Source organism: Emys orbicularis, chromosome 2, assembly GCF_028017835.1.
Source record: "Emys orbicularis isolate rEmyOrb1 chromosome 2, rEmyOrb1.hap1, whole genome shotgun sequence".
NCBI lineage: Eukaryota > Metazoa > Chordata > Testudines > Emydidae > Emys > Emys orbicularis.
This window is the reverse complement of record NC_088684.1, coordinates 38705087-38849265: the sequence shown is the minus strand read 5'-3', so window position 1 is coordinate 38849265 and position 144179 is coordinate 38705087. Positions and strand designations below refer to the sequence as shown.

Here is a 144179-nt window from a genome sequence, read left to right as displayed (position 1 = left end):
GAGTCAACGGGGGAGCCTGCCTGCCGCGTGTGGACCCACGGTAAGTACCTTATAGTTCGAACTAAGATACTTGGACTTCAGCTACGTTATTCACGTAGCTGAAGTTGCGTATCTTAGTTCGAACTGGGGGGTTAGTGTGGACCAGCCCTTAGAGACACTCTGGAGTGGAGTGTAATTTTCCCAGGGTATTGACTGGGGTTTCAAACCAGTTCTGTGTTGTATTGTTGAAAAGGAACCCCTAGATATTGAATCTGGCCCTTGTTAGAGTGTATCTGAGCCAGGAATCCATACACTGAAAAATATTTCTCCCACAACACTTAAGCAATGGTGGTGGCCTTCTGGTCATGTGTGGGATATGCCTGTGCATACCGTATAAAATGGTCAGTCACTACTAAAATGTTCCCAACATTCCTCCTGTCCACTTCTAAAGATAAGAAATCAATGCACACCAGCTCCAAAGGTTTGCTGCTGATAATATTCTTCAGATATGCTGCTCTAGTGGGCAGAGTTTTCCTTTGAACACACCAAGCGCTTGTCTCACATTTCTTGCGAACGTTTTCAGCCATCTGGGGCCAATAGAACCTACTGTGAATAAATTCTAAGGTTCTCTCCATTCTCAAATGTCCAAAGTCATCTTGCAGGGCCCTCATGGCCAGGGCTCTGTACTCTTTTGGTAGCGTTAGTTGTGTTTGTTGATTTTGTAAAGGGTCTGCAGTAATTCGGTGCAGCACTCCCTGAATCAGTTTTAGTTTGCTCCATTCTCTCAATAGTAGTTTACCCTTGAGGGGGTAGATGGAATAATTGCAGCAGGGTTTTGCCCCTCTCTTTTTGCAAGTAGTGTGTCACGAATGTCAGTTTCTTGCAGTTGGGCTTTTTGTCAGTCAGCGGCATTGAGCATGGGCAACGGAGATTGGTCCCACACAATATAGTTCACTGAGGCAGGTGGCACACTTTCAGGGGGCAAGCCCAGAGTTTCTGCAACACAACCATGAAGATTCTCATGGGCCTCTGGCTCTTGACAACTCCCACTACAAATAGCTTTCCTCCTTCCATAGGAATTACAGCAACTTCCGATGCCTGTGGATGCCAGGACAACGCATCCGCATCTACATTGCTTCTCCCTGATCAGTACTGAATGCTGAATTCGTAGCTAGCCAAGGCAGACACCCATCTCTGCCCTGTAGCATCTGGCCTAGCACTAGTTAACACGTACATCATCAGATTGTTGTCTGTTCACACTTGAAACTGAGCATCATACAAGTAGTCATGAAACTTCTCAATGATGGCCCATTTCAAGGCCAAGAACTCCAGCTTGTGGATGGGGTAGCAAGTTTCACTATCAGACAGTCCTCAACTGGCAAAGGCCAAAGGTTTACATTTGCCTTCAGCTTCCTGGTAGAGGACCGCTCCTACACCCTCCAGACTGGCATCTGTATGTAGGATAAATGGCTTGCTTGGGTCAGCAAAGATTAGGACTGGAGCATGAGTTAGGTAATTAATGATTTTTCGAAAAGCCCTTTCACATCTCTCGTCCCATCGTGATCCAAAGGGCTCTAAGGGGCCATAGTGTCTATGCTCAGGAGACCTTGGGGACCTCCCCTTATTCTTGGTCTTAGATTTGTTCTTGCTGGATGGGTATCCCCTGAAAAGATCATTGAGAGGTTTTACAATTGTAGCATAATTCTTCACAAGCCTGCGATAGTAGCCACTAAATCTGAGAACTACAGTACAGCTGTTTAATCAATACACATCTGGATTTTCCCATTCTTTTTACGGACCACCACAATGGGCGTATGGGCTGTGGGACTGTGGGACTCTGTAATGATGCCATTCACAATCAGCTCCTGAAGATGATGTCACACATCTTCCATCCCTGAGAGAGCAATCTCCCTAGATCTCTCCCTGAAGGGTCGGGAGTCTTGTAGTCTGATGTTGTGTTCCACTCCTCTTGCATATCCCATGTCCCACTCATGCAGTGAGAATACTTTGGATCTTTCACAAAGTTTCTTCCTCAGGCGATCCTTCCACTCCTCGGACAATGGCGAATCTCCAGAGTCAAACCTTGCAGGATCCACTGCCAGAACTTCAGTTTCACACTGGGGTCTCACAATGGTTTCGGGCTCAAAGAGATCTGCTATCTTCTGTCCTTGCTTCACAACAACATCACAGCTTGTTTCATTAGCAATCAGTATAATCACCTTTTCCTGGGCTTCAGCAGGTAGGGTTATGACTCCACTGGGGACCAGCACTCCTTCAGGGAGCCCTCTGTCAGCTGGTTGCTCTACCATTGCTAATGCCCCTTTACTGCCTTTCAGCCAGGTATTCATGACAAGCACTTCTCGCTCCATCCTTGCAGGCACTACTAAGGGGGTCATGCCAGCGTACCTCAGTGCTCCCATTGGTAGCTCAGACATCTCCTTGTCAGTGCTCTTGATTTTTCTTTAGGCTTCAGCACAAAGTGTATGGATCATCAGGGTGTTAAGATATTGGTCCCCAGCTCATTGTCTGCAGTAATCCGCGAGTACCTTGAAGAGACCGGAGTTGGTCCCTGTCAGCACAGACACATCAGAGATTCCTTTAGGGCTGGGGCATGTTAAGGCAGTGGTGTCTTCCTCTTCTCTTACGCCAGCAACCTCCTCTGGAAATTCAAGGTGCACTATGACATAACCTTGGTAGGGGTATTCATCCATGCTGAGGCCACACAGGCCAAGGTCGGTCAGTGGCTGTATAGACAGGTGCCTAAGCATCTGTTGGTAGAATGACTGAAATATAATAGTCACTTGAGATACAGTGTCAAGCACTGCTTTACATTCTGCCCCTTCGATCCTCACCGTGACTTCTGCTCGAGGCCCTATCAGTCCTGAGGGGATCCCAGCTGGACAGTCTTTTCCAGGGAGCCTTCAAGTACTGTGGGCCTGGATGGTCCCCTTTGCACACCCCTTTGGCAGTTCTTCGACCCCTCCCAACTGGCCTTCAGCTTTCCATACACAAAGGAGGAATATTCTTCATTACGACTCTTGGCAGCACGGTGTCCATCCTGACCACACCAGTAGCAGAAGAATGGTCCTTTATCTTTTCACTCAGGTGGGATGGTAGCTCTAAATGCTGACTTCTCCCTCGCCACAGCCAGAGGTTCCTTATGCCTGGAAGTCTTAGCTTGGTCAATGGTGCTTTGCAGCTCAGCTATCTATTCTGTCAAGACCTGCACTTGTTGGACAAGTTCCTCTCTGGTGCTTACTATCAGTACACTGGCTGTTTGTAGGGGTGCTGTGCTGGCTGACTCAGAGGGTTGGACTTCCCAAAACTCACTGGCAGCCTGCCTTTCTTCCTCCTCTCTGACCTCTTTTATCAGTTGGGAGTAACTTGGGGGATTTTCCTGTCGTTCTCTTAACCCGAGATGAAGTAGAATCGGGTTCTGATATTGAGTTCCTCTTAAAATTTGAGTCAGGGTATGTCTACACTACGAAATTAGGTCGAATTTATAGAAGCCGGTTTTATAGAAATCGGTTTTATACAGTCGATTGTGTGTGTCCCCACATAAAATGCTCTAAGTGCATTAAGTCGGCAGACCGCGTCCACAGTACCGAGGCTAGCGTCAACTTCCGGAGCGTTGCACTGTGGGTAGCTATCCCACAGTTCCCGCAGTCTCCGCCACCCATTGGAATTCTGGGTTGAGATCCCAATGGCTGATCATGCAAAACAGTGTCGCAGGGGGTTCTGGGTACATGTCGTCAGGCCCCTCCCCCTCCGTCAGAGCAACGGCAGACAATCGATTCACGCCTTTTTACCTGGGTTACCTGGGCAGACAACATACCACGGCAAGCATGGAGCCCGCTCAGCTCAGCTCAGCTCAGCTCACCGTCACCATATGTCATCTGCGTGCCGGCAGACATGGTACTGCATTGCTACACAGCAGCAGCTAATTGCCTTTTGGCAGTAGACGGTGCAGTATGACTGGTAGCCGTCATCGGCTATCTGGGTGCTGGCAGATGTGGGGCTGCATTGCTACACAGCAGCAGCTCCTTGCCTTTTGGCAGTAGATGGTGTATTACGATTGGTATCCGTCGTCGTCATATTCCAGTTCAATCAGAGGCACCTGGGCAGACATGCTTTGTCTCCTGGAGACTCAGTCCTGCCGGCAGTCCTATTGAACCGTCTTGACGATGATGGCTAGCAATCATAGTACAGTATCTTCTGCCAAGCACCCAGAAGATGCCGAGGGCTATCAGTCATGCTGCACTGTCTGCTGCCAGCTTAAGATGTAAAAAATAGATGGACCAGATTTGTTCTGTATTCATTTGCTTCCCCCTCTCTCCGTGAAATCAACGGCCTGCTAAACCCAGGGTTTTGAGTTCAATCTTTGGGGGGGGCATTCTGTGTGACAGTTGTTTGTATTTCTCCCTGATGCACAGCCACCTTTGTTGATTTTAATTCCCTGTACCTGTACGCCATGTCGTTACTCGCCCCTCCCTCCCTCCCTCCCTCCCTCCCTCAGACAATAGTTTCGCGCCTTTTTTCAGACCAGACGCCATAGCACTGGGATCATGGAGCCCGCTCGGATCACCGCGGCAATTATGAGCACTATGAATACCACGCGCATTGTCCTGGAGTATATGCAGAGCCAGGACATGCCAAAGCAAAACCAGGACCAGCCAATGAGGCGATTGCAGCGCGGCGACGAGAGTGATGAGGAAATTGACATGGACATAGACCTCTCACAAAGTACAGGCCCCAGCAATGTGCAAATCATGGTGTTACTGGGGCAGGTTCATGCCGTGGAACGCCGATTCTGGGCCCGGGAAACAAGCACAGACTGGTGGGACCGCATTGTGTTGCAGGTGTGGGACGATTCCCAGTGGCTGCGAAACTTTCACATGCGTAAGGGCACTTTCATGGAACTTTGTGACTTGCTTTCCCCTGCCCTGAAGCGCCAGAATACCAGGATGAGAGCAGCCCTCACAGTTGAGAAGCGAGTGGCGATAGCCCTGTGGAAGCTTGCAACGCCAGACAGCTACCGGTCAGTCGGGAATCAATTTGGAGTGGGCAAATCTACTGTGGGGGCTGCTGTGATCCAAGTTGCCAGGGCAATCAAAGACCTGCTGATATCAAGGGTAGCACCAAGCCACCGAGTACATAAACCGCAAGGGGTACTTTTCAATGCTGCTGCAAGCCCTGGTGGATCACAAGGGACGTTTCACCAACATCAACGTGGGATGGCCGGGAAAGGTACATGATGCTCGCGTCTTCAGGCACTCTGCTCTGTTTCGAAAGCTGGAGGAAGGAACTTTCTTCCCGGACCAGAAAATAACCGTTGGGGATGTTGAAATGCCTATCGTAATCCTTGGGGACCCAGCCTACCCCTTAATGCCATGGCTCATGAAGCCGTACACAGGCAGCCTGGACAGTAGTCAGGACCTGTTCAACTACAGGCTGAGCAAGTGCCGAATGGTGGTGGAATGTGCATTTGGATGTTTAAAAGCACGCTGGCGCAGCTTACTGACTCGCTCAGACCTCAGCAAAAAGAATATCCCCATTGTTATTGCTGCTTGCTGTGCGCTCCACAATATCTGTGAGAGTAAGGGGGAGACATTTATGGCGGGGTGGGAGGTTGAGGCAAATCGCCTGGCCGCTGATTACGCGCAGCCAGACACCAGGGCGGTTAGAAGAGTACAGCAGGGCGCGGTGCGCATCAGAGAAGCTTTGAAAACGAGTTTTGTGACTGGCCAGGCTACGGTGTGAAACTTCTGTTTGTTTCTCCTTGATGAACCCTCCGCCCCCCCCCCCCACCCGGTTCACTCTACTTCCCTGTAAACCAACCACCCCCCCCTCCCCTCCCCCCTTCGAGCACCGCTAGCAGAGGCAATAAAGTCATTGTTACTTCACATTCATGCATTCTTTATTAATTCATCACACAACTAGGGGGATAATTGCCAAGGTAGCCCGGGATGGGTGGGGGAGGAGGGAAGGAAAAGAACACACTGCAGGACACACTGCAGTTTAAAACTTTAAAACTCGGGCAATCATCTTGGGTGGAGTGACTGGGTGGCCGGAGGCCCCCCCACCGTGTTCTTGGGCGTCTGGGTGAGGAGGCAATGGGACTTGGGGAGGAGGGCTGTTGGTTACACAGGGGCTGTAGCGGCGGTCTCTGCTCCTGCTGCCTTTCCTGCAGCTCAACCATACGCTGGAGCATATCAGTTTGATGCTCCAGCAGCCGGAGCATTGACTCTTGCCTTCTGTCTGCAAGCTGACACCACCTATCATCTTCAGCCCGCCACTTGCTCTGTTCATCCCGCGATTCAGCCCACCACCTCTCCTCTCGTTCATATTGGGCTTTTTTAAAATCAGTCATTGACTGCCTCCATGCATTCTGCTGTGCTCTTTCAGCGTGGGAGGACATCTGGAGCTCCAAGAACATATCATCCCGAGTCTGCCGTTTTCTCCTTCTAATCTTCGCTAGCCTCTGCGAAGGAGAAACATTTGCAGCTGGTGGAGGAGAAGGGAGAGGTGGTTAAAAAAGACACATTTTAGAGAACAATGGGTACACTCTTTCACGTTAAATGTTGCTGTTCACATTACACAGCACATGTGCTTTCATTACAAGGTCGCATTTTTCCTCTTATATTGAGGGCCTGCCGGTTTGGTGTGAGAGATCACTCACGCAGTGCCAGGCAACAGATTTCGGCTTGCAGGCAGCCATGGTAAGCCACAGTCTTTTGGCTTTTCTAACCGTCTTAACATGTGGGAATGGTTTCAAACAGTAGCACCCTCATTTCCCATACCAAGGACCCGTTGGTTTGGCCATTTAAAATGGGTTTGCAATGTAAAAGGAGGGGCTTCGGTTTCCGGGTTAACATGCAGCACAAACCCAACTACCCCCCCCACACACACACCCAATTCTCTGGGATGATCCCTTCACCCCTCCCCCCTACCGCGTGGCTAACAGTGGGGAACATTTCCATTCAGCTGAAAAGGAATGGGCACCTCTGAATGTCCCCTTAATAAAATCACCCCATTTCAACCAGGTGACCGTGAATGATATCACTCTCCTGAGGATAACAAAGAGAGATAAGGAATGGATGTTGTCTGCATGCCAGCAAACACTGGGACCATACGCTGCCATGCTTTGTAAAGCAATGATTCCAGACTACGTGCTACTGGCCTGGTGTGGTAAAGTGTCCTACCATGGCGGACGGGATAAGGCAGCCCTCCCCAGAAACCTTTTGCAAAGGCTTTGGGAGTACATGAAGGAGAGCTTTCTGGAGATGTCCCTGGAGGATTTCCGCTCCATCCCCATGCACGTTAACAGACTTTTCCAGTAGCTTTACTGGCCGCGATTGCCAGGGCAAATTAATCATTAATCATTAAACACGCTTGCTTTTAAACCATGTGTAATATTTACAAAGGTACACTCACCAGAGGTCTCTTGTGTGCCCTCAGGGTCTGGGAGCACGCCTTGGGTGAGTTCGGGGGTTACTGGTTCCAGGTCCAGGGTGACAAACATATCCTGGCTGTTGGGGAAACCGGTTTCTCCGCTTCCTTGCTGTGAGCTATCTTCATTGTCTTCATCATCATCTTCCTCATACCCCGAACCCGCTTCCCTGTTGCGTGTTTCTCCATTGACGGAATCAAAGCACACGGTTGGGGTAGTGGTGGCTGCACCCCCTAGAATGGCATGCAGCTCCGCGTAGAAGCGGCATGTTTGCGGCTCTGCCCCAGACCTTCCGTTTGCCTCTCTGGCTTTGTGGTAGGCTTGCCTTAGCTCCTTAATTTTCACGCGGCACTGCTGTGCATCCCTGTTATGGCCTCTGTCCTTCATGGCCTTTGAGACTTTTTCTAATATTTTGCCATTTCGTTTACTGCTACGGAGTTCAGCTAGCACTGATTCATCTCCCCATATGGCGAGCAGATCCTGTACCTCCCATTCGGTCCATGCTGGAGCTCTTTTGCGATCCTGGGACTCCATCACGGTTACCTGTGCTGATGAGCTCTGCGTGGTCACCTGTGGTCTCCACGCTGGGTAAACAGGAAATGAAATTCAAAAGTTCGCGGGGCTTTTCCTGTCTACCTGGCCAGTGCATCTGAGTTGAGAGTGCTGTCCAGAGCGGTCACAATGAAGCACTGTGGGATAGCTCCCAGAGGCCAATAACGTCAAATTCCGTCCACACTACCCCAAATCCGACCCGCAAAAGCCGATTTTAGCGCTAATCCCCTCGTCGGAGGTGGAGTAAAGAAACCGGTTTAAAGGGCCCTTTAAGTCGAAAAAAAGGGCTTCGTCGTGTGGACGTGTCCAGGCTTAATTCGATTTAACGCTGCTAAAGTCGACCTAAACTCGTAGTGTAGGCCAGGCCTCAGTCTGGTCTGATCCATCTGCTCAGCAGTCACAGCTCCCCTCTTGACAGCTCTCTGAAGCAGTCTATCTAGCCTCTGTATATAAGCGGAAACCTTCTCGCCCCTTTGCGGACAGGAATTAAGGAACTTACAATAAATGTCCCCAGAGTCCTCTACGCTCCCAAAGGTGTGCTCAAGGGCCTCTAGGCAGTCCTTCACACTGACCCCAGGGTTAGTGAGCTTCAGGGTGCGAAGCACGTCTAATGCTGGGGCTCTCTACTAGACAGCTTCGATTTTCTGCATCTGGTACAGCCCACTCCTGCAGCATTTCAGTGGTGTGTTCCAACCAGGGTTCAAACTGCTCTTCCCCAGGTATTGGGATGGGACCCCCAGCAAATAACCTTAACCTACGATAGTAGCTTGACAAATGGGACAGCACCACTTTTTCCAATACTTGCCCCAGTGCCTTTCCCCACTCATTGACTGAGGCTGCAGCACCCAGGTTTGGAGGTGCTGAGTCAAGGCCCAAAAAACCCAGCATATTATACATTATACAAACTGTGATTTCCCCAAAATATAAACAAAATTGTTTTCCCAACTTAGTAAATCACTCAAGTTGTGCTTGTGAGGGGTACTGATCCAGGATCCCAGACAAGCCCCCAAAATGTAATCCTTCTGCCAGGTGGAGTCGGCAGCAACCAGGGCCGGGTTCAATATCTAACAATACAACACAGAACTGGCTCGAGCCCCCACCCAGTGACCTGGGACAATTACACACCACCCCAGGCACCTCTAAGAGGCAATACTTCCCCACTCACAAGCACAGGGTCGGAGTGTAGAAAAGAAACTTTTAATGAAAGGAGGGAAGTCACCTGACATTAGGGAAAATGCCGCAATCAGGATTCATGAACATAAAACTGCTCAGACCCCTTTACAAATGTTAAACACCCACCCACCCCATTGGGCAGTGTCTTCTGCCTCAGGTTCTTGAGTTCTACAGACAAAAGGTCTTTTACAGTGTCCCTCTCTGCTCCCTCACCACCCACCCTACTCACAGTGGTTGTCCTTGGTCAGTGAGGACCCAGGGTTCAGAGGTGCATCAGTGTGAGTTCACCTTCCACCGGGGGGGGGGAGGAGGGAGCTTGCTCTGCCATCCGCCCTGCCAGCCAGCTACTGTTCCACTCCACGGGCAGCTCTGCCAGCCGCTTGCTGCTCTGCTCGCCGCCCCGCCAGCCACTCACTGCTCTGCTCGCCACTCCGCTCAGCTGGCCGCCCTTTACTCATACAATAAAGATAACAGCATTTCACTACCCTTGTATTAAGTACTAAAGTGATTTGTAACCCAACGCCAGCCAAAGCTGATCTTTTGGCAACACAGCTCTGTCTGCTGGATACCCAGGCAGAGTGGGTGTATTCATGTAAATGCAGTCTGGTCCTGAAGCCTTTCCCCTCCCCAGCTAGCTGTCAGGGGAGAGCTCATTCAGACCCCGCTTACATATATTATCCATAAGAGGTAACAGACAGGAACACCCACTAGGGATATTGGCCCACATAGTGTCCTGTGGCCAAGAGGGCTGACTTCCTAACAGGGATGCAGCTCTGTCAACAAGAGGCAGAACAAGGGCCAGGAAACACTTAGGGGATGTTTCTCCAGAGAAGCCCAGAGTCTGGAATGGGTGTGGCAGAACGCCTCTGCTCCGCAAGATCTGAGGAGCTGAGCGAGAGCTGTAGCCAGCAGCCCTGATATGAGGGTAATGGAGGAAAGAGCTGCAGGGAAGCTTCCCTTCCAGGGTCAGAGAGGACCAGGGAAGCAGCTCTTCACACCAGCCAGATGCAAAGGCCTGGTTGGAGTAGCCTGCACTGAGGGGCAAGAGTGGAAGCCTTAAGAAGAGCAACAACCTGAAGAGGCAAGAAGCTTGAGAAACACCAGGCAATAGGATCCAAGTTTGGAAAGAACCGTTGAGCCCTGCAAAGGGCTCAAGAAAGTATGGAGTGGGGGAAAGATGTGTTTTGGTTTAAGTCGATATTTAACTGTGATGTTGTTCTAATAAACCACACCCCAAGAAGAGGTGCTATTTTACATGCCCAAGTGTTGGGGGCAGTTTTTGAGAACTCAAAAAAGGGGAAACTGAGGCAGCAGCAAGGTCCAATGCCAGATCTGGTAAGACCCTGTTACACTTTGCTTTTGATAAAATCTATTTAACAAATGTACTTTAGGCCTGGTCTACACTAACCCCCCAATTCGAACTAAGGTACGCAACTTCAGCTACGTGAATAACGTAGCTGAAGTCGACGTACCTTAGTTCGAACTTACCGCGGTCCAGACGCGGCAGGCAGGCTCCCCCGTCGACTCCGCGTACTCCTCGCGCCGAGCAGGATTACCGGAGTCGACGGCGAGCACTTCTGGGTTCGATTTATCGCGTCCAGACAAGACGCGATAAATCGAACCCAGAAGTTCGATTGCCTGCCGCCGAACCAGCGCGGTAAGTATAGACAAGCCCTTAGACTCGATTCTGACCAACAGGGAGAAGTTGGTTGCGAATCTGAAAGTGGAAGGCAATTTGGGTGAAATGATAGCTGTCATGATTCTAGGAAAGGAAGGAGCGACAGCAGCAGAATAAGAACAATGGGTTTAAAAAAAGCCGACTATAACAAACTCAGAGAACTGGTAGGTACGAGAACAAAATCTAAAAGGAAATAAGCATCCAGGAGAGCTGCCAGTTTCTCAAGGAGACAATATTAAAGGCACAACTGCAAACTATCCCAATGCAAAGGATAGGAAGAGGCCAGTATGACTCTATCAGGAACTCTTTAATGATCTGAAAACCAAACAAGAATCCTACAAAAAGTAGAAACATGGTCAAATTGCTAAGGGCGAGTACAAAAGAAGAGCACAACCACGTAGGGACAAAATCATCAAGGGTAAGGCACAAAATGAGTTATGTTAAGCAGGAACATAAAAGGCAATAAGAAGAGGTTCTTTAAATACATTAGGAGCAAGATAATGATAATAGAAAGCATGGGTCATCTACGTAGTGGTGAAGGAGAGCTAATAACAGACGACATCAAGAAGTCTGAGGTGTTTAATGCCAATTTTGCTTTGTCTTCACTAAAAAGATTAGTGGTGACCAGATACATGACACAGGGAAAGAAAAGGTTAAGGAATATTTAGATAAATTCAGGGCCTGATGAGATCTATCCTAGGGTACTTAAGGAACTAGCTGGAGCAATCACAGAACCATTAGCAATTATCTTTGAGAACTCCTGGAGGATAGGTGTGGTCCCGGAGGCCCAGAGAAGGGCAACTGTAGCACAGTACCTATCTTTAAAAGGGGGAACAAAGATGACTGGGGCCTTATAGACCAGTCAGCCTAATTTGGATACCTGGAAAGATACTGGAACAAATTATTTAAGAATCAATTGTAAGCACCTAGAGGACAATAGGGTCATAAGGAATATAGAACATGGATTTGTCAAGAACAAATCATGCCAAACCAACCTAATTTCCTTCTTTGACAGGGTTCCTGGCATAGTGGATAGGGGAGAAGCAATAGATGTGATATATCTTGATTTTAGTAAGACTTTTGACACATTCCCACATGACATTCTCATAAGCAAACTAGAGAAATGCGATCTAGGTGAAATTACTATAAGGTGGCTACATAACTGGTTGAAAGCTCATACTCAAAGAGTAGTTATCAATGGTTTGCTACAAACTGGGAGGGCATATCCAATGGGTCCTGAAGGGATCAAGTCCTGGGTCTGGTATTATTCAATATTTTTATTAATGACTTGGATAATGGAGTGGAGAGTATGCTTATAAAATTTGTGACTGGCACCAAATGGGGAGGGGTTGCAAGCACTTCAGAGGATAGGATTAGAATTCAAAAGGACCATGACAAGTTGGAGAATTGGTCTGAATACAACAAGATGAAATTAAATAAAGTCCAGTGCAACGTACTTCACTTAGGGAGTAAAAAATCAAATGCACAACTACAAAGTGGGGAATAACTGGCTAGGTGGTAGTACTGCTGAAAAGGATCTGGGGGTTATAATGGATCACAAATTGAATATGAGTCAACAATATGATGCAGTTGCAAAAAAGGCTAATCTCATTCTGAGGTGTATTAACACAAGTGTTATATGTAAGACATGGGAGGTAATAGTCCCACTCTACACAGCACTGGTCAGACCTCAGCGGGGTAGTGTCCAATTCTGGGCACCACACTTTAGGAAAGATGTGGACAAATTGGAGAGAGACCAAAGGAGAGCAACCAAAATGGTAAAAGGTTGAGGAAAGATTTAAAAATGAGGAAAGATTTTAAAAACTGGGTATATTTATAGAGCCCTGAAAATCCGTGGATATCCACTTCATATCCGTGGATATCTGCATCCGTGGATGTGGATGCGGATATCCGTGGACCATTTTTGCGGATAGTGGATCGGATGCGGATACAACCGTGCAGGGCTCTACTCACTGGTGGCGCCTGGCCCAGGCAGCCTGGGGCGCAGCATGCTCGGGGCCGGCAGCCAGCAGCCAGTGGCTGGGGCTGGGCGGCAGGCTGGCGTCGAGGCTGTCCAGCACCTGCTCGCAATGCCGCTTCCTGTCCAGCAACTCGGGCCCCTCAGGCAGCGCCAGGATCCCCACCATGGCTTGGCTGGCACCACTGGCTGCGCTCCCAGCCTGCCAGCTCCTGGGCAGCGGGGCCCTCCTCCGGCTGTGAGGATTGGAGCGGGCGGGGCCCCGGCTCCCCACCCCTCTGTGATGTATCATGCACTGCTGCTGTGGTTGCTCACAAGCCCTCGGGAGCAGCACACGATGCACCGACTCTTCCCCCACCCCTTCTCCTCAAGACCCCGCCCCCACACCACCCCTTACCCCCCAGTCCCCGCCCTCACACTGCATTTTCCCTGCAAGACCCCGCCCCCCCACTCGCTCATCTCTGTTCCCTGCCCCCCATTGCTAGCCCTTGTGAGACGGCTTGCTGCTGCTGGTGGAGATGCGGATACACATAAAAGACTGTTAGCGGATCGTGGGTTGGATGCATGTTAATTCTGTCTGATGCGGATCAGATGCACATCCACATTTTTGTATCCACGCAGGGCTCTACCTATTTAGTCTTGAGAAATGAAAACTGAGAGGCGACCTGTTAGTAGTCTTAAAATACATTAAGGGCTGTTATATAAAGGATTGTGATCAATTGTTCTCCATGGCTGCTGAAGGTAGGACAACAAGTAATGGGCTTAATCTGCAGCAAGGGAGATTTAGGTTAGATATTGGGAAAAACTTTCTAACTATAAGGATAGTTTAGCTCTGGAACAGGCTTCCAAGGGAGGTTGTGGAATCCCTGTCATTGGAGATTTTTAAAAACAGGCTGGGCAAACACACGTCGGGGATGGTCTAGGTTTACTTGGTCCTGCCCCAGCACGGGGGGCTGGACTCAATGACTTCTTGTAGTTCCTTCCCACTCTACTTTTCTATGAGTCTATGAAAAAAGTTAGGTTTTTTTATGTAAACATTCTATAGCCTACCTCTTAGGTAAGAGCTCAGAAAGTTTCCTATGCACATCTGAGAGTCATCCAAAATCTCCTACAGCAAAATCAGAGAAAATAGGCCATGAAAGCAACCAGAAATGAATCTGCCTTCTTTATACATCATGAAGCGCAAAAAAGGGCACAAATGTAATTTCTTTTCCCTCGCCAGCTGATCTCTTAACACCACATCACTACAAAGGCAGTTCTTTAATTATACCTCAAGTGACATTTGGCCAGGAAACTGGAACTAACACCTTCCTGTTATGGAAAGTGCCTGGGTATCTTTGCTGGCCATATGCGATCAGGACCTTTCTTTATATCTCATCTGAAAGCCTCCAGCAGCACTGTACTGTGCAGAACCCCACTAGACTTTGGCCCAGTAACGTTGCAGAGGGAAAACACATTTTCCTGCAAAATGCAGGTGTCCTTTGGAGGTCACTCACCCTGGCACTGATCCTCTTTGCCTTGTGAGCTGTGACAGGATCACAGCAGCAATCTGGATGCCTGAGGCAGCAAATTCCTCAGGTTGACTATACAGGATGTAAATAAGATTTTTTGGATGCTGTTCATGACTGCTTTCACTTCCATCAAGCTGCCCCCCGGCACCAGGCTACCAGTTTACCCACCCCAAATACATTTGTTGGAGGTAGCTAGTACTTTCAGATGCTCAACGTGCACACTTTGGATTTGCAAACACTCTCTTCTGTTCAGGCAGAAGTGGCACGCTGGCTCCTAGATCTGGTACCTGCAATATATGAAATGGCTCAGACCCCTTATGCCGCACCACCAGCAGATTTTGGCCCTAAAGTCAGCATAACTGGCCACAGAAGGATCACCACAGTGTAGAGAGAGCTGCACTAGCAGATCCTACACCATCCCTCCTGTTGCCAGCTTAAGGGGTGTGGCTAAGAGAAAGGAGGCATGGCAGGGGCCTCCTTATGCCCCTTAACCTCTGACTATTGCATTGGTCCTTTTAGGCTGCTCTAAGCTACACTAGGAGCCCAATCTGGCACACAGTTAGCACAGGATCAGGGGGATGTAAAGGTTACCTATCAACCCCTATCTGGAACTGTGCTGTGTACTTCGCCATCGCTAAGGATCTGGGTTAGTATTTCTTTTCAGGTGAATTACAGCCAGGTTTGAAATTTGGCTCAGCAGCTAGAGAATTACTATTTAGTATGTACAGCTATATACAAATATATAATTGGTAGAAAAATGCATAAGGAGAACACTTAGAAACATAAAAAGTAAAAGCAATGCTGTTACATTTCGATCTCTCTAGTCCTTAAAGGCTGAAAACAAACATTACAGCTATCATCCTCCCTCCTGAGCATACTTAGAAAGCAGACAGGCAAGAGGCAGGATCTGGAGTGCAGTTAACATGCTAATAGCACTGATGGACTCTTCAAACTGCCATGCACAGGCTGGTCAGCTTTTTAAATTCACGGCTATGTGCTGACAAGATAGGGTGATCTGTGCATTTCTTCTCTTCACCCTGTTTACTTACGAAATATCTCACAGGTCCACGTACAACAAGTGGCAACATAACAGTGTCCTCTCTCAGCTATGTGCCTTCAAGATCCCGTGATGTCTGAGTTTAAGGTGATCTATTGATCATCACTTTGTCAGTACACAGAACATGTTAAATGTGCATCTCCCTGCTGGGCTGTAGAACAGGGCTGGCATCACATGATGACTCAGCTTTTTGTTTTGAAATGTAAATTTGAGTACATTTCCCCAACTGCATACATCAGCACCTCATAAGATGCCCACTCCGGCTCTCTTTGAAATAATTTGGAATTGGATTCGGCCCCAGATCACAATATCACCACACCCAGGTCTCCCCACAGTAGGAGATCCACATAAGGATTTAATCATTATTTCACAGAGCTCAGTCATGCTCATCTTGCTCTTCTTCTCTGTAAGCTAAATAGCCCTGAATTGTAGATCCTTTCATCCCATGTAAACCCTCCCACCACACAACGTGGCTAAGCAGGGGTGGCATGTGTAACTGACAAGCTGGGTGCAACATAGGGAATGGCTGTTTTGTGTATAATTTCTTATTCCCTACACCTGATACTGGTTATGGGTTAGTGAGAAAATGCTGAACCTGTTTATAACCCCTCAGAATTGTGTGTTTTAAATTATTGCCAAGGGTTTTGTTTTTAATGTAGAATTTCTCATTGATTTCAGCTTAGCCAGATTTTTTTTTATTTCTGAACATTTTAGTCTGCCAATTAAGTATTGGTGAGATTAATTTAGTATAGCTCTCAGAGAGCAAGCGCATAGGTCAACAATATTATGATCACATTCTGTTCTACTTAACATGTTAATACTCACTACAGTTACCGAGCAACAATAGAATAATTTTAACATGAGCTTTAAAACATATTCAAGGTTTAACTTACTATGACATTGAAGTAAGTAGGGAAAAAAAGAACATAAACATATCCATTAGTCAAAATCAAACCCTAGATACATAAACAGAGAGGGCCACATGACATAAACAGGTCATCTAGTATCAGTGTTTGTCATTAACTATGACCCAGAATGGGGAAAAAAAAGATACAATAATTAATATTAAGATAATGTGTGTGGGATGGTTGAGTGGCACATGACCTTAGTGGTGGTAGGGATGAAAAGCCTTTTTCCTCTAGGTCAAAAGCAAACACATTGTTGCTTTTGCTTTCACTGCCTGTTTAGCAGTGCTGTCAAGAGTAAGAGAAGCAGAGTGAAACTGACAAATACTGGCCAGTTTCATTCTGCTGCTCCTACTGGGTCATGGGGAAAATGTTTTGTGCAGCTGTTCAAGCATAGGAATAATGCTCTAGTTGCTGTTGGGGTGCTCTAGGAATAGAGAGGTGAGATCAATTACCCTATTTATTTTAATGTTAGGAAAATTATAGACAAAAGACTCTCAGTTACACTTATGAAACCCCATTGGCTTAGCTTAGGTTGCATGGGTATAATGAGGGTATCACTAGACTAAAGTATTCATAACTATGCTGGTTAATGGTAGGGCTACCATATGTCCGGATTTCCCCAGACATGTCCGGCTTTTCGGTCTATAAATAGCCGTCCGGGGGGGATTTTTAAAAATCTAAAAATGTCCGGGATTTCCCCCCGGTCGGCTATTTATAGACAGAAAAGCGGCGGCCAAGCGCCGCTGGGCACCCAAAGCCCCTTCCCGGCTCCCCCCATCCCATGCAGCCTTACCACGCTGTCCGGCCCCGCAGCTGTCTTCCCCCTCCTCCACTCCCCTGAACGCTCCGCCCACCTGCTCCTCCCCCTCCCCTGCTTCCCGCGAATCAGATCTTCGCAGGAAGTCTGAAAAGAAGCAGGGGCAGGCGGGAGGCAGCAGCAGGTAAGCTGGGGCGGGGAGGCGCGAGGAGGAGAGCTCCGGGGAGGCGCGGCCCTGGCCGAGCGGCTCCCTCCGGCCCGGGCCGAGCGGCACTCGGCGGCCCCAGCGGCTCCGGCCCAGCTCAGGCCCCAGCGGCTCCGGCCCCGGTTCTGGCCCCAGGGCGGCGACCCCGGTTCCGGCCGAGCACCCCCGGCCCGGCTCCAGCTCCGGCCCCAGCAGCGCCGGCCCCAGCGGCTCCGGCCCGGCTCGGGCCCCAGCCTGGCTCAGGCCCCAGCAGCGCCGGCCCTGGTTCCGGCCGAGCGCGCCGGCCGAGCACATCCGGCCCGGCCCCAAGCCCCGCAACCCCGGCCGGAGTGCAGCCCGATTCCTGGGCTCTTTAAAGGCGGCCCTGGTCAGGGAACAGGGAGGGGGGGTTGGATGGGTCGGGAGTTTGGGGGGGGGGCTGTCAGGGGGGGCAGGGGTGTGGAGAGGGGTTAGGACAGTCAGGGACAGGGAGCAGGGGGGGTTAGATGGGTCTGGGGTTCTGGGGGAGCTGTCAGGGGGGCAGGGGTGTGGAGAGGGGTCGAGGCAGGCAGGTAGCAGAGGGGGTTGGATGGGTCAGGAGTTCTGGGGGTCCTGTCAGGGGGCGGGGAGCAGTTGAATAGGGCATGGGAGTCCCCGGGGGTCTGTCTGGGGGCGGTGGTGTGAATATGGGGTGGGGGTGTGGATAAGGGTCGGGGCAGTCAGGGGACAGGTAGGGTCGTAGGGGGTTCTCAGGAGGGGGCAGTCGGGGGACAAGAAGCAGGGCGGCTTAGATAGGGGGTGGGGTCCTAGGGGGCAGTTAGTGGCAGGGGTCCCAGGAGGGGGCAGTCAGGGGACAAGGAGCGGGGGGGGGGTTGGGGGTTCTGAGGGGGGCAATCAAGGGGTGGGAAGTGGGAGGGAGTGGATGGGGGCGGGGCAGGGGCGGGGCTAGAGCGGGGCTCCTCCCCCCCAGTGTCCTCTTTTTTGCTTGTGGAAATATGGTAACCCTAGTTAATGGCAAAACAAAGGGGATATGGCAAAATCCAAATGTCTTCAGTATGCTTCTCTCTAACTCATGTCAAAATTTAACCCAGCTAGGAGTCAGTCAGGAAAGTCAGTTATCCTTACAGTACATTGAAGTAATGAAAAACAGTAACTACAGCAGAAGATCATCCCCGACCATATAGGATGGGTTTAATGAATTTAGAGTCAGGAGGAGGATGGTGACAGTCGGCTATTAAATATGTTTCAGTACTTTGGATACAAATAAATAGGGCCCTACCAAATTCATGGTCCATTTTGGTTAATTTCACAGTCATAGGATTTTAAAAATAATAAATTTCATAATTTCAGATATTTAAATCTGAAATTTTAGTGTTGTAACTGTAGGGGTCCTGACCCAAAAGGGAGTGGGGAGGGTATCACAAGGTTATTGTAGGGGGGTCACGGTATTGCCACCTTTACTGCTGCGCTGCTGCTGGTGACAGTGCTGCCTTCATAGCTGGGTGGCCAGAGAGTGGTGGCTGCTGGCTGGGAGCCCAGCTCTGAAGGCAGCATTGGCACCAGCAGCAGCGCAGAAGTAGGAATGGCATGGTATGGTATTGCCACTCTTAATACTGCGCTGCTGCTTTCAGAGCTGGGCCCTTGGCCAGCAGCTGCCGCTCTTCACCCACCCAGCTCTGAAGGCAGTGCAGAAGTAAGGATGGCAATACTGCATTTTGGGTCAGGGCCACCAGTTTGAGAAACGCTGGGCTCCCCCAGGAAATCTCTATAGTATAGAGCAGCGGTTCTCAAACTATGGGTCAGGACCCTGAAGTGGATTGCAACCCCATTTTAATGGGGTCGCCAGGGCTGGTGTTAGACTTGCTGGGGCCCGGGCCCAAAGCCGAAGCCCGAGAGCTTCAGACCTGGGTGACAGGGCCCAGGGTTACAGGCCTCCCACCTAAGGCTTCAGCTTTGGCCTCTTTCCGCCCCCCACCCCACCCCCTGGGGCAGCTGGGCTTGGGCGGACTCAGGCTTCGATTCCCACATCCTGGGGTTGTGTAGTAATTTTTGTTGTCAGAAGGGGGTTGCAGTGCAATGAAGTTTGAGAACTCCTGGATTAGGGGTATGGAACAGCTTCCATAGGAGGAGAGATTAAAACGACTGGGACTGTTCAGATTGGAAAAGAGAACTAAGGGGGGATATGATAGAAGTCTATAAAATCATGACTGGTGTGGAGAAAATGAATAAGGAAGTGTTATTTACCCCTTCATATAACACAAGAACCAGAGGTCACCCAATGAAAGTAATATGCAGCAGGTTTAAAACAAACCAAAGGAAGTACTTCTTTACACAATGCACAGTCAACCTGTGGAACTCATTGCCAGGGGATGTTGTGAAAGCCAAAAGTATAAGTGGGTTCAAAAAAGAACTAGATAATTTCATGGAGCAAAGGTACATCAATGGCTATTAGCCACTATGGTCAGGGATGCAACCTATGGTCTGGGTGTCCCTAAGCCTCTGACTGCCAGAAGTTGGGACTGGACGACAGGGGATGGCTCATTCTTTGTTTTAACAATGACAATTGTTAAAAAAAATATTTTTTAAAGCACATATTTAGGAGAAATATTTCCCATGTGTAATTCTGAGATCTGTCTATCAAGTGTCAAATATGCCTGTGATTAGCTGTAGAGAAACCACTGCTGTACTGTTTGCCAAGGTCACCAGGAAACCCACAACTCATCCATCACTTTGTACTTCCATCCAAGGATCTCAGTATGCTTTACGGACACCCTTGAGTTAAGCCTTGCAGTCCTTACCTGTGAGGTTGGAAAGCATCATCCTCATTGTACAGACACTGAAACTGAGGCTATGGCTACATTAGAGAGCTTACAGGCTGGGCTGCTACAAGCTCTCTAGTAGAGCCACTCTGAGCGGGGAGAGAGCTCGCTTACTGACACAGTACTGTCCACACCGGCACGTAGGTTTGTGTCACTTATGTCACTCGGGGGGAGGCTTATTCACAGCTCTGAGTGACCAAGTTATACCGACATAAAGGATAGTACAGTAACTCCTCACTTAACGTCATCCCAGTTAATGTTGTTTCATTGTTACATTGCTGATCAATTAGGGAACATGCTCGTTTAAAGTTGCACAATGCTCCCTTATAACATTGTTTGGCAGCCGCCTGCTTTGTCCACTGCTTGCAGGAAGAGCAGCCTGTTGGAGCTAGCTGGTGGGGGCTTGGAACCAGGGTGGACCGGCAGCCCCCCTATCAGTTCCCCTAAGTTCACTGTGCAGCAGCTGCCTAGCAGACTATCAATTGCCAGGCAGTTCAGCTGTCCCTCCCCACACTGCCATGTGCTGCTCCTGCCCTCTGTCTTGGAGCTGCTCCCGGGAGCCTCCTGATTGCTGTACAGGGGAGAAGAGGGGTGCTCATGTCAGGGTGTCCCCCTCCCCCCGCTCCTGTACCTCATATCCACAGAGCGGGGGGGAGAGTCGACAGGGCTCAGGATGGAGGGAGCTTGCTGGCAGCAGCTGCTGTCTCAACTTGCTGATCTACTAAAAAGGCAGTGTACTTAGAATGGGATCAGCGTACTTAAAGGGGCAATGCGCGTCTCTGTCTTTCTCATACACAGGATGTGTGTCTCTGTCTCTCTCTGCCATGTGTCTCCTCCCTCCATTCATGCTGCCTTGTACAGTGTGAGGCTACATTAACAACAATGTGTTAACCCATGAGGGCTCAGCCAAGTGCTAGTTCATCATTTAGCAGTAAGGCATTCCCTGGGAAATATCCCACCCTCTGACTCCTCCACCTCAACCAAGCTTCACAATCATCATCGCTGTGTACAGTATTAAATTGTTTGTTTAAAATTTATACTGTGTATGTGTGTGTGTGTATATATATATATATGTCTTTTGTCTGGCGAAATTTTTTTCCCTGGAACCTAACCCCCTCATTTACATTAATTCTTATGGTGAAATTGGATTCGTTTAACATCATTTTGCTTAAAGTAGCATTTTTCAGGAATATAACTACAACGTTAAGCAAGGAGTTATTTTATAGACATGGGGTTCTCAAACTTCACTGCACTGCAACCCCCTTCTGACAGCAAAAATTACTACAGGACCCCAGGAGGGGGCACCAAAGCCTGAGCCCGCCCAAGCCCCGCTGTCCTGGGCAGGGGAGCCAAATCCAAAGCCCGAGGACTTCAGCCCCAGGCAGGGGGGCCTGTAACCTGAGCCCTGCCACCCAGGGTTGAAGCCCTTGGGCTCGGGCTTTGGCCCCAGGCAGTAGGATAGGGTCGCCAGGCCTGGAGCCCAATTAAAACTGAGTCATGACCCATTTCTGGGTCCTGACCCACAGTTTGAGAATCGCTGCCCTAATCTTTTCTGTTGCCCTTCTCTGTACCTTTTCTAATTCTAAAATATCTTTTTTTAAATGAGGTGACCAGAATTGCATACAATATTCAAAGTGTGAGTGTACCATGGATTTATATAGCGATATTTTCTGTGTCCTTACCTATCCCTTTCCTAATGGTTCCTAACATTCTGTTAGCTTTTTTGACTGCCACTGCACATTGAACAGATGTTTTCAGAGAACTATCCATGATGACCACAAGACCTTTCTTGAAAAGTTAAAAGCAAATTTAGACCCCATTAGTTTGTATGTATAGTTGGGATTATGTGTTCCAATGTGCATTACTTTGCATTTATCAACATTGAGCTTCATCTGCCATTTTTTTGCCCAGTCACCCAGTTTTGTGACATCCCTTTGAAACTCTTTACAGTCTGCTTTGGACTTAACTATCTTGAGTAATTTTATACTATCTGCAAATTTTGCCACCTGTTTATCCCTTTTTCCAGATCATTTATGAATATGTTGAACAGCACTCGTCCCCGTATGGATTCCTGGGGAACTCCACTATTTACCTCTCTTCATTCTGAAAACTGACCATTTATTCCTACCCTTTGTTTCCTGTCTTTTAACCAGTTACTGATCCATGACAGGACCTTCCCTCTTATCCCATTACTGCTTACTTTGCTTAAGAACCTTTGGTGAGGGACCTTGTCAAAGGCTTTCTGAAAGTTCAAGTACACTATATCCACCAGATTGCCCTTGTCCACATGTTTGTTGATCCTCTCTAAGAATTCTAATAGATTAGTGAGGCATGATTTCCCTTTACAAAAGCCGTGCTGACTCTTCCCCAACAAATCGTGTTTATCTCCATGTCTGATAATTCTGTTCTTTACTATAGTTTCAAACAATTTGCTTGGTACTGAAGTTAGGCTTACCGGCCTGTAATTGCCAGGGTTGCCTCTGGAGCCTTTTTTTAAAAATCGACATTACATTAGCTACCCTCCAGTCATCTGGTACAGAAGCTGATTTAAGTGAGAGTTACATACCAGTTAGTTCTTCAATTTCATATTTGAGTTCCTTCAGAGCTGTTGGGCGAATGCCATTTGGTCTTGGGGACTTATTACTGTTTATCAATTTATTACAAAACCGCCTCTACTGGCACCTCAATCTGATTGATTGGAAGGCTTCCTGCTTAAACATTTTGTTGCTGTTAGTTTTTGTCTTTTACGGTTAATTCCCTCTGGAGTACCTGGCATTGGCCACTGGTGGAAGACAGGTTACTGGGCTAGATGGACCATTGGTCTGACCCCATATGGCCATTCTTATGTAGTCTAGAGAGGACAATGGAAGTATGAGCAGGGATGTTCCATGGGACAGCTGTTATCAATGCAAAACTACCAGTAAGTGTGCTGCCCACTCACCTCTTACTTCATACATCACAACTTTCTCTCAAGAACCCATGCTCCTCTCTGAATCCACAAGTGGAAAGAACCTAAGCTTGCAAAATGGATGAGTTCTACCTATGTGGCATTCACCTCCTTTCTCCAGTCCTCATGGAAACCCCTTTATGGCAGGATTGGGACTTCAGGAGGGAAAGTACTGAGTTCCTCTGGATTCTCCCATCCAAACCTACAGAGAAGTTGCACAAGTTAACACAGCTTCAGACTATATTTATTCTGTTATTTTCTGGAAATCCCCTTTGAGAGAAGATGCATTAATTAGGAGAGGAGAGAATGGGCCCTTCATTATTTATTATTAATGCTCTTCCTTGAATTGTCTGGTTGGACTCTGACCTTGCTCTATCATTCATGTCTCTCTTTGCCCATCTTCCTCTCTCTCAACTCTGTTCCTGAAATTCTCCACTGTTTCCCAGCAACAACATGAACTTTTCAATAAAAGTAAATACAATTAATAAACTAATATTTGCACTGCAGTGACTTCAACCCAAGTTAAGTGAGAATTTGTAGAGCTCCCTACTTGCATGAACTGTTTCATTCACTTCTGTTTCTCATATTTATGTGATGTGGTCCTCACACATGCGTTTATTTTCTCCAGTTTGTAACATGAGTCCAGTTAATCCAGCCATTCCGTTGTGTGGGAGGGACGGCTGCATTTTGTTCCTTAGTTTCAAAGCTGTGAGCAAGAATAATCTGTGACATATTCCAACTGGAATGTCTTTTTTTAAAAGGAGTTTTTGGCAACATTCCCAACACAGCAAGTGCAGAATCGGGATCTGATTTCACTTCTAGTGCTGGAAATATCCACTAGAAAATTTTTCTTCAACAGCTATTATGGAGAGATGGCAGCAAGAGTTAAGGTTTAACTAGTTTTCTGTTATAGTTTGATTTTTCTCACACACACACACACACACACACACACACACACACACACACACACACACACACACACACACACACACACTTACTTTTGCCAAAGATAAACTAACCGGCCTGAAATTTCTAATCTGTTTTTCTTTACCAGAGGAGATTTTTTTTTTTAAAGGTTTGAGGGTAGTTAGACAACGTGTTTATCAGATATGAAAGTTCATAAAATTATATATTTTGGAATTTTTTCCTACCACTTTTCTACCAGTTTCATCACTCCAAAATCTCCAGATGTGGGTTTTGTATTGTCCTACCTGAGGAATAAGATTAGTACAACAATAGTATTTTGTGCAAGTTTGCTGGGATAAATTTTGGATTTATTTGCTACATTTGATCCAATCCAATGAGAAGTCCAGGCAGTTTGTAAAAGTCTGCAAATAGTACTGGATGTGCTTCAGAAAGATTGCAGCCACAGATTGCCTATGTCAGAGCTCTAACAGAGCTGGCCAGGTATTTTGGAATTTGACATGTTTGTAGATGAAAGCACCACAAAACTGATGTGGGGATCCTGCTACTGTTGTGGAGCTTGCTACTTGGAATCCCTGTGGTAGTTATAAACCCTAGATGGACTCCTGACGAGATTATAAACCTGCAAGGACCCATGAGGAGGTGTGCACTACAATAATAGTTCACAAATGTAAAGAGAAATACATTCCAATCCCAGCTTCCAGAAATGCTAACACACAAAAGAGTTATAGAACCATTCATAAAATGGGTTTTAAAGAGCCCAAAGAGATTTCCAGATCAAAAAAATCTGAGAAACTGGAATTAAATTTGTACATATGTATCAACAACTTCGGAGGAAAACTTAAAAGAGTATCGTTAAGAGATCAGAAAGCCAGGAAATTCAAAGTTAAAGATACTCTTAAACCCTCTTCACCTAAAAGCTAAACATTTGGTAATATGGAAACACAAGTGAACGTAGCCTTACGTCTGCCCCTTCCTCACCATGTCCTGAGACCAATTCTTCTCTCAGTAACCCCAATGCAATTCAGGAGGAAGTCCAATGAAGTCAGTAGGGTTACACAGTCATAAAGCTCATGCAGATGAGAGCAGAATGCTCTGTGTAAGGTAGATGCTAATGTATAAATAGCTCAGCACAGCAACCACTAGCTAACAATAATATACCATGGAAATTTGGAGAGATACCTTTTCACATTGGCCATGGACAGTGAGAAGCCCTTGACCTGTAGCTGCAGACATCTTAAATTGGGTCTACCATGGTTTAAACAAGTTGATATGCATAGCTGAATCGTGAGCGCATACGGGCATTTCTATGGCCACAGGCCAGCTGGACTTGTTTACAGTGGAATAAAAACTATTTATTAAGATTGAGATCCTAATGAGGAATCACCCTGTTTCACATACTTTGCCATGACCTGTCACAAATGATTACTTTCTCAATATAAAGATGTATTAAAAGTGAAAGAAGTAGCAGCAATACAGCAGGAAAGGAAAAATGATTACTAAACAAATAAGTGACTGAGTCAAAGGGTTTTATTTGAATACGTCAGGCACTTGAGTCTCTGTCAGTGCTAAAGGCAAGCAGAACTGGAATCGTTTTCTTTTGAGACTATTCACTCTACCATTTGAATATAAACATTAGATAAGCTCTACTCCATTGCAGGATGATTATTTCTCCTTTGTTCTGCCAGAATCTTTTTGGCTAAACAGACACACGTAAAGAGCAAATTCAGATGGCATACAATGGAAGCCTGCTTGCAACCATAACTATACAGTCATGACTCTGGCCCCATGATGAGCTTGTCATGATTACAAAACTTCCTTTTAAATAAGACCTATAATAAGCCCTAGAGCTCAAAGACTTAACAAACAGGCTTGGTTGAAGTATTAATCAAAATAAGATGAAAATCTGTGTTATGTTCACAGCACACACACAGAAGTTAGATAAAACTATAAATACTCTTGCCAGAAGGCTGTAATGTAACACTACTTTATTTCTTAGAATTCAGAACAATAATGCACAAAAACCCCAAAGCAGAGATACACAAAGCAGGCTGCTCCCTAAAACAGAGAGGCACAACTCAGCCCACTTTACTCTAGACTCTCTCTCTGCAAACTGACTGCTGCTAGGCCCAACTTGCACGTTTCCTTAGGCCTGGTCTACACTGGGGGGGGAGGGGGAGATCGATCTAAGTTACGCAACTTCAGCTACGTGAATAATGTAGCTGAAGTCAACGTACTTAGATCTACTTACCGTGGTGTCTTCACTGAGGTGAGTCGACTGCTGCCGCTCCCCCGTCGACTCTGCCTGCGCCTCCCACGGCGGTGGAGTACAGGAGTCGACGAGAGAGCACTCGGGGGTCGATTTATCGCATCTAGACTAGATGCGATAAATCGACCCCCGCTGGATCGATCACTGCCCGCCGATCCGGGGCGTAGTATAGACATACTCTTACAGAGCACCTAGCCTGCAAGCAGGACCAGGAAACCCCCACTGAAATTTAAAGTGACAGATTACAATTTTAGCACAGTTTTTAGTACACCACAATCTGCTTCTCCATAGTCTGGATTGAATGATGACATTCTGGGAACTTTTTTCCATATTTTTGGTGTGTGAACTTAGCTCTGGTAAAAGGTGCTGACCTATGTGAAACTCATGAAAGCAGTGGAGCTCCAAAGGCAACTCCCTCACAGCGTGGGGAAAGGACCACAAAAATAGGGGGCTCAACTAACTGACAGGGGACAAACATTGAGAAAATAGACACCGGAACGGGGTTAAAGGGTCAAAACAAGGGATCCAGAAGGGGACATCCAGGAAGGAACCCCAAATGGAGCCCACAGCTCCAAGCAAGTATCAAGGCAGGTAAAGTCAAACTGATTCCTCTGCTTCTAGTTTGGATACTGAACAGTTTGTATTCTTGATTAGTGTCAGAGCACCCTAATAAACTAGAGAACTGAACCGGTGGGAGAGTCTCAATAGGACAGTGTATCTACAGTAACCATGCTGCTTAGGTTGTAGTTTTGCCATATATCCTCATTTGTGCTGTGCTGCACTACACTGCTGCGGTTGCACTGGGTATCTATTCCACAGTTTCCAGCACAACTACAGGGTGTGATGCAGTGGCTTGTGGGAGATTTCAAAAGGCTTTCTGGGAACCCAGCAGCAGGGCCGGCTCCAGCTTTTTTGCCACCCCAAGCGGAGAAAAAAAAAAAAAAAAGCAGATCGGTGGTACTTCGGTGGCAGCTCGATCGCGCCGCTTCATTCTTCTGTGGCAATTTGGCGGCGGGTCCTTCGATCCCTCTCTTCCTCTTCGGCAGCAGTTTGGCGGCAGCTCAAAGAGGAGGAGAGGGACTGAGGGACCCGCCACCGAATTGCCACCGAAGACCCGGACGTGCCACCCCCCTTTCCATTTGCCGCCCCACACACCTGCTTGGTTTGCTGGTGCCTGGAGCCGGCCCTGCCCAGCAGAAATGTGGGAGGTCAAGCTCCCATGGGCTCCTTGAAAACATCTCTAAGTCCTTGTGACTAGGTAAGAGGCTTTACACCACTTTTGTGCTCCCACAAACCTGGGCCAACTATGTGCCAGTCCAATTGTCCAGTCAATGCCCCTTTTACTCCAGTCATGGCCCCATACTGCTATGGGAAGGAGGGGTGTCACAAGAGCTGCTATGCTAGCTTTGTGCCACTGGAGGACCCCAGTATAGTGGAGAGATCCTCCTATAGTTGGCTACACCAGATTTTAGCTGCTTTGCCAAACAGTTTATTGATTGCTTTAACCCTAATGACTAAGGATATGATTTCGTCACAGATTCCGTGACTTTAATGGACCTCCCTGACTTCTTCAGTTTCAGCTGCCGTGGCAGGGCTCCGGGCTGTCAGCACGTCCCACCCAGCAGTCAGGCCCAACCCCCACATTAACAGACAGGTCACGGGCTTCCGTGAATTTTTGTTTATTGCCCACGACCTGTCCATGACTTTTACTAAAAATAACCGTGACAAAATCTTAACCTTACTAAAGACTCATACAAAAGTTGGAGTGGCTGCCACTGTTTTAATCTGCAGCTCAGAATGCATTTTAAAGAGTTAAGGAAATCCCATAAGCCTCCTCTCACCTAAAAGCAGATATTTTTTATAGATTCAAGATCAGAAGGGACCACTATGATCATCTGCTTTGCCCTCCTATATACACAGGCCATTGAATTGTCCACAGAAGCTGGAGTAAAGCATGTCTTTTAGAAAAAGATCTCTTTGGATTTTGTCCTTAGAAATAAATGGTGTTGACCATTAAAACACTCTCTAGCATGAAGTCTCCATATTTACCAAACAGTCTGGGAACTGGGCAAAAAGTCTTGATAATGTTCCAATAAAAACATTTACACACAGCAATGTAATGTGGTTCTTGCCATTTCCACGGCCCTTGGTGCCATGAACCTGCCTTCAGCACAAAGATCCTTTCCCCAAAATTACTATTTCCATTGGCATCCATTCTGTATTAGCCATCATTCACCATAACACAAATGGACACATTTCTGGATGTTTATTGAAAACATTGTACTTCAGTAGTGCCTAGAGACCAGAAGCCCACTGTGCTAACATACATGCTGTACAAACATATAACAGAGACAATGCCTGCCCCTGAAGAGCTTACCACCTCCGTGTAAGACTATAGACAACAGATGGATCAAATAGACAGATGGGAGAGACCAGGGAAACAATGAGATGATACTGATCAGAATGAAAAAGAGTAGTCACAGCAAACCACTTGCCTCGCCATTGTTGATTTTTTTTGTGGTCCTCACAGCAAAGAAGGGTTTTAAGGAGTACTCTGAAGGAAGGCATGGGGGTGGCTTTGCAGCTATCTACAGGGAGCTCCTCCCGTGCATAAGGGGGTAGCATGGGAGAAGGCACCAAGGTACATGAAGGACAAATTAAAAAATGGACACTCACGACTGGCATCATGGAATCTTCCCAACAAAGTGTAAATATTAATTAGTGGAAGTAAATTAGATCATGTAATACAGTTCTACTAAGGACCTAAGGGATCTGTTCTCATCTTGCTATCCAGGGATTTATGCATGTAAAGTCCTGTGCATCAAGACACTTGTAAATTGCTTTGTGTTTCAAGCAAGTGTCTTGCGAGTCCAAGGTCAGTCTTCTTTGACATTCTGTTCCCCTCAACATGATACAATGGGCCAGATTCTCTACTGAAACAGGCCCCTTTGCAAGGCTCAGGCAGAACAAAGGAGATTGAATCTGGCTCTAAATTGCCAGCAGGAAATTCTCCTGGCATAGAAGAACTCCCCACTAGCATAAAGCTGGTGGGAGCCCTATGCCAGCTACTCCCCAAGCCCATCACCAGCAAAGGAATGTTTTAGAAGAAGGGAGGGAGCATGCTGGAGTGGTACTTTGCTACATCCATCCTCTAGGAGACTCAATACCACTGGTGTAAATGACTGCAGCTCCGCAGCTCCTCCAACTCTCATTAGGACAAGAGCAGACCAGCCTTCAAGCTCAGGGAGCCATAACCACCTTCCTGACCCACCCATGCGCCACCCCCTCACATCTCCTCCCCGTCCCTCTGCATGCTGAGCAGACATCAACCACAGGAGAGGCTCACTGTGTCCTCGGAGCCTGGGCTGAATCCAGACTTGACTCAGCTGAGGGGAAGAACCACAAAATTGCTGTTTGCAGCTCTTTAGTCCTGGGGCAGTTCTATGCTGTCCCTGTCCCCAAATTATGCTGATAACCCTCTGGATGCCATTATCCTGGCAGAAGCATAGGGTGCTCTGGCTGTGTCCCCTTCCTCTCTGTAGTGCAAAAGGAGGTGTAGGATGGAAGGAAATGGTGTAGAACCAGCTCTAGAGCAGTCAATGATTCTTCAGCTCAACATTCCTGGTAGCTTTAGGTCCCTGGCTCTGCTGGAATGGAGTAAAGGTGACTTAGCATGAGCCAGGATCCAGCCCACTGTATTCATTTTAATCTAGTAATCAGCTGGTAAAGGCCACTGCAAAACTGTGTGGTTAAAATGCCCCTTCCCACAAGAGCTATAGTGTCACCTGCACAAGACACATGGTCATTCATGGTCTGAGGGCCAGAAGCCTTAGTCTCGCTCTTGAATTCAGCAAAACTCTGGCGAGATCAAATATGTCACTACTACATGAGACACAAAACCAAGGGTCTGACCATTTATGGTCATTAAATGCTTTAGGGCACACTATGCAGTGGTGGGGGTGTTAATCTCAACGTGCTGCCAAATTACAGGTCCAGTAATTGGATGTTGCTTTTTCAACTTCCTCCTGCAGTTTCAGTGGAATGCATTTTCAGCTGTGTTCTTTACTGTCTGTTCTCGACTGCTGTGTGGTTCTGCTGAGCAACATTAAACAGCTGCTGAGTTCCATGCCAGAGGTGGAACCGTTTCAGTTGTGGGTGAACTGATCCATTTCTATCCCTTAACCTTCCTCACAGACATATGGGTCCAGTAGGCAAAGGTTATACATCACGTGACAATTTTTCAGCAAATGGAGGGAATTACTGATTAACTTAGCAGAGGCTGTTGTTGGAAGAGGAGATGTCAATGGAGCTGTTTGAGAACTATTTTGAGCCAACAATGACCATCGCATTTGCCCACAGAGTAACTGCACTATCAGCATCACTCAGTACACTGCAAAGCAGCTTTGGATACCTAGAGAAGGAAGGGTGTTACACACAAATAAATTCTAGGCTAAAATAGAGACAATACAATCCTGACTGGCTGGCACAGTTTTCTATGGGACAACTCAGCTAGAAGGCACACTATATTGCAGTGAGGAGACGATGACAGAGAGAACAGACAGAGAGCCGATGACAGATGTTAGCCATGTTGCTTAATGCAAGACTGGAGGGTGCTCAGACGCTGTGGGGATGAGGCCAGTTTAATAACCTACGCAGGACAGAATGCCTTTAAAAATTCAGCAAAACTTTACATTCCGACTGGTGCATTTCAGGACGGGAAACAATTTCTTACTCTGGTTCAGATTTGACTTAGGGTTTACTACATGCTTCAGCTGAGGCATGTAGGTAAGACATGTCATGGAGGGGTTTTACCTTTCAATTAATGGCATTATCGTGACAAACTGTATTTAAAAGCCATAAAATATGGGGGGTGGTAGTTATTTAACACGCATGTAATTGCTCATGTACGGTGTTAAAAAAATGAAAAATAATAGTATTAATAAACAGCCTGATTGAGAAGAATTCCAAAGGTGCATTACAACTTAGTTCCGTGGACAGGAATCACTTTCCTTGTCAATGAAACACAGCCACCTTTGGAATGGAAAGTGACAGCTGTCCAACTGTGCACAGCAGCACTTCACAGCAGTTTGAGACAGGAAGTGAAGAATACCAAAGCCAGCTGAAACACAATATGCTTTTTCCTCCTTGCATATTCTCTAAAAAAGCTCCATGGTCTATTAGGGCCTGATCCAAACCCTCTAAATCAGGAGGAAGACTCCCATTGAGACCACTGGGCTATGGATCAGGCACCTCTTTCAGCACGTCATTCAGATGTCATTCAGCATGTCTTTAGTAAAAGTGCATCTGTTTCCTGTGTTGTACTTCACTTTGCAGTTATAAAATGATCTGTATTATTACTGATCCTTGCTATCAGCAAGTCCAAATTCTAGGCTACTGTAGTGACTAATGCTGGCAGTAATTTCAATTTTCTAATGAATTTGCCAAAAGCATGAGCAAGAAATTTATATTTCAGAGATCTTATGTGGAGTAGTATGCCTACTTTACCTGCTTGTGGGGTTCCTACCACAATGGAGCTCTGATCTCAACTGGGGACTACTGCAATACACATGTGAAAGAACAACAACTATAATTCAGCGTAAATTGGTGCATCAAATGCTATAGGGATAGAAGGGCATGTTGTAGCAGGAAAACAACTGACAGGAGGATATAAAAAGTGTAAGTTAATTGCCCCAAGGCCAAATTCTGCTCCCAGTTACATATGTTTAGTAAATCTGAGCTACTCCAGATTTACCTGGATTTAGCTCTGAGTAGAACTGACTGCTTAGCTCTTCCTGCCAGACCCTCTCCTTCCACCCTCTCTGAATGTAAGTTACCCCAGTTTACACTGATTTACCATTGTGTAATTTAGATGTCTATTTACATCCTCTCTGTATTTGGCCTTATACTTCTCTTGTAACTAGTACAGTTATGCAAAATAAACATGTTTACATAAATGGTCATGATAACTCTCACAAACTCCTGTATTTCACACACCATAGTATGCATTTTAAACTGGCTTCCTAATGCACTTATGAATATCACTACTAAAGCTCCACACACACCAATCACATCATTGTTTCCATAGTAACTACTATACTTCAAAAAGGAAAAACCAGAGGGAGATTAAAAAAAAGGTCAAACCTCAAAGAAGTAGCATAAACAAACTATGAGCTGGTGTTAGAGGAGCTAGAAAGTGCTCAGCACTTACTCAGGAAAAACTTTTGGGCATGATCCAATGTCCACTGAAGCCAATGGGGATTTTTCTGTTAACTTTAATGGACATTGGATATGGGTCCTTAAGAGTAATGTGATCATGCCAGCCACATGGTGGTAACTTTGAATTGCATCTCTGCACTCAATTGGCTAGAGAAATTTCAAATGAAAATTTTCAGCTGGTCCCTTATGGATCTAATTAAGTTTTGGAACCAGGCAGCAGACCCACTGGTCCCTAGTGTTACTGACCAACCCACTGAAACTAGCAGAGGCCCGTAGAAACCAGCAGAGACCAGCTGAAGGATTCTAAGAGTTTACTGGAATTTCCACTAGAATATTCAGTCATTAATTTCAAATATAAATATGTTGACCACATCTTTTCTGGTGATACAGTATCTAGCTGTGCTGCATAAATCAGTGACTGATGACTTTATGGAATTTTGGGTAAACACACAAAAAGCTCTGTTGCCTTCTGCTAAAGAAGTCACTACCTCCGGGGAGTGGATGGGTCATTACACAAAGTAAAACTATTTCCCCATGCTAATTTTATCCCTACAGTTACTCACACCTTCTTGTCAACTGTTGGAAATGGGCCATCCTGATTATCACTACAAAAGTTTTTTTTCTCCTGCTGATAATAGCCCACCTTAATTGATTAGTCTCGTTATAGTTGGTATGGCAACACCCATTTTTTCATGTTCTCTGTGTATATATATCTTCCTACTGTATTTTCCACTGCATGCATCCGATGAAGTGGGTTTTAGCCCACGAAAGCTTATGCTCAAATAAATTTGTTAGTCTCTAAGGTGCCACAAGTACTCCTTGTTCTTTTTGTTGATACAGACTAACACTGCTACCACTCTGAAACCTACCTCCTCTCAGTGGCAAAGTACTTGTCCTGCATCTGGAAGACCCACGTGATGATAATTCCTAACTACAACTATTCTCTGGACATTTGTTAATGGCATCAGAGATGGCTGATTACTTTGAGGAGTTTGTGATGGACTTGGTCTTTCATTGTTACCATAGGCGGGAAGGCACCTGATGTAATGTATTTCCTGTTTTAGCATCCATGAAGTTATCAGTGCAGGGTAATATTTCTGTCACAAAAAAGGGCCTTCAGTTTACTGTTCGCCGTATAAATTGCCATTAAATATAGAAAATAAAAATGAAGCCACTGCAAATGTTTACCAGGATGACATTAAAATAGGGTTAAGAAGCCGTTAAAAATGTCAGTATTATAATTTTGTTTTTAAAATGAATTTGACTTCTCTATTCCCATTAAGTCAATGTTTCCTTGCCCGAATCCTATGGCTAGTCAGTCATGCATTCAGTTTTGTGTAAATCATTCCTAACATATAAGCAGAGCTGTTTATTGGCTAGAAGGAAATAAATGTGTAACTGGGGATTTTATTCATTACACAAGCAATACTGCTGAATTCAGTCTGGACTAGTCACTTGGGTAAGGATTATATGCAGAATAAGGGCTGCAAGAGCAGGCTCTGGACCTACAATTTCCATCTACCATAGAAGTTTTTCTAAAAATTGCTTGAGAAATCACTCAACAGTTAAATCCCTTTCAAAAAATACCAGTTAGTGCAATTCTCAGTGACATCAAAATAAACAAAACAGACCTAACCTAAAGGAGCTATTAGGATGTTTCATTTTGGGAAATCAGCATCGTTCAACATCACAGAGCAGCAAAAACAGGCCCAGCATCTGATCTTAAAAGGCCGGTTATGAAATACAGTTCTGAGAAAATAAGTGCGTCTCCAAATTGGGCTTTGCAGGCAGGTGACGGGAAACCACCCTGTCCCTGAATGAAAAGCTGCTGGGCTGATGATTTGCAACCAGTAAAAAGTTTGCCAATTTACAAATTGTCACAAGACTAGGAATAGTTTATGGTGATTAAGAACAGAAAACCTTGCCTTTAAATGGGGATCCCAAGAATTCATAAGATTTTCAAAATGCTCTTTAACCGTTACAGGGTTTGAACTGTATTATCCACATTAAAAACAAACAAACAAACAACGCCCCCACTCCCCAAGAATTCACAGGATGCTCTAATTGAGACCTCTGGCCTTTCAGACCTTTTTCATATATTGTAACTATATATTTATATTCAAGGCCAAGACAAAAGAGTTACTCATAAGTTATTTGCTCCGCTAATGCACACAAATGTTTGCGGTAAATTGACAGGGAGCTCATCTTGGTGACTGCTCCAAAAATATTGCCTTAGTCTGTGAAGCAGTACCCTGCACATCTTACATCTGGCAAGAGACAAGAGTGCAAGTGCCTTTAGCATACAATTTTGCTACATATTTACCGGATAGCAGTATATTCAATAGCGTGGAGCATTGTGGGTTCTGATCTCAGTCACATCAGTGTAAAGCTGGAGTTAACACCATTGACCTTGGTGGAGTTAATCTATATTTACACTGAGGTTAGAACCTGGCATACTGATGATCGCTTATTTTTCATTTTGTGAAAGAAAATTATTTGAGTAACGAAAGTCTCAAAACCAAAGCAAAACTGAGTGGATTCTTACTCACAGTTAACACCGCGCACCCTGTTCTTGTGAAGAACAGGGAATTTTCAGCTTGGAAATCCCCTTGCACCAATGCCACGTCCATCTTCATGAAAAGTGTGTGAACAGCCACATGCGAGAGAATTCTGACAGGCCCATCTGCTACGAACGTCAGGGAGTCACTCCTTTAAACAGTTAACTTAGCTGAAAGAGCAGAAATATTTTCTGGAGTAAGAATTTTTTAAAAATATAACAATCTACAAAATAGAGATAAGGTGGGTGAGGTAATATCTATTATGGACCAACTTCTGGCAGTGGAAGGGACAAGCTTTTGATCCCAACAGGAGTTGGTCCAATAAAAGATATTACCTCGCACGCCTGGTCTCTCTCATATCCTATGCCCAACACAGCTACGGCAACACTGCAAACAGTCTGTAATGTTCATATTTGCCCAGCTGACAACTAAGATGTAAACACACACCTCAAGAGAAAGCCTTAATTCAAGCCATGCTCACCCTTCACCTCCTCTAAGCCCCACTGGGACATGGTTTGGGGTAGGGGTTTTCCACTTAACAAAGCAAGAAAAAACTAGAATTCCCCAAGGAATGCCTCAGAGTGCATCTGAACCCAGCCGTTTCCAGATTGGCAGCTCCACTGGGGCTAGTGAAAGTGGGAGCTCTAATGTAGACAAGACATAGTTGTCAAAATGCTGGCACCCTGTCTACCCTAGAGCTTCCACCACTGTGGTCACTGGGTAGAGCTGCACTGGTGGTGGCAGTGGTAGAAAACATTAGGGCAAAGAAGCCTCCTGGAGCCATAGCACATAGTAAAATACCAGTGAGCGCAATTGACCCATTACTGCCACCAGCACCTCTAGTTCACTTTATTCCTTCTCTCTCTCTTTCATTTCTTATTTCCTTCGATAGTTCTCATTTTTTCTGATTTCTGCTGCATTTTGCTTACATAAAGCTTTTCTTTACCTTCCTTTTCTAATACCTGGAGAAGTGCTTCAATAGATGCTGAGAGCCACTTGCTCCTGCCTTTTTAGAGAGAATGTAGTTCCCTCCTCCACAGCTGTGATGGGGCCTTGGCAATGGAACTGGTGTACTTCTGCTGCACAGGGACTGCATAATGGATGAGCAGGTTCTGCACAACAGAGCCCTACTCTGTGTAAACTCCCAGGCTGGCAAAGGGGGTGAGATATGGGTGGGATGGGGAAAAGAATAAGTGGAGGCAATAAGGTCCATAACTAAGCTAATCCTCACCTTGGGGGATGGGCATAAAGGCCCTTGGAGGTTACTCCATTTATTGGATTGGAATAACCTGTGTAGAGTAGCTCTCAGCTGCTCTGGCTCTTGGCTTCTGTCACATGCACACTCAGCACTTACCCTGATTACTCAGGATGGGTGCTGGGCTTACAATTTGGCCCTTCAAGCATTGTCATTAAGAAGACAGTGACTTGCTAAGGGTATGTCTACATTACAGGAGCTATAGTGGCACAATTAGGGGGCTGCAGGAAGTAGCGTAGATGCTTCCTACAACAACGGAAGGCATTTTTCTGTTGATGTAGTTAATCCACCTCTCTCAGAATTCTTCTATCAACCTACCTCCAGCTATAGCTGGGATTAGGCTAACCTAATATCTAACAGGGCTTGAAATTTTTCAGAGCCCTGAGCGACGTAGGTCAATCTGATTTTGAGGTGTCCACCAGGCCTACGAATGGAGAAATGCCCAGTGAGATGTTTCAAAGCTGTATTCCATGCTGTTTACATTCTGGGGTGCAGTATTTGTCTCCAGCATGAAAGCTCTCTTCCGGCTCTGCACAGCACCCCACCACAAAGAACCAGGAGAGTGCACACCTCTCACTTCCTAGGCTCAGGCAAAGCCAGGAGCACTGACCCCACGAAGGGCTGCCCTCCCAATAAATAAATCTGGAATTACAAGACACATACGCAGCCTCCACAACGCACATTCACTTAATTTTGTTCCCAATTCCTGTTCACAGTGTCTCATTTCAATATAAGGTCTCCTGGACAGGGAGTTTGCCTGCCTGGTTTTGGCCCCAATCCTGTATCGGGGTCCATTAGTGTGGATCTGGCACCTGTATCAAGTCCCACTGAAGTCAATGGGACTCCACATGGGTGCATGGGGGTCTAATATAGGGGGTTCTAATGCATGATCAGGGCTTCTGTCTGCAAAGGTTCATACACACGTGTGGTGTTGTGAGATGGGGGGAGCCCTGTCTACTCACATCCATCATAGAGCACTCCTTTCCTCTGCTCCATGGGACACAGGAGTGACAGGAGCCTCCCTCACAGGGCCTACTGCTCCAGCATGTGCATGTGCCCTAAAGGCCATGCCACTAGCAACGGCTGAGGAATGAAGGGCCTCACGAGCAGAAGCAACAGCGGCAGGCTATCCTCCCTTGGCTGCCTTGAAGATTGGGATCAGCAGCAGCCAGGGCTACCTTCCTCCCTGCCCAAAGATCAGCAGCAGTAGGGCCCCTGGCTGCAGGTACTTACTTGAGCCCCTGGATCTGTAGGGACCTTTTGTGGAGCAGAGCCTCGTGCTGCTGGCAATCTGCTTCACATGCTCTCTCCTCCAGCTGCAAGTCATGATGTGACCAGGTAACCCCAGAGCTGGGCATCCTTGGCACAGCCCAGCTGTGCCTTGGGGTTAATCCACCCCTGCTGCTGGATTTGAGGAGCAACATAGATGCTTGCCTTTAAGGCATCCTCTCATCTGCCCTTCCAGCTAGAATACAAACACTGAGGGGACAAAGTTCAAGAACTGAATAAGGAGGAAAACAAAACACAAGTGGAGAATGAAGAGCTGAGTGGTCCCATTTGAACTTGGCATAGGTTCAAGTTAAGCAGCTGAAAGAGAGCTTCTGATCCAATATATTAATGTTAAAAAATGGAAGTGGAAATTATGTATTGGGATACTTATTTATAGAACCTGACATCTTAAACTCATTCTGTACATAGCAGTTCAGACCCAGAAGACTTTCCACCCCGACTTTCCATCTCAGTAGTGTTACGTTCAAGGTTTCAGTCCATTCTGTTTAAACAGCTGGAATACTGTTACAAGAAGAGTGCACAATAAAATCTTATAAATCTTGGCAAAAAAAAATCTGATTCTGTTTAGGTTTCCTGTTAGAAAACTGAGCATGTTTTGCTCATTGCAGCAGTAATAGCTCCAGTAAAGTGACACTTAAAGGCCTGCATCTGGAAGAATGAAAATGGAAAGATTTCCCAAGAAATATATTCTTTTCTGCCAGCAACAGGTCTGAGTCTGTCCAGCTTGCTTCTTTGGAATGTCTGTAGTTTTTAAGGACATTGGCTAATCTTTCTTCAGCTTTATGCTCACCACTTTTTGATCTTACTCTTCAGCATTCTTCTTTCATGTGCCAAAGAGACACACTGGAGCTCAGATTCTATTACTGTTTTTATCACTGGAAGCCAGAATAAATTAATTTATATATAACACTTTTCAGGCAAAAAACATGCTCTATTTTGTGCATAAGTGATACTAAACAGTGGTCAGTGGTCCACGGACCACTTGCTGAGGGTCCACGCAGAGATGGCAGGCTATATGATGTGGACTGCATCTCCTTTCTTCCCAGCTTTTTCTACATGTGTCAACACTCATCATTACCAGGAAGAACCTGGCTGCCTGTAGAAGCAGCCACAGGAATGTTGTATGAATGTGACTGAGGCTTTGTCTTCACTACCCGCCGATCCGGCGGGTAGCAATCGGTTTTTCGGGGATCGACTTACCGCGTCTAGTGAAGACGCGGTAAAATCGATCCCTGATCGCTCTGCCGTCGACTCCGGAAATCCACCTCGGCAGGAGGCGGCAGCGGAGTCGGCGGCAGCGCGGCAGCGGTCGACTTTCCCGCGTCCTCACCGAGTCACTTCACGTAGCTGAAGTTGCGTATCTTAGGTCGGACCCCCGCTGCAGTGTAGACCTAGCCTCAGAGGAAGTGGCCCATAGCAAGGGAGAATAGAAGGGTAGGGCCTCCATCAGCAAACCTCCACCTTGATGGGGGGAAAGTTACATAGCAAAGCCATTTAAAGGGCCTTTCAAAATTATGTAGAAGGGATCAGTGCTTCAGCTTTCTGTATCAATATTGTTATTTCACTGCTAGAGGACACTATATATACTCAAGTATCAGGAGGTAGCCATGTTAGTCTGTATCCACAAGAACAACAAGGAGTCCGGTGGCACCTTAAAGACTAACAGATTTATTTGGGCATAAGCTTTCGTGGGTAAAAAACCTCACTTCTTCAGATAAATCTGTTAGTCTTTAAGGTGCCACCGGACTCCTTGTTGTTTTTACTATATATACTGTGTGCTGCTGCTACATAAGGCATGGGATCCTCTGCTGTGATTCACAGAGCATTGCTGTAAAAAGTTCTAAAGCAACATTTCAGCAAATGGTACAGACGTATGTTCAGAAACTAAAATAAGGGCAGACAGGTTTTACTAATCCATTGCTCGGGGCATTTAAAACTACACTGGACAATACACTAGTAAACGTACTGGCTCCAAATCTGGCTTCTGCTGTGGTTCCTTTATGCTGTGTCTTAGGGTTGCCAGGTGTCCAGTTTTGGACCCGAATGTCTGGTTGAAAAGGAACCCTGGCGGCTCTGGTCGGAACCAGGCCATTAAAAGTCAGTCACCGGCACAGCGGGGGCCTGGGACTAAGGCAGGCTACCTACCTGCTCTGGCTCCGCGCTGCTCCTGGAAGTGGCCTCCAGGTCCCTGCGGCCCGTAGGGGGTGGCCAAGGACTGGGAGGCTCTGCGTGCTGCCCCCACTCCGAGTAACGGCTCCGCAGCTCCCATTGGCCGAGAACTGCGACCAACGGGAGCTGCAGGGGGTGGCTCCTGTGGGTGCGAAGGCAGCACGCACTGTGCAGAGCTGCCATAGGGACCTGGCAGCCGCTTCCTCGGAACCGCGGTAAGCGCCACCGGGACCCACCCCATCCCCCAGCACTCTAACCCCCTGGCCCAGCCCAAAGTCCCCTCACACTCCCCGGCACCACCCCCAGCCAGAGCCCTCACACACACACACCCCGCACTCCAAGCCCCTGGCCCAGCCTGGAGCCCCCTCCTGTACTCTGAACCCCTCATCCCCCCGCAGCTGGAGCCCTCACCCCCCCCACACCCCAACCCCCAGCCTGGAGTCCCCTCCCACACCTCAAACCCCTCATCCCTGTCCTCACCCCAGAGCCACACCCCCAGCCCAGAGCCCCTCCCTCACCCCAACTCCTGCCCCAGCCCCCTCCTGCACTCCAAACCCCTCATCCCCAGCCCCAACCCAGAGGCACACCCCCAACCCAGAGCCCCTCCCATACTCCAACCCCCTGCCCCAGCCTGGTGAAAGTGAGTGAGGGTGGGGAAGAGTGAGCGACAGAGGGAGGTGGGGATGGAGCGAGCAGGGGGGTAGGGCCTCAGAGAAGGGGCGGGGCACAGGGTGGAGCAGGGGTGTTCCGTTTCTGTGATTTGAAAGTTGCCAACCCTACTATCTCTGCTAGCAGAAAAATGGCTGTAAGGCCTGCTGAACCGCCCACCAGGAATCACTGCAGAGGAGCGGGATTTCTCAGGTGAAATAGAGCTGCTGGAATGGCTCTGTGCCACATGCATCCCTTGCAGCCCTGCAATGGGGGCCACCAGTGGTGAGCTGGAGCCAGTTTGCACCAGTTCGCAAGAACCGGTTGCTAAAATTAGACGCCGGTGGAGAACCGGCTGTTAATGGGCCGGGCGGGTGGGCAAACAACTCCGGCCCGAGGGCCACATCCGGCCTGCGGGACCGTCCTGTCCCCCACCTGAGCTCTCAGGAGTCCCAGCTGGGACCTCCCCCGGCCCCTCCCTCGCTTCCCCCCTCTCCCCCAGAGCCGCAGCGTGCCGAGCCGCCGCCAGCAAGGTAGGGGGGGGGGGCTGCGAGCTCCAGGGCCGCCTGGGGGGGGGGCAATTTGCCCCGGGCCCCACAGGGGCCCCCACGAGAATCTGAGGCTCCCCCCCGGCCCGCCTCCGCCTTCCCCCCTACCCAACCCCCTGTTCCCCTGACCGCCCCCCAGAACCTCTGCCCCATCTAACCCCCACCCACTCCCTGTCCCCGGGACTTCCTGCCCCTTATCCAATCCCCCCGGCCCTGGCCTCTTACCATGCCGCTTCCCCCGCTCAGAGCTGCGTGGTAAGGCCGGGGTGGGGCTGCGAGCTCCGGCCCGTGCGGCGGGAGCTCAGGCCCCAGGAGTCACCTGAGGTAAGCGCCACCCAGCCAGAGCCTGCACCCTGAACCCCTTCCCGCACCCCAACCCACTGCTCCAGGTTGGAACCCCCTCCCACACTCCGAATGCCTCAGCTCCAGCCCTGAGCCCCCTCACACAGCCCGCACCACACACCCCCTCATAGAATTATAGAATATCAGGGTTGGAAGGGACCCAGGAGATCATCGAGTCCAACCCACTGCTCAAAGCAGGACTAATTCCCAACTAAATCATCCCAGTCAGGGCTTTGTCCACCACCTCCCTAGGTAACCCATTCCAGAGCTTCACCACCCTCCTAGTGAAAAAGTTTTTCCTAATATCCAGCCTAAACCTCCCACACTGCAACTTGAGACCATTACTCCTTGTTCTGTCATCTGGTACCACTGAGAACAGTCTAGATCCATCCTCTTTGGAACCCCCTTTCAGGTAGTTGAAAGCAGCTATCAAATCCCCTCTCATTCTTCTCTTCTACAGACTAAACAATCCCAGTTCCCTCAGCCTCTCCTAATAAGTCATGTGCTCCAGCCTCCTAATCATTTTTGTTGCCCTCCGCTGGACTCTTTCCAATTTTTCCACACCCTTCTTATAGTATGGGGCCCAAAACTGGACACAGTACTCCAGATGAGGCCTCACCAATGTCGAATACAGGGGAATGATCACGTTCTTCGATCTGCTGGCAATGCCCCTACTTATACAGCCCAAAATGCAGTTAGCCTTCTTGGCAACAAGGGCACACTGTTGACTCAGATCCAGCTTCTCGTCCACTGTAACCCCTAGGTCCTTTTCTGCAGCACTGCTGCCTAGCCATTCGGTCCCTAGTCTGTAGCGGTGCATGGGATTCTTCCGTCCTAAGTGCAGGACTCTGCACTTTTCCTTGTTGAACCTCAACAGGTTTCTTTTGGCCCAATCCTCTAATTTGTCTAGGTCCCTCTGTATCCTATCCCTACCCTCAGGCATATCTATCACTCCTCCCAGTTTAATGTCATCTGCAAACTTGCTGAGGGTGCAGTCCACGCCATCCTCCAGATCATTAATGAAGATATTAAACAAAACCGGCCCCAGGACTGATCCTTGGGGCACTCTGCTTGATACCGGCTGCCAACTAGACATGGAGCCATTGATCGCTACCTGTTGAGCCCGACAATCTAGCCAGCTTTCTGTCCACCTTATAGTCCATTCATCCAGCCCATACTTCTTTAACTTGCCGGCAAGAATACTGTGAGAGATTGTATCAAAAGCTTTGCGAAAGTCAAGGAATAACACATCCACTGCTTTCCCCTCATCCACAGACCCAGTTATCTCTTCATAGAAGGCAATTAGGTTAGTCAGGCATGACTTGCCCTTGGTGAATCCATGCTGACTGTTCCTGATCACTTTCCTCTCCTCTAAGTGCTTCAGAATTGATTCCTTGAGGACCTGCTCCCTGATTTTCCCAGGGACTGAGGTGAGGCTGACTGGCCTGTAGTTCCCCGGATCCTCCTCCTTCCCTTTTTTAAAGATGGGCACTACATTAGCCTTTTTCCAGTCATCCGGGACCTCCCCCGATCACCATGAGTTTTCAAAGATAATGGCCAATGGCTCTGCAATCACATCCGCCAACTCCTTTAGCACCCTCGGATGCAGTGCAACCGGTCCCATGGACATGTGCTCATCCAGTTTTTCTAACTAGTCCCAAACCACTTCTTTCTCCACAGAGGGCTGGTCACCTCCTCCCCATACTGTGCTGCCCAGTGCAGCAGTCTGGGAGCTGACCTTGTTCATGAAGACAGAAGCAAAAAAAGCATTGAGTACATTAGCTTTTTCCACATCCGCTGTCACTAGGTTGCCTCTCTCACTCAGTAAGGGGCCCACACTTTACCTGACTTTCCTCTTGTTGCTAACATGTTTCCTCCTGCACCCCAACCCTCTGCCCCAACCCTAAGCCCCTTCTGCACCCAAACTCCCTCCCAGAGCCCGCACCCCCCCACACACCTCAACCTCCTGCCCCAGCCCTGAACCCCCTGATGCCTCCAAACCCCCCATCCTCGGCCCCACCCGAGCCCACACTCTCAGTCGGAGCCCACACCCCTTCCCACACCCCAACCTCCTGCCCAAGCCCTGAGCCCACTCCTGTCCCCAAACCCCTCATCCTTGGCCCCACCCTGGAGCCTGCACCCCCTGCCCCAGTCTGCTGAAAGTGAGGGTGGCGGAGAGTAAGTGACAGAGGGAGGGGGGATGTAGTGAGTGGGGCTGGGACCTAAGAGAAGGGGCAGGGCAGGACAGGGGCGGGGCCTCAGGGAAGGGGCAGGGCGAGGGTGTTCGGTTTTGTGAGATTAGAAAGTTGGCAACCCTACTCTTCACTCTGACCTCAGGGCTGAAGTTCTTCTTCACAGAATGCCAGTGCCACCAGAACCTGTCTTCTGATTCTCCCTTGAGCTCCAGCAACAAGAAGCACCTTCAGTGCTTACCCCTCCCGCCCTGCAACACCTTTTATCTGAGCCTGCTGTGCACTGATTGGCTGCTTTCCTGTAGCCTTTCTAGGCAGGCTTAGAGGATCCACCTTCACTGCTCCTTTTCTGAGGTGGAGTGTGGTAGGACCACGAGGCCTTCAGTGGGGGGCCTCAAAGGGCCTGATACACCCCCATCACATACCTCTCCCCACAGAAAGGATTGGGGTGGAGGTACTATGGAGGGTAACGTCCCCTCCTATCCACTCTTGCCCTGATTTCACGGGGTCTACTTTCCCAGGCCTCTTTGCCTGGAAAGACTTTTTAACTTCACCTGGGTTGTCCGGGTCTTCTCTCTGTTTGCAGTCTCTGCCCTGGTTAGTCAAGGTCTTTCTACCTGTACCTGGAAAGCTTTCACAATCTTTGCCCCCTTTAGTCCGGATTCTCTCTCCCAGACCTGTCTGGAGAGTTTTTCCAGTTTCTGCCCTGCTTTGCTCAGGATCTTCTCTCTCTGGCCTCTCTGCCTGGACAGCGTTTTTGTTGACTCCAGTAGCTCTATCAGCTCATTGGCCTTTAGGAAGGGGGCAATAAAACAGGCCCACACTACCTCTTTCCCCGCCCTAGGGTCCTGTTGCCTACCCAGCCCTCTTCTTGAGCCTGTCTCTGTTGGAGAAATCTTGGCTGAGTCCCCACGCTAGGTTGTTCAATGGCTAGTTCAGCCTGGGTTCCCACAGTATCCTGCTGCACCCCAGGTTCTGCCTGGGTCTCTGCTGTACCCCGCTGACCTCTCTGGGCCTATTCTTCCTGCAGGGCCCAGCATTGTTTCCTCTGCCCCTTTGCTTCTATCTGAACCCGGGTTAACTCTTGTTCTATCCTGACAAGTTGGCTGATTTTCCCCCATGAGGTGCTTACTTCGTCCAACTCCTGTTGGCACTTCCTAAGCTGGTCCCTCAAACCCTGGGGAAAACCATGTTCTCAGTCCCCTTTGCCATCTTTACTCTGGCTCCCAGCCCCTTTACTTCCTTTCCCAGTTGGTCCTGAACCCCTCTGGTCCTGGGCTACTGACCTAGTCCCTCCTGCATGAGGGCTGAGAAACCCACCCAGTCTCTCCCCAAAACCATAGGTGCTGGAACTAGGGGTGCTTCTGCACCTCCTTGGCTTGAAATGGTTTCCATTATATACAGGGTTTACAGTTTGGTTCAATGGCTCTCAGCACCCTCTCTACAAAATTTGTTCCCGCACCCCTGCCTAGAACTATGGTCCAAGGCAGGCCCATGATCACCCCAGCACACAGTCAAGCTCCCCAGCCCTGCACTTCCAGCTCAATTTCTGCAGTGGGGTAGACACGGGTCTCGCCATGTATATATAGGAGATACATACTGGGAGGTGTTGGTCCAGGCTATTTAACCTCACCTGGTTTTCCCGGACCAAGGTGCACCCACAACCTGAGTCTACAAGACCCTTAACTGTGGTCCCTCCAACCCTAACTGCTACTACCCATGGTGAGGCCACCCTGACTTTCAGAGTAGATCTGTGGATTATTTTTTACAGTCCACATTATTTTCCCTTTTCTTGTACAGGGTATTTTTAAATTTCAGATCTTCAAGAAATTCCTCTTTAAAACACATTGGCCACTTCATTTCTCCAGGAATTATAGCTTGTTGCCCCTTAATTATGGTATCTCAGAGATTCCCAATCCTCCTTCCAAGCTAATGGACTGTAATACTGCCATTTCACCATACTTATTAGGGGATTTGCTGTCTTTGAAGGCAGAAGTGTCTTTTAGCCTCCTGTTTCTTTCTGAGAGGAACCAAATCCCAACTGTCTTCCTAAAATTCCTTAGTTGCTTAATTCTTAGTTACTATGGTGATGGACGCTCTATTAATATCTAAGCTAGACACACATTTTTAAATGGCTACTACAGATATCAAAATTATTTTGATAAGACATCAGCAGTGGTTCAGTACCACTGATACCACAGAAAATCACTATCAAGACTATGGGACATCTCAGTTTATCTCAGATTTCTGCTACACTTTGATTTAAAAAACCTGGGAGTGCCCCATTTCCTAGCTATAGATAATACTGATCTTACAATTAATTGCATTTGTTCCCTTTCGTCATACATTTCTAAGTATCTTTTCATATGAGCATCTCTAGGCACTGTACAAAGACAGACACAAAACACAAATTCAGTTCAAGCACTGGAAAGGCTGAAGACAAAAATCTCTGGGATTTAACTGTAAGCAGGGATACTGAATTAGCTCTGATGTCATTAGGCAAGGAGTTTCATAACATTAGGATTCAACCAGCAAAGGCTCTTGCACCATCAGTCTCAAATCTGTATTTAAACTCTGTTAATCAGTTCACAGGGGTGTGCAGGATACAACACAGTGCAAGATGGTCACGTTTTTTCTAGGAAGCCAGTATGGTGACAGAAGTGTGATAATTTGTACCTCTGTGTAGCATTATCGATCACTTAGGAGTTTTCACAAGGTATATTCTCGATGACCAGTCTATACGAATTAATTGTTTATAACGAGGTAAAATCATAAAGGAGCACAGAACTTTCCATAGTATAATAATTCACTAGTCATAAAAGGCTTTCTTAGTCATCTGATCAAAATATGGATCAAGAGATAATTTAGGTAAATATTAACTCCTAAATTCCTACGGAGGTGGGAGCTGGCTATAGAAATAAGAGTAGCACTTCGGGGGGGGGGGGGGGTGACAGTGAGGAGAATGTCAGTTGTTATAATTAGGCTTCAGCTAACCTTCAGACAACCACCTGTAAACATATCTGATCACTACCTCTAAAATGCTTTATTGTGCTTAATTTTTACTATTAACCTTAGCAGTTAATATTAATTTTAAACATATAACAGGGCAAACAACAGTATTAATCCCTGCACATGTTAGGCCTGTAGATGCCTTTGTCTGTAAACTATGCTTTCTAGACTTATTTTAAAGTATCTAATTTAATTTCTGGATAAATTACTGCCATCATTTGCACTTCTATAATGCCTTATGACCAATGATTTCAAAGCATCATTGACATTAACTAATTCACATACTGCACCACTGTAAGGCAAGTGCTATTCCCAATTTGTATGTGGGGAAACAGCCAGAGAGAGGTTAACTGACTTGCGCCAGTACCGAACTGCAGTCAATAGCAGAGCCAGGAACAGTACCTAGATCTCAGTACCAGTACTTTAAGAACCAGACCATGCTCCCTCCCTCATATGAGCATCCCATGACAAAGCACCACAGAGTGCCAGATTACTTATAGTGCATCAACTAGAAAATGTATGATACTGGACTACTGTATACTGCCCAGAAACAGTACAGACAACAATTGACTCTGTCCCACAAAACAAAAGGCCACCATAAGCCACTGAAAGCCTCCAGAATCACAGAATGCCTTTCTGGTATGATACTGGGCAAATTGCGTCACCTCTCTGTGCCTGTGTTTCCCCTCCCACTTTTCTCTCTGTGTTGTCTATTTAGATTGGAAGCACTTCAAAGCAGGTACAGACTCTCACGGGGTGTCTGTACAGCACCTGGCACAATGGGGCCCCAATATCAGCCAGATCCTCTTGGCACTACTGTAATACCAGTAAATAATAAATCTTAGTGACATATGACCTATGAAGGAAGGCTGAAAGAATTGGGTTTGTTTAGTTTGGAAAAAGAGAAGACTGAGAGGGGACATGATAGCAGTTTTCAGGTATCTAAAAGGGTGTCATAAGGAGGAGGGAGAAAACTTGTTCACCTTAGCCTCTAAGGATAGAACAAGAAGCAATGGGCTTAAACTGCAGCAAGGGAGGTCTAGGTTGGACATTAGGAAAAAGTTCCTAACTGTCAGGATGGTTAAACACTGGAATAAATTGCCTAGGGAGGTTGTGGAATCTCCATCTCTGGAGATATTTAAGAGTAGGTTAGATAAATGTCTATCAGGGATGGTCTAGACAGTATTTGGTCCTGCCATGCGGGCAGGGGACTGGACTCGATGACCTCTCGAGGTCCCTTCCAGTCCTAGAATCTATGAATCTATATAAAATCCAGAGTGGACTTATGAAATATCCAGATCCCTGGAACAACAGGTTCAAGTACAACAGGTTATACTTAACCTTCTCCCTTGCAAGGATGGAGAGCTGAGTTCCATGTAGTTTGCTGGGGGGTGAGGGAAGGAAGAGTCTGGGGTCTCTTCTTTTGAATGGACCCCAGAAACTGAAGTCCTGCATGGCGTGTGGACATAGTAAAGATACAGCTACCCTCTTCATTGAAGGGGTTTGCTCTTGTGCACTTAGGCAAAATTTCTCCTCCCCACTCTCTCTGCCCAGTGCTGTCCTGGCTGATTCCCTCTACCCCACAGATGGCTAAATTTCAGTGGTGTTCAGTATATACTGAGGTTCAAGGAGTCCTTTGGGATGAAAGTGGCTATATTAGACACTACAGAAATAAACAACTGACCAAAACACCACCAGTAAGAGGGAAAAAAAACACGCAAGCCCAAAAAATAATCATTCTCCAACACCATATACGTTAAAGCTAGATTTTTCTAAAGTGGGAGGCCTCCAGCCCTGCACCATCACAAAACCCTCATGCCTCAACCCTTAAGAATGGAGAACATCCTCTTTTTTAATACACATTGTTTCAATGTGGTCAGTGCAAAATGGAAAAGAAATTAACACCGAATCACTAAAATGAAATAAAATATTTAGTTCTGTTCTAAAACAGTAATAAAATAAACTTGTCTACTTATACATCTTTATTTATGGCATTCATCCACATTCAAAATACATTTACAAATTATACAGAGAGTGCATAATGCAAAATTTCATTATTTAATATAAGACAGGGTGTTCTTAACAGAAATGGACTTACCTATACAAGTAAATGTAGTTTATATATAATAGCTTATGTTTCTCTATTCATAAACAGATAAACGACAAATTAAACTGTTTAGAAAAGAAGCTCATTTTGTTGGTTTTTGGAGGCTTCCTTCTTTGCTGCATTTGTACCATCTGGGAGAATAGCTTCTAAGAATTCTTCAGAAACAATTTAGAATGAACGCTTCTGTGAAGCCTATCCCAACATCACAAAGACAAGATGCCTCCTCAGTCAATGACCACAAACTAGAGACAACAAATATATATTAACACAATAATAAGATGTATGTATATCCACTATCATTTACTGTAATTTCTAACTTTTTAAGTGTTCAGTTTATTTTGCAATGATTTACGATCATTTTAATAAAACAAATCAGTTTGCTGTTTTATTAACGTTTGGTGAATTCACTTAGGTTGGGATTGTCAAAGCAACCTAAGGGAGTTAGGTACCTAACTGCCATGGAAATTGAGTGGGAGTTGGGCACCTTTGACAATCACAACCTTACTGCATATTTACCCAGTCTCCATAAAAGAGTATTAAACCATCAGGTATTATAACTTCAGATTAACAACAACAAAGACCTCACATTGGGCCAGATTTCAATTTACATAATATTCCCAAATATGAAGACACCCAGTGCAACATTGCATTATGTTAACTCAGAAAGTGCCTCATCAGCTTTTGAGTGTCATTTGAAAATAGTTGAAACTGATAGCAATATTACCAAAAATATATCCCAATTAAACCCTTGCACAAAACTACAAATGAAATGAACATATTGTTTTCTGTAGTTTCTGTGAAAACACTCAGTTATCCTGCATGACACGTTTCACAGCAACACAGAAAAAATGTTTAAATCGCTTTTCATCTAGGTTACAAAGAAAATGTTTCCTTAAAGGTATTTCAAATGAAAAAGTTGCATTTTGAAGTCAAATGCTTAAAGATGTTTGCGTCCAAAAGCACTACAGACAATTTCACTTCAAAGGATTTATTCTCACACAAATTTTAATAACACCACACTAACTGGGAAAAAAAACCTATGTTATATTAAGCTAATACATAAATACAAGGATGTCAAAGGAAGTTTAACGAAGTTATAAAATTTGAAATGTTTCTCATTCTTTAAATGTATATGTAATTTATAACCATACACATGAACATGTTGAGTGCACTAAGAAAACTGCACATTTACAGTATTGTATGATGTAAATATCAGAATAGATTAAAATTATTCCAATTTAATCTAGGTAGCTTTTTATAAGAATACTCCTCCTCAAAAGCTGAAGCATAGGAAAAGTAGTTTCTTTTTTTTTTTTTATAATGGAAAACAAGATGATTTGGTCCTGTAGCAGGACACATTTTTTTACATGCTCAAGGATTTGCTATTTATTTATGAGAGGCCTTTTATGATCATCACATTTGATCAATAAAGACTGCTATCTATAAGTTTTGATTAGAAGTCAAGACATGTCAGAGGTAGCCTAGGAATTCTTTAGAATTTGGTGGTGTTAGCGGAAATTAATGCAGCTCTCTTCCAAAAGGGTTAGCAGTATATATAAAAGGCAAACAGTATATACAGCTGCACCAAGAATTATAAGAAGCTCAAAACAAAGATTAGAACTCAGGAAAAGAACGTTGTGCCTCTTTTCATTTGCTTTAATGCACCAATTCAGGCTGATTTTCCACAAAAGGAAGCACCCCACTAACGTAGTATGCGATTCCGAGAGAGAGAAGGGCAATGACAATGATCAGAAGTAGCACCCTCCAGAAGCCCAGGTCCTCCACAAACTCTTGCCATGTTGTGCGGAAGCTGGAAAGAACCCCTTCACCTTGCTGCAGGTTCGGATTAAGGAGGGAATGGCTTTCCATTGCACTGTGAAGGATTAAAGTTATAAACACATCAAGTAAAAGAATGCATCCTTAAGTATAAGAGTAAACCTGCTAATACAACTAAAATATTCAAAATTAAACATTTTCAGATTTACAGTACTTACTCATGATCTCAAAACAGCATATAAGAAAAGGACCCTCCCCTGACCCTACCAAATCAACATACAGTCGTTGACAAGCAATCCTTTGAGATAGATGATTTTATAATCTATCTTTTCAAAGAATCTTTGATTTGGGTACAGAGAAGTATTTAGAAAAATAAGCAAATGTATTTCCTTGGCTTATGTATGAAGAAACCAGGGCTTTGGAGCTGTGCTCCGGCTCCGCTCCAGCTCCAGGCAAAAACCTGCAGCTCCACTGCTCTGGAGCTGCTCTGCGCTCCAGCTCCGGGCTCCGCTCCAAAGCCCTGGAAGGAACCACACAAACAGCAAAAGAACTGACTAAAGTCTTGATCACACACTTATGCAGGTCTGTAATTTTACTCATTTGAGTAGTCCCACCACTTCCCAGATGAGCAAAGTTACATATGAACATAAGCATTTGCAGAATCAGGCTCTTACTGTGTATCGAGAGAAACAATAAAACTAGCTATTTAGACAGTGATGTTAAGGCATAAAATATACTGAGTAAAAACATATTCCCCCTCCCCCAATATCTCTTCAATTACAGTAATCGTAGGCGTACCTGTAATAATAATAGGAGCAAAATATTTCAGATAAAAGTAAATTGTGAGTTAACACTATCCGTTTAAATGCTCTTGCTTCTGATATGACTAAAGATGCCAGTAACACATGCCTAGAAGGAAGATTCATTTGTAAACCTTTTTTCTAAAAATACACTCCTGATTAACATTAATGTTATTCATGTGACATTTTTCCTCATTATGAAGTACAACTACTGAATAATAATTAGACAAAGCTCCAGTAATTTACTGAACTATTACAGTGTCGTGTGCAGAAATTTTCAGGCATTTCCAGTAAAGTGCTTTGTGTTTTTTGTTTTTTAAATATTTACTTGGCTGCGAAGCTATGGTGGTTTGCCTATAACTACAGTTGTTAGTCATCTTCCCTGCTTATTATCATTTCCTAACAAAGTGAGAGGGTTTATTAAAATATATCTGTTGGCATAGAATAGATCTGCTCACTAATTAAGCACCGACTAGTTAATACATAATCACTCCAGGGGTTAAATAAAGGTACGCTGCAATCTGGAAAAAAAAAAAAAAAAAAAAAAAAAAAAAAAAAAAGAGGCCATACGTTCATTGTTAAGAAAACTACCACAATAAAACCAAAGGTCCTCACTCATCTCAAAGACGACCCCTGTGGCATTTTCTATTGCAACCAAATTAAAAGCAACAGTAATAAAGCAGCAATTGCCTCTATAAAACTATTCTGGAAAAATATGTAAGTGACAAATCCTTAAATGTTCATTTTGCTTCTAACAAAACCATTCAATGTTGCTTCCTGTTATAGTGACAGGTCACTAGGTCTATGCATACAAGCAGATTCTCTATGTGAAAATAGAGAGGGAGTGTTCTGCGCAGACATAGCACAATATGATACCACACGGGGGAGGGGAGAGAAGGAAAAGAGAAGAAATCTGATTTGGGAACCTAGTTTTGTTTTGTCCTTTGCTCATGAGTCAGAAGCAAGTGAGTGTAATGAGGAGGAGGTGGCATTAAACTCAGCCAGGAAGGGAGTGAACACTTCTGCACTGATCTCTAGAAACTTCTCCTGTCAGTTCAAAAGTGAAGTTCAGGGTCTCCAGAGGGAACAGCAATTATCCTCGCTTGGCTTCATGCATAGTGGGAATGAGGGAGGAGAGAAACAAGTAGGGATTCTATTCTGAGAGTCTCTAGAATCAGGAAATAATACCAAGAGGTAGGAGTGAAACTAGAGGTCTGAAAAGCCAACCCCCAAATAGTGCTCTTACAAGGACACAAACTATTTAATTACAAAGCACATGTCCATTCATTTGCTTCTAATGCTGTCTGGATCTATTTTTATTATACAAAGTTATCTTACAAAAGGAGATACTTCAGATATTTTAAACTAGCTCACAAACAAACTGGGAGTAAACTGTAAGTCTGTAATTTCAAAAGACAAGTTATAGGTTTCCCTGCCAAATCAAACAAGAGAACATTAATGATGGTCACAAAAGGGAAAGGAAGTTACAGGTTTTAAAGGGACATTATCAGTTCAAATTCACAGCTAAATCCAAGCCCCATTAAAGTCAATGGTAAAACTCCCATAAGAAACATAGGACTTGCCATACTGGATCAGAATGTGATCTGTCTAGTCCAGTGTCCTGTCTCTAACAGCAGCCAGCACTAGATGCTTCAGAGGAAGATGCAAGAAACCCCAGAGCAGGCAGAAGTGAGATAATCTTTCCTCCACATTACGTCTCTCCCTAATTGTTAGAGATTAGTTTAACCCGACCCACGAGATTAACATTTCTTCCAAAATTTTTAGCAGTAATTGTTCTAACTCTGGATATTCATCTTATCCATATAAATGTCCAATCCCTTTTAGAATCTTGTAAAATTTTAATGATATAAAATGTAAAGTGAGAGGCTTGTTTTTAACATATGGAATAACACATGTTTGGGCTCAGGCTGGAGCTCAGGCTCTGGGACCCTGTGAGGGAAAAAGTCCCAAAGCTCAGGCTCCAGCCTGAATGTCTACACTACAGTTAAACAGCCTCTTAGCCCCAGCCCCGGGAGCCCAAGTCAGCTGGCATGGGCCAGTTGCAGGCGTCTAATTGCAGTAGACATACCCTTAGTTTCTAGAGCAGAACACTGCAGGATATTGCTTATAACCAGTTTCTAGTGAATTTCATTTTCAGATTATCTTGCACCAGTAAAATGGTACAATATTTGGGTTGTAAACCCTGTAGTGGAATACTTAGCTGTTATAAAAACTTCTTTCACTAGAAATTTAAAAAAAAAAAAAAAAAAAAACCAAACTTTTCTATTGAACTTAGTTTTTATTAAAGATAATTTTTATAAATCTTTTGTTCCATTTTGAGGAACAAACATGTCAACTCATGTATCTAGCAGGAAACAATATGGATTTACCAACAAAGATATACTTTACACACATGCTTTTATTTTTTTCTAGTAAACATCTGTCTTGTAATACCTTTCACTTTCTGCAGTCTGCATGGTTTCCATCTTAGAGGGAGCTCCTCTGTTAAATCCTTTCACCTCCTGCTCCTCCAAAGACTCCAGCAATCGAATTACATCCTTATTTACTCCTCTTCGTTTTGCCAGAACAAGTGGTGTTGCTCCTTGGTGATTGCTAAAATAGTCCCCCCAAGAAAGTGGATGGGGGAAGATAAACTATAAAATGAGAATTCTAAGATAGGAAGAATCTGCATAAGTATGCAATGTAAAATGTACTGACCAATAAGTATTTAGGACCAGTCTCTAGCTACACAAGATTGTAAACTATTCTTAGTTATAAAAAGTCCAAGAATAAAAGGCAACTGTATGAAAAATTCAGTACAGTTTATTTTTAAAGCACACAACCCTATAATATTTTACTCTTGGTACAAAGTCAAAAATCCTAGTACAATGGGGTCTTATCCTGATTGTAGCCTTTGGATGCTCCCGCAACAAAAATAAACTAACAACATATTTATATCAGTGTATAAGGCTTTGTATGATTACTACTTGAAATCTAAGTTTCTTCATAGCTCCTTACTATATAAGAGTCACAGAATATTAAGCAATAAATGAAACACAGGATGGGTAAATCCTCCTACCGTACCTTTGAAAAAACCGAACCAAGTAGGAGTACATTTGTTGCCTTCATATTAGAGGCTGCCAGCAAACAGGTGTTTGGGATAAAGGGAGGAAGGAAAAAAACACAATGACCCTGGGCTGGCCAATAATTAATACTGCTGATATGAGGAGATCATGGGCAGCTCCAATAATCAAAGATGACCAGAAGGCCCAAGGGCCTAAACTTATTGCCTTATTTTCCTCTGCTGGGATGCATGTGCAGAAAGTTCTGAGAACAAGGTGACCCTGGCTAACCTAATTGTACTCAATAAAATAGCTAGTTATTTGGTATTCTGAGTGCTTGTGTCTGGACACTAGCATCTGACAGCTGCTGGGAGCTAGGAAGAAAGAATATACAATATTTAAAAGAAGGATTGGCTTTGAGGAAGGGGGAGCATTGAAAGGCAGCACGGTCTCCCAAAGAGTACGGGAGAACTGATACACATTTACTGTATTTTCTTTATTTGTTACAGTAGTCAATTAAAGCATTAAGACTGTGGTACAGAAAATTCTAAAAAAAACACCGTCATTCTAAATTATTCTGTGATGCCATCCACCCCCTCTTGGCTGTCTGGCCAAACCAGGATAGCAGAGCCATCAGCTAGTGAGAGACCTTGGCTATGCCAGCCAAGCCCAACAGCTCCTGCTTCTATTGCCTTTCATGATGTTCATGATCAGTTAGGAGTGGGCCCATGCATTTGTTTTTCTTTTTTTTTTTCATAACTGGCATTTAAAAAAATTGAATTTCACTAAATTTACCATTAAAGCATTTGTATCAGGCAACATATTTGTACAAAACACTTCTGAGAGAGAGAGACTAATATACTATAAAGTGGTCAAAAAAGAGACGACAAACTTACCAAATATCAATTTTGAGTCCATTAGAGACTAGGAACTGGATGGTATCCACATGCCCACACAGGTGAAGGGCTGTGTTACCTTGGTAATCGGTGGCCAGTAGATCAGCACCAAATTTATGCAACAGCTGACAGATGTCTACATTTCCTCTGGCTGCTGCAAGGTGCAGACCAGTTCGGCCACGACTGTCACGAATATTTGGGTCAAAGCCACTCTCCAGCAGCCGCTTGGAATAGTTAAAATCCCCATCAATGCATGCCTGCAACAGGGGCACATTTGTCTGGGAAGAATCATTTACAAAAACATAGGACATTGTTCCACTTCTGTCTGAAGTATGTGGCAAACCTGCAGTTAAAAAATGAGATGAAATGGTGAAGTGAAGTAAATAAATACAATGCAAACACCTCACAAATGCTTTCTCAAATAAAAATGCAAAGTAGTTTATGAATATAGCTCTGAAATCATTGTATATTGCATATTATTTTAATATGCTGCAGTCTTTTCTGATGCATAGAGAACGCTCCTTTTAAACCTGTTCACACCTGCTGGAACAGAAATGGATAGCCTTGTTACTTCAGAGGATTGCATTAAAGCACCACCATGAATGCAAGACACTAGGTAAACCCCACAGAGGGAGAGATTACGCTCTGTAGATTTTATATTCAAAAGAAAACTTTGATAGGTCCAGCCTGTGAGCTAATTCTATTTAGAAAGAGGGGAGGGGGAAGAAAAGTCATCTTTTATAACTCAGATTACAGGACTGAACAAACACACTGGGCTCTCAAAGTAATCAATCAGAGTTTTTACGTACTATAAATAAAGTCACTAATGGGATTTCCTCTCTCATTTATCTGTTCCTTATTTACATCTGAACTTCAATACACAGTAGTGACAGCTGCTGAAAAATTCATTGTTACTGTGAGCATTATCTCCTTCACTCTCTGCAGGAAATTACATTTTTCAGCCACCTCTGCAGAACATTTTTATACAGCACCATAGGTGGACATAGTGTTTCACAAGCAACTATAAAGATAAGGTGCCTGCCTTGAGGAAGTTAACTTAGACAAAGGACAAATGATAGAATTTTTAGACAATGTGAAGACAACAATGGTAAACCAAAGGAGGGTCTAGAACCGTTGTGGGTGCAATTTCCATATCAGGACCCCATCCAGCAAAGCAAGGGAATAGTCCCAAAGGTTTTAAAAGATAAACATGTACTTTGTTGTTTTGGCCTAAAAGTGCAAGGTAGAAATTGGTTGCACCACTAATTTCCTGCTAATTATTATTTGATTAAATATGATTCAACTGACTAACTAGAGATAATAGGTATTGTGAAAGAAGTGAGTTTTTTAAAGACAGATTTGGATGGGGAGAGAGTGAATAAGTGACTCACAAGACCAAGTAAGGTTGTTCCATGCATAAGGGACAGTGGGGAAGAGGCATGAAGACAAAAATGAGAGAAGAGGAAGAGAATGGTTACTCAGGAGGAGTCACTGGTGCAGAGTGCATGAGAGGGGAAGATAAGTAGTTATGATGGCTGGGAGGGACTATACAGGGCCTTGCAGGAGAGGACCAGGTGGCTGAACTTGATGTGGAAGACAATGAGTAGCCAGTGAAGAGTTTTGAACAAAGGAGTGACATAGTCCAGGTGGTGGGCAGGGAAAATGATTTTACCAGATGAATTCTGAATAGACTGGAATGAGGAAAGAATCACAAAGTCAGAGAGGAGGCGTTAAAATAACAGGGCTGAAAGAGGACCTAGACTTGGATTAGAATTTTTCTGGTGGAAATGGAGAAGAAATTATGAATCTTGGATACTTAGTACTCCATGCTCATGACAATTCTCTAGCAGATTATAACCAGGATTCTGATTAGCTAGCTGAATCTTTTTGATAGGATACTTAAGTACTTTAATTCTCTTGCCTATATAAGGCATCCTCCAATCCTAGTGCACTCATTTGGCTGGAAGAATGGAAATATGGCCAGCAGCCAAAGAATTAGATTTAAGACTTCTCTTGCTTTTGGGGAGTTTACACTGTTCATGCTTTATAACTCTTCCCTAGTGTTTCAGATTAATCATTTTCCAATACCTACACTACAAACACCTTGGTTTTGAATGCTGTTCTGATTAAGAGACTATAATATTTTAGTCTATTCAAATTAACAAGTATTATTTACACCTCACGAGTTAGCAGAATTTGTCCAAATGAGAAATGCCATCAGAATGTATGTATCAACACTATTTAATTTGTCAGGGCAAGAGACAAAGCTGACTTTTCTTATCTCAGATTTGGAAGAGGAACAGATGGGGAATAACTTTCTGGCCCTGAATAGCTACATAAAGAATGACTTAATAATTCAGCACCTATGCAGAATACATTCTTTTTAATCTGCAAGTAATATTTATGTAGGGGATAATTTACTGCTTACTTGAAAGCACTCTCTTCCACAATCATCTCCAACAACAGAAAGCCATAAGATAGTTCATACAATATTGTTTCCCTTTAGGGCACTAACTACTTCCATTTTATCCAGATATGGACAGAGCAACTGAAAGAACACAGAATCTATCTCAGGGGCAGGCAAACTTTTTGGCCTGAGGACCACATCGGGTATCCAAAATTGTATGGAGGGCCAGTTAGAGGAGGCTGTGCCTCCACAAACAACCAGGCATGGCCCAGCCCCCGCCCCCTATCGACCCCCCCCGCTTCTCACCCCGATGGCCCCCCCGGGACTCCTGCCCTATCCACCGCTCCCTGTCCCCTGACCACCCCCAGACCTCCCACCCCTGACTGCCCCCCACTGCCCCATCCAACCCCTCCTCTCATTCCTGACTGCCCCCATTCAACACCCCTGTTCCCTGCCCTCTGACCGCCCCGACCCCTATCCACACCCCCGCCCCCTGACCATCACCTCAAATTCCCCTGCCCTCTATCCAACCTCGCCTGCTCCCTTACCGCACTGCCTGGAGTACCGTGGCTGGTGGCGCTACAGCTGCGCCACCCAGAGCACCAGGACAGGCAGCCGTGCCGCCCGGCTGGAGCAAGCCACGCCACCGCGCAGCACAGAGCACCGGGTCAGGCTGGCTCTGCAGCTGCGCGGCCCGGCAAGAGCTCACTGCCCAGAGCATTGCGCCAGCAGCGCCCTGAGCTGAGGTTGCGGGGGAGGGGGAACAGCAGGGGAGAGGCCAGGGGCTAGCCTCCTGGGCCAGGAGCTCAGGGGCTGGGCAGGAGGGTCCCAGGGGCCCATAGCTTGCCCACCTCTGATTTATCTGGTACTTCCAACTGAAATGCTACAAGAATTCTGGTGGGTTGCATGGCTAGGACTCCACAGCTACAGGGTGGATAAAAAAAATCATTGATTTTTTTTTAATTTAAATCGGATTTTTTTATTTATATTGGATTTTTTTGATAAAATGCTTTTTGAGGAAAAAACCTATCTAAAGGTAGTTTTAATTACGATACATTATAGCTCAAAGATATCTCATCACGGAATAGGGATTATAAATTCTAATTCTATAGCATGAGACAATATATTCATGTAATGTTTCAGAAAAGTTTTGTAAATGCATTCCAATAGTTCATGGATTAGGGCCCCAATTTTATGGGGCTCCAGGGGGTTCTGTATAGATTATTTAGGTTAATCTTTCTATCTACCCAATGGGACTCACTGCTCAGTCTAGAAGATACTATCAGAGATGCTTAGTTTTGCAGTTCTCAAACTGGATTTGTGTCTCCAGAGATAACATGCTTGTTAACAGAAAAAATGTTTTAAAATAAATTAAATAAATAAATAAATAAATAAATAAATAAATAATAAACAGAGGTGAGAAATAACAGACCTCAATCTTATTGTCCCTCTGCAAATTTGTGTACATAGAGTCAATCCCTTACCGCTGTCTAAAAGTGCAAAATTTCAAAAAGTTCAATGAATAGAAGATTGTTGGGGGCGGAATAGATCTGGACAAGTAGAAGAAGTCTGGAGAAGGGAGGGACAGGCAGTAGAAACAAAAGTGAAACTGTTTGAGCAGCATATTCCAGAAGTCTTGAGGTCTTTCTGAGTGTAGCCTTCATTGATTTGAGATCTACCATACCATTCTCTCACTAGAAGGGAAAACCTATAATGGCAGCAGGCTGTAAAGGAGACCCAGTTTGGGAATAAGAACCATTCAAGAAATATATGTTTGCTGATGATGTTTTAAAGACAGTCACACCAGTGAACTGGTGGAAGTCACTTAAGCACTTGGATTCGGAGACTGTTGAAGTGATAATCTCACTTTTAACAGCAGTAGCTTCTTCTGCCAGTGTAGAAAGAATATTTTCTTCCTTTGGACTAATTCATTCCAAATTGAGAAATCGTTTGGGACCTGAAAAAGCAGGAAAGCTTGTTTTTCTTTTCCAGATTACGAACAAATAGGAAAATGAAGGTGAAGAGGACTGAGGTAGCTGCAGAAGCCAATATTTTAAGTTTCTCATGTTGACCAGGCTGACACAGTCAATTTAATTTGTTTGTTTTTTAAAATTCATTTAACTATTTTAGTTAAAAACAATTTTAACAAAAAAAACCCTGATTTTTAAAAATCTTGAATGTTTAACTAAATTCAAAAATTCATATGCTTGTTTTGTTAAAATATTATATGTTTGCTGTTGAAGAAAAAAAAAATCCAGAATATATAAAGTTGTTGTTTTAGTTAAATAAAACAATTTAAATATCTGTCTGGTGATGTTCTCCTCCTAATACAGGATGGCAAGAAAATCCTCCAAATATTAATGATTAACCTGTTGAATTGGAGATAGTTCACCTCCCAATGACTTCATAAATATCTGCTTCAATTACCTTTGGTAAATGAAATAACCAAACAATCATTCATTTTCCGATATAGCTATAAAACTAATCTGAAAAGTTTTCAAAATAAATCACTTTAAAAATGTATAGGGTGTACATTCTAAAAAAGAAACCTACATCTATCTCTGAGTTGTGAGGAATATGTATTAAGGTTATAACAACCAACAAGAATGCACTTTTATGTAGAAATACATGATTAAATCGTGTCTTCCTGACTAGTGATTTAAATCAAATCGACCCTGTACAGCAATCTAAAATTTCTTGCCTATTTCCCTTCCAAAATTGAAGTGGCACAACTGTATCTTCTTCAACCCTAACCTTCCCCACAAGCTGACAGGCTCAATCTCCAAAAGATGCAATTTTCACATTAGAACTCTGTACCAGATATACCTTAAATCATTTTAAAATCTTCAAGTAGCACAAACATACCAACAGTATAAAAACTCACTTGTTCTTAAGAAAATAAGATGTTGCCTTCAGATGTTGCAGGACACTGGTGGGATCCTTAAACTTGTTTAATAAAATGTCTTGTAGTGTATCAGCGCAAATCTGTAACAGACTATTCCATTAGAAGAACAGTACAGAACTTCCTGAAAAAAGTTGTGTGTTCTGTTAAATGTGTATTTGTTTGTACATCTGGTAAATCCTCCTAGAGTTCTCCAGGTACTTCACATGCCAATCTTAATGGAACAACCAAATGGCCAGAAAAAACTCACTGGACTAAGTATGCCAAGGTAGTTGTGGTGTGTAGATGTGTGAAGAAGCAGCTGTTTATCATGGAGCAGGATTTGAAGTATTCTGGTTTAGAACTAATACTAACTAGAACCTGCAGAGACACGCACACTGAAAGGCAGAGGATTTAGGATAAACCCTTAGTGCTCCACAGTAAGTAAATAAAAACAAGCAAAAATAAATCCCACTTGCCATTGTTTGAGGATTATGGATCATGCAACTGACATATTCCAGCCCACAAAACATAATTCCAGTATTCCAACATGCAGGCTACCAACCTCTGCCAGTGGTTCTACCTTGTGACAAAGGTAGAACAGTCTCTCTCAAAATTACCAGTCCCCTAATGTCAGAAATGTTAAACAAAAAATACACTAATGTCTTGAACTGCATCTGGTTTAGTGAAGTTTTCTTCCACCAAAATACAGCACAGTTATGATGGTTTATTTGTTCAGATACCTTTGATAACTTTGGATAAATAAACTGTGGATTTAGCGCTCTGATCAGAAGTTGCAACCTTATGCAGGACATCTGCCAAAAGGGTTACTTCTGCCATGACCAGTACTTGTTAAAAGGATTAGAAGAAATATTGAGGTACTCACCAATCTCCTTAAATGGTTTCAGAAAGGTGAATTTGATGGCAGCTCTAAATATAAGCGAAACACAGCGTCATCTATCAGTCACCACAAATGTATGAGACAAACTAAAAAGGAAGGTATGTACTATAGTGTTGAGCAGCAGACATACTGTAAAACAAGCATTCTGAATATTTGTGAGAATTACCACTGTTGCACCTGGAACAAACATGTAATTTGATTCAGTGAATTACTCGTTCCAAAAATGTGGCACTATTTATTGAAAAATGTATCTTCTAATAGACAAGCAGTATACTTGTATAAAAAAAAGTACGGTTGTTGTCATTTTGTTGCAGTAATATGAAATGACTATTTTTAAATAATCAATTAAAGATATCATTTCAAGTGAGAAAAGGTGTTAAGGGGACGTCAATTTATTCTAAGTTTATGCAATACATACAGATTGAACACAGTAGTGTGATCACAGAGTATATTTGTACTATTAATGGGAATTATGCAATAAATTGCTTCTTCAGTGCCACAGGAGACTTAGTGCAGTGGGAATATCACACTAAGAGGAAGAATCTAATGAAACTATTCTGTTTTCAAGAGAAATCATAGGGGAAATGATTAGATGGTCGTAAAAGTTATTTACGTTTATTTATTAGAAGCCTGACGTCTGTAATTTTGCTTGTAATTCTGCTAATAAGTCAAGCTTTTTTCTCTTACATTTTTTGTGCCCATTTAGACAGGAAACTGCAGAAGCATAGGGGGAGGGATTCTCTTTAGCAAGTAAAATCACACTACCAGCAACAATTTGTCAAATCTTAAACAGCTTGTAAGTTTGGAATTTACCAACTCTGAGTCATTTTATTTTGCAGCAAGTGGATGTTTTCCTCTTTGTATTTCTCAATATGTAACAATCAAAGTAAAACAGCTATCACTCAATACCATGAAGATATAAAGATATGGCTGGATCATTGATGAGACAGGATTACTCATGGGTACAGGTTCTCCCTCTCTCTCATATGCATCACAAAGATATTAGTTATGATCAGGGATCCTAGAAATCCATTTGCCACAGAAAAATGCAGAATTTGTATTTTTCAAGAATCTTTAGTTTTTACATTTTGTGAAAAAATAAAAACATATATTAACTATTAACTACATTTTACTGAAAGTACCAGTGTCACTTATTCAATGCGCACAACCTTCTCCTCTTGTTGTTGATTTTTGAATGCACTTTAAATTTACATACAGTAGAACCCCGTTTATCCAAGCCTCCATTACCCAGCTCTACGTGTTAACCGAACCACCAGCCGCCCGGGTCTGACAGCGGCAGGGCTTGGGCGATCAGCTCCAGGCAGCTGGTGGTTTGGTTAACACGGAGAGCTGGATAATTGAGGCTTGGATAAATGGTGTTCTAATGTATACCAATAAAACATTGTGTTCAACAGATAGCTATACATATTGTGGCTAGGGAAACTAAAGTTCAGCATCCATTCTAATTGCGGAAAAACACAGATTTTTATGGGGGTTTTAATCAGAGAATGTCGGGTTTTTTAAATCACAAAAAACTAGGATCCCTAGTTATGATTGGCCAAAACCCTTTAGTCACCCAGTCAGTGCCACCCATAATGTATCAGTACTGACAGGCTGTGGGGGGAAAAAAAAAAAACTAGGAACACTCATGCCATCTCTCAGAAAATGAATGAGAGTAACCATTACTACCTTTGTCCTTTAAAAAAATTGATCAAAAGGATGCAATGACATGTTACCAGTGAATGAGACTTCCCAACATTAATGACTAATTCTGACTACCAGAGCCAAAATGCCAGTGAGTTACCACTGGTGATATTCTGACTAGCAGCAACGGGATATTTAGAATATGTCAACAAGTCAATGCACTGTGATGGAGAATATGGAGAGGTTAATGTAAGAGGTACACAGTTTACACATAAGCTCTACATTCATCAACTCCTTAATTGCATATAATCTTCCACCCTTTGTCATACACTTTTAGAGTATTTAATTGATACTAGCTTGTATAGCCTCTCCTTTTTTTAAAGTAACAAAGCATCCATCTTAAGCAGTTTGCCCACATCCTCTGAAAGTGAGGTTTCCTGTTCAACTGGGATTGCACGTAAAAATACAGCAAGACAAGAATAAGCCCTATTTACATGTGCATGCAAGATAAAAACAAAACTAAAATGATGTAATTTTATCCATGAGAGAAAAACACACTCTCTAAGTACTTGTATGACTCCTCCTCCCTCACTGCTGTATACGAGTACCTCTCAAGTATTTAAAAATAGAAACAAATAGCTCCCTCTCCCCCTTCCTTCCTAGCATGTAGGAGAAATTACTCGGTTAGTTTACAGGATGTGTTTGTGTGTGGATTTCTTTGGTATGTGGAAATTGAGGGAAAGTTAAGTTGAACAAATAAGTTTTGCATTTAGTTCTGAAAATGATACGGTCTATAGTCATTTTTGCTTAGGGAGAGAATTCCACAGTTTACATTCAGCTCCTTTGAAAGATCTGTATCCTGCACTCACTCTCCCCCTCCCACACTGGATTACAGTTTCATGGTTCCAGTGAAACGGAACTGTTGTGGAAGGCAACCTCTCAGGTAGCCAGAACCAATCCCATGGAGGGCTCTGAACACCTCTCAAATTCAGAGTTCACAATATACAGATCTACACTTCACTAACCTACATCACTTGGCATTTCCCCTCCTCCTGCCTTTAGATATTTTCCCAAGAGTTTCGCTTTCCATGGTGTTGGCACACTGTATCCAGGGGCCAGAGAGAACAATTTTTAATGGCCTGCTATAATTTTGTGTTTTCTCAGATGGGATGTATGAGTTGGTGGCAGTGCAAAAGCAGCACTACCTGTCATTTGCTGCACACTAAGGAGACTTAAGTGTTGAATCCTTTCCACTAACTGGGACCTGAAAATCCAGTTTTAGATCTGGAATCTTCCAGTCAGCAAGATACCAGTGTTGGAGGTAATAATTCCCATTTTCCTTCAACAATATTAAACAGGGGTGTGTGAGATTTATAGCTATACTATCCTGACTTTAATAATAACCATACCCTGAGAAAAACTTTGGCATATAATATTACCCAGCTCTCATATATAGGGTGACCAAATAGCAACTGTGAAAAAACAGGACGGGGGTGGGGGGTAATAGGCGCCTATATAAGAAAAAGTCCCAAAAAACGGGACTGTCCCTTTAAAAACAGGACATCTGATCACCCTACTCATATAGCACTTTTCATCTATAGATTGCAAAGTGCTTTACAAAGGAGGTAAGAATAATTACCTCATGTGAGTAAACAGAGGAACAGCGCGTGGATGTGTCTTAGCCAAGCTCACTCAGCATGTCAATTAGTGGCAGAGCCAGGGACAGAACCAGATTTCTTATTTCTATCCACTGCTCTATCCACTAGAGGACACTGCCTCCCAGTACAGTATAACTAATGTGCTGTAGCCCCACCCCCCACCCCAAAACGAAATTTTTGGATCTTGCTCTGTTGCAGAAAAGAATGTTACGTTACACCACAGCTTTACTGATGAGATTCACAAACATTTCCCCTACCAACCACATATATGCAAATCAGTTGCATCAAAGTATTTTTACAGACAGAATTTGTTTCAGAATATTTCACTATTTAATAGATGCCTTTAAAAACCCTTTCTGAACCTTGCCCATTTTTATACTTTGGCTAGGGAGCGTTCAGTGAGGAGCATAATTTACAGTGATGTTGAATGTACCTATTCAAATTATTTGCAGACTTAATTCACTGCAGTTGTCTCACACAAAGTGGACACAATAACTGAAGGAAACTGAATATATATATTTAATCTCAATATAGAAATTGAAACAATATTTGCTGCCTAATGCCATAAGTTCTAATACTTCCGTCTTTTGGGAAGTTACTGAATCACACTCTTCATAGTATAAATATCTTCCTGCTCAGAAACCTTCGTGCACATTCTCTTTCCACTGGTATACTGCAGGAATGCTAAACAACAAGGACTTCCAGTAGTTACTTCAAGGTCAGTGCAACATTTTTTGTTTAAAAGCTACTGATGATTATTTTTAGCTCTTGGTGATACATTTCAGTTTGAATTTGCTGCAGCTCCTAAAAGATTCTTATGCAATAGGAGACAAGTGCCAGTGAACAACTGTCCATCAGAAATCAATTCTTTAATAAGTGAATTATTCTCAAATTGCTGTTTGTATGTGGATGAATGGTGCCACCATGCGACCTGCTGAATTCACATTCAGCTGCAGCAAACAGCATATAACCCCTCAATATTTCTTATTACTTGTTTCTGTGGCTGTTGTCTTCTTGAAAGAAAACTTGCAAGTAAGAGTTTAAATTATTAGGGGGACAAAAGGGGATCCTGAAATCCAAAATAACTTGAAAAAGCTAGAGATAAGTTTTGCAGCACAGTTACAAAACTCTGTCCCATCTAACTGTTTACCACTAAAAACAGAGTGTATTGTCCATGAACTTTGGTCCTAAAACATCTCTCATCACTTATGCTAAAGATAGTTATCCTGTCTGGTCTTTGATCCTTATTCTACTGATATTAGAGGCTTGGACTTGGGCCATGGGTCTCGAGATAAGATCATTTTCCTTCAAACCACCAAGATTACTTCTGCCTGTTTACAGAAGAACAGTTCACATTCCGTCAACAGCTTCAATACCTTGAGGTTACTAAAATGGAGAGACTTACTGCCTTTCAGGGACATAGAACTGAGTGTCATGGGTACGTCTGGCATAGTGTTATTCAGCAAATTAAAATACACACATTACAAACCAGTCAGCCACATGAACTTTATATTAATACACTGACTTTTTCTTCCCTTTTTTGTCTATCACTTGACATATTCTATCTAGGGTTACGCGACGCCTTGCCTTGCACCTCTCTTTGAACAATTGTGCTTACATTTTTCTAGGTTAAATCTCCTACCCATACATTTAACCTCCGTGGGCTCCTTCATAAGGTTTCAGTAGGGTAACCATACGTTCTGTTTTGGCCAGGACAGTCCCTTTTTTAACCCGTCCCGGCTGTCCTGACTTTTTCAGAAAAAATGGGACAAATGCCCACTTTTGTCAAAAAAAGGGGATGCAGAGGAACATGTGGAGGAGTCGGGGGTGGGGGAGGGGAGCAGTGATGCCAGGCTCATACAGGGGGGAGGCAGGGCTCGGCGGCGAGCAGGTAGGGCTTGGCCGAGCAGTGACGCCAGCCCCATCCAGGGACTGGGAAGCAGGGCTCGTGTGAGCAGCTCAGGCCAGCCCCGCACGGGGAAGGCGCGGATGAGCGGCTTGGGCTAGCCTAATGCAGTGACCCATTTTCCCTTTGGGAAATATGGTCACCCAAGGTTTCAGTGTTCTCACTAGCATTTACAACATTCAGTCCCATATAATGGCTAACAAACAGAGTCAGGTCAGCTTAGGGGAACTCTAGGTTAGCAGAGCCGTCTTAATTTTGTGCACTATACATCTACAGTGTATGCTATTCAGTAAAAACTTTTAAAATATTAAAAACACATTGCTATGCTTGTTCACAATCGGTCCTTATTGCTAATATGCTTATTTGCCAATACAGAAGGTTGTGAAATTGACACCATCAGATTTATGGCTCTTACTATGCAACAGGACAGACACACACATGATCATTTATTAGACTTCTGACAGTGGAATCAGTTTATCATAGCTAAATATGTGATGGATTGAAATAGAACATCTGTTAAGAAGTGGGTAAGTCTCTGTCAGTAAAATGTTATTTAAAATACTTTCACCACATCACCTTATGCAAGGACAGGCCACATCATGTGGCATGAAATGATGCAATGGCACAACATTTTTAGGCTACATTTCTAACGAGTACATACTGATGCTAAGCACTGATCCTTTCTTGTGTCAAATTTTTAAAAATAGTAGCTAAACTCATAAAGCAATAACCTGGTATTTAAATTCCTTTTTCCTGATGTCAGTAATGATGATTGTTGAAGAAATGTAAATGTCTTCTTCATTCAGTATTATTTTTGGTGTTTTTGTATTTTTCTAGAAAAATCAGTAAAGAACAAAATTAAAAGCTAAAACAAAAAAACAATTCCTGTTCTTCAGGCTAGAGGGACTCACCCATAACCTGTTCAACAGGATTATAAATACAGCTATTTGCCCAAGTTTTGCATCTTAACTGCTTCCAAAAGAATCACCCATCCAGGAAGTTGCTATGGAACACAAAACAAAAACAAAAGTTTCCAGTCATCAGGTTACAGCAGGAGCACTCTGTATACACAGACCTTAACTAAACTGTTCACTGTGTACTTTAATTTCTGCTAACTAAACTGGCTCCTCAAAAGCTGTGCAAACCATGGATCCCAAAATTTGAGACAATTGTTTCAATTACTTTTGCCCTCAGTTCTCCTACCACCACCATCAATCCTGCCTCTTCTGCCTAACACAGTGCTTGTATACACAGGGAAACTGACCAACACAGACACTGCTTTAGCTATGTCGTTATAACTCCCCCATGTGGACATTAGTCTAGAATAATTACTTGCTACAGCTAGGCTGGTCTTTTCCCCCCATGTAAACAAGCAAACAGTTCCTATTGGAGTCTGCCAACATTGCTTCTAGAAGGATTAATTTGTGGGGGAGGGAGAGTGAATCAGCAGATAGGAAGGATCACGAGACACCTGAGCATACTTCCAGACTTGCTGGCCCAGGAATGAGGGGACTGAGTTGAAGGTCCACATCTCTGATGCCCACATAGTAGAGCACTGCATCACTTCTAGACTACTGTGCTATCCCATTACTTTTTAAAATAAACTTAATGTTTCTAAAGTTTAAATAAAACTGTAGGCAATTCATTTTTGTTTCCTTGTATTTATAGTTTATAACTCAGGGAAAGTGCCAAGCTGACTGAATTAAAACTAAAATCTACTTGTCCTCAAAACAGAAACAAGGCCAATTGCAGTAACAACTTCCCCACTCAACAGTGTGCCTCAACTCTGAGTCAGGAGAGACAACCTGCAGGGATGAATAGACATTCAATCCTTAAAAAGCGACAAAGAGTCCTTAGCCGCTCTGCTGAGATTGCCAGTTACATGCATTTATACCCCATAGTATCAGAGTCACAAGTGTGCCAATTAGTATGAGTTGTCATGATGGTTTTTGTGATGAGATACCCAGAACTCAAAAAGTTTACCAGACATCTAAGAGCCAAAGGTAAATCAAAAAGACAAAGGGGTGGCCTTACTAATAAAATCAAAGGGCAGGGCTCTGGTAAGAAGCCCCAGATGCTAGTGAGGGTGCAGGTATTTCTAACAAGGTATTCCATCTTTTATAGTCACCTGCTGCCTAGGAGGTATCTGATAAATCTGAAGCTCCACCCTCTATATGCTGGAAGTTTGAAGGAATTTTGTCTCCGTCCCTGAAGAACCTCTGGGTCTACCAGAAGGGATCTCTGCTACTCAACCCTTGCCCTAGCTGTTGCTTTTTTTTTTTTTTTTTTTTGCTTTCTCTGTCCTTGTGTGTCTCTGGTGACAATATAGTTTTTTCAGGCAGGAGAAATATGAATTTGACATGATTCTTGAGAGTTACACTGCTGTTTACAAGATTTTGAATAGTAACAATGAAACTGACCAGAGTCTTTTAATTCTACTCTGCTGCTTGGTAAATTTGTGAAAACTCAGGGAAACAATACTGTGCATCAATCAGCTTACATTCAGTTCACATTTGGATGGTTATGTTCACAACAGTAAGAGGCAGAAAATTCTTTTTTTTTTTTTTAAATAAAGCTTAAATTCTGGAAAAACGGATATCTTTGGGCCCCACACTCACCAGCAAAAATGTCCCACTTGCCAGTGGATTGTGAATGCCTTGACTTTCAAATGTTTGTATTCATGATGGATTTTTAAAACACAAATGACACGACTGCATCCTAAGTCGCATCTATTAAAAAGCCAAATAAAAATGTAAACTATTATTTTAAAGTCAGAGCCTTTCTGGAATGGCCTCACCATTCTTTACTAAACTGAAGTCATACTTTCTTTCATGGGAGTAAGAATATTTAATAAAAGAATTCAATTATACTTAAAAGTGAGCTGCAAGTTGTTTAATCAAAACTCACTCAACCAGTAATGAACCCAATGGCCACATAATAGGGGCACTTACCATATTATTTTAAAGTTAACATTTTTCTCTCTAAAAAGTAAATTCTCCTGTGCATTCATTTGGCTAGCAGTTTTCATTATTTAGTTGTTTGTTTGTTTTCCTATCTAGTTATTCAACACATTCAGTAAGTTACATAAAATTCAAAGGTTCAGAAAGGACAGCAAATCCTGGCAAAACAAAAACACTAATCAAACTGCAGTATCTGCTGATGTGCAGTGTCTGCTGCTATCAAAGCACTTCTGCCACAGTACCAAAAAGGTCAGGCAATTAATGATGGTGAGACCAACAGGCAAATGGGGATAACTGATATTTTACCTGATCTTAAAAATAACTTTAAAAGCTAGCATTTGTAAAAAATGTATATATTTGATTGTGTCCTTCTCCCACCACATTTCATATGCAATTTGTCTTCTTAGGCCAGACCCTGCCAACACTTACACACATGTTTAACTGTGCACATGAGTAGTCCTACTGACATAAAAGCGTAAAGTTAAGCACTTACATAAATATATGCAGGATTGGGGTCTTGGACTGTAAGATTTTCAGGACAGGAACTGATATAAATAGCAGTTGCATCAGAAAAATGAAGCTTTAAAACTAATTAGAGAACACTAAAATTGTAATTTTCACATTTTGCAAAACTAAAGCTTTCTTCAAATATCTTTTTTCTTTCAATTCCATTATAGCATTACTTGGTCTTATTTTATGTAGATGTTTAATATCAAGCGACTCTTCTCCAAAGCTAATTATTATTTAAAAAAACACTTTGTTTTTTCCAATGAAGGCTAGTGCCCAAAAGAATGAACAGCAATACCCAGATTTCCTAAAAATGCCTTGAGTGGCAATTCACAACACCATGAGAAAGAGTGGTCAGAAACTGTACAAAAAAAAATAAAGGGTCACAGCACTTAGAGCTATTGTGACCACATACAGTCACATTGCAATGTCATTAAGAATGTTGGTTGCTGCAATTTTTCCTTCAGATTCTTTATTATACTTTTTAGAGCCTTCCCAGAGTATCTCTTTTCCTTCCCATTGTGTTAGCCTCTTTTCTGTCTTTCAGGCTAAAGAGCAGTGCTCATAGTAAGCATTACTTATAAACTTTTATTTGATCCTTCTTGGCGCTGCTGAACAAAAATATTAGACTTTCTCACAACTTGTTTTGATATATTACTAGTCCCTCACAATCTACACAAGGTTTTAGAAAATGTTGGAAGACAAGCTGCCAAAATATTCTAGTGAATAAAAATAGCATTAAATGGTAGGAAAACAACAAGCAGCCATGTTGTTTATTTTAGTATTAAAATAGTTAAAAGGTGGAAAGCAGCTTTCAAGGGAAGAAATGGAAAAAAAAAAACTACAGTGAACTCCCACTGTGAGAGATTTCGGGCGTGTCTACATGGGGAAATTATTCCAGAATAAGAAAGGGCGTGCATTTAAAGCACAATAGCTATTCTGGAATAACTCTCCGTATGAACATTCTTATTCTGGAGTAAGTATCCATACAGGGTCCTACTGCAGAATAACTTATTCTGGCCCACTTCCCTGTATAGACAACTCCTTAGTGATGTGAGGATAGTGCTCAAAGCTATTAAAATCAGTGGGGCAGAATCTCCATTGCTCTTGAGCTACAATTGCCAGAAGGTAGCTCTAAATTACACTCAAATGCAACAGTCCTCTAGGAGCTGCTCCACAGCCAAGAATAGCCTTAACTATACAGTGTACTCTGGCCCCATCTGCTGCACTGGGGGCTGTGAGGAGGGAGCAGCAGAACTCTATTCTGGCAGTCCTGTGGCACTGAAGAAAAAACCTTACCCCAGGAGTATTCTCTGGTGCCTGGGGCTGCCCTTGATGTTGCTCTGGCAGTGTAAGAGGGCTGCAGAATACAACAGAATTTAGCCCACTGAATTTACAAGTAAAAGACTTCTTCAGTCATCTAATCATTCCTCTGCCAGTGCAGGACTGTTCCCTACTGTATGTATTAGATTATCAGATTAAAAACTATTTTAAAATCTATGCCTGTATTGCTAGCTAATATCATTTTAGGCTATTACAAAAATTAAAATTCAAACCTTTCACCATTGGTGTGGTTGGTTTTCTCCCCCAATACACCTTTCTCTTTAACTCACAAAGTGAGTGTCCAGTCAGTTTCACTTTTTGATGCTCATGCACTAGCATGATTCTATAATATTTGAGTTGCAAACACTGCACTACTTTCAGAGCTTATTAAAAATATAGAACATACAGCACTGTTAATAAAACTTAAGAACATAAGAATGGCCCTACTGGGTCAGACCAAAGGTCCATCTAGCCCAGTATCCTGTCTTCCGACAGTGGCCAGTGCCAGGTGCCCCAGAGGGAATGAACAAAACAGGTAATCATCAAGTGATCCATCCCCTTTTGCTCATTCCCAGCTTCTGGCAAACAGAGGCTAGGGATACCATTCCAAACTTACTGGTTTGTAATTTAAAAACAACAAAGCACAGAACTAAAACTATATTATAAGTTTTGGTCTACACCAGGGGTCTCAAACTCAGATGACCTCAAGGGCTGCATGAGGACTAGTGCATTGGCCCGAGGGCCGCATAACTGACACCCCCCACTTGCTGCCCCTGGCTCCGCCCCCACTCCACCCTTTCCATGAGGCCCCACCCCTGCCCCGCCTCTTCTCGCCCCTTCCCTGCCCCCATTCCAACCCCTTCCCTGAAGTCCTCACCCCAACTCTGCCCCCTCGGGGTGCAGGAGGGGTGTGGGGTGTGGCAGGGGCTCAGGGCAGGGAGTTGAGGTGCAGGAGGTGTGCAGAGTACGGCAGGGAATTGGGGTGTGGGGTGCAAGAAGTGTGCAGGGTGCGGCAGGGGGCTCAGGGCAGAGAGTTGGGGTGAGGGGTGCAGCAGGGGGTTGGGGTGCAGTGTGTGGCAAGGGGCTCCAGGCAGGGGTTGGGGTGCAGGAGGGGTGAGCGGTGAGGGGTGTGGCAGGGGGCTCCGGGCAGGGGGTTGGGGTGCATAAGGAGTGCGGGGTACGGGCTCTGGCCCAGCGCCGCTTACCTAGAGTGGATCCGGGGTGGCAGCGCTGCGCACCGTGGCCAGGGCAGGCTCCCTGCCTGCCCTGTCCCTGTCCCCGCTCTGCTCCAGGAAGCAGCTGGAGTCCCTGGAGGGGGGGGGGGGGGCACGCGGGAGGGGAAACAGCATAATGTGCTGCTCTTGCTGCTCCTCCAGGTACCTCCCCCAAAGCTCCCATTGGCCGCGGTTCCCAGTTCCTGGCCAATGGGAGCTGCATGAGCACAGAGCCCTCTACTCGCATCCCACCCCCCTGCCCGGGGCTGCAGGGACATGCAGTAGTTCAGCCGCTTCAGGGAGCAGTGCTGGGCTCGCGGCGGCATGGGGTAGGCCGGGCCGTGGGGAGCTTGGTGGGCCGCACGAAAGAACCCCACGGGCCGCATGCGGCCCGCGTGTTTGAGACCCCTGGTCTACACCACAGATTTATGTCAGTATAACTACATCGCTCAGGGGTGTGGAAAATCCACACCCATGAGCAACAGTTATACCTAGAGCCCTGAAAATTTGCTGATACTCCCTTTATATGGGCGGATATCCGCATCTGTTTGCGGATCGCGGATGGATGTGGATCCAAATTTTCTATCTAGAGCTCTGCAAATCTGCAGATATCCACTTTATATCTGCATTCGCAGGTATCTGCAGACCATGTTTGCGGATCGGATTCGGATACGAATTTTGTATCTGTGCAGGGCTCTAGTTATACCAACCGACCTCCTGGTGGAGACAGCCCTATGTCGATGGGAGGTCTTCTCCTGTTGACATAGTTACTGCCTCTTGAGGTGGAATATCTATGCCCATGGGGATGTAAGTAGCAGCTTCATTAAGTGCTACAGCTGCGCTGCAACAGTGCTGTATGTGTAGACAAGCCCTTAGTATGTAACAAGTGAACCCCAATCTCGACTGGGGCTTCTGGGTGCTACAACAGTACAAATCTTAAATGGCAGTACCTTTTAAAATGAGATGTCTACCATTTCTTTTCAAAGACTATTTCAGTCTAACAGATCATCTCACTGTTAGAAAGTTTTTCCTGATAGACAACATTTTCTTAATTCTACCCCATTATACTTAGTTACATTTTGGCAAAACAAAAAGGGAACTCCTCTGCCTCCTTACTGTTTTTTACATGCTTAATGTTCTTGTACATGCTTACATCTCTCACACTCCTTTTAGGTATTTAGTCAAGCTGTACATATTTATAGATTTGCTCGTCTTCCTTTGTAAGTCAAAGTTGGACTGTAAGGTAGGGAATTTTTTTTTCTCACTCACTTTCCTTCTAGTTTTCCCATCCCTTCATCATTTCAAAGGGCCCGTCCCGTGCCTTCACAGTGACATTTCAAGTATTTGTAGACAGTTATATCACCCAGGCTATGCAGAGTTAGCTATTTTTAGTCTTCTCACATCTTCATGACAATTTTGTGGATAGTGTCCAATTTGTCAGGGAGGTGCTAAAAACTAGAGTCAGTTATACCCCTGCGTTAGGTGGCTCAACACAGCATTAATTCTGTGCTACCACATCACATTGGGAACCTACCTAGTTACTTAGCCAGTATCCCAGCTGTTTTTCAACATTACTCGGAATGCACAACCCCCCTCCTCCTCCCCTGTACCTGGGATTAGTTTGGACTACACTATTTATACATTATCGCTTGTACTGGACCAGGGTGGGCACGGACCTTTACACAAGCCATCGCTTAGACAGGCTTTGCCACAAGGCGATTACCAATCCGAGCCCTGAAAGCAGCAGGGCGGGAGGGTTTCTGGCCGGCATCTCCTGTAACTCCGCTAGACTGGCCCTGGATGGGAATTGCCGGCACTGCCTCGCGGAGAGCACCGCTCTGCGGGCCTGTGTTACGCAGCGGGCTAGGCCCGGCATCCAGGACAGGCCCTGCCGTCTCCCCCCGCTGGGGTTGGGGTGGCAGATCCGCAGCAGCGAGCGGCGCCAGGGCCCAGTCTCGGCGCGCCGGGGTCAGGCTGCCCGCCCGGTGCCCAACCAGGGGGGCGGCGCCTGCCAGGCCCGGCTGCCCCGCGTCGTAGCCTGCCCCGCGGCCAGGTGCGGGGTCTGCGCCCTTTGGCCGCCCCCGCGGCTGGGCACTCAGCAGGGAGCGGGCCCCGCGCCAGATCCCCTCCCGCAGGCCTTGCCTGGCTCCGACCCCCCGCCGCCGGGCCCAGCTCCTGCCGCTGCCCGTCCCGGTACCTGAGTCCTGCAGCGCCGCGCTGGCCCGCTTCTTGGGACGCACACGCAGCCGGGCCGGGCCGGAGGCCGCGCCACCTGCTGGTCGGAGGCCGCCTGCACAGCTCACGGGGCTCCCTGCCTCCCCTGGCCGCGGTGCGAGGCGCCTCGACACGTCCCGGGACAGCTGGCGCCAGGGCAGCCTGCTAGGGCCCTGCCCTGGGGGGAGCCTGCAGCCCTGCCTGCGTGCTGGAACTGGCGGTGCTGCTGCACCCCTTGGCTTGACGTGGATTCCATTATGTACAGCAGCAGGGGTTTCCCTACCCCCCCACCAGTTTTGTGAACTAGTCACATGCAGTGTTGCCAAATTAAAACATTAATACACACTTTAAAAGCATATACAGCATATGTATCTGAAAAAGTATAATAGATTTGAAAAGTATGAACATAGACTAGCTTCATTATACAGCTGTTGTTTTTTATGACAATGTCAGTGCATTCATTTCAGTGATGTTGGCCAACCTAATCATTTCAAATGATGATTTGTAAGCAAAGTCTAAATGAGCTCTCCCTGACAGCTAGTGATGAGCTGGGGGGAAATACAATCAGGACCAGATTGTATTTACATTCACACCTAATCTACCCAGGTATCCAGCAAATAGAGCTGTGTTGCCCAAGTGATAGATTTTGGCTAGGGTTGGGTTACAAATCACTTGAATGCGGGGGCGGTACTGAAATTTTGTTATTCTTATTGTATGAGTAAAGGGCAGTAGAACGGTACTTACCCTGTGCCGATTGAGGGCATCAAGAGAGAGGGTGGGGCCAGGTGTTTTGCTTGATGGTCTGCCTGAGTCACAAGTACTAGTTGACCTGCCCCTCTCCACTGTTTAAAGACAGAGCTGATTAGGCTCATAGATAGTCTTTTTTCAGAGTAGCAGCCGTGTTAGTCTGTATCCGCAAAAATAACAGGAGTACTTGTGGCACCTTAGAGACTAACAAATTTATTAGAGCATAAGCTTTCGGGTTGTAGCCCACGAAAGCTTATGCTCTAATAAATTTGTTAGTCTCTAAGGTGCCACAAGTACTCCTGTTATTTTTGCAGATAGTCTTTTGTTTTGTTAAGTGACAACTACAGCTGAAATCACTGATAATCAGGTCTAAGTGCTTAGACCTGCTGTGGGACTGGGGTACCCAGAAATCACCTACTATAGGACAGGCTCAACAAGGACAATAACAGAACACCACTGGCCATCACATACAGCCCCCAGCTAAAACCTCTCCAGCGCATTATCCACGATCTACAACCTATCCTGGAAAATGATCCCTCACTCTCACAGACCTTGGGAGGCAGGCCAGTCCTCGCTTACAGACAACCCCCCAACCTGAAGCAAATACTCACCAGCAACTACACACCACACAACAGAAACACCAACCCAGGAACCAATCCCTGTAGCAAACCTCGTTGCCTACTCTGTCCCCATATCTACTCTGGCGACACCATCAGAGGACCCAACCACATCAGCCACACCATCAAGGGCTCATTCACCTGCACATCCACTAATGTTATATATGCCATCATGTGCCAGCAATGCCCCTCTGCCATGTACATTGGCCAAACCGGACAGTCCCTCCGCAAAAGAATAAATGGACACAAATCGGACATCAGGAATGGTAACATACATAAGCCAGTAAGTGAACACTTCAATCTCCCTGGTCATTCTATTACAGATTTAAAAGTCACTATCATTGAACAAAAAAACTTCAGAAACAGACTTCAAAGAGAAACAGCAGAACTAAAATTAATTTGCAAATTTAACACCATTAATCTGGGTTTGAATAGGGACTGGGAGTGGCTGGCTCATTACAGAAGCAGCTTTTCCTCTCCTGGAATTGACACTTCCTCATCTATTATTGGGAGTGGACTACATCCACCCTGATTGAATTGGCCCTGTCAACACTGGTTCTCCACTTGCGAAGTAACTCCCTGCTCTCCATGTGTCAGTATATAATGCCTGCATCTGTAACTTTCACTCTATGCATCTGAAGAAGTGAGGTTTTTACCCACGAAAGCTTATGCCCAAATAAATCTGTTAGTCTTTAAGGTGCCACCAGACTCCTTGTTGTTTTTGTAGATACAGACTAACACGGCTACCCCCTGATACCTGCTGTGGGACAGTGTTTCTGTGGAAGAGACAGCCCAGCCTGCACTAGCAGTGAGGTTCCCCCACTGAGAGCTCAGCTGAAATCACTGAGAGCTGGGTGGAATCTCGAGAGACCGACTTGCAGAGGTCACAGTGGCAGGTGGCAGCAGAAGGTGACAGTGCAGGGCCATTGGGACGGAGCAATAGAGTGAGCGGTGGCACGACAAACAACAGCGACCAGAGCATTGGACTATGTTTTAGTGACTTCACTCCAGAATGCTAGATTTGTGACTGGGAAACTTATATAAATATACATTCCCTAGTAGGCCAACATTTTTAAAATGCATTATTTGCTAAGGTCATTATCTCACATCATCGCTATCTCAAGAGGTCATTATCTTGGGGAGTTTCTGTACTAAACTTTTTGATTATTATAATTATTTTTTATGTAAGAACAGCCATATTGGGTCAGACCAATGGTCCATCTATCCCAGTATCCTGTCTTCCAACAGCGACTATTCCAGGTGCTTCAGAGGGAATAAACAGAACAGGGAATCATCGAGTGATCCATCCCCTGTTGTCCACTCCCAGCTTCTGGCAAACAGAGGCTAGGGACACTCAGAGCATGGTGTTGCATCCTGGCTAATAGTCATTGATGGACCTAACCTCCATGAACTTATCTAGTTCTTTTTTGAACGCTGTTATAATTTTGGCCTTCACAACATCCCTGGCAAAAAGTTCCACAGGTGACTGTGCATTGTGTGAAGAAATACTTCCTTTTGTTTGTTTTAAACTTGCTGCCTATTAATTTCATTGGGTGACCCCTGGTTCTTGTGTTAAGTGAAGGGGTAAATAACACTTCCTTATTAATTTTCTCCAAACCAGTCAAGATGTTATAAGCCTCTATCATATCCCCTCTTAGTTGTCTCTTTTCCAAGATGAAAAGTCCCAGTCTTTTTAATCTCTCCTCATATGGAATCTGTTTCATACCCCTAATAATTTTTGTTGCCCTTCTCTGAACCTTTTCCAATATATCTTTTTTGAGATGGGGTACCATGAACATATCGTGAAGGACTGGAAGTACCGGACACACAAGAAGACACCAAAGAGTGCAAAATTACAACAAGAAACCAAGAAGGCTGTAGATATAGTGCTTCATGGTAGGCTTGAGTAGCCAACTTTAATTTTTGTGATGATTTTAAAACGTGAGTTAAATCTAATAAAATGGTCATGAAACATTTTTCAGTTTTTACTCTGGTGCCGTACAGCCCACCTTTGCCCTCATGGTTTCAACCCTCATCAGCCTTCACCTCCCCTGAATATTCCAACACCCCCCCTAATTTTAATTCTTGGAGAAAACTGTACAGCAGTGGTCCCCCCTTATCCTGTCAACCATCCCCTCCCCACCCCATGGAGCCAAGGCTGGGAGCTGGGTCGCGGGAACAGATCTCCAGGAACAGCTGGCAGTCAGGGCCCCTGGCGCTGGCTGGGAGTGGATCCCTGAGCGGGGAGCCTGGGGCTGGGCCAGGAATGGAGCTGGGTGCCACTCGCTCCCCACGCCCTGTGGGGGCTGGCCTGGGTCCCAGCCGTGCCCCCCTAGTGGGGACACCCCACAGTTTGGGGATCTCTGATGTACAGGGTTTGCAGTTTGGTTCAATGGCTTTCAGCACCCCCACTATAAACATTGTTCTAGCACCCCTGCGGTCAACCCCAGCGAGCTTTGATCGAGCAGCGAAGCCTGTCTGCAGGAGCTAGGGGAGGAGGGCACCACTCCAGGCTGGGACCAGGGCAGGGGGCTAGGCTAGCACATGCAGCCCCACGTGCCTTACTCCAACTCACAGCTAGCTCAGGTAGGGCTGTCTAGGGGTGCTGCAATCACACCTCCTGTCTGCAGTGTTCATGTACAACTTCAGTGGTTCAGGTACCAAGGCAATGCCTGCCTTAAAATACCAGAAATAGCTCATAAGTCTTGAAGTGATAGCAACTAGCCATAGCATAGGAACATAGAAACTGCCACACTGGATCAGACCAGACCTCCATCCAATGCAGCAACCTGTCTCCAACAGTGGCCAGCACCCGATGCCTCAGATCTCTATTGGTTAGAAAAATGCACCAGCATTTAACATAAAGGTTTATTTCATCTCAGTAACGCCTAAAGAAGTGGTTATACACTTAAAACTCTTGCATCTAAAACAGCCTTTGCTATATTAGAAGAAATTATTTCCATGTGGTAAGGTTTGTAAATTAACTTGGTAAACTTGCTAATTAATGATCATGCAGCTCTTTAGCCCGCAGCGTTTTAAAAATCTCCTAAAGGAAACAAAATATCCTCTTTACAACAAGGCTGCCTTTAAAGAAAATAAAAGTGGCACCGATACTGAACTTGCTTGTAAAAGAAGGCTAGTTTGCTCATGGCAGTATGCTGGAAATTAACATGAGGTGAAAAGTATTTCACCAGTATGCTGAAGAGTGACATTGGGACTGTTCAGGGCTGCTGTCAGAAGCTACAAACTAGTTTTATAAGAACATAAGAATGGCCATACTGGGTCAGACCAAAGGTCCATCTAGCCCAGTATCCTGTCTTCTGACAATGGCCAATGCCAAGTGCTTCAGAGAGAATGAACAGAACAGGTAATCATCAAGTGATCCATCTCCAGTCCCCCATTCCCAGCATTATGTCTGCTTTAATAGTGCCTTATAATTAAGGCTAAGATTTTGTCATGGATGTTTTTAGTAAAAGTGAGGGACAGGTCATGGGCAAAGAGGGAAGAAAGAACATGATAAAAGGGAAAGACGTTTGCCAGGCTCTCTCTCTTCTCTCTTCCACCTCCATCTACAGACACCACCACCAAGCGACTGAAGTGCTGATCAAAGGGGAGAGCCTGGTTGAAGGGCAACCAGCCAGCCTGTGGTGAGAAGCATCTAAGTTTGTAAGGGCATTGAAAGTGTTAAGATCAGCTTAGAATGCATTTTGCTTTTGTTTCATTTGACCAAATCCGACTTGTTATGCTTTGACTTATAATCACTTAATATCTATCTTTTGTAGTTAATACATTTGTTTGTTTATTCTACCTGAAGCAGTGCCTTTGGTTTGAAGCGTGTCAGAGACTCCCCTTGGGATGACAAGACTGGTGCATATCAATTTCTTTGTTAAATTGATGAACTCATATAAGCTTGCAGCGTCCAGTGGGCATAACTGGACACTGCAAGACTGAGGTTCCTAGGGTTGTGTCTGGGACCGGAGATATTGGCTAGTGTCATTCAGTTGCACAATCCAAGGAGCAGCTTACATGCCAGAGGCTGTGCGTGAACAGACCAGGAGTGGGGGTTCTCACAGCAGAGCAGGGTAAGGCTGGCTCCCAGAATCGAGGATTGGAGTCACCTAGCAGATCATCGGTCCCAGTAACACCAGGGGAATGTCACACCCTCTACCCCCTGTGGTGGCTGAGGGCTGTGGGGATCCCCCTGCCACCACGGCTGGCAGGGAGCTGCGGGGGTCCCCCTGTCTGCCGCAGTGGCTGGGAGCTGCAAGTTACCCACCCTGCCTGCGGCAGCTGGGTGTTTGGGGGCCCGCTGCCTCAGGTGACTGCAGCACGTCACAGCTCCCTCTCGCAGGTGCTGAAATCATGGAGGTCTTTGAAAGTCATAATTCCATGACTTCTGCGACCTCCATGACAAAATCGTAGCCTTACTTATAATTCATCATTTTTTGGCCTTAATTTAGCATAAAATAGTGAGAATTTTTTTGTTTTTGTGCTTCTCCTTTTGGTAATTCTCACTTTCCACTCACGTTTCTTAATAAGGCTTTGTACATTTTTATTTTCAAAACAATGATCTTCAGAATGTAATATTCAACCATTTAAAAAGAAGTTAGTCTCAGGCCACTTGAAGAAAAAAATAGTGCTGGCGAAGGTGCCACACAGACAGCCCTGGAGCTATAAGTCTTCACTGTGTACAGAACAGGTACAGCATGGATAGGGGCTGTGCAAGCTTCCTGCACCCTAAGGAACACAAAGTCTGTCCCCGATAAGTTTCATGCATAAGAATAATTGCCAGTGATGTTACTGTTTCTCTTTGCACAGTCACAGATTCTTTTCCCTCACAGAGAACTGGTTATAATATCTTACATATACTTAGTCTGATCTTCATTTTGTTTTGAATTATTTCTTTCACGGTGCATTTTTTTAATTCTCTTCACAAAACTTTCTGACCAGATTCTTTACAATGGAATAACAATTTGTTCAGACCATTTCACAGGGACTTGTTACCCAATTCCCCTTACTGTCACAGATTTACTGGAGTCTTTGGCATTCATCTTATAGTCAGCTTTCCCATGATAAAAGTGTGTACCTACAGGTTAGACTGGTCTACAAATGCTGTGGTTGGGGCGTAAGAGCAAGTTGTGACACTTTTGAAATTCTTTCCTCTACATCGTGTAGTGGTTAAAGTGTATTCTGCCCTATTTGGAATTTATTATAGGCCCCCATGATAAAACTAACACATTTCTAAATGTTTACCATCAGTCTACCATGGCTGGTCTTGCAATTTGACAGGAATCAAAGGAATATATGCATCAGACATAAGTGAAACACTTGGATCATTTTGAGAATGGCCTAAAGTATGGGCAGCAGGTAGCATAAGCAGGGGAAGGCTGTGCCTCCCCAAACAGCCTGGTGTGGCCCCGCCCATACTCTGCCCCCAGACACTCTCCTGCCTGCTTCAGTTCCCTTCCTGCTCTTCTGTGGCCAAGAGGCTGGGGCAGGCAGGCTGGGGCAAAGGCATACAAGGCTGGGGCTGAGGCCATGCCGCGCCACCCATCCACCCGGTGCTGGGACCGGACTGTCCCGTCCCCCCCCCCAGTGCTCTGGGGCAGCTCCGTCCACCTAGTGCTCTGGGGCTGGGAGCGCTCCAGCCGTGCTGCCCACCCAGTGCTGGGGCTAAGGGCACTCCAGGGTTAGGGGTGCTCCGGCCACACCACCCGCCACTCCACTAAAGTGTGTATTTTTGTTCATACTGGAGGGTTGGTGCCAGTGGAAAGCAGTGCTCGGTCTATGAATGGTCCTTCCTGCTGGTTCCAGTTGCTGAGGGGCAGATGAAAGTTTGGGTTTGCTGAGGCAATAAAGACTCTTTTTTCCTAGTTAACTCTTAGGTTCCAAGCAGTGGCTTGTGCTTAAGGTTGCCCCAGAAGGAACCTGAGGTATGAAGATAATAGAGACTTTTACCAAACAACAGCAAAGGTTCTGATCTGATTCTTGATGTTTGTTAAAGCCTAATACCAACAATATTTCTTATTCATTGTTAACATTTTTTGGCATTCAATTTCCCATCACATGCTGCTAAAAATGTTTGTACATTTTTAAAAGTAGCAGCTGTTACTATTAAGACAATAATTGACTACAGGTAATTTAAATTATGTTAAAGCAGCAATGATTTAATTCTTCAGAATGACAATATAATGGGTATGATTAATGAAGATAACTGCTACCATCCGCAGCTTAAGCAAAAGGTGGCTATTTTAGTTATTAGCATTATTCTACTGTTCATTGTAGGCCTGTGCCTTTAGTTTAGTATTAGAGACAGCTGAAAACTTTAAATCTTTAAAAGAACATTTCAAGCAGTTAATAGATGTTTAGTAATTGTTACTCATCACTTATACCACTGACAAATCTTTCCCTATTGAAGTTTATCAGTCAATTTGTATCATATGTACTGTAATTTTCTACTGTCCAGTTATTTGTTAAGCGTTGAGCTGTGTGAATTTACTAAAAACAGTGATGTTTATTTCTAAAAAAAAAGCACAAGTTGTAGATAATTGAAACAGATCAGACTTCAAAGTTGAGAACATGAAAGTGTTGTAAAGCACTTCAAACTGTTAACCCATTTTTAAAAACTGACTAGATCAACATCCACTTCATTTGTGAAGTACTGCCCTGTTCCTGAATCCCACTACCAAATGTTGTGATTTTACAGAGACATTTTCCTAGTTTAAAGAACGAGGAGTACTTGTGGCCCCTTAGAGACTAACAAATTTATTTGAGCATAAGCTTTCGTGGGCTAAAGCCCACGGATGCATGCAGTGGAAAATACAGTAGGAAGATATAGAGGACATGAAAAAATGGGTGTTGCCATATTAACTATAACGAGAGTAATCAATTAAGGTGGGCTATTATCAGCAGGAGAAAAAAAACTTTTGTAGTGATGATCAGGATGGCCCATTTCCAACAGTTGACAAGAAGGTGTGAGTAACAGTAGGGGGGAAAATTAGCATGGGGAAATAGGTTTTACTTTGTGTAATGACCCATCCACTCCCAGTCTTTATTCAAGCCTAATTTAATGGTGTCAAGTTTGCAAATTAATTCCAATTCTGCAGTTTCTCGGGATGAGGTAGTATCTTTTTATTGGACCAACTTCTGTTGGTGAGAGACAGAGACAAGCTTTTGAGCTTACACCGAGCTCTTCTTCGGGTTTGGGAAATTTACTTAGAGTGTCACAGCTAAATGCAAAATGTGACATTCTGAGTAAGTTTTTCAGACTTGAAGAAGAGCTCTGTGTAACCTCGAAAGCTTGTCTCTCTCACCAACAGAAGTTGGTCCAATAAAAGATACTACCTCACCCACCTTGTCTCTCTAATATCTTGGGACCAACACAGTTACAACCACCTTTCTTTTATAGTCCAGTTCAAGTGACCACTCTGAAATCTGTTTCCTAGTTTAAACCGTCTTTCCCCCCTGTTGCTGTGTGAAAGTTTGAAGCTCTGGGGTACAATCCAGATCAATGAGGGGTTGTGTCATTGCCAGCCCTGCAACCTTGGATGCCTCACAATGCTTTGCTGTTGTAGCTACCAACCCAGGTTGCTCACAAACAGCATGCAGGTCTCACCCTAAGTGTCTGTGTATAGATGCAGCCCTTGTCCAGCAGTTCTGATTCCAGCAGCCTGTCAGCAACACTCCAATCACATTCTGGCCTCCACCAGCCTTGGTTACTACTTCTGGGGTCACCCCAACAGAGTGATTTCCCCAAAAATGTGTGTTCTGCACTGTCCAGCCCTGTTCTGGATAGGTCAGCTATTAAAGGTCTGTTGCCCAATATTCAACAGTTTGCTACTTCAACTACAGTTACCAAACAGTTCAATTTAAACACAGCCCTGGATTGGTTTACATTAAAAAATAAAGTTTATCAACAAAAGTGGATAGGAATTTAAGTGTATTCCAGGATCAGGTATAAAAGTCAGAAAGTTACAAGAGAAATAAAGATAAAATGCTTTCTAGTAGCTAAAACTTGAGAGGCTAGACTTGGTTCAAAGGTGAAACCCTTACCCCATGATCCCAGCAACATTGCTGAACAAATTCTCAGGTTAGCATTGCTCCCCCACCACACCGTGAGTCAAAGGGTTGATTCCTTTGTCATCTTAGGAGAGAGAGAAAGGGACAGAAAACCCCAAGCTTTTAGAGAGAGAGTGGATGAGGTAGTATCTTTTTAATGGACCAACTTTTGTTGGTGAGAGATAGAGACAAGCTTTTGAGCTTACACCAAGCTCTTCTTCAGGTTTGGGAAACTTACTTAAGAGTGTCACAGCTAAATGCAAAGTGTGACATTCTAAGTTTTTCAGACTTGAAGAAGAGCTCTGTGTAACTTCGAAAGCTTCTCTCTCTCACCAACAGAAGTAGGTCCAATAAAAGATACTACCTCACCCACCTTGTCTCTCTAATATCTTGGGACCAACACAGTTACAACCACCTTTCTTTTATAGTCCAGTTCAAGTGGATTCTCCTGAGGGTTACCCCTCAAAGCAAAGTTTATTCAAACAGTAAAGGAGACAACATAGAGTCTGGTGGGAAGGAGGCTCTATGCTCTTTCTTCTCACCTGTGTTTGCTGAAATGCAAATGTGCTTTGTCTTCTGCCATCTCCTCTCCCTGATGTCTCAAGGACCCTATTTACTTCTTATATTGTGCAGGGCTGTTTGGTTGGGCAGGGCTGTGTGGTTTTGAACGTGTGCTAATAAAATCATACAAGGGATTTCATAGCTTTACATATAATGTTGCTACATACATTTTACCATGATATTATTGACCAGTGAGTTATAAGTTTTCAAATGATACCTCACAAGGCATATTTTGTACAAAGATTATTACAATCGTGTGTAAGGTGTGAGTACAAGGGTGCTTAGGGTCACAGAAAGGCCCAAACAGAGGAAATGACTATTAGTGTAACAAGAAGACAACATACAAACTAAAGTTGAAAAATGGGAAATATTTTCCTTCTATTCTTTCACAGGTATAGTAATATTAATCACATGGTGCTGCGGTGTATGTGTGTGACATACTGCCCTTTATCTGCTTTATATCCATGGACCATGTTTGCCGATGGGATCCAAATTTTATATCTAGAGCCCTGCAAATCTATGGATATCTGCTTTATATCCGTGGCCCATGTTTGTGGATAGCGGATGGATGCAAATACAAATTCTGTATCTGCGCAGGGCTCTACTGAAAGGAGATCCCTGCAGGGAGCAGGGATAGAAGCCTTAGTGGGGAGAGGCTTTAGAAAAGGTCAGGCAGCAGTTTCTGGATTTCAGGAAGGAACTATGGAGCCTATTATAGATTTGTTTTGAGCTGACACTGAACTGTTTTGCTGAATAAAGAAAACCTTGAAGAAAGGGATTGAAATTCTGCTCGGACAGCAGCTTTATTTGATATACTGGCTTGGGCACTGGCCCATCAGCTTACGTTGTGACAGTGGGTAAAAACTCAGATGAAAGTGTGATTTAAGTTGAGAGACTCTCGAATTAGTCCCCATCATACCTCTGTGAGATAGATAAGTATTTGCTTAAGTTTCTCCATCAGTAAAGTGGGGATAATTGGTTACGTGATTTGGCCAAGGCCACAGATACAAGACAGAATTTAGACATTCTTGGGTCCCAGCTCCTTTCTCAGATCACTCACAGATATGCCTGTCTTTTAAAGAGAGAAGGAGGTAGGTCAAATGATGGATCAACCACTTTCAGCGTGTCTCTCTAAACCTTCTGCTATTCAGCTGGATACACAGTTCACATGAAAGACTCATTTACATATAGAGTAATTCAAGATACAGCCAGCCAGCAGGTCATATATCCACTAAAAAGTTTTAAGAGACATCTTGTCTTATTAACCTTGTCTCTAGCACCCCCCCTTTTGTAAATTCATTCAGTCCAGACACCTTCCTCTCATGATTGCTAGCTTCTGCCCAATGTGACATTAATGAAACATGCTTTCTGCTAGTCTGTCATACAAACCAAGGCTAGAGCGTGCAGGCTGCCTGTAGGGGAGAAGCAATTTGCATTTTTTTTTTAAAACGGCAGCTTTCTGTGTATAAAAGTATAACAAGACATTTAAAAACAATTGGATTTTCCTTACTGCATTAAGAAGATTGTATGCCAGTCTATGCTGAGTAAGTTTAAGTTACTAACATCCTGAAATGCCTCTTCTGCTATTTGGAGCCAATCCTGTATGCCCTACCACTGAAATTGCAGGAGAGCCTGTGCAGGAGAGGGCCTTTTTTGTGGCATTCAGCATCTTCCAGAAAGGTATTCTTTAAATTTTGCAGATCACCTTTAAACTGCACAGTGTGCTGTATTTTTGTCTATCATAAGGCATCTGCACACCATACTACAAAGCACGCATAAAACACAACACATGGTCAGAAGAATCATCCAGCCCAACTTCACATTCAGTCAGAACCCTGCAAGCTGGCACAGAAGGATTCCTGACAGTCCTCATAGTATCCACCCCACCAGCTTGTGCAAAATATGGGGATCAAAAACTGTATCAGCAGCCAATGTAGATTCCACTGTGTGGGTTAATAGGTATAACTGATTCCCTTCCTCTTATGCCAGGAAGTACATTAACAGCTGCATTCAGCAACTGTTGCAGTCTCCAGATCAGCATCAAGTGAAGCTCAGTTAGAAGCATGGGGGCATTGTAGTAGGCTCACTGCCCTTGATAAGGAAGAGCATAAATGATCATGGCAAGGTATGTGTCCAAGGGAAATGGGTGGACCTCCCAGATAATCCAGAGATGGCGACACTGAGCTGCACTCAACCACTGTCACAATATTTAAACCAACACTCAACTAATTAAAACTTTATATTTTAATGCAAAATAAAATTCTCAAGCTCTAACATTTCAGTAGACTGTTTTCTATTTCAAATTTTTTTAATTTCAGTTATAAAAATACACATATATAAGAAATGTAAGATGTTTTTATGTTGCAGTCTTCACTTTTTCTTCAAATTTGTAGCAAGTTCTAACTCCAGGGAGTGGTTAACTGGGTCTTTAAAACTACAAGATCGAGAATGTTATAATTGTCAAGGAATTAGAAAAATGTATAAGGTATTGTTAAATTGAAGACTATTTTAATATAATTGATACTTTGCAACATATTTTTATAGGCAGTTCTAAATAATCTATCACAGATCTTCCTCTCTTATCTTCTCAAAAACACCATCCTCTTTATTTGGTCTAACCAAAATCCTTTTTCTTGGTATAAAACCAGAGTGAGCTATCTGCAGAGAAACAAATACACAGTTAAATACAGTAAGAGCACACAAATCACAGTAACCAAAAAAACCAATAGACATTCAGCGATAAGTATGAACATTAATGCAACTAAAAAAAAGTTTATCAGACATTATCCTATTTTATTGATGCAATGGATGGCACTTCTAGGTCAGCATTTAGGAGACAGATAATTGCTTATTGGAGCAGGAAACTAATGTTTACAGTAATGTTTATTTCAATGCTCTAATGATGGGACAAATTGGGACATTTGGGGCTGCTTTTTATTGGTGTTATGCCTGAATAATAATGTCCCAATCCAGCAAATACTTACAAGCATGTGCTTAACTTTGTATGTGAGCAATTTTATTGAAGTCAGTGGGAATACTCACATGCTTTAAGTTAGACATGTGGGTGTGACACTCTGTACCCCAAAGCAACACCCTGAAACCCCCATATTTACCCTGGTGATATAATGATGTGTTTTGTAAAAGTATGCTTTGTGAGGTATCTTTTAAAAGTCTTAATCTGTTGAACATTAATATCCTGTTAAATTGTATGTGCTATCACTGTAAGTGGAGTTATGAAGTTTTGCTATATATATGCTACTGAAATATGTTGTGAAGTTGGACACACCCACAACCAGTCTTTCGGGTACAACAATGGTGCAGCCAGAAACTGATGATGGCCCATTAGGAGGAATACATACAATCACAAGGATTACCCAGGAACTGTATAAAATGGAAACCTCTCGGAGATAGCACGTACACAATGGAGGTTGCTTGACTCACATCATAGCAAAGGATCTTTCCAGCAAGCTAGAAGAAGCTATAAAAGGGGGAAGTGACATCATCATTTGGCCTCACGCCCCCCACAACTCAACACCTGGAAGTATGTCCAGAGAACAAAGACTGAACTGGGAAGGTGGTCCCAGGTTGAAGGGAGTTTCCAGCCTGTGTATGGAAGATCTGTGACCAGCTTGTATGGTCTATCAGGGTGAGACCCTGCTTGATTCAAATCCTGTCTAGTTTATAGAACTCAGATTGTGGTTTTGCTTTTTATTTCTTACGTAACCAACTTTGATCTGAATTCCTACAATTTATAATCACTTAAAATCTCTCTTTCTGTAGTTAATAAATCTGTTTTATATATTTTACCTAAAACAGTGTGTTATTTGAAGTACAAGGGAAAACTGCTCAGGAACAAGGGCTTATGCCAGTCCTCTCCACAATGAGGGAGGAATGGACTGGGGAATAAACTTACACTGGTCAGGCTTCTGACCAAGGCAAAACGGTACAGCTCTAGTTTCCTAGGCTGGGGAGAGTTAGCTAGAGCCTCTCTATTGTTAGTTCATGAGTGGCTGGGAGAAGCATTTGTGTAACTCAGCTGGGTATGTCGCTGCCTGTGGATGGCTGCGTGAGTGCAGGACCTGGAGGGACTTGCAGCTTGTTACAGCATCACAGTGTGAGAGGGAGCTCAGATTGGTAAGACAGACAGCTCAGCAGTACCCCAGTTCCAAGTTGCACCCTGGGGAATCCATCACAGTGGGCAAGTGTTTGCAGGACTGGGGCCTACATAAGATAATTATTTATATCCAACCTTTGTGAATGAATGCATTGCATTCTGCTCTTCTTCTGTCCTCAAAGACCCATCATTGTTCTAAGCTTTTAGTTGGGAGAACAGATCTCTTCCAATAGGTGGTAGATACTACCTCAAACTCTCCCACTACAATGTCACCCAATTTCTCTAGTGTCTAAGTTTGCATTTAACATGGGCCTGCCTCTACACTAATGTGCCATGTATTTGTAGATTACTTTATCTGGAGAATTTAGAGCATAGGTTTTTCTTTTATGTGTCTTGCAAACAGCTGAAATCTTGAGTTACACATTAAATACATTGTTTAAAGCAATGTATAAAAATGTATATTATATAAATTGTGGCAACCTTAATTTTCTCTATCATCTGTACAAAATTCTGTTTATAACTTCACCTAGCAGTAACACATTAGTTATCTCAGTTCCCTTGTTCAGAGATTCCTCAAAGACTCAGGGCTAGCGTACCCTACACAGTTAGGTCAACATTAAGGCAGCTTATGTCGACTTAATTATGTCAGTGTCCCCACTACAGCTTTCCTCCCACCGATTTAAGTGCCCTACTACACCAAAATAATTACTCCACCTCTACAAGAGGTGTAAGGCTTATGCCGGTGTAATTAGGCAATGCAGTGTCTACACAGACACTATGTCCCTCACATTGGTGGTCTTGTCAGTGGAGAATGGGGAGAAGGGGAGGGGGGGACAGCCTGCTGGGAGCCCATAAGCCAGTGGGGTTGCCAGGCTCCTGGCAGAGAGCTGCCAACAGAGCTGAGGGACTGGGCTTTCAGCTCCCCACACTGCCTCTCTTATGTTGATGGAAGCACTCCTGGTGAGGAGAGACACCCTCAACCCAAGAAGGGTAGTGTGGACATGCACCACCACAGTAATTACTGCGGTAGCTGTACGTTGACCTAATATAGGTCGACTTAGGTTTGTAGTGTAGACATACTTTCAGTCATTCTAAACTTGTCTAGATGTTGGAACATTCCATAACATGGCCTCACTGTATTTATGGACTGCCTATCTACTGCCTGTCAACCATTGTTTTTATTTCCATCCAGCGGATGATTCTTGAACTTCCTATTAATTTTTTTTATAGCTGTACTGGATAATCTACAAAACAGAGACTCTTTATGGGCTATCTTGGTGGTCTAATAGTAGCATCCAAGAGGCGGCAAGAAAAACCAAGGTCAGATTTCTTGTTCCCATGAGTAGACAAAAAATACCCAGAAATAGTTCTCTAGAGATTATTTTGGGTAAACACTGGGAGAGTGGTTCATTAAACATCCATCCCTCCTGGGCAAAGGGGTTAAATTCAGCTGGAGCTGTCTGGAGCGGAGCACTGGTAAATATTTTCAAATCCACAGGTCAGAAGCCCCAAACCCTGGGGCTCCAGGAAATACTCTGAGAATTTAAGCCCTGCTTGGGCTAGAAGGAAGATCAGCAAGGTGTTTGATCAAGATGGTAGTGGTGAAAGTAAATAGAGGCAGCCCAAGCAACTCTCTCTTTAACCTAAAAAAACCGGTTAGGGAAAGAGTAATTTTTATGCAAGGTTTTTCAAGCATCTTACCAAGTGATATTAAGGCTTCAACAAGGGGGGTGGGGTAGGGAAGCCTCAAGAACCTTAACATTGAGATGTGTAGGAGACGTTAAGAGGTTCAACTGAATAAGATTGAATCAAATTAAATCTTTATTGTCTGCATTTTTGAAAATGTAACAGTGCATTCCACAGACGGGCTGTCCAACAATCAACTCCCTCCTCCCTCAGGTTGTTAACATTACAGAATATTTACACTGCAAATTACAGTCTGGTGTCTTAAAACCAGAAATAAAGACTGAAGACTTACCCCACTGGCGGTCTTATAGCTTAGAGAAAGGATTTTGAAGTTTAGACAGAAAGTATCAGCATCTCATGTAAAGATTCGATAAAATGGCTAATATTGTAGATAAAAATCAGCTCAAGCAAGCACCTGGATCTAGCATAAGTGAACAGTTCACTTTTTAGAATTCACTATGAGTGACATTCACTGCAGTACAGAGAGCCCTCAAGATCATATGCACCTCTTAAGCTTCATTTAAATCTTTTGTATAGGGTCTTGTGTGGACCTCTGTACTGGAGTAAATGTCACTCTATATGTTACCAATGCTAATAAAGTAGGCTGTATGAGAAGTATGTTAGAATCAGAAGAGATGTCTCTCAAATGGACCATTCCACACAACTGAGAAAAAGAAGAAGTGCAAAAACTCTCACTTCTAATGATGCACCAGACGAGGCTATTGGCTCAAATTCTAGGGTCTTTTCTCAATCATTACGTGAACGATTGACAGTGAACGATCTATTCAGACAATCTAGTTCCCTTTTTCCACTGACAAGTTATCTGCAAACAGATGTGGATTTTTACATAGGAATTGCAATACTGGAGCAAACTAGTGGTCCATCTAGTCCAGTAGCCTGTCTCTAACAGTGCCCACTACCAGATACCTCAGAGGAAAGGGACAAGAAACCTCTCACAACAGACAATCATTGAATAATTTGCTCATGGAGGAAAATTACTTCCTAATTTCAGCACATTTAGTGGTTGGTTTATAGCCCTTATAAGAAAGAGCATGGAGTTTCCTTCCACGCAGACTGCCTATCACCTTGCTCTCAGCTGTAAACAGTTCTCAAAGTGGGGGACAGGACTATAAAAAGAAAGGGCAAACACCCCTTCTCTCTCTCCTTGTGTGTCTCTGGTTGCACGTAAGATGACAAAGGAAAACAGCCATTGCACTTGGGTGGGAAGGGAGGGTCCTGACCTGAGAGTTTGGCCAGTAATCTGCTGCAGCATATGGTGACAAACTTTGCTTGAATCTAATATCATTTGTTAAATTAGGCACCAGTAAGCAGTTTCTCATTTTTCTTATAACCATTTCTGACTTTTATACCTTATTACTTATACTCGCTTAAAATCTCTTTGTAGTTAATAAGCTTGTTTTATTTGATCTAATACAGTGTGTTTAAATTGAAGTGTTTGGGTAACTATTTAAAATGATAAACTGGCATATTATTTCCTTAAATGAATAAGAGACTTAATATATTTGTGCTATCCAGGAGAGGGCTGGGCAGTACAAGACATACATTTCGGAGGGAAGATCTTGGACTGGGGATATGTTCAGGTCACCCTGCAGCATAACTATAGCTATTAAGAGCCAAGGTGTGGCTGGCTGGCTGCAGAACACACAGCCAGAGCTGGGAGTGACCTACATGCTGGAGGCTGTTTGTGAGCAGTCCGGGTTGGAGGCTACAGCAGCAAGGCACTATAATGGGCACGCCTAGGCAGGGATGACAACTACTCAGGGCTTGTCTTCACATACAGCACGGCAGCTGTGCCGCTATAGCACTTTAGTGAAGATGCTCCTACGCCTACGCGAGAGCTTCTCCTGTTGGCGTAGTTAATCCACCTCTCCGAGAGGTGGGAGCTATGTTGATGGGAGAAGCTCTCCTGTCGCCATAGCGGTCTACACAGGCGGTTAGGTCGGTATAACTATGTCACTCAAGGCTGTGGATTTTTCACACCGCTGAGCAACATAGTTATACCGATACAAGTCTGTAGCGTAGACCTGGCCTCAGTGTGGATTGTACCTCGGGTATGTCACACTCACTCACTGACCTGACTTTGTTGGACGCTGGATTTTTTACTCTTCAGGGATTCAGGCATCTCAATCTGCTACACAGAGTAATGAAATTTAAAACACAGTAAAAACGCAAAGAAAACAAGTATGCAGACAAACCACATTGGGCCTGGCCCAGTTTCCATTGAATCCAATGGGAGCAGGAGTAGGGCATTAGTTCATTTATTTACACTTCCTTAATTCGGTTCAAAATCACTATAGCTACTAAATAGTAGTAGTAGTAGTAGTAGTAGTAGTAGTAGCAGCAGCAGCAGCAGCAGCAGCATCTGAAAATTAGCCATCACTGCCACATTTAAAATGTTAGCATCTCTCTACTAAAAATAACTTGGGGTTTAAAGATTAAATCAGTTTCAAATTGGTCTCCATCTCCATTTACCCAATGTTTGTTTATTAATTGCTTAAAACGGAACATAGAAGTCATTTGTTGCCTTCCTGTTCACTTTAATGAGCATGGCGATATCATAATCCAAGTACTAATCCGGCAGCCCACATGCATTCTCTTCCTTTCACTTCTTAAAGAAAAAGAATTGAACATAACAGCTGTTCTACAATACCGTCAAATTTCAGGATGTCAGCAAAGGTATTGACATTTAGCACTCAGTCACTATAGCTAAGACCACCATAGAAACACCTATTGTGGGATAAGTATAAAATTAAAGATTAATTTGGTCAAGGAGATATATATCTATATAAAAAAAAGTGTGTGTGTGTGTGTGTGTGTGTGTGTGTGTGTGTGTGTGTGTGGTAAAGAAGGCCAGAATCAGCAAGTAAAAGAAGTCCATGAGAATAAGTAGTATTAGTTGTAGTGTGGGAAGGATATATGGTTCCAAAAGTAACTAATAAAATAAAGAGCTCCAATAACAAGACAAACTGTCTTAAAAGAAACAAGCCTATACCTTCCCATTGTTCTGCTGGTAAGCAAGGAATGGGGGGACAAGATAAGAAAGGAAAGGCCTTGGGAAGAAAGAAGGCTGTAAATCTTATCTGGATTAAGACTGGAAAGAAGGGTGAACTGTCTCAAATTTTTTTTTAGCAGAAGTCAGTAATTGGCAATGACATCACTTGTTTGTTAAAGGGTATAAAAAGTAAACTCTTAAAAGGGTTCATTGCTAATACAGTACCTGCCTGACCACATTGAGCAAACCAATATGGGTCTAATCACTCCTGGGTTTAGCCCATTTGAAAGTATCTTAATCATATGCTTATAAATGTTTTGTTACTGTTTGGATGTAGTAAATTGCTTATTAGTTAGGCTTTTAGGCATCTTTATAGCAACTGCATAAACTACTGTTTGGCCTTTAGATTTCATAAAAAGAATTTATGGTTACATTGGTGTTTGGTGCTTTCCCATATTAATAATTTCAAATATTATGAATAAATCTAACACCTATAAAAGATGTTCCTGTTTAAATTTAAAAAAAACATTCAAGGGCAACAGGGAACTTTCTGACTATTAGCCTTTTTACTTTTTAAGTTTACTAAACTTCTCTCTTTTTAAAAAAAGGCCCTCTCTGTCTCAGTGTGAATTTTTCAAAATTTTAGACTGATCACTGCAAACATGGTGAACAAAATGTCTTAGCAGAAAACAAAAATTCAGACAGGACCTGAATACAGCAAGTGAGGGAAGACACATAAGTGTGCTTTGTCATATGTGACAAAAGCTAGAGGGGGATAGAGAAAGACTAACATTAAACACCATTACGACAAAAGGTCATCTTTGAAATCCAGATCACAATATTTTTTGCGACATTTCCACCACCTTGGCAATTCAATCTACAGTAAAAATATTGGAAGCTGCAAGAGCCTTTTCTACACTGCAGATGCCACTGATGCAGCTGAATTGATGATAGCAGCAATGGAAATTTCATTCCCATAAAAATTCCCTAGCATAGACAAGTGAGAGTTGCTGGCCAGCTGCCATATACTTGGGCACCAAGAGATGCAGATAGATTGCTTTGCTCACCATTTCTTTGTCTCCTTTGGTTGTCTTCATCAGCTGTTCTGATATTATCTTTTTTAAGCAGCTACTCAGTAGAAATGCCTAAGTAGATAAACAGAATATATTCTAGTTTCTTTTGTTAAAGATTTACTCAACCCTATTTCCCCTCCCACTTTTCCTGGTAACTACTGAACTATTACTTGCCTAATCTGGTTAATTTTACCATGTGTTTAAAATATTTGTGCTCACCAAATTAGTTGCAATCCAATCTCACTGTGACTAAACCCTGACACCACCACTTAGAAAACTTAGGGTAGGTGTCTTTATTGTGGGTTCTGTACCGCAAGTTATTCTCTTCTCATTACCCCTATTTTGTGCCTCTAGAGCAGCTGAGCTACATTCAAGGCTGGCTTAGGCAAATTGCACTGGTATTGACAATACCAAATTAAGTATAGTACCTACCATACTTCTAACACACCTTAGACTCAAGTTTCTGAAGTGCTGAGAACCCAAAACTTCAACGGAAGTAAATGGGAGCAGCAAGTGCTCAGCACCTCTTAAATTCAGATCCCCTTGTGTCTACATGCAAAAGTTGTTGCAACAATGCAAATAGTATATATTTGACAGTATATTGCAATTACTTGGAGTCAATCTCACTGCCATTGCGCACTGCATGGTTACAGTGGTAGTGTGAACTGAAAGCAGTGGGCATGGCAGCACCACCAGTTCTATTGGGGCCGGATGCAAAGCCCATCAAAGTCTATAGGAGTCTTTCCATTGACTTCAGTGGGCTTTAGATCAAGCCCTGGGGTCCTCCCGGCACCTTTTCAGGCTATATTTTCTCTCTCTCACTTTTGAAGAAAGGATCGCAGTTTTCCTACTTCCTGGAGCCTAGGGACAGCTCTAGTTAACAGATTCAGCAGGAAAATTAACAATGAGGGAATTTCAATTTGGCTGCTCTCTTCCCATAACAGCGACCAAAATGGAAAGCCTCTTGGCTTGTGAATATGGGGGTGATTCATGTTCTTGTAAAACTCTGAGTAGCAGCAAAATAATGAGCTACTACATAAGTGGGTGGACAATACAGAGTCATACTGGAATGCAGAAATAATGCGTGAAAAATTAAGCATTCTGATTTCACTTGTAAAGTCTTATCTGCTATTAATTTTGGCAGGTTTGGGGTGGGGGGAAGGAAAGGGAGGAAAGAGGAGGGGAAAGAAGAGAAACAGCTTATTTGAAGAACACACCATATTCCCTTGTTTGCTTTTTTTTTTTTTTTTAATAAAAGCAAAGTACTAGGGATGGGCCTGTACCAAGACCCCCAGATTCCACACACAACCCTCAAAAAACCCTGGTTTTTTTCATATCCAGCTCTGAGTTTTACAGCTCTGGTGCATAACTGTATACTGGCTACTTCTCTTTTTGAACACCTTTTTCTTTGAACAGCAGCCAGAGACCTGATGAGTGAGGTGGGACAGTACTGAAGGAGGAAAAAGGGATTTTTTAAAATTATTATTATTTACAATATGCTGGTATAGATTTATATCTATCATGTACCTGTTTTTTATTTAACATGTACTTGAGTGTAATATTCATGTGCATCATCTACCATGTGGAAGATAGTGTCTAGTCGTTAAGCATTTCCACCACATTAAAATTTGTGACTATCCACTGGACTAGTAAATAAAAAAAGAAAACTAACACCTCTGCATACCATTCCAGGCTTGCAACCCAGTGCAGGGCAATTTCTCTTGCCAATCTCAACCCTCTCTCTGGGGAGAAGCATTTGAGCTCCCATGTAAGTCTGTCCTTAGACTGAACTGGCACAGACACAACAGTTGTCTAGTTATAGGAGCCACACACAAGCACTGAAGAGTAAATTCCAGCTCCAGTGGCTAGCAGCCTACTTTTCATCAAAGGCCTTTTTCTTTACTGCCCTGAAGCTAACCTGTTTTGTGTAAAAGACGATCCATCTCCATGAGTCCGAATCATTGTACTCGAACCTGAACTCTAGGGTCTGCTCGTGTCCTTGGTCTTTTGGCTGTGTAATAGCGCCCTGAAGAGAAAGAGAAGAAACTGCCACAAAGAGGTATTAACTCAGAATCAGGGCTGGACTCTCCAGTCAGCCAGGTTCAGTTTGTGTGGCTTACAGGGCAAAAGTGAATTTGAAGCGGATGGAGATCTGTACTGGAAGAGTCCCTCTGCGAAGGGTGAAATCTCCACTAACATAAAGTTGACTAAGGTGGCTCTGCTACCTCATGTGCCAGTTCCGCTGTCCCACTCCACCTTCTAGCTTAGGGGAAGGCAGCTGAAGGTACGTACGCTGGGGGCAAGGTATCTGAGAACTAGAGAGCTCTGACCGGCTCCCTGACAGCCTTGATCTCATACAGCCTTGATCCCTGACAGCCTTGATCTCAAAAGTCATTTTGAATTAAATGTGTTGAAATATTTGGGGAGCTGCAATGTCAACAAGGTACTTACTAGAAAAGTGACCTGCCAGCACCTCACCCTGTTGATCTTGAAGCTGACCTCTTTGGTCTGGTTACTAGGTAACTTTATGCAGCAGCTAATCTCATTATTTCCTACATGAACAGCAGCAGAACAGCCTACTTCTGGATAGTCACAGGTGCAGGGATCAAGCTGTATATATCCATAGTGCTGCACTTCCTGAACCAGCTCTAGAACCTGCATCAGAAACACAGAATCGGAAAGTGATGAAATATAGTGTCCTACATGATCTTCTGTACAGAGGCAGTTGTGATCTAGTAACTGAGCAAGACACAAGGAACCAAGACCTGATTTCTAATCCCAGCTCTACCAGTTCACTGTGGCCTTGAAGTCACCTCTAGACCTTGAAAAGTTTTTCCATCTGAATTTTTTTTTTGGCTAAAAATGCAGATTCAGTAATACCAAGCCATCTTGCGAATTGGTTTAAAATTCGCCAGTTGTTTCAGTCAAACCCCTCTCCCCCTCCTCCCCGCCATCTGAAACAATGGAAATGTTTTATTCTGACATTTTTTAAATTAAACTCATTTTTTTTGCTTCAGAAAAACGTTGTTTAGAAATTTCCTTCACTTTTATTAAACATTAACAGTGTTTAATAAATGCTCATAATTGAAACATTTTGTTTTGGAGTGAATTAAATGTTTAACCCAAAAAATTTTCTTCAATTTTTTGGAATTGCAGTGAACCAAAAAAATCCATTATTCACCCAGCTCTAGTCATCTGGTGTCTCTATCTCAGTTTATCTGTAAAATGGATCTGAAAGTCACAGAGGGAGGGGGGGAAGGAGAGGATAAATATGGAACTTTATGATGCCATTTTTACAGAGTCACTTTTCAGAGAAAAACCACATTAAATATATGTGGCTGCAGCCTCAAGGGTCTACATCCTGAAATATATTCTCTCAATAGGTTTATATCATTTTAAAAGAGCACTTTACCTTCATTTTGTTTGCCGCTTTTTGTAGCGATTCCAGTTTCTGCATCTGTCCATCTGTGGGTTTGACCCAATTCTTCTCAATTTCCCGCAGTGCCTTATTTAGAAGAGTTAGTAAATTTTAACTTAAAAATGGGGGGGGGGGCAGGGGTATTTCCATCTGCCCTTTACTGTGGGGGTGGGGAAGATATCCCAACATCTTTTAAAACACGTGCTCAGATTTTTGGACAGCTGCACACAACTTTTAGTCTACTCAACCCTTAGTCCCTGCACCAAAATGGTTTCTAATTCAGCGTTGCCCAACATACCTGCAAGCCCCTGACCTCTGGTTATGAAAAGCGGTATCTATCGTTACTCTGACAACCTGCTCGTTTGCTTGTGCAGAACATGACTCCAGTACACAGAGAAAATGTAACACCACATGGAATGATGGGGCACAACTACCAATTTTAAAAATAAAATGAGCAAGCAAAAATGGTAATTAATCATGACACTGAAGGACCTCCCAGCACAATATAGTGGTAAGGACACTGGAGCCCTGTCTACACTACAGCTTCCACCAATACGATCACGGGTGGAGCTGCACAGAGGGTGAATTACAACCTTGAAATTTGTTAACAGAGATTGCTTAAGACAATGCACGTGCCAGGTTTGAAGCCTTTTGCGTTGAGTTCTCAATAGAAAAGGAGGAGTGTAAAAGTTATTACGGATATTTATTTTTTTCTACCTTCAGATAAAACAGAAGAAGCCTAGTGGAGTTTTATGAAATCTTCCAAAAAAAATTAACCTCTGGGCAGAGACTACCAGGAGACATTTTAATCCTCAAACGATTTTTTTTTTTTTTTTTTTTTTGAGAAAATGGTAAGTAGTGGAAGTGTTCAGTATGCTAGTGTGATCTCAACCTTAACACCACTAGCACATAATAGGACTTACATATATTGTCATGAGAAGCAAACGGACCAATGTCTAAATAAATCCCCTGTATGCATGCAATAATTACTTACACTAAACAGAATTTGCAAACTAGACAGTGTTATTTGTACATGAAAAAGTCTCATAGAACAAGCTCATCCATGGTTATTTCTTTTGTTTTTAAATAATAAAAAAAGAAAAAAACAACAAGATGGAAGTACTTGGCCATACTTAATATTCAGATAACTTGCACTATTTAAAACATAGCTTTTACATTATGAAAATGGAGATGCATTTTGGGAATTAGCTTTTAGAAGTATCAGGAGTTTTCTTCTTTTGTTACCTGCATATAGAGTAAATTCACTGAAGCTCTACAGTCCATTAACATTTTATCAAGAGAGGGATCCAGATACCTGACAAATGCAAAAATATTAAACATTACATTTCTAAGCACAACAATTAGCATTTCCATTCAGCAATAAATATGCACTTGGGAGTATAACCAAGCAGTAATAGATACAGAAAGATCCCACTACTCAAAAGTAATAAAAGACAGCAATATGTCACATCTTTGAAATTACACATCAGTGAAGTATGTAAAAAAATTACTCTTTACAGCATTGTAGCAAATAGACTACGGTATGAAATAAATTAAATTGCTCATCTGCTTTTATCACAATAATATGGAAAACAATGATTTAGAATCTAAGTATTAAAAAACTCCATTTAATATTTCTCTTGCATGTGTCTAAAACTTAGGGCTTACCTACATGGGGAAGTTTAGTGGCAGAACTATAGCAGTACAGTTATACTGTACAATATGAGTGTCTTTTTGTGGTTTAGCTTACGCTATTTCCAATACACATAAGCTAAACCACAAAAAAGCACTCAGACTGGAATAAGAGTGTCCACACAGGAAGTTATAGCAGTATAACTGTACTGCTATAGTTCTGCCACTAAATTTCCCTATGTAGGTAAGCCCTTATAAACTGGAGAATTTAATAGAAGGGCTTATGTATGCCAAGCTTCAGTCCAGTTAAATTTAAAATTGACAAGTTACAAGTGTCTGAAAATATTTTTATATAGCTCAGTGACAGACACTTAAGCATAGTGGCACTGCTATAATTCAGGTCTTTTGTGATTTAATATTTAGCAATGAGATCTTTAAAGACAATTCCCCCAAAACAACCTCCCCCATACACACTGCAATTTGCAGCTGAGAACCCCCAGTCCTCCCATTTTTCTTGTAGGAGATACAATGCTGAATATAAAAAATAAATAAAGAAACACCATTAACTAAAGAAAAGAAAATAAGTATAAAAGGTTTCCTTTATTGGTGGCTTTGGCAAACAAACAAACAAACAAAAAACCAACAACAACAAACCATCTGTATCTATAGATTTTGAAAGTGTTCAAGAGTAATTGGCTGATTGCAATAGTGGACATTCCATCAACAACTGTTGCAGGATCATATAAACTGGTCAGTTCCAACATTACACTGAGAGGTCCAAAGACCAGCAGTTAGGAACCATTATATTCCTAAAAAAAAAAAAAAAAAAGCAGCTGTGTGTGTTATGCTCTCAGGCCAAATACACAGAATTTAAGTTGTGAGGATTCTCTTCTCTAGTACATTTATAATTTTAATGCATCTTCCAAATTTCTCTTCAGCTTCCAGCTCACCATTTTCTGATCCCAATCTTACAGTCTGACTCTTTCATACTCTGAAGACTCACGTAGGGAAGTTCAAATTCTGCCACTTTTTTCACCACTAGGGACAGGGCAGGTAGGAAAAAAACAAAGAGACAAATAAGCCTGATTGGTTGAAACCCCACTGAAGCAGAACGGCTATTTTAGTATTTCAGTAAGTGCTCCATGACAACATGTTATGTAAAAGAAAGAGGACATCACAAAAACAAATGATGAAAATGGTAGGTGACAATCATGTTGTTTAGACACTCCCCACCCCCACCTCTTTACCTAATCTTTAAGGAGCAGTATATCAGTGTCTCCTTATTCTGCTTTATACTAATGCAAGGAGTGCAAGTAAGGAGCACTAAACTGAGAAATCCAGGAAAGGAGATTTAAGTTAGTATAGATCTCAAATAACGCTGAGCAGTTAGGGGCAGCTGCAATTATGGGAGGCAAAATAAATGTTTTGTGATTCGGATGTACACTAATAGGGTTGTGGCACTTTGGGTTATTCATTGATTGAATGAAACAGAAGACAAACACACTATCACTAAAGTGCAGTAAGGAATACAAGTCACACAAGAGGTGACTGCTTTCAATAAGAAGTTTTCCAAACATAAAATTAAGGGCCTGATCCTGCAAGTGCTTACTCCTGTGCTTAGTCCCCAATTCAGCAACGTACTTAAACGTGTGTGTAACTTTAAGCATGTGAGTATTTAGGTGTTTCCTTAAGGTGGTTTGACTCTGGGGGTTATGCTGCAGCTTGGCAGGTTTTATCATCCATCACTGATTGACGTGTGTGTGTGCGCGTGCATGTGTGTATATATATTTGAAAGCAGTTTGTACACGTACTTGGAGAATTCAATGTGTCCATTTTTATAAAGTTTTAAAGTAAATAAAAGTGCAATATGTGGAAAATTTATTCCAATATGCTATGTATTTTTATACAAACATAATTCAGAGATAAGTTCATTTGTGAATATGTCAAATAGTATATAAACAAATACACTTAACTATAAAACATATCTTACCTAGATGTAAGATTCCAGGATTGCCCCTGGCTGTGTCTCACACTGAAGCCTAGAACTTCTGCTGAGTCAGTGTGAAGCAATGGAAACAGCTACAATCATGGTTGAGAGCAATTTTTGTTCAGAATGTCAACAGGTTGATAAGTGTGGTCTGTTACTGTCCAATTTTTAAGTTCTCAGCCACTTGGACTTTATGAATTACACTTGTGAAACAGTAAGGAGTGTGTCTATGCCATTGTTACACCCTTAATCACAAGACTCTGCTTTTCAGTGTAAACACTGTTTATTCTAGGAATACAAAACCTTTTGCTTTAGGAGTTTCTTGCAGACAGAAATCTCCTCAGAGCCCAGCTACAAACAGCCTTCTCTTGCATCAGCACATATTCTAAACACTCTAGGCCAGGGGTGGGCAAACTTTTTGGCCCAAGGGCCACATCTGGGTATGGAAATTTTATGGCAGGCCATGAATGCTCACGAAATTGGGGTTGAGGTGCAGGAGGGGGTGAGGGCTATGGCTGGGGGGGCGGGCTCCGGGGTGGGGCCAGAAACGAGGAGTTCAGGGAGTGGGAGGGGGCTCCAGGCTGGGGCAGAGAGTGTGAGGTGCGGGGGGCCCCCTCTGGGCTGGGAATGAGGGGTTTGGGGTGCAGGAGGGTGCTCTGGGCTGGGACCAAGGGATTCAGAGGGTGGGAGGGGGATCAGAGCTGGGGCAGGGGGTTGGGGCATGGGGGGGAGTGCAGGCTCTGGGCTGGGGTGGGGATGAGGGGTTTGGGGTGTAAGAGGGTGCTCCGGGCTGGGACCGATGGGTTCAGAGGGCGGGAGGGGTATCAGGGGGTTTGGGTACAGGCTCCCGGCCGTACTTACCTTAAGTGGCTCCTGGAAGCAGTGGTATGTCCCCCCTCCGGCTCCTACATGGAGGCGTGACCAGGCAGCTCTGCTGCGCACTGCCCCGTCTGCAGGCACCGCCTCCGCAGCTCCCATTGGCCAGGGTTCGGGGGCAGTGCCTGCGGACGGGGCAGCGCGCAGCAGAGCTGCGTAGGAGCTGGAGCGGGGACATGCTGCTGCTTCTGGGAGTTGCGTGGAGCAGCCCCTGACCCTGTTCCCCAGCTAGAGTGCCAGAGCGGGGTAAGCCCCAGACCCCGCTCCCCAGCCAGAGCTTGAGGATTGGATTAAAATGGCTGCCAGGCCGGGTGCGGCCTGCGAGCCATAGTTTGCCCATCCCTACTTTAGGCCCTGCAGTAGCTCACTCAGTGTGCTCCCACCCTATTCTTAAAGGGGCAGCTCCTATTTCTCTTATAGAATTTCTATCACCATTAACAAATATATACACAACAAATATTTTTATATTTAGTAATTTTGAATATGACTTTATAAAACATCATCTATTCCAGGGACCTCATATTGTGCCAAGAGTCCTAGACCATTGTAATATCAGACGTAATTAGACAAATCACCACCCTAACTCTACAGCTAAATTTGCATGCAACAATTTCATTGGTTGTATAAGGGAGAATGCACTGATTGGTTACTTGGCCCAACTGCCACACATGCAATAGCACAGACTTTCACCTACTACTCATGTAATAAAAGCTGGGGATTCCACACTCAGCATCACATTCATCCTTCCACATCCATAAAAGCAAGACATAGTCAAGACAGAGAAATGATAAATAAAATAACCATATGTAGTGAAGTTTAGCAGCGATAGTTGTACTACAAACCCATCAAGGGATTGAACACCTGTCATGACCCTAACACCCAGAAGTCTTTCAGCCTTAATCTTACATACATTTAAAAAAATCTAGATCACCGTAAAAGGTACTTCTACAGCACATTTTTTTGTCTATGGACCTGAAAATACTTCCAGGAGAGTATCATCATCACCATTTTGCAGACTGGAAAACTGAGGCAGAGAGAGGTTAAGTGACTTGTCCAAGGCCACACAGAATCAGTAACAGAGTCAGGTAGCAAATTCAAGGGTGAAATCCTGACCTCACTGAAGTCAACAAGAGTTTCGCCATTTACTTCAATGGGGCCAAGATTTCAACACAGATCTGAGTCCCAGTCCCGGGTTCCGTCCACTAGATTACAGCTGCCCAAATGGAGGGAGGGGCAGAGGGCATATGTGTATCACCAGCCCATATTGGACAAAAACACACAGTACTCCAAGAGCCTTCTACATTTTGTGAGCACAGAGAATCACACCCTAGATTTAGGGCACATCCAGTTCCATCACTGTTATGACCTTTCTATGCTTATCAATTAAAAAGTGAAATAGTGGAATAAGAGGGCATAAATGAAAGCAAATTAGGGACTTCATTTTATAAGGGGCTAGAGGGGGAAATCTTCCAAGTGTTCAGATCTGAGTTTGAGATTACATAAACAGTTTTTACTTCAAAGTATAACCATTTGCAGAGAAGCCTGAAATAAAGCCAACCTAGCTCAATATTTACCAAAACAACCCACACAATAGTGACCAAGTTACTATATGCCTTGTAAATTAAATGCAATGCAAACTGTGCTTATAGGCAAAGTCCACTATGCTATAGATAACCCCAACCCACCTGTAATCCTCTGTTCCTCCCTCGTGGTTGCTGGGCTACATATAGAGATTCAAAGGCTGGAAGTTCATCAGCTAACAGCGATGAGTCTTATAGCTCAAGCAGCATAGAGTAATGCTTTTAGATCCAGAGATCCAATCCCCACTGGCAACGGCCCACCCAGGGGTGCATTATGTGACACATACTGCACATGGCTTACCAGAGAGAACTCCATTGCTGTGATCTTGAATAAAAAATAAGCTAAAATATCCTATTAATTCTCTTGACAGCCCCATCTTGTATGAGACAACCTTAAAAACAAAAAATGAAAAAAGGAGGTCACCTATGCATCCGATCATGAATTTATACAAGGTCTGGTCACCAGCCATTAATGCAGCTTAAAAAAAAATTTTTTTTTTTTTTTAAACTGTTCCTTTATCCCTCTAGGCAGAAGCAGCCGTTAAGACTTAAACGTCAACCCTCCACATTCTTGCTACTGGCATCGCATGAGAAAGAAAGAAAGAAAGAAAGAAAGAAAGACCTACCCAGCTTGACTCTCAGAAGCAGATTCTGTTTTGCTATGGCCCCTTTATGCCACCCGAAAGATGTAAAGGAGGAATGGCCCCCAGCCCCGCTGGCAAAGAATGTAGGAACAGTCCTGTGCCAGTCCTGCCCCACAACCTCAAGTGGTGGACGTGTGAGAGGAAGGGGTGGGGCAGGGAGAGGAATGGAAAGTGTAGGGTGGAAGAGGAGCTGAAAACACTCCACTCTGCCTATTTTCTGCTTCAGGCATCGGAAACCAGAGCTTAATTTAAAGCAGCCAGAGCCTACCCCCACCATTCCCGCACTCAATGGGTACCACAGAACCTCCTGGGCTCACAGGTAAAATAGTAAAAAAGGTGCCTCTTTCAATTATGAGCAGCCCATTTGATCAGGAAGTCATTGAGATGCAACTATGGAGAGGCAAGGACATGGAAAAACTTTCACCAGGAAAATGATTTTTCCATAGTTTAGTTGCTGGGTGTGTGAGTTGGCATAAGAAGCAGTGGGAGAAGCAGGACTTGTTTGGTCTGAACACAAGGTGGAAGTACAAGTTTTCAGAGTGCCTTTAGAAGGTACAGGAGTACTTGTGGCACCTTAGAGACCAATTCTACAAACACTTCCAGTTGAGAGAGAGCTGGAGCAGAATATCACTTCCCCCCAACCCTCACTTAGAGCACTAAAATAAATGTTCAGAGGCCCAGGCAGAAAAGACCCTGACCAGGACTAACTTTCACCCTATATTTTCTTGACCCAAAGTCCCCATTAACTTGTTACCTGAAATTGCAAGGTGGCACTACAGAGTGTCAGAAACTCATCACTTAGTACAGCATCTCGCAGTGATCCAAATGAAGCACCTACTTCTATTCAACACACTTCATAGAGCTACCCAATGTGAAACATTCAGTCGGTATTGAGCTTAATTTTCTAATTCTTGGCTCAAGGCATACCCCAGTATACATTACTCCAAACCCCTGTAGACTCTACACTATTAATTGGGAAGCTACCAGGGGGAACGTGGTGAGACAAATATATAATGAAGAAAGCTCACACATGCCCCTAAGCCTGTCCCATGCTAACGGGAATCAAAGAACAGGCAGCATTTACAGTGCCAATGAATTATCAGAATCATTGCTGTTTGCCTATAGTGCCATAAGTGTACATGGCACTTTATTGTGAAATGTACCCAAAGTACTACTGCACAAAGAGTGCACCGGCTTGAAGAGGATCTGGCCCTTAAACAGGACAAACAAGGGTATCAGAACAATATGCACAAGTGCTTAGATAGCAAGATATTTTTATGGAGAGATGGGACTGAAGATGCCAGTGACGAAGAAGGAAGCTACCGTCATGCTGATATAAATCTGAAGGGTACAGTAACTCCTCACTTAAAGTCGTCCTGGTTAACGCTATTTCATTGTTACATTGCTGATCAATTAGGGAACATGCTCGTTTAAAGTTGTGCAATGCTCCCTTCTAACGTCGTTTGGCAGCCGCCTGCTTTGTCCACTGCTTGCAGGAAGAGCAGCCCGTTGCAGCTAGCTGGTGGAGGCTCGTAACCAGGGTGGATCGGCAGCCCCCCATAAGCTCCCCCTATCAGCTCCCCGCTCCCCTAAGTTCCCTGTGCTGCAGCCACCCAGCAGGCTATCAATTACAGGCTATCAATTGCAGGCAGTTCAGCTGTCCCTCCCCCCACTGCCATGTGCTGCTCCTGCCCTCTGCCTTGGAGCTGCTCCCAGAGACTCCTGCTTGCTGTGCAGGCGGGGAAGGGGGGGGCTAATGTCAGGGTGCCCCCTCCCCCCACCCCGCTTACCCCTTCTCCATATAGAGCAGGGAGGGGACACAGACGGAGAGAGACAGAGAGCCTGGGGCAGCAGCTGCTGTCTCAACTTCCTGATCCACTTAAAAAGACAATGCACTTAAGAGTGGGTCAGCTTACTTAAAGGGGCAGTGTGCATCTCTCTCTCCCTCCCACACACAAGGTGTGTGTCTGTCTCTGTCTCCCCTCCCTCCTGTTTGTGCTGCCTTGATGAGAGGCTACATTAACAACAGGGAGCTAACCTTTGAGGGCTCAGCCGAGTGCTAGTTCATCATTTAGCAGCAAGGCATTCCCTGGGAAATATCCCTCCCTCTTCCACCCTCTAACTTCACCACCTCAACCAACCTTCACAATCATCATAGCTGTAAACAGTATTAAATTGTTTGTTTAAAACATATACTGTGTGTATATCTATATAATATATAGTTTTTTGTCTGGTGAAATTTTCCCCCTGGAATCTAACCCCCCCTATTTACATTAATTCTTATGGGGAAATTGGATTTGCTTAACATCATTTCGCTTAAAGTCGCATTTTTCAGGAACGTAACTACAACGTTAAGTGAGGAGTTACTGTATGTGCTTTTAGATTAACCGATTTTCTTGTTTTGCAAGTCCTTTTTTTTTTTTGGCAACTAAGCAGTGAAGAGCTCCAAAGGTAGAAAGAGGCTCAACAAACTTGAACATGATGCTTTTCAAAGGGGTGGGGAAAAAAATCACTGTAGGAAGGTGTGTGGAATTCATTTCACTTGCATGATGTAGAACTGCTAGAACAATGTTGTGTGGCCAGCCTGAACCATTGGGCCAAACTATCTGTTAATGAAAAGAAACCAAAGTGAGAGAAATCTTTACACAAGGCAAAGCAGCTGCTCAGCTGCAGTGCGCTTTACTTAAGAAAGATAATCTGGCCAGTATTTGGGCAGTTCTCTCTCTGTGCTATATCAGGGACTTTGCTTGGAGAAGAGATTTAGTGCTCTCAGTTCTTGGACCCATGATGAACAGGGATATTAGAGGCAATGATAATGTGTGTGGCAAAGAGGTGGAGAGACTTCATTAGCCAGAGTAACATCTGAGGGCCAGACTGCATGAATTCTTTACTTAGGATGGCGAGCAGTTACGTGCACAAATAATCCCACTGAGGTCAATGGGAGTACTGGTGGGTAATTGCCCACCAACCTCACGCAATCTGGCTTTCTGTGTCCCCTGCAGCAGCAACAGTGGCTACTGGGGAAGTAGCATCCATATTGTTACACACTCACCATCTCTGGCTAGAGGAATGTTGGAGGATGAAGCTCAGAATGTGAAAGGGATGAGAAAATAGAAATCAGGCAGATGGCAATAGTTTGGCTTCCGTTACTAAGAAGAGAAAAAAAAGATTACAGGCCAGCAACTCAAGCCCCCCTATCTATAACAGGCCTATTGTCATCTTTGAATTAAAAAAAGATGTTACAACCCGGTTCAGACTCTCTGTGTTTAAACAAAGTTTGGCTGCTAGCGTGTCTAAGACAAAACTTGTAACTATTTATTATTGGTATTGTGGCAAAATCTAGACACCTCAGCCCCATTGTGCTAGGCACTGAACAAAGAGACACTCCTTACCCTAAAGGGTCTTCATACTTACTATAGACAACAGGTAGATACAAGACAGATAGAAAGAGGGAGCACCAGGAAAAAAAAAAAAGATTGGGCATTGGTCAGCGAGATACATAGATTGTAGACTCCTTCTACTGTAGAGGCAGGAACCTCTGTTCCTTTTGTTCTGTGTCTGTACAGCACCAAGCACAAAGGAGTCCAGATCCATAACTAGAGCTCCTATGTGCTAGGATAGTAACAATAGGCATGTCAGCACACCAACAGTCTTAAACTATATTTAAGACAAATGTAGAACACTGTCTCTGGCCACACTGGCTGGCAACACAACGTTTATACAGATTTGGCCTGAACTATATTAAAACAAGCTTTTTAAAAAACAAAACCAGTTCTCTAATCATCTTAGATGGCCTCCTGTACACAGGGCCAAAACAGCTACCTTTGGAGACAAAAAGAGCTGCGGGGATGTTGAGCGGGTGAGGTTAAGGGCAGAGGGGGAAAAATGCTAATAAATATAAAAACTTTAAGAAACTTATCTACAGAATTAGTAAACAATGCCAAGTGTATGTTTTCTTCAGGTATTCCCTCAAATAAGCATTTTTGCCTATGTCCTACTAAAATATGAGGGAAAGCATCTCAACTCTTCACACACTTTTCCTTAAATTTAGCAGTTTCAACAGTATCCCATTTTAAACCCATTACCTCTAGTACTCTTTCAGCAGTGTCCGATGTCTGGATATCAAGCCTAACATTCCTTCCATCGGCCAGGTAAACATCCAGAGAGGCTCTCTGTGTCTGGATCTTAAATGTATCCTGTTAAAGTGAAATATGAATGTGTTTTATTGCTGCCCTTCTTATTAGAGCCCTGCTGAAGGTGCTGGTGCTCTGCTTCCCTGTTTACCTTAGAGAAATGAACTGGATGATGGGGAAGAGACCCTACAGCATGATGGAGGCCTGGTCTACGCTTTACATTTAGATTGACCCAGCTACATCACTCAGGGGTGTGAAAAATTCACACCTTCAGCACCATAATTAAGCCAACCAAGCCCCTAGCATCGACGCAGTTAGATGGACAGAAGAATTCTTCTATCAACTCAGCTACTGCTGCTAAGCAAGGTGGATTTCTTACACAGAGACAGCAAAACTCCTTCCATCAGTGTAGGAAACGTCTACACTGCAGTGCTACAGCGACATACATGCAGCACTACAGTTGTGCCATTATAGCCCCCATAGCGTTGACATGACCTGAGGGTCTGTAGGAGGGAAGGGGAAAGTACTGTATTGACTAGATTCCCACCTTTGTACTATAAAGCCAAAACCCAAGACAGGCCCTGTGTGTTTAGAAGAATTATCCTTTCCCTGGGAAATTCCCAGGATTTAGTGTTACAATTCATTTTCCTTCCGAGGTGACACTATTTCCAGTGTGATCTTGCCAAGAAGAAGGCGGCTCTTTTGGCTTTCTCCAAAGCTGCAGCATCTCTCTGCAGTTTGGGGTCTTCAGCTGATCATGGATAAGGGTAGACAGCAAGTTTTGGCTATGGCTACACTACAGCTTAAGTCGACATGAGTTATGTCGCTCGGGGTGTGAATTAGCCACCCCCCAACTGACAAGTTACACTGACCTACATGCTGGTCTGGACATGTTGGCGGGAAAGCTTCTCCTGCAGACATGGCTGCCGCTACTTGTTGGGGGTGGATTAATTAAGTTGGCAGGAGAGCTCTCTGCATCGGTGCAGCTACGCTGCTGTAAGCTCTCTAGTTAGCCATACTCTTTCAGCCTTCTGTCTTCCTGCTTTGTTTTACATAGTTTGCCACTGTGACCAACAGGACAGGGATTGACTTGGATTTAAATCTTTTCTAATGGAGACAAATGTAGCACCAAAGAAATAGGCAATACAGTACCGTTCAGACTATACAGCTGTAAACACACACACACACACACACACACACACACACACACACACACACTATATATATATAAATAAAATAAACATTAAATTGCATAAGCTTGTTTTCCTAGCCATAGGTGGTGGAACTTGGGGTGCTGCCTTGATTACAGTTTATAACTATCTACACAGGGAACAAACATTAGATAATGAGCTCTTCGGTCTAGCAGACAAAAAGATAACAATCCAATGGCTGGAAGTTGAAGCTAGACAAATTCAGACTGGAAATAAGGCTTTTTTTGTGTGTGTCTTTTAAACTGTAAGGATAATTAACCATTGGAACAACTTACCAAGAGCTGTGGTGAATTCTCCATCACTGGCAATTTTTAATCAAGACTGAATGGCAGGAATAGGCTGCCATTAATTTAGACAGAGCTGTCTAAATAACACTAGTGGTCACTCCAGCCCCTGCAGTGGCCCAGGATCAGGTGGATGAAAGAGTGGCCTAAACCTACCTTAGCCCTGCTCCACCTGGGTTGAGAGGTTGGTGCTCTGCCTCTAAGAGGCAGAGCACAGGATCTCACCCCCAGTGTCCAGTCACCTGTCCAGGAGGGTGAGGAGAGGCATCCCCTCTTGCATCAGAAGATTCAGCTACCTCCGAACTGCCCAACACTTAAACTGTCACCCACCTTCCTGAATGTCAGAAGTACCAACTTTTCCCTGCCCAGCTGTTGATCTCCAGGTTCCCCTCCATCCATAGTTCAGCTATTGTATCTTCAATACAAAACTTAGCCAAACATTTAAAATTTAAGGGTACCATAAACTAAGATGTATTCGGTTAAAAAAAACAAACCAACCAACCTCAGACACCACAAGGGATAGTGTATGGGGTGTATTATCTGTTTTAACAGCATAGACTGGGGGAAAGTGCACTGGACTAAGTCAAGAGACTTGAGGTTTTCTCCGAGATTTATTACCAGTTTGCAGGGTGACCTTGCACAGGTCACATCACCCCGTGCCTCAGTTTCCCCCCCCTGTAAAATGGAGACAAATACCATCTTTTGTAGGGCCCTTTTAGAGAGCTTTTCTTCTGTACATCTTAAGGAGCTAGATGTTGCTGAATTAAACTAGAGCTAGAACTGAGCTGCTGAATTAAAGTTTACCTGAATCTGCTGCAGAAACTACAGGGCCTTGGCACAACAGTTTCAGCTTGCTGCCGAGTCCCAATTATAACATTAGTATTTACTGGAGGACAAGCCACTACGTTAGGTATTTCTTGAGGACTAGATAATGCACCGGTGGTCAGGTTAATTTGGGGATCTGCTGAAAGGTGGGAGGTAAGTGCGAAGAGAGAAAAATATGGAGAAAACCTACCCCAACTGGAATGACCACATTGAGTCACTCTGGAACTGCATAATACATAGTTTCCTTGTTTGCTGTCTTAAGTCCACACCCATCTGTCTCCACTAAACTACAGGCAATTGTTTCATTTTACAGTATTGCTGTAACAAGATCTCCATTTCCTCATCTCCAACATTTGTCATAGCAACATTAGGAAAATTTACTACAACGGAGTAGCTGCATTAGGAACATTTACTACAACAGAGTAGCTGCTCCCCCCAGAAAGTTCACCTGTAGGTTAAAAGCTTTTGGGTGAAAACAACTCAGACCATCTTTACCCAAAAAAGGTCGAAACCACAATTTCCATACATTAATTTAACATCTTACGTGTTTGTCATATCCATGTTCAGCTAACTACAGTACAGACAAAAAAAACCCTACTTATGTAAAAGCAAAAGAAGAAAATAGCACTGTAAAATATATATTCCCCTGGATAGCTGTAAAAGTACTAAGGGAATTTGGGGTTAATTTGTTCCTGACATATTGGGGACAGTTTTGTCATAGCTAGAAAGGGAATACAAAGTACATTAATCTCCATAACACAGAAATATAAATTTGTTTGTTATTTAAAAGTCCACAACTTTGGGAGTAAAGTGTGGCCAGGCTACAGCAGTGATGCAATCACCTGAGTGATTAGTCATTTACTTCTTATTCTATGCTGTTTTAATTTTCTTTGAGGAAAGGAGCAAAGGCACTGCCCCATTTACTCAAAGCCCAGAAACTTTCTCCAGACTCCAACTTCATGTTAGCTTTAAAATAAATAATTTGGCAACCCCACCCTTCAGTATTTATGCCATTACCCCTATCTATATTCCCTAGGTCTTCTTGCCTCTCAAATACATTCATATGTAGATTCCCAAGATCACATGAAACACCCCCCCACCCATCCAAATCCTTCTCCCTTAGAGTTGCTACTACTACCACCAGTAGTAAAATCTTTTGAACTACAAACATTTGCTGCCCCCTCCTCACTATACAGTCCAACAGTTTACTAACACAAGAATCCAGAACAATAACTAAGCTATTGAGTAGAGCTGGCCAGGAATTCTCCATCAAAATATGTTTTTGATAGAACAAAGCAGTTTCTGCACAATCAGTTTTCCCTGGAAAAGTTTTGAGTTTACTGAATTTTTTTTTGGATTTTCCATTGTTAAGTTAAAAATGAAATATTACATTTTGGGTAGTGTCAATATTAATATGTCTCGCCTGAGCGGATGCAGTGCCTCACTGGAATTGTAGGTCTGGTACCTCACACTCCCATTCCCCTCTATAGGCCAGTCTCCCTAGCTGAACCACCCATAGTGCATACAGCAGCCTCCCCTCTGACTGAGCTGCTGCAGTGCATTATGGGAGTCCCAAACAGGGCATCCAAACTGCAGTTCCCATGAGGCACTGCAGCAGCTTAGGGGGACACAGATTAAAGTCAAACCAAGTCAAAACTAAATGTTTTGACATCTCCAGATGGCGATTTTTCATAATGCTGCATTTGAATATTTTAACTTTTCATCCTGATTCAGGATCAAAACAAATTCTGAAATATCAACATTTAGTGCAGGATGGAAATTATGAGAATAGTACAGCAGGTCAGATCAACGTTTCATAGATTTTTAGGCTGGAAGGGACTGTTAGATCATCTATTCTGACCTCCTGTATATCACAGGGTGTTAAATTTCACCCAAATACTCCTATATTAAGCTCAATGACTTTAGTTAAATCTGAGCATTTCAGTCCTCAGGAGACTCAACTGTTGTGTGCCGCAGGCAGAGAAGAGAGACCAAGGTGCCACCTAGGCCTCAGCTATGGCAAGGAACTGATTAGGTGAAATATGCCCAGCAGGTCCTAACAGGCAATCCACACCGAAAAGGAAGGCAATCCTCGCTCCAAGATCCCTGACAATCTAACCTGGGGGAAAATTCCTTCTTAACTCCAAAGCTAATGATCAGTTTAATCCCAAACACTGGAAGCAAGATATACCAGCCAAGTATCTAAGGGCAGGTCCACACTGGGGCGGGGGATCGATATAGGAAACGCAACTTCAGCTACGAGAATAGCGTAGCTGAAGTCGACGTTTCCTATATCGAACTAAATTTACTTACTTCGGGTCCACGCAGCGCAGGCAGGCTCCCCCGTCGACAGCGCTTCCTCCTCTCGGCGAGCAGGAGTTCCGCAGTCGACGGGGGAGCGCTTCTGGGATCGATCTATTGCGTCCAGATGAGATGCAATAAATCGATCCCAGAAGATCGATCTCTACCCGCCGAATTGGGCGGGTAGTGTGGACCAGCCCTAAGAAAGAGGATTCTCTGTATCACTTCGGAGCACTGGTCCATCCTGTCCAGTGTCTCATTTCCAGCTGTGGTCAGTCTCTGATGCTTCAGAGGAAGGCAAAAAAACCCAAAACAAAACCCAGAATACATCTGGACAATTGTGCATCAGGGGGGAAAAAAATCCTTCCTGACCCCGGAGATGACCCACAAACTCTGAAGCATGAGATTTGTTTATAGTCACAGTCTGAATGCAGAGCTGCAAGTGTTATGAGCATATTGAGGGGAATGCCTGCAATCCTGTCCTCCCCATGTCCATGAAGGAAAGGAAGGGGATGAACCAAGGAGATTCCAAGGCTGGAAGGGACCATCATGACCATCCCAAACTCTCCCCCTCCTGTCGTGGGCCATAGAATTTCTCCCAGAAACTGGATTAAAGCATAACTTTTAGAAAGATATCTAGTCTCGATGCAACGACTAAGTTATGGTGCTTACACCTCACATTGTAAGGCTTGTTTTCCAGCCCCTAGATCATATTTGTGGACCTCCTTCAAACTCTCTCCAGTATTTCCACATCCATGTTGAACCATGGACACCAGAACTGGACATAGTATTCTAATAGTGGTCTTACAATGCTGTGTACAGAGGCATGATCACTTCAATCCTTCTACCTGATATTCCCCCTTTTTATACATCCATGGATCACATTAGCTCATTTTGCCACTGCATCACTGAGCAGTCATGTTGAGGTAATTACCTACCACAACCCCTAAGTCCTTCTCTGAGTCATTGCTTTTCAAGACAGAGTCCATTCTGTAGGCATATCATGCATTCATTGTTTCCAGATGTATTGCCCTGCATTTGGTTGTATTAAAAATCTTTTTATTGGATTGTGACAATTTAACTAGGTGATTCAGATCACTCTAACCGTAACCTGTCCTCCTCATTATTTACTTTTACATTTACACCAACTTTGCCATCAGATTTTTCCATCATTGTTTAGATCACTGATAAAAATATTGAAGTAGAAAGCAGTAAATACGGATCCCAATTCGCTTTGGTTTAGGAAAGCATAGCATTTTTAGACAAGGGACAAATCTTCAAAAGGAGCCTCAACCTGGCCTCCGTTAGGGTGGTTAGAGCACGCACCTACCGTTTGGGTTCCAGGTTCAACTCCCTATCTAAATGAAGCAGAGGACAAGGCTACTGGCTATTCTTAGGAGGGGAAGGGGTCTGTCTCTCGTGTTTCCTCATGAAAAAATTCAGAAGGGCTAGCTTTCATTCCAATGCAGAACAAAGCAAAGGGTTTTGGGGGTTTTTTTGGTTTGTTATTTTGGGAAATCAAATTCTTGTTTTTCATTTAGCCATAGTGAGCAACCCTAATCTGTGGCTGCAACTCCATAGAAGCCCCACCTGCAGAAACTGCCTCAGAGATGCACTGTCTAAATGCATCTCCTCAGCTTGTCTACAGGCTGGGCTGGCTCCAGGACTCCCACTTAAGGTTTTGTAGCTGCACGCTAAGGTACTAGCTGAAGATATCTCGGAGCCATTAGCAATTATCTTTGAGAATTTCTGGAGGGTGAGTGAAATCTCAAAAGACTGGAGAAGCACAAACCTCCTAGCTATCTTTAAACACGGAAACAAAGAGGACTCAAGGAATTATAGGCCACTCAATCTAACTTCAATACCTGGGAAGACAATGGAACAAATTATTTAACAATCAATTTGTAAGCCCCTGGCTGATAATAGGGTTACAAGGAATAGCCAGCATGGATTTGTCAAGAACAAATCATGCCAAGCCAATCTAGTTTCTTTCCCTGGTCTCATGCAATGACACTCAATAGGCAGCCCGTGGACCAAATGTGGCCCGCCAAGCCTTCTTGTGTGGCCCACCAGCTCATCTTACAAAAATGTTTATAATTAAATTCACGAACAGTGATGTGCAGCCTATCATTTGCCTAGGACTTCCTTAGTAAGTAACTTACTGGATCTTAAGTACTCACGATAGCATCAGCTACAGTTGAGCTAGGATGCCGCCTGTTTTTTCATTAGTGATGGAAATGGAACCAAAAAATAAATGCTAGTGGGAGTAAACATTGCAAAGTTGAAAGCAAAAACCGAGCTTTTAACCTAAACTGGATAGTGGATTTTCTTTTTATTATGCCATCTCATTTAAACACAAAATCTTGGTGTTTAACATGCCAGACCACTGTGTCTGTCTGTAGGGTTGTCAACGTGAGGCACCACTTTAAATCAAAGCACAGTTACATCAATGCGGCCTAGTCTCCTGGCAGTTTTGGAAGACATGACAAAATTGAAAATATCACACTTCTGACATCTGAAGTGTGATATGAATTCTCACAACATCAGGGACTGTACAGGAAAAAGCAACAGCTGCTTCTCTTTGGATAATGGTGGTACTAGCTAAAAAGAAAAGGCCTTTCCTGGATGTCGAGCCTGTGAAGGAGGGCACGGTGGAAATGCTAGAGGAGCTTTTTGCCAGAGATTAAAAACAAAGATGACATTGTGAACCATGTAATGCAAGTTCCCCTGTCTGATTCCACAGCAGTGCAAAGACTGGAGGTAATTTACAAGGATTGTTTGTCAGCACTGCTTTCTGATTTAAAAAAATGCCAAATACATGTCTCTTGAAGTGGACAAATCAAGCGATTTAAGTGACACTGCCCAGCTAGTGCTGTTTGTTAGCTTTTCTGATGGTGAAATTTTCAAGGAAGAATGTTTGTGCTTAATACCATTAGAAACCTACATCACAGGAGAGATCACTTTTGAAAAGGTAAAAAGGCTTTATTGAAAAATATGGTTTAGAAATTTGACCTATGAGGAAAGATTTAAAAAATTGGGCATTTAAGTCTTGTTTTTAAAGAAAGAAGGAATATCAGACCCTGTACACTCAAGCTACTTGCAAGGAATCTCCACTTCCTCTAATATCTGACAAAAAAGAGGGAGGGATGACAAGATCAACAGTAGAACCTAGAAGAAAACTAAGGTCAAGCTCATTTGCTCCTGGGTTTTCCGCCTCTCTATTTGCCAAACCTCAGGGGCTCTCTGTTGAGAAAGTTGCACTGGCTTAACTGAAAGTATGATTTTTTTTAAATGACTGAATTAAACCAGGGACTGTGTGGACACTCTTGTTCTGGTTTAAGCCAAGTTTAATTCAGTTTAGATAAGTCCATTTGCAGGGCTTTTCCTACACAAAAGTTGCACAGGTTTAAAAAAAAAAAAAAAAAAAAAACAATGTAAATAAACTAGGACAAACCCTTGTCCAGACGTTCTTAAATCAAATTAAAGCTAGTTATATCAGTTTAGCTTGCACCTCTAAATTTATAAGCACAAGCTAAACCTGATTTAAGCCTGAGCCTGGTTTAAACTGAAGTAAGTGTCCACACACAGGAGGACCTGTTCAAAGACTCAGGGTAAGGGTAAAAGGGGTAAAAAAAACAAAAAACAAACAACAAAAAACCAAAAAACACAAGGGTGATTTCATGGTAGGAGTCTAATACAGACTACCTAACCAGGAAGAAGAGGTGGATGAAGCTTTTTTTAAACAACTAACAAAATCATCCACAGGACTTTGTGGTGATGGGAAACTTCAGCTACCCAGACATCAGTTGGGAAAATACAGCTGGGCACAGATTATCCAACAAGTTTTTGGAATGCACTGCAGACAACTTTTTCTTACACAAGGTGGAGAAAGCGACTAGGGGAGAGGTTGTTCTAGATTTGATGCTGAGAAACATGGAGGAACTAGTTGACATTCTGAAGGAGGAAGGCAGCCTGGGTAAAAATGATCATGGAAATGACAGAGTTATGGATTCTAAGGAATGGTAGGAGCGGAAACAGCAGATTAAAGAAAATGGAATTCAAGAAGGCAGACTTTAGCAACTCAAAGAACTGGCAGGTTAGATCCCATGGGAAACAAGTTTAAGGAGAAAAAAGGTTCAGGAGAGGGGTTTTTTTGTTTTTATTTTTTAAAGAAAAAAAAAAGAGACATTACTAAGGGCATAAGTGCAAACAATCTCAATGCATAGGAAAGATTGGAAGTATGGTAAGAAATCACCCTGGCTTAACCAGGAGATCTTCAGAGTGCTACAAAAAGTGGAAACGAGGTCAAATTAGAAAGGACAAATAAAAAAAAAAAACATTTTACAGATACATTAAATAAGGCCACCTTTTTGCTTCTACACTACAAACTTAGGTCAACACAAGATGGCTGACATCAGCCTAGTTGTGCACCTGTCTACATTTAAATTTGTCATCCACCGATGCAAGTACCCCTTTAGTGACACCACCTCCCTGAGCGGCATTGACCTCAATACATAGACCATGGCTCAATGTAATGCAAGTGTAGACACTAGTGACCTATGTTGACCCTAACAGTCCTCCTAATTGTGAACTCCACTGCCCAGGGGTCACAGAGACTGGAAGTCCCCCCCCCCACCTCCTGCCCCCCTAAAGCCCTGGGAATTTTTAAAATGCTTTTCCTGATAGTCGAACTGAGCGAGCATGGTAGCAGCTCTCCACTGTTGTGTACAACTGCCCAGCCGACCATGCTGGATACACACTTTAGACGCACTCTGGGCTGGAGTAGACAGGGGGTATTGGATCTGCTGGGACTGTGGGGAGAAGAGGCTGTGCAGGCACAGCGATGGACCATCCATAGAAACATGGACATCTACAAGCAGATTGCACAGGAGATGAAGGAGATGGGCTACGACAGGGATCAGCAGCAGTGCTGTGTGAAAGGCAAGGAACTGCAGCAGGCATATCAGAAGGTCAGGGAGGCCAAGAGTCAATCTGATACCAAGCCACAGATCTGCACTCTTTACCAAGAGCTGCATTCCATAGTTGGCAAAGACCCCACCACCACCCCGCAGACTTCCATGGATATGTCCAAGAAGCCCAAGACACAGACCCCTAGCATGGATGGCAAGGAGGAGAATGCAACTGGAGGGTCCAGCTATGCCATGAACCAGGATCTGTTTGAGACTCCACTGCAGTTCAGTCAGTCCCAGCAGTTGAGAATGGGCAAGCCTGATGCAAGGGAAGGAACCTTGGGTAAGTGTGTAAATATATTTCCTGTTACAAAGATGTACTGGTGGCTCCCCCAACTCAGCAGGACAGCTAATTGACTTTTCATTCATTTACTACGCCCCTCATGGAGGTGATTTTTTTTACAGCGCTGGCAGAGCTCTCTCCCAGTGCTGCACCATGACCACACAAGCCACGTTAAAGCGCTGCTGCAGCAGCGCTTTAGCGTTGCTAGTGTAGACTAGCCCTTAGGGCTTGGCTACACTCAGGACTTCACAGCGCTGCCAAGCACGAGCTCTCGCAGCGCTGTATGTACTCCACCTCTCCGAGGGGAGTAGCTTGCAGCGCTGCGGGCGAGCGTGCAGCGCTGCAGGCACTGATCACACTGGCACTTTACAGCGCTGTACTCGCTGCGCTCAGGGGGGTGTTTTTTCACACCCCTGAGCGCAGCAAGTTGCAGCGCTGTACAGCGCCAGTGTAGCCAAAGCCTAAGTGTCATGCAAGACACATTAAGTGATGCCTGCAAGTCTTAAAGACATAGCAATGGAAATGAGGACTCTACAGGGACATATGGAAGTTCAAGTTTATTCATCTCTTTCAAAACTATTACAGAATTTCTTTACCATAAAACATTTTTACAAGACATTGATTGTGCTATTAAATATTTGGAGCATCTCAACCAAAGCCATGTTATTAAGCAAGATTCTTTAATATCTAAGTGAATGTCTGTTAAGCTTTTATTTACACCAATTAAAGGCACTTAAGCACAGATCACGACAGAGAATGGACTTTTGTCATTCACACAGCTTTCAGGTCTGTCCCAGAATCCAGCTCTTCCCAATAATGAAAGAACATACCCAGCACTATTGCTATGTGTATTATGAAGAAATCACTTTGTGTAAGTCTAATAATTATAAGATGAAGTTGTAAACAAAAATGTTGTGGAACTAGTATCTTTGCCAGGCAGAAAACTTAAAAACACAGCACAAGAAACAAGACATTCCAAAGTGGAACAGAAAGTTTTCTCTTGATTTTGTGTTGCGAGGATACATTGACTTTGTATTAAAACTTTTAAGATTTATTTCAACCTACCAAGAAATGTAGGAAGCAATTGACTATGTTGTGTTCAGTATCTCTCACTGCATACTTTAATAAACGTATTTGACTGTACAATCATAATTTGAAACATTACCCCCCCATCAGATGTTCCCCAAAACAAAGAAATTCACATCCACCATGCAGACAGCCAGTTTCAACACTTATGTACGAATATGTCATTCCAAATCCAGTGCCCCACTCCCCCAGTCAAGACAACATAATGGCAAAGTTTTTTCCACCAGAGCTCTGATAGAAAAGGCTTACTATCAGAAATTAATAGTTCAGGGGGGGGAAATGACAAGATAAGGGGACCTGTGAAGGATCTACTCTCTTTAGCCATCTTTATGGATCTGAGCCAGACCCCATGGGAATCAACAGGAGTCATTCTGTTGATTTTAAAGGCTTTGGATCAGAGCCTAAGATGCTATGTCCTTCCCTAAATAAATCTCTAAGAGCTTGTCTACACTGGCACTTTACAGCTCAGGGGTGGGAAAAAACACACTTTACAAGTTTCAGTGCTGTAAAGTGCCAGTGTAGACAGTGTACCAGCGCTGGTAGCTATTCCCCTCGTGGAGGTGGGTTTTTTTTTTTTTTTTTTAAAACAGAGCTGTGCAGCGATTACACAGCCATGTTAAAGCACTGCCACAGCAGCACTTTAATATTGCTAGTGAAGACATACCCTAACTCTCAAATACAGAGTGCTGCTTTGCTCACTGACTCAAGAACCTTTCCTGGTCTGGAAAAAAAAAAAAAGAGGCAGTAAATAAGCCACATTTTTATTGTGAAAAAATTTGTCTATGCTTTGTGTGGAATGCTTCTTTACACAATTACCTGTAATCTTGCTAGCCCTAAAATTCACAGCAAATATGAAACAAGAGCAATAAAGTTACACAGTTAAACATTAATTGTTACATTGTGAAATTCTTTCAAGCATAACTTCTTCTCAGGAATTTCTAATAACTATTAGGATTATGGTCACACAACAGGTAGGTGCTTTCCATAACAAAAGCCAGAGTCCCTTCGGAAAGAGCTGCTCACTGTGGTATTTAAGAGCCAAACTAAACATAAAATTAACATATTGCACATCCACAAACACCATGCGGGAGGGAGGGGGGAGAAAAGAGAGTTAGTTACTTTGGGAGTCATAACAGTTTCCGGATTGTGCATTTACTGCAATGTTATGGTTGACGTTTCAATGCAGTGGGGAGTTTTGTGCTTATTATACTTGATATTCCCCTCCTCCTCCCCCTGCCCCACTATGGAGCAAATAAAAATGGATTTTGAAAGCAGTTCAGGTTGCAACACTCCACATACATGCCAAACTCTGCCTGTCACCGTGTGTTACAAGATAAGAGAAGCTGACATTCACAGCAGTCATCAATACACTTATCGCCTCAAAGTACTGACACAACCGAAAAACATCTATGCTTGCAAAACCCAAGAATGTGTATAATCCTTTCAGTGAGCTCTCAACAAAAGACTTTTCTGGGCATTATTTAGGGGCAAAAGATTCATCAGATATCCCATCAGGACATAAATAAAGCAAACAATTATTTTTATGGTGAGGTTGTACAGAGAGGAACAATTTAGCATGTGGATAAGATGTTAACACCTAGCTCTTACATAGCACTTTTCATCAGTAGATCTCAAAGTGCTTTACAAAGGAGGTCAATATTATGAGCATATGAATACAAGGAAGCACACACAGAAAAGGCAGCCTTTGTGCAGAGGAGCTGAAGCACAAGTTCAATCGTTCCAAGCAGCTAATTGTGTTGCTGAAACATTCAAAACTTACCTGCTGTAATTTTCTAAAAAAACTGATGAAGACATCACTGTTTGTAATACTTGGATCTACAGTTACTGAAAAACAAAGGCATAGAAATCAAAGTTAATTGAAGGGATGGGAGAAAAGGGTCTGCGTCTGAAAGTAAGATTACCTGCAATGCCCCTCTAAGTTAACATTTAAGTATCAAAAGACTTCTGGTAGAGCTGTCAATGAGTGCTTTACCCATCCTTTGATTTAAGCAAAGTTTGCTTTTTATTGGATGGTGCTCAGATCACTCCCAAGTCCTGCCCAGTGGAAGGCAGGTACTGCATTAGGTACACACCCCGGTGGTGAAACCTGGCTCTATTGAAGTCAATGGAAGTTTTACCATGGACTTCAACAGGGCAAGGATTTCACCCCAATATTTAATATATGGACCTAAAGTTGTGGTCATTTATTTAGGAGCTTATTTTCTGAAGTGCTGAGCACCCAGCAACCCCCACTAACATCATCAGGAGCTGCTGGGTCCTCAACAGTTTTGGAAGTGAGGTTATTTAAGAGATTAGCCTTATGTTTTTCTGAAAGTCTTAGCCACAAAGCATATATTACATCAGAGGCCACAAAATGTCTCAGAACTTCCTATTTCTTGTAGTTGAAAAGGTTACATTTTAAATTTATTGGCTTACGTGAAATTCATGCACGACATATTTATACCTGCACTTCAGATATATAGTTTTCCTATAAACTTCATGTGTCTTGTAACAATTCTCAACTCTCTGCTTGGAAATCTGAGAAAAACAAATTTACTTATTTGCAGAAAAAACGGAGGCCAATTTAAAGGCAAGAGGAGGGGTATGATATTTGAAAGGGACCTGCCCAAAGGCTCAGCTTTTCACTCTGAAGTCAGTGGAAATATCTGGCATGCTAGGACTGCAGGATCAGGCGCCCATGTAGTTTAATCCCAACATTCAGGATATGCTCCCCCCAGACCCCACAAATCATGACTTGCAGAATCCACAAACATATTCAACTGTTCAATCCATGAGTTGAAAACCCAACCACCTAGTGAAAGCAGAGACTCCGTACCACTCTGTAGATATTGCTCAAGCTGAGACCTCCTCTCATCAGCCATGGACTTGGTCATTGCAAGATAGAACTTTGGAGGGAAAGCAGGAACGGTACTCCCAAAGATCCGTCTTAGCTACAATAGCAGTCAAATAATGCTTAAGGTTAGTGAAGATCTGCTATGGGCTTCTGTGGACATCACCATATTACCATATTGCCCAGGTTGGAGATGTCCATTCACTTTAGCCCCAAGGCTACTGACAGCTCTCTCAACCTCTAAATGTATTCAAGACATACAACCCCTTCAGTGCCAAACAATGTAGTCAATAATGATACTTTCTTCAGAGCCACTCAGAGGGGACTCTGTCACCAATGCAAAGCATGCTGCTTTTTGTTTTGTTTTTAGCTTTACACAATCTGAGTAGCAGCTTGGAAGCAGTTTCTCAATTCCAAGTCAGAAGGATCGCAGCATGTCTACTTCATTAAGTCTTACGCATTCTACATAGACAAATGCTATGCTGTCTTTGTCAACACTCAGTATTTGCTTTCCAAACTATCCATACCAAGATTTATTTGTAATACTGTATGATCACATAAACCCTCTCTTTTGGGAACCACTGACTTCTATCCTTGATTTTCATTCACAAATGCAAAGAAAGGAATCCTCGACATGCCGTAATCCTGGCCACAGGTCTCCCTTGCATCATTGTATTTCTTTAACATATTACAGACTGTATAAAGTTGAGAAATATTTGGAGGCACTTTACACTTCCAATTGGGTGTTACCATATTTTACAGTCAGCTGTGGTTGAATGGTGGACAGTAAGTTTTACAGAGAGCATGTTGCTTCCTGAGCACTTTCAACTCACGTTGTGACCAAGCTCAGCAGAAAATTGAAGTTTGTTCTGAGAACAGCATAGAACACTCAATTGGCTTGGCTTTTGTTTTTAAAAATACATTATCAGGCAGAGTCACTTCAGGACTCCGTTTCTTTGCTTGTCACCCAACACAATACCAGTTTTCTTGCAGTTTAGATTCCACCAGAAAGTGGTGGAAGACACGGGAAATATGATCCTCTTAGTTCAGTTGAATTAAATGGAGATTGTCCAACTTGGCATTTGGACAATCCAATGGGAATCTTCCAGTTCACAGGAGGGAGGGATCTCAAACTAAAGAAGGAGCAACTGTTTTTAAAGTTACAGTTTACAATGTTGCCAACTCTTGTGATATTATCCAAAATCCTGTGATACTTGGCATTTTTTCTTGAAGCCCCAGCTCCTAGAGTCACATGAATGTGAAATGCTCAGCTTTCACTTAAAAATAAAAGTTTCTAATTCTCTTGCTTGTGAAGGAAAGCTTGAAATCATGAACTGAGTGCACCCTAAGGCCTCAGAAACCCAGAAGAAAAATCCGTTATTTTTAAAAACATGATTTTTCAGCTAGTCAGTTTATTGATTGGGGGGAGGGGGGGCTGACTCAGGATTTTTGAGCCCGTAGGGTTGGCAATTAAAATTAAAGAAACCTGAAATTAAGACTTCCGTTCCCTCCTACTCATGCTGTTTGATCATGTGATTCCCAAAACTGGAAGTGCTCCTGCTTTCAGGACCTCATCTGGTCAGTTAAAACAAACAAATACACACTTAGACCCAGCTTTTGTAAACCCTTAAGGGGCCACCAGGCAACCAGGGCCGGCTCTAACTTTTTTGCCGCCCCAGGCAAAAAAGAAGAGAGCCGCCCTGCCATAGGCCCCCCCGCGAGCGCCGCCGAAATCCCCGCCCCCCCAGCGCCGCCCGAAGCCCCGCCCCCTCCAAGCGCCGCGCCGCCCGAAGCCCCCGTCCCCCCTCCGAGCACCGCACCGGACCAGCCCCCCCAAGCCCCCGCCCCCCCTCCAAGCACCATGCTGCCCGAAGCCCCCGCCCCCCCTCCGAGCGCCGCGCCGCCCGAAGCCCCCGCCCCCCCGAGCGCCGCGCCGCCAAATAAAAAAATATATATATAAATAAATAAAAAAATCGAGCGCTGCCCTGCACCAAGGTGCCGCCCCAAGCACGTGCTTGGTCGGCTGGTGCCTGGAGCCGGCCCTGCAGGCAACAGGCTGGCAAAAATGGAAAGCCAGCTGAAAGCATGGGCATCTCATAGAACCTCCTTAATTATAAGAGACTGTTGTAGTAAGTAAATAATAATTTAAACTGGGTTTTTTTGTTTGTTTTGTTTTTTAGCATTACCATATGCTAAAGGTGCACATTGATACTATTTGCTGGTTTTCGCACCTCCACGGCTCAAGGCCATACCTGACTAACATGAAAAGAGCATGAAAGGTGAACATTCTGCTTAAAATAATTTTTAATGGGAGGCGCAATCCCATTGTCACCAATGGCATGTGCTACAAGGAGTTTAAAGTATTTACGAAGGTGTTAAACTTCCATCCTAACCCAAGTGACTGATTAAAAGCTAGAGCTTGTTGTAAAATTAAAAAATTCTAAAAAGTTTCAAAGTTATTTCCATTTTTAAAGTGACTCACAATATTTACAAGGATTTTGAAAAAAATGCCCTAAAATTAACATTTTGAATTTTTTTTTTTGCAAAAAAATAAAAAATAAAATAAAATAAAACAAAACTTTTGTTTTCAAAGGGACTTTTTTTTTTTTTTTAAACCAGAAAAGTTTTGTTTGAAAAATTTCAGTCAACTCTAGTCAAAGCTATTTCATTTAGTGGAAATACAGACTGATTTCTACAACTAGACACCATTTGGCCACGATTGAGAAATGACAGTTCAAGGATCAAGGTTTATTATACATTTAATGCCACTCTCTGGAAGCAGGGGAAATGGAGGTAGAAAACATCATAGGCATTTTCAGGAAGGAAGAGGCATAACTGACAAGCCTGGACAAAAATTCCTCTCTCAGTAAAGCAGTTTCTGAATATATTAAGATTCGTGAGAGCTTTGCTTGTGGCACATGTAGCAGCTACTCCATTACTCCTATACTGGCAACACATCACCAGTTTCCAATTTATTATTTACCTATTATTAGGTACTTGTAAATTGCCTTGAGAGACAGAGTATAAAAGGAGCTATATAAAACCAAATAATGTCTTCCATGTAGTGTTGCTGCATAAATATAATAAGAACAGCAGCTTTTATATAATGCTTTTCATCGTCAAAGTTCTTCACATACATACACTGATCCCTCCAAAGCCTCAGAGGCAGAGAAGCATTCTCTGCTTTACAGACAGGGAAATTGAGGCAAAGATATGAAGTGATTTGCCAGAGTTCAGAGATGGAGTCAGAGCTCGAATCAGAATCTCCTGCCTCCTCGCCATGCCTATCACCCATGTAATGCAGCACTACCCATCATCATCAGTAGTTCGTACAAATGGAAATATGGACTATTTAAAAAAAATCCAAATCAATGAGAGCAATTAATCCACCTTGGAACAGACTGCTTGGTAAATTTTATTTTTCAAACTTAGGCTATGTTTGTCTGAAGGATTTGGGGAGTGGGAGCGTGGGGTGGGGAGAGAAGTCTCTCTCAACCTCAGTATCTCCCTTTTTCGTACTTCTAAGAACTATAGAAATTTTCCATAATAATTTACACACATACTTTGGAGGGTGGAGGTGGGGAGTTATTTTAATCAGACAGAGCTATCAGTCTGCAGGCATTAAGTTTCAGTCCAACATGATTGGAAACTTGGTTGTTTCCAATACTCACCAGCCCAAAAGATGGACTTAAATTTTAAACGCAAACAGACAATTATTAAGGCTGTACCTGGCAGAGCTATGTTCTGGGGGCCAAATTCACTTCCAGCACAACATAGTTTGCAGATCTCCAGATGGCAGTAAATCCATCTAGAGAAGGAGCCAGAAGCACAAGCTGCTTGCAACCCTTGCTCTGCTGGGGAACCTCAAAGCCTGGTAATACATCCCAAAGTGGGCAAGGCCAGGCTGACTGGGAGAAGAGCTGAATCAATGTCTCTCCGGGGCTGCTTCCACTAGTAGAGCTCCTATGAACACCCAGACAGGTTTAAAGCTGTCCTATCTTGTGGAGAGACAAGCTCTTTCACCAACAGAAGTTGGTCTAATAAAAGATATTACCTCACCCACCTTGTCTCACTGAGCTTTTCTTTGGGTCTGGGAAAAGTACTCAGTGTCACAGCTAAACACAAGATCGAACAGATTGTTTAGCACAGTCATACTCCGACCTCTGTGGCTCAGAAGCCAAATTAGCGATCAACATTACCCAAAAGAGCCAGGGTAGTATGATTTCTTTTTATTTTATATATTATATATACACATACACACACACACAAGTGCACTGGATGAGCACACCACATGTTGTGATAGGCATGTGTAGGACCTATGGATTTTGAAACGTGTGTTGTTGGGAGTATTGATCATCATAGCAGTGTTATGGCAGGGTCTGGTGCTGCTTTGAGTTGGTGGAACAGGACACCCACATACCCTGAGAGAACTTGCTTCAATACAGAAGAAAAACCAGTCTGATCGCACACCCCTAGTTGTCATGTACTACCCCAGGCTGGAACTCACATGGGGTATCATTATACAATTACAACCCATATTTGACGAGGACCACATCCTGAAAGAAATCTTTCAGGAACTCCCTCTTGACCTTCAAACAACCCCCCAAAAATCATCAGAAGCAAGTTCCCCACAGAACCTTTCAAAATCCATGGGACCTACCCATACCTATCACAACATTTGGTGTACCTCATCACCCAGTGCACTAAATGCCCCAAAAACTATGTGGGTGAAATCACTACACTCCTGAATGAACTCACAGAAAAATGATGAGACAAAAACACCTTATCAACCATGGGTGAACACTTTTCCCAGCATGGTCACTCCATTTCGGACTTCTCAGTCCACATCCTTAAAGGAAAACGGGACAACACATTCAAAAGATGAGCCTGGAAGCTTAAATTCATAACTTCCCATGATTTTTAGTGTCTAGCACTCCGTAAAAACATTGTTGGGTTTATGGCTCATTAAAATCTGTAACCCACTAATACATCTTCATCCTATGACCGCAAAGGTGTTAATTGCCTACTTCACCCTGAATGCTCTCTTATAACATGGTAAGTGTTATGCTAAACAATCTGTTCCTGCCTGAATTTAGCTGCAATACTCTGGGTATGTGTACACTGCAATAAAAAACCCACAACAAGGAGTCTCCGAACCCAGGTCAGCTGAGTTGAGCTAGTAGGGCTCAGGTTTCAGGGCTAACTAAAAACTGCAGTGTAGATGTTTGGGCTTGGGCTGGAGCCTGGGCTCTGAGACGCTGCGAGGGAAAGGATCTCAGAGCCCAGGCTCCAGCCCGAGCCCGAATGTCTACACTGCAATTTTAGAGCTCTGCAGCCCAAGCTCCGCTAACCCAAGTCAGCTGACCCAGGCCAGCTTTGGCCATGCCACTCGTCTTTCTTTGCTGTGTTGATATACCATCGGAGTATCTTTCCCAGACCTGAATATGAGCTCTGTGTAGCTCAAAAGCTTGTGTCTTTCACCAACAGAATTTAGTCCAATAAAATATATTAACTCACTCACCTTGTCTCTCTAATATCCTGGGATTAACAGAGCTACAACACTACCTTGTGGAATCCACCTAACGGTGAAACCCTCCATTCATCTGGCCCAAGGCATACAAAGCAGCGAGTATTGTTTCTTTTCCATCCTTCCACAAAAATGCTCCTCCTCCACAGAAAACGGTCGCTTGTTTCAAGAGTAAGTGGCTGGAATTATCTAATCTTGTGGGGGTGTTTTTAAATGAAGTGTTTAGCCCCACCCACGCTGTCTAAACCAACTATTTCAGCCACAGCCACGTTCCATTATATGGTAAAAGCCTAGGGCAGATGGGGCATTTGAGATAAGATTTCTACCCTGGAAATAATAGTCAGAGCAGTATTACTAAAAGGAGTTAGAAAGGTGTCAAACTGTCCATAAAGAGGGATTAAGGGAGTTGTACTTTTGATACAGTTTGGATGAAGTGCACAGAAAGGGGCTCCTAATTTTAAAGTTTCATATGCTAATAAAAATATTTGTATATGTAGATGCCTAACAAACCCAAAATATAAAATTAGTCTGCTATATGAGTACACAAAATTGAAAAGCAAATTTATTTTAATCATTAAATCCTTTATACCTAATTACTTTTGTGATTGATTTTTAGAATAATTTTCCAAACAGCTGTTCATGAAAATCATGGCTGTTCCTAGACTGACTCAGTGAATGCTGGTACAGTGTTTAGAATCAATCAACATTATGCTTTTGTCTTCAGACTAATTGTTACCATTTCAGAAGTGACTCTTTGTACATTTAGTGCCTGGAAATAAGTCAACAATGAACATTCAGATAATTATGACACCTAGTGGCTTTTTCTTCTTGGCTTTATAACTTCTTGTCAGGTTGTCATAGGCGTGTTATTCTAATATTTGTCTAGAAAGGGACAAGCTGCATACTATTTTCATCTGCTTCTAAATAGTCCCAAATCTAAAAAGTCATTTGTTAACACCACAGTTTTTCAAAGTTGGAAAGTAAGGAGAATTTAGCCACCACAACCCCCATCAAAATAGAAGTGTTTTGTAATAATGAAATCCACCAGCTATTTCAATCTTCCCAAACAATTTGCAATAAAGCTCTCCTTTTCAAAACAAAAAATTATGTTCAGTCTCCCATACTTTTATAATAGAGCTTATTTTTCCTAAGACTCAAATATTTGAATGAAGGAGACAGTTGACATCTACTAATATAATCCTATCAGCCGGAGTTCTTCAAATCAGACTTCTTTTGGGTTAGTGTAGTTAGTGCTTTACATTAAAAGCACTTCAATATTTACCTGGCACCCTCCCTTTAAAGATTTTGATAATGATTTGTGTGGAGAAATTCAGGTAACACTTTATACAGAATACAACGGCCCCTACAGATAGAAAGGAAAGGAAAATTTAAAATGGTAAAGATTAGGGTTACCACACGTCCGGATTTTCCCGGACATGTCCGGCTTTTTGGTCCTCAAATCCCCGTCCGGGGGGAATTGCCAAAAAGCTGAACATGTCCGGGAAAATACTCCCAGCTTTGTTTTGCCGGCATCCCTGCCTCAGTCCCCTTCTTACCTTAGAGCGGCTCCGGCAGGCTGTGAGCTGCAGGCAGATTCCCCCGTGGCGGTGGCTGCTGCTCCCCCCAGACACCTCAGCTCTGTGCAGCTGAAGAGCCGAGCTGCCCGAGCGCTACCGGCTTCACGGTTTGCCGGGCAGCCCCCAGACCTCCAGAACCTGCGCCCCCGGCCGGGCACTTCCCCTCCTGGGCTCCGGCTGCGCTGGAGAAGCACCTGGCCGGGGGCGCAGGGTCTGGGGGCTGCCCGGCAAACCGTGAAGCCGGTAGCGCTCGGGCAGCTGTTTCGCGTGACTGGGAGGGAGGAGGGGGAATGCGGGGCACTCAGGGGAGGGGGCGGAGAAGGGGAGGAGTTGGGGCGGGGCCGGGGAAGGGGCGGGGCCAGGGCCCCGTGGAGTGTCCTTTTTTAAAAATGTTTAATTTTGGTAACCCTAGTAACGATGCAAGTACATTACTTGCAGTAATGGCGAATGGAAAGATGCACAAACAGGAAAAAAAAAAAGTGAGGTTCAGTGTCGTAGGCAAAAATGAACTAAAGAGTGAGACAGTCTGAGGAGAGGAGTTTCTAGAGATGGGGTAACACAGTACTTAGGAATTGCTGCACTGGATCAGACCAGCAGTCCAACTAACCCAGTATCATGTCTCTGACAGTGGCCAGAACTAGATGCTTCAGAGAACTGTTCAAGGAAAGCTGTAGTGAACAACTATGCAATAGTATGCCCATAGAGGAAGTTTCTTTCTGACCCATGCAGGGGTGTGCACAAGGCAAAGCCAGCAGGGGCTCAGCTGTCCCGTCCTCCTCCTCCCCTCCCTCCCGCCCAATAATCAGCAGGGGATGCAGAACTCCTCCTGCTCCTGGGCTGCTGCGAGGAGAGCGAGAGCTCCTCTCCCTGGGGCTGTGGTGGGAAAAGTGCTCTCCTCACCGCAGCCCTGGGGCTGAAGGAGTTCTGCTCTCCCCGCCTCAGCCCAGGAGCAGGAGGAGTTCCCTCTCCCCACCGCAGCCCCTGGGAGAGGAGCTGTCTCCCTCTCCCCGCCGCAGCCTAGGAGCAGGAGGAGTTCTGCACCCCTCACCAGGGCTGGAGGAGTTTGCTCGCCCTCCCCCTGCCGGAGGAGTTCTGCGTCCCCCACCCTGAAACGGTAACATTTAAATTCCTGCGCACTCCCCTGGACTCATGCCGTTCAGTGGTTGAATTATGACCAGAAGCATGAATATTTATTGTGGCGGATGTGGAGACATTATGCAATAAGTAATATATTAATTTTATGAATACTGTAGGACCTGGTCAGTGAGGTGATGTTACTGTACGTTGGATTAGAAGGCTTTCCCGTATGAATGTACTGTTCTAACTTAATAGGGTAGGGAAAAGAACAAGCAGGGATGAAACACAGTATCAACCTCCCAGCAACCATTGTGGAAGCAGTTACAGGACAATGGCATACTTCCCAGCACCAGGCCAAAGTGACAGCTGTTCTACCAATGCTGGGAACAAAGAAATCTAAAGAAAAAATGAACAGGATGGACGGATTTAAATTTAAATTACCGATTTTAATCATGATTTAAATCAGCAAGCACAAATCAATTATTTAAATCCAGGCTTTCTATCTTGTTTTGAATTCGTACTTTTTGCTAACTGGGAGGATTCACTATATATTACACACACACACACACACACTCTTAAGCAATTATATGGCTTAACATAGATTTTTCAGATTCTTATTTTTTATATTTTTATTGTTAGAAAGTGACAAGTGAGGCACTTCTTGCTTACTAGATGATTTTTTTTTTTTTTTTTTTTAAAACTTGTGATATGTGTCAAGCTGCACTTGATGAAAATTTGGAATTCAATTAAAATGCACAAAACCGGACATTTTAAAATTGTTTTTGTTAATTAAATAAAAGCTACCTTAAATGCGCTGAGTACATCATAAGAAAAAGTTTATCAAAATATGATTTACATTTAAAAGTAACTGCTTTATGAAACAAAGGAAATATTCTCTATAGTTAGCATATAGAACTGATTATTTCTGGTGACCATGTCCTCGAAGATTTTGGAAATAGTAGATCTAATCCTCTCACCCATAGTTTTTAGTCACAGATTGAAAGTGAAAACAAGTTTTCCTGCCTTTTTAACTCCCAATTGGTTTCTCAACTTTAAATGAACTAGTCATTGAACTAAACTAATTGAATAAACTGAAATAAAGAAAACAGGTTATCTGCACCTGCTGTTAAAAGCTGGTTTATGCAGTGTTGTTATAGCTGTGTTAGTTCCAGGATAATAGAGAGAGAAGGTGGGTGAGGTAATATCTTTTTTGTGGACTAAATTCTGTTGGTGAGAGAGACAAGCTTTCGAGCTACACAAAGCTCTGTGTAGCTTGAAAGTTTGTCTCTCTCTCACCAACAGTTGTTGATCCAATAGAAGATATTACCTCACGCACCTTGTCTCTCTAAAAGCTAGTTTAGCACTTCAACCAACTCTGCTTCCAGGTGATTAGCCAGTGACTTCCACCAGTTCAGTGGTTTGACTCTCTTTAAAACTTTGGTAGCAAACATATACTGCTTGAATTTTCTTTTATTTAATTTGAATGATTTTAATATAGTATAATAAGTTGAGGCCTAAATATGATTGTCAATTTTAAACAGATATTTTTAAATTAATTTGACTTTAAAAATCATTTTTTAAAATCAATTTTTTATCCATCCTGCACTAAAACAATTAAAAAGCCCTGCTCAGGCTTCTGAATTTTCAGAAGCTGTTGGGAGACAGGCTGACACAATGAGAGACTTTACAGACAGAGTCTGAAGGAGTTGCACATTCACAGACCCTGGGAATGGTAAACCTTAGGGAAAGGCAGGCCTATGTATAGACAAGTTTTATTGTTTAAGATCGGTTTTCTCAAATGTTTTTGTTCTAAATAAATAACACTTTGCTCTAGGCAGACTGTTTGGTTTTTGGACACCACTGTCATAGAACTGCAGGGCTGAGCCTAAGTCAGACCTAATGGGATAATCACAGCTGATCAGAAGGGACTGCTGCTAGGTACTAGCTTGAGAGTGGGAGAATTGCATGATTACAACCTGAGACAGACACTGCTAGAAGCCCAAGACTTGAGAAGGAGTGCCCTCAAAGAGACCCAGACGGGTGAGAGATGCAGTTAACCCAGTGATGATGGCAGAGGATAGAGCCATGTGCTCCTGCTTACAAAACTAGAGGAAACTTTGACAGTAAATAAGACCAAAAAAAAAAAAAAAAAAGTAGTTGTCTTAGTGATACTGTTTATCTGTGCCACTGTAACTGTTCATTTGTCTACTTAAGTAGCACCACTGAGACTATGGATAAAGCCACATCCCACTCTCCTTGAGTCTGTGTACGCATGTGCGTTTTCTGAGACTGAAAGGCAACGAGTGCCAGCCCTAGAAATTAAGTTTTCTGTTTAATATCTGAACAGCTATAACATAGTGTGGAAAAGGTTGTAGGACTGAGGACTATGATGTTAATATGGCTCCAAACTCTGTTCCAGGGATGCTAAGACATAATTCATTCTTCAGGCTCATTTGGTCCATGGCCTCTCTGCCAAGATGGCCAACAAAAGTACTAATTGTGGTTATGTTTTTTGTCATGGGACAGGTGTCCTCTGGGACTAGGACTGAGATAACCAGTCAGACAATAACTTTTGAGCATTACCACTAGAGCTGGATTTGAACTGGTGACCTAGATATAAAAGTTTCTATAGCTCACAACCAATCTTTGGAGTCATCCAGTCTCCCCAGGCCTGCTTTGTTTCAATGTGGCACTCAGGAAATAAAGAGTAAAACCAAGAATGAATCCAAACTTGCCATGGAGGCATCAAAACTCATTTTACAGAGAGAAAAGGTATTTGACAAGTGTTCATATCAGAAAAGCCTCTTCAAGTGGGGGGAAGTGAGCTAGAACTCATCAAATCCTCAATTTGGACTCTGCATAAGCTAGTGGTTCTCAACCTATTTACCATTGTGGGCCACATCCACACAATAGATATATTACCTGTATGGGACTAAGGATGTCATATGGGCCACAGCTGTGTGCTGATTGGGCTGTAGGTTGAGAACCACTGGGATAAATACTCGCAAGTCTGAAAAACAAACTGCTCTTCTGGCTATATAGCTTATTAGCATATCCCCTAGAAACAAAGGCTGACATTTTAAAGCTTAGGGCCTAAATTTTCTAAGCTTGAGAAGCCTGGAGAAAAGTACTTAAATAAGTCCCCAATTGTGCAATTAAATCAACACATGCACATTCCTGCACCCTCACAAAGCCTCACTGACTTCAAGTGCTTGACAAACACATTGCAGAATCAAGATCTATGTGGTCTGCTTTTCAGAAATATAAGTACCCTCAATTCCTACTGAAGTCTGAGTTATAAATGCTCACTAACTCTGAAAAGAAAAAAAAAAAAAAAAAGGCCACTTATACAGCTGCCTAAATATAGATTTAGAGCTTCAATTGAGGGCATCCAAGCTTGAAAATTTTTGACATGCAGAGAAGATCTATTCAAAATGCTGACATGATTGAAACATGGACTCATGAAATCCATATAAGACAGAAAAGAAATCTGCAAAGAGGTGAAATAAAAGATTTTAAAGTTTTGTGGAAACTATATCCAGAACAAAATTCTGCCTTTTCGTTCTCAGAAATTACTACTTAAGTTGGACACTAAAGGAAGACTTAGTTGGACTAGCTAAAGAGAAGACATGTATTGGGTTACATCTACTTAAATAAAAATAAAGGAAAGAAATGAAAAAATTGTGTTTTAAGTTCTGAGTTTCATAAACATCCGTCCAATAAAAGTAACAATGATTTATACTGTACATTTAAATAATTCAGTTTCACATAAGACACAGAAGTGGAATTCCTCCAAGGGACACTTTCTGAATAAATGCCATTCTTGACATCCAAAACCAGATACAATTACAGTGATAAATACAAAACTTCAATGTCAAGTTGTTCTATTATCTACAAAAATGCTGGTTTTCAAATTAGTTACATTTTCAATCAATGACACTGGCTTTTATGATGATTGCACTGTCAGTGTGACCCCATGCTGTGATGTTCCATTCTATTGCATCAAGAAATTTACACATTAAGTGGGGAGAGTGAAAAAGTAATAACAGATCACTGTTCTTGGCTGTGGGTCACTGGAGGCAACGGATACTCTGTGTGGAAGCAGAGGTCTGCCAATGTAGAATGGCTTGCAAGATCAGGGCCATAATATTTAGAGATAGAAGAGACCTAACAGACCAGGGGCTCTCGAACTTTTTCACAGCATGAATCATTGTAGTATCAAAATGGACCACTTTAACACAGAGTTTGTCTCGGACACCACATCCCATTTACAATCATGAAGACCACCTCCCCGATCCTTCATAAATCGCGTAACATCCCTGTCTCAACTGAAATGATTGCTTACAATTAGGGCTGCCAATTAAATCACAGTTAACTCAGGCGATTAACTAAAAAAAATTAATTGCAATTTAAAAAATTAATCCTAATTAATTGCAGTTTTAAACCACTGTTAAACAATAGAATATCAATTGAAATTTATTACATATTTTGGATGTTTTTATACATTTTCAAATATATTGGTTTCAATTACAATACAGAATACAAAGTGTACAGTGCTAACTTTATATTATTTTTATTACAAATATTTGCACTGTAAAAATGATAAAATAGCATTTTTCAATTCACCTCATACAAGTACCATAGTGCAATCTCTTTACTGTGAGAGCGCAACTTACAAAGGTAGATTTTTTTTGTTACATAACTGCACTCAAAAACAAAACAACGTAAAACTTTAGAGCCTACAAGTCCACTCAGTCCTACTTCTTGTGCAGCCAGTCGCTAAGAGAAACAAGTTTGTTTACATTTACGGGAGATAATGCTGCCCGCTTCTTATTTACAATATCACCTGAAAGTGAGAACAGACATTTGCATGGCACTTTTGTAGCTGGCATTGCAAGGTATTTACGTACCAGATATGCTAAACATTCATATGCCCCTTCATGCTTGGGCCACCATTCCTGAGGACATGCTTCAGCATGGAAGCACGTCCTCTGGAATGGTGGCTGAAGACGCTTGTTAAAAAAATAATGCGTTAATTAAATTTGTGACTGAACTCCTTGGGAGAGAATTGTATACTTACTGCTCTGTGTTTTACCCACATTCTGCCATATATTTCATGTTATAGCAGTCTTGGATGATGACCCAGCATGTTGTTCATTTTAAGAATACTTTCACTGCAGATTTGACAAAATGCAAAGATGGTAGCAATGTGAGATTTCTAAAGATAGCTACAGCACTCGACCCAAGGTTTAAGACTCTGAAGTGCCTTCCAAAATCTGAGAGGAATGGGGTGTGGAGCATGCTTTCAGAAGTCTTAGAAGAGCAACAGTCTGATGTGGAAACTACAGAACCTGAACAACCAAAAAAGAAAATCAACCATCTGACTCAGATGATGAAAATGAACATGCGTTGGTCTGCACTGCTTTGGATCATTATTGAGCAGAAACCATCATCAGCATGAAAGCATCTCCTCTGGAATGGTGGTTTAAGCAGGAAGGGACATATGAATCTTTAGAGCATCTGGCATGTAAATATCTTGCAACGCCAGCTACAACAGTGCCATGCGAACCCGTTATCACTTTCAGGTGATATTATAAACAATAAGCGGGCAACATTATCTCCTGCAAATGTAAACAAACTTGTTTGTCTGAGCGATTGGCTGAACAAGAAGTAGGACTGAGTGGACTTGTAAAATTTTAGAGCCTACGTTGTTTTATTTGCATGCAGTTATTTTTTGTACATAACTCTACATTTGTAAGTTAAACTTTCATGATAAAAAGATTGCATTACAGTACTTGTATTAAGTGAACTGAAAAATACTATTTCTTTTATTTTTACAGTACAAATATTTATAATAAAAATAAATATAAAGTGAGCACTGTACACTTTGTATTCTGTGTTGTAATTGAAATCAATATATTTGAAAATGTGGAAAATATCCAAAAATATTTATATAAACGGTATTCTACTATTATTTAACAGCGCGATTAATCACGATTAATTTTTTTAATCGCTTGACAGCCCTACTTACAATACTTCCCTAGTGGCCCTTTTCTATGTATTTGCAGCTGTCTTCATGCAATATAGCAGCTGGAGAGGAGGAGGGAACCAGCATGATGTTAACTTGGAGGTTTCCACAGACTACAGTTTGAGAACTTCTGGAATAGATTATCCAGTCCACCTATCACCAGTATTGGACTGACCTCTGCAGTACATTTTCTACTGCTATTTCCAGTCTGCTGTTAGAATTGTTAAGCAGAGTGGCTTCCTTAGGACGCTATTAAACATAAGTGATCTGGACACTTATGGATGTAAAAATGTAAGACTGATGGAAATAATCCAGCTATTTGATATGTCTTTCACTGCTCAGGCAATATATAAATATAAATCTATTACACCCTCCTGTAGTACCCCTTTACTATTTCATATTTGTTACTGGATCACAGAATGGGTGATCCAGAAGAATACACTAATGAAGATCAACAGGTTGTACACAATACAAAAGAGCTTGTTATGTAATTATCCGTAACAGTTACGGTTATCTGAAAATTATGTGATAAACCTCTCTAGGTATTTATAAAGCTCCCACTATCATTAATGGGGATTTTATCTTCACACCAACCCCGTGAGGCAGGGAAGTAATTATTCCCATGTTACAGATAAGTAACTGAGGAAGAGGGTAGATTAATTGACGTGTCCAAGATCACAGAGTGTCTGTAGTCAAGTTAGAAACTGAACCCAGGTGTCCTCAATCCCAGTCCAATGCCCTATTCACGAGATCATATTTCCCACGACTCTGACTCACACAGTCCATAGGTGTGTTAACAGCAGGACCTTGGCCCCAACATACATAGTTGGAGCCTATATACTTGAACTCAAAACAATGTTAGCACCTTCCAAGCAAGAACAGTTTGAAAAAAAAAAACAAAAACAACAACTATGATTTGAACTCTAGCATAGACAGAGCCTAAAAGAGGCTCTAGTGTTGTTTATGACTCGGAGAGAAATGCTGCAATAGTTTTGGATGTCTTAAAATCAGAGCAAACTTCTTGCAGTCAATGATACTAAAAATAACTGTGTGAAACCTGTTCCCCTGAATACTGGGTACATGACCATTACTCAATTCCCCTTTCATAGCTTTCAGATGTTGCCAGGTCTCAATAAGGAAACACCTTAAACCTTCACTGAGGAGTATTATGGGAAAAATGGAAAATATTTTGCAAAGAAAAGGGGTGGTGGGGGGGGAAAGATATCTCATCTCTTGCATATAGCTCAGACCAGCATGCCTGGGGTATGCACAATAAAAGCCAAAGAACTGCCATGAAAATAATTGGAAAAGTAGGAGGAAAAAATGAAATCAAACTGCTTATAAAGGGTGAAGAGTTTACCAAAGAAACATTAGATTTGTAATCACCTCCAATTCACACTTCATATTACCTGTTTAAGTGCAAAGGAAATGGGGGACAGCCAAAAAATTCCATGTCCATTACCCAAAATTAAAAAATAGCTCTTCTTTGACACTAATATAAATTCCCAGAATATTGTATTTCCCGACACCCCGCCTCTCAATATTTCTCTGATTTGCTTCAGAGTTTGCCACTCCCTATGGTGCTGGGCACCTTACAAATGTGTGTAATAACACACTCACTCCATAGCACCCAGACCTTTATGTATCTCCCTCCCACTTCAAGTACTACACAAGAAAAGCTCATTACCATCCACAGGCAACATTACAGGATCTCAGCCTGCGTTCATTTCAATGAAGTGAAGAAGAGCTCTGTGCAGCTCAAAAGCTCATCTCTTTCACCAACAGAAGTTGGTCCAGTAAAAGATACGCCCTCGCCCACCTTGTCTCTCCTCATTTCAATGGGGCATTTGTTGGCCATTTGATGGCAGTTCCCCTAGCTGAACCTGGCAGGGGAGAGTGAGAAGGGGGTTGGGCTGGAGTCTCTCACCTGATCGTTCCAGTGGTGTAGCTGGCTGTAGCGCACCTTGCAGAAGAGGAAGCCTTCCAGGTACACAGAGTACAGCTGAAAATACACCCAAGAGGCATCAGCTCCCCTGCCTGCACAGACACCTCTCGGCTCCCCTACCTACATAACACCCCCATCATTCTCCTCCACAGCCCTCCCTCCCCCCATTCCCCTGCCTCCCTAGACAGCCCCCAATTCCCCTGCCTCCCCACACACCTCCCCCAATCCCCCTGCCTCCCTACACAGCTCCCCTCCCCACACAGCTCAGCTCCCCTTCCCACTCCCGTCCGCCCCGAGCCATAACAGCGCTGCCCGGGAGCTGGAATCCCGGATCCCGCGGCGGCGCAGCCCCCCAGCCCTAGCGCCGGGGCCGGGCAGCCGAAATACTCAACCACGTAGCGGCCCCCGAACTTCTCCAGCAGCTGCTCCGAGACGGGGATGCTGAAATGCATCTTCATGGTGCTGCACGCGGCCCGCCCGCGCTCCGCCTCGCCGGGCCACAGGGGCAGGGCAGGGCAGCGGCCGCAGCATTTGTTTTCCCACGTGATAGTGGAGAGGGCGGGAAGGTCTCCTCCCTCCTGGGGGCGGGGAGCAAACCATTCATCCTGGCAGCTGCTGCCTCGTCCCCGCCGCTGGCTGGGGACTGCCACAAACGGGGAGGCCTCCTGTCCTAGCTCCCGCAAATGAGGTTCATCAAGCTGCGGCTACAACTTCCACTCCTCTCCTCCTCCCGCCCAATAGTTGGCCAGGTCCCTTCCATGGGTTTTATTTAACCAGGCTGCTGGGCATCACCAGGAGAGCGCTTCCCAGCCTACAGGTATCATTGGTCTGATTTCCTGTGCTCTCCTCCTCGCTGCCCCAAATGTGAGCAAGGCCCCTTGTGTGACGACGGATATAACAGTAGGGACATACGCATGTAAAGGGCCGCTGGAGGCTGCCTTCCTTCTTTATGAGTTTTTGTCCCACCCTTCCTCTAAGTGTTGGGCAGCTCCTAGCCCCAGCCTCAGCCTTGTAGCTTTTCAGTGCTGCCTGGGACCAGGAAACCATGAAACAATCATGGAAACAGGTACTTACCATCCAAGGAACCAAGTTTTTAGACTCCCCCAGCCACCAGTATGCACCTAGCACGTAGGGGTTTGATTTATCTTTGACCATGTAATGTGGATGATAGTCCTGACTTCAAGACCCCTGCGTTAGTCTCTAGGCAACCCATCTGATGGGACTGAATGAGCACCCCAGGGTGGAGAATCCTGCAGCTGCGATGTAGATCACTCTGAAGTATTACCCAATACTCAAGCTTCACTACAGGATCTTCATCAACAGAACAAATATCTCATTGATTTAGGATGGGCAAAATGTGTTATATGGTGGGGGAGGGGGGCAGAAACAAATTACTGAAGCAAATGAGGTTCATACAGCTTTTGCAGAAGCGGAAATAACTGGTAGGAACGCAAGTAGAAAGAATAAAGTAAAATTTTGTAATATCTTTTGATATTTGATTTGTTTAGCTTCTTCATCTTCAGTCAAATAACTGACAACTTCTGAAGTCTGACAACTTGTGAATTCCGAAGCAATTACCATATTACAGAAGCAGTCACTGTCAGGCTTTCAGTGTCTGCTCTCGCACTGTGCCAACCTCTGTAGGTCGACCATGGCTCTATGCCAGGGATCGGCAACCTTTGGCACGCGGCCCATCAGGGAAATCCGCTGGCGGGCCGGGACGGTTTGTTTACCTGCAGCATCCTCAGGTTCAACCGATCGCAGCTCCCACTGACCATGGTTCACCGTTCCAGGCCAATGGGGGCTGTGGGAACCGGCGGCCAGCACATCCCTAGGCCCTTGTTTGTTAACACATATAAAAAGGTAAATTCTTAAAGGGTTCATTGCTAATACCTGCCTGACCAAGTTAGAGTCAACTAATATGGGTCTAAATACCCCTGAGTTTAGCCTGTTTCTAAGTGGCTTGATCAGATGCTTATAAGCATTTTACTGTTTGGATGTAGTGAATTGCTTGTTATTTAGGCTTTTTAGGGATGTTTAGAGCAATTGTATAAATATCATTCAGCCTTTGGATTTAATAAAGGAATTTATGGTTAAATGAGTGCCATGGTAATACCCTGCACAAACAATAATAATTCCAACAGGTGGTCTGTCAGACCATGACTCCTCTCTGGCAAACTACAGGAGTTCTACCAGAGGGACAAGCTGTGGCACTGTTAGTTGCAAAATCTCTCTCTCCTTTCCTGGTTGCCCCTTTTTGTGGTGGAAGGAGCCAGGGTTGAGGGAGACTTACAGATGAAGGTGTGACAGCATGGAATACGTCTGGGCCAAATAGTGAGATCCATTTTATATTGTAACTTCCATTTTGGATTAGGACACCCATTTGTGTTATGTGCTGAACTCGTGTCTGAGGCCTTGTCTACACTACAGAGTTTTGTCAATAAAAGTCAGCTTTTGTTGACAAAACTCTGGAGGTGTACACACTACAATACTACTTCCGCCAACAAAATAAAGCCACCTTGACGAGGAACATATTTTGCAGCATAGTTAGATTGACAAAGTGTAAGTGTAGACACTGTGCTTGGTTATGTCACTTTAAATGGCCTCCAGGAGATATCCCACAATGCCCATCCTGACCACTCTGGTCAGCAGTTCGAACTCTGCTGCCCTTCATCCAGTTACACAGGCATCCGCCCCTCCCCCTTTAAATGCCTGGGAATTTTTGAAATTCCACTTGCTCAGCATGGAGAGCTCACATCGCATCTTCCCAGCTGACCATGGCAGCTCCATGCAGCAAACGCTCTCTCACTTGGAGCACACCTGAGTTGTTGGATCTGCTGGCACTGTGGGGAGAAGAGGCTGTGCAGTCCCAGCTCTGCTCCAGCCATAGGAACTTCGATACCTATGGTCAGATTTCTCGTGGCCCGTTGGAGAAGGGCTACCAACAGGACATGCATCAGTACTGTACAAAGATAAAGGAGCTGAGGCAGGCATACCAGAAGGCAAGAGAGTCAAACCATTGCTCTGGTGCTGTGCCAAAGACCTGCTGCTTCTACAAGGAGCTGGATGCCATCCTCGACAGCGATCCCACCTCCACTGCCAACAGCCCCATGGATACTTTGGAGGGACTAGAGACGGCGGACTCAACCCCGAGGACAAAGTGGTGGATGAGGAAATCAAGTTGGAGGACAAGATGGGACAGGTGACAGGGTTGTCTGGTACTGTGGAGAGCCAGGATCTCCTCTCAGTCCAGGAGGGTTCGAGTCAGTCCCAGCACTCCAGCTCTGCAGTGATGCAGGAGAGGGGAGCTCTGGTAAGTGATGTTTTTGAGTTAATGCTGCTCGGTTATATGAGGTAGAGCTGTCCTTTGCTTTGTTATATGCTAGAAGTGGTTGAAGGGGTAGAAATGTACATGACTAGCTGTGTTTGAGTGTGCTTCACATTCCCCTGTGTAGCTACAGAGTGGGGCAGAACGGTGTGTTGATGCACACCGAGATTTCACGGGAATCCTCCAGAGAGATCTCTAGGAAACTTTCCTGGAGGTACTCATCAATCCTCTACCCAAATTTCCTTGGCAGAGCTGCTTTGTTCCTTCCCCCCATGGTAGGAAACTTTCCCACATCAATTGGCAACCACTTGTGCAAGGACCAAAGTGGCACATAGGTGAGCAGCATAGGGACCGGGTCTGAAGTCCATGCATGCAGGAGATGCACCCTTGCATCTTTGCATACCCTCAAGAATGAGATATTGGCTTCAATGACCCCCGCCTGTGGAAAATGTTGGCAACATTTACAATTTTGTCCCTGGTCGCTTGCAGTGATCACCTCAAAAAAACACCTACACCCTCTGTCCCATCATGAGCACCCACCTCTGGGCCAAACTCACTATGTTTAGGATGTTTGCCAAGCTGTGTGCTTGTCAAGGGACAATGAGAAACTGATTTGTATGTTAAAAGAGGTGTATTTTACTATGATTCAATGCTGTGAGTGCACTAACCATCATGCTTCTGTTTATTGTTTCTTGTGCTTCTGCAGATGTGGCCTTCAGGGGAACCCCATACACATGGGCGGAGCACCTCCACCAGATTAAGGAAGTGACTGACCAGGAGCTGTTTCGAGAGGTGCTCCAATCCTCAGATGCTGAAAAACAAGAACACAGGGCATGGAGAGAGACTGTAAATGAACATCATAAAACAGACAGGCAGGACAGGAAGGAGAGCCAAGAGTGAATTTTAATGGGTCAGGAGCGGATGATAAAAGTTATGGAAAAGCAAATGGAGATGTTGAAGTCTGCAGGCAGAATATATGCGGGCACCCCACCTCCTGCAGCCGATACAGAACTGCTTGCCATGCTCTCTCCAAACTCCTTCCTCACATTCCTTGCATCTTCCCGGCCCATCTAAGTACCCTGTTCACTCCACCCCTTCGAACAGCTTCCAAAATTATATCTGGAGTTACTCACAGCTATGAGAGCCTACATCAGGACACTGCCCTTCACTATTATCTACCTTTACACCACTTGTTACTTGGTTGGTGAACCCTAATTACAGAACGCACAACCAGTTTAGGGTTTGTACCCTGTTTCTTAACAGTCTGCCCTGAGGTTGGTATTCTAGCTTGTGAGTCACTCCAGACAGTGGGTCCTACTTCACTTCAATTTCATTTATCACCCTACTTATCATCTCATTGGCAGTGGAGCAGTCAATGCTAGCCTTTGATCACGTCATGATGCCAGCCTCCACTGCCCACTTGCTGAATTTTAAAATAAACACCTTTGTGCTTTCTCCCATGCGACCCTATGTGCATGGGAGGCTGTGACCGTGGTTGCTGGAAGGGCTATACTGAGAATGCTCAGTCAGGGCAAACTACAAAGAGTAGGGCAGACGATCCCCAAATCTGGTGGTTTATTCTTATAATTAAATTCACCAAGCCAGTAACAAAACGGCTTCTGTACTACCTCGCTGATTACCAAGAAGCCAAAATACAGTTCCCTTTAAGCAATCCAGCCTTTGGCTCCTACCCAGACAGCCAAGTCTATATAGTGAGGGTTATTTAAAACCTTATTCACCATATATGAAGTTCTACCAATCCCAAGAGGCTGGATGCATTACCCACCAGGTCAATGAATATTTCAGATCTTACCCAAAAACATACTTACAGTCAATTCTTATGAATTTAATCTAAAATTTATTAAAAAAATAAAAGATTTACTATGGTTAAAGATTATCCATACAGATATGAGTAAAGTTCTTAGATCAGTTTTATTAGCAGAGATGGTGAAATTGCTGATTTGTAACAGTCCTTCCAGAATCAGTTCAATAGGTTATAGTCCAATAAGCAGTCCAGGTGCAGAGTTTGTTCAAATTCTTCCATGAGAAATTGCAGGGCTAATTCAGAGTAGACCTGG

The 144179-nt window shown here is 43.7% G+C and overlaps 2 protein-coding genes across 6 annotated transcripts; both read right to left on the bottom strand.

The window, feature by feature from the left end:
- Positions 1-49842: 49842 nt before the first annotated feature.
- ANKRD46 (ankyrin repeat domain 46) lies at positions 49843-74728 on the bottom strand. Of its 5 annotated transcripts, none has more exons than XM_065398299.1 (6): positions 74653-74728; positions 67183-67284; positions 61229-61272; positions 55055-55397; positions 53551-53709; positions 49843-50393 (listed from the first exon to the last, which is right to left on the bottom strand). In XM_065398299.1, exons 2-6 carry the CDS (start codon positions 67251-67253, stop codon positions 50177-50179), a joined length of 834 nt encoding a protein of 277 aa, XP_065254371.1. In that variant the 5' UTR covers positions 67254-67284; positions 74653-74728; the 3' UTR covers positions 49843-50176. The 5 variants fall into 5 exon arrangements, with proteins under 5 accessions (XP_065254371.1, XP_065254374.1, XP_065254373.1 ...); XM_065398302.1 differs by lacking the exon at positions 67183-67284 and adding an exon at positions 60346-60456 and having other exon boundaries at positions 74653-74719; XM_065398301.1 differs by lacking the exon at positions 67183-67284 and adding an exon at positions 60346-60446 and having other exon boundaries at positions 74653-74719.
- Positions 74729-87214: 12486 nt separating this feature from the next.
- SNX31 (sorting nexin 31) lies at positions 87215-139304 on the bottom strand. Its single transcript, XM_065399927.1, has 14 exons — positions 139166-139304; positions 138756-138830; positions 122605-122719; positions 121549-121613; positions 108761-108871; positions 104333-104423; positions 100539-100626; positions 99202-99271; positions 97951-98043; positions 96990-97193; positions 96457-96564; positions 94533-94610; positions 92548-92604; positions 87215-87310 (listed from the first exon to the last, which is right to left on the bottom strand). Exons 1-14 carry the CDS (start codon positions 139229-139231, stop codon positions 87215-87217), a joined length of 1317 nt encoding a protein of 438 aa, XP_065255999.1. The 5' UTR covers positions 139232-139304.
- Positions 139305-144179: the final 4875 nt, after the last annotated feature.

What these genes read in the sequence shown, in the direction of transcription:
- ANKRD46 (XM_065398299.1), bottom strand. Translation starts at nt 67,253, where the DNA reads ATGAAGAAGACATTTACATTTCTTCAACAATCATCATTACTGACATCA. An exon ending in GAAACCATTTAAGGAGATTG is followed by an intron (nt 55,398 to 61,228) that starts GTGAGTACCTCA and finishes TTTTAACTGCAG; the next exon opens with GTTTGCCACATACTTCAGAC. An exon ending in CAGACTGCAGAAAGTGAAAG is followed by an intron (nt 50,394 to 53,550) that starts GTATTACAAGAC and finishes AATCCTTCACAG; the next exon opens with TGCAATGGAAAGCCATTCCC.
- SNX31 (XM_065399927.1), bottom strand. Translation starts at nt 139,231, where the DNA reads ATGAAGATGCATTTCAGCATCCCCGTCTCGGAGCAGCTGCTGGAGAAG. An exon ending in AAGATTGGGATCAGAAAATG is followed by an intron (nt 99,272 to 100,538) that starts GTGAGCTGGAAG and finishes TGCATTTGTCAG; the next exon opens with GTATCTGGATCCCTCTCTTG. An exon ending in AAGCGGCAAACAAAATGAAG is followed by an intron (nt 97,194 to 97,950) that starts GTAAAGTGCTCT and finishes TTTCTGATGCAG; the next exon opens with GTTCTAGAGCTGGTTCAGGA.